The 134,966-nt window shown below is 35.6% G+C and overlaps 2 protein-coding genes and 1 long non-coding RNA gene across 3 annotated transcripts; all 3 read right to left on the bottom strand.

Annotated features, from left to right (window-relative positions):
* Positions 1–31,391: 31,391 nt before the first annotated feature.
* Positions 31,392–32,588, bottom strand: LOC129000201 (uncharacterized protein K02A2.6-like). Its single transcript, XM_054427156.1, has one exon. The coding sequence runs from the start codon at positions 32,586–32,588 to the stop codon at positions 31,392–31,394; it is 1,197 nt and encodes a 398-aa protein (XP_054283131.1).
* Positions 32,589–41,111: 8,523 nt separating this feature from the next.
* Positions 41,112–46,070, bottom strand: LOC129001870 (uncharacterized). The gene is made up of 3 exons (XR_008491506.1): positions 45,772–46,070; positions 43,447–43,605; positions 41,112–41,218 (listed from the first exon to the last, which is right to left on the bottom strand). It is a non-coding gene; the product is annotated as an uncharacterized LOC129001870 (long non-coding RNA).
* Positions 46,071–65,161: 19,091 nt separating this feature from the next.
* On the bottom strand, positions 65,162–88,886 carry LOC129000202 (uncharacterized). Its single transcript, XM_054427157.1, has 6 exons — positions 88,830–88,886; positions 74,732–74,902; positions 69,192–69,379; positions 67,862–68,036; positions 66,089–66,188; positions 65,162–65,177 (listed from the first exon to the last, which is right to left on the bottom strand). The coding sequence occupies exons 2-6, from the start codon at positions 74,883–74,885 to the stop codon at positions 65,162–65,164; spliced, it is 633 nt and encodes a 210-aa protein (XP_054283132.1). The 5' UTR covers positions 74,886–74,902; positions 88,830–88,886.
* Between the last annotated feature and the right edge of the window lie 46,080 nt (positions 88,887–134,966).

The following is a 134,966-nucleotide window of genomic DNA, read 5'->3' on the forward strand; positions in this document are numbered from 1 at the left end:
CAGGTAGCAATACAAAAACACAACCACTTTCCACTAATTTTTATCGCATAAAGGACAAACATAGAACAAACAATAAACAGAACTGTACATTGAATTTTATAAATACAAACAAGAGTATTTGATAAGTGTTGGCATTTGTTTTATTAATTAGTAAATAACTGTGTAGATAGTGGGAAATTTGGTTTTTTTATATAGCTTGATCGTTTTGTACATCTACCATTACATGTTTTACGATTTGATTGGTAAACTTGAATACCAATTGTGTCACAAACTGTTATAAGAATTATTCACAATTTTACTGGAACATTCGTTGCTATATATTACTGTTGATTTTGTATTGAAGCGATTTTTTTTATGTATAAGAGTGGTTATTTGTTGTAGATTAAACAATGTGTAGTATACCAAGTGTTTGTTATTTGAAAAAACCATTCGAAACATATAGAATTGAATGAATGGGTGAGTCTTGTTGTAATAGAAATATCAAGGTACTATGTTTAAACTGCGGCACGTAGTTGTAATTAGTAGAGCAATGCTCTGCCCGCATACCGCCAACTGTTCATGGAGAAGCTACAAACTATGTACGTCACTTTTGCATACAAGTTAAACAGCTGATACACCTTGCAGGATTAAAGTGTTGTTTTAGTTTGGATCTGAATTTTATGTTTGTAATGGTAACATAATAAAATAGTGGTTCTATTAAGTTTTCTGTACGGAACATTGCAAACCAAAAATCAAAAACACTTTTTCGTAATATGTACATAAAAACAAACTTTTCACTTAACGATCTTATAAAATGTAAAGACAGAAGTGGTAATAGTTCAATTGCGACTGTTTGTTGTATATAAACAATGATTCTAGGTAGCCATTAGAAAAAGCATAAAAGAAGGTTTAAGATCGGTCTCTCACCAGTCTGTTGTGAAACTAGCTAAAGACAACATCTTATTAAAAAAGATTGTTTGCTAAAATCAGTAATTTGTATTAAAATTAATTGAAGATATCAGTATTGAGGAGGGTATTTTTTTTAGCTTATACACCTTGATTATTTTATACATGTACCAGTACATCTATATTACCTGATTGGTAAACTCGAATAAAGTGGTTTCACTAGAGACAGACAAATGGAATCCAACAATTCAAAGTTAAATAATAACAACATACAAGATAACACTATTTCATCCACTACAGATAATATTCCTTATCTGAGCTACAATAGAGCATTACATCAAGACATTCCAGAACAAATAAATATAATATCATCCAGTGTAAAAAGATCCATATTTAGCAAGGAAGTGATGGATATATTAGAAAGACTGGTTGACGGTGAAAGAAACCGTACCTCACATGTGAACATATTTAACAGTGAAATTAGTTAAATTGAATAGTTTTCTGTACTACAACTAGCAATAAAAAAACATTCAAACAGTTTTACAAAAGGACAAACGATAAACAGAAATACGTTGGATTACAATACAACCAAGAGTATTTAATGAGAGTTAACATTTGCTTTAAATAAATAGTAAATTATAGGGTAAAGAGTGGGAAATTTGTTTTTATATAGCTTGATCGTTTGTACGTCTAACATTAAGCAATGTGCAATATACCAAATGTTTGTTATTTTAAAAATCATTCAAAAACATAACGATTTGAATGAATAAACAAGTCTTAGAAATATCTGTACATCACTTTTCCATACCAGTTAAATAGCTGATACACCTTGCTGGATTAAAGTGATATTTTAGTTTAGATCTGAATTTATGTTTATAATGGCGACATAATAAAATAATGGTTTTTAATCAGTTTTCTGTACGAAACATTGCAAACCAAAATCCAAACACTTTTCGTAATATGTACATAATAACAAACTTTTCACTTAACGATCTTATAAAATGCAAAGACAAAATTGGAAATATTTTAATTGCGACTGTTTGCTGTATGCCAGATAGCAATCATAAACAGCATAAAAAGAATGTGTAAGATCGGTCTCTCATCAGTCTGTAGTGGAACTAGCTAAAGACAACATCTCATTAACAACAAATTATATCGCAAACATTGCAAAGGTAACATGTACAAATAGTTATCTCGCACAGTTTTATATCATATATATAGCTAATTTATCAAATTTAACGAAATTCCTACTATGTTTCCAATAAAAGAAACAAACTTTGAGTGTATAATATCCATGGACAAAAAAATCGTAATTTACTCTTCTTACCAATGCAAACACTGTTTCGCTTGCGACATGTGTGGATGACAATTTGACAACTGTTGTTACTGTAGTAGACCTCCTATAACTTCTATGATCCAAATGTTTAGTTTAGCTTAGATCTGTATTAGGTTTAAGTTTTCAAAACAATTATATTCCTTGTATGTAAATTTTTGATTTTTCAATAAAGAATTAAAAATCAGAATATCGGTACCTATCCCTTTACCGATATGCTGTTTTTTTTAACCACAACAATAACCTTGAAAATATCGATCCACCTAGCTCTCACACGTCAGCATGTCGTCATCATGACGTCACCATGCCGTAACCCACCACACCACGTGCTAGGTCACGCACCATTACCACCATATGCTTAACCGTCAATTAAGCACCACATGGCTCTTGTGACGTCACTCCCCAGCAGCCCTATGTATCCACTACTCTGGTCTGGCAGTCTTAGGAATTTTTTGAAGAAATGTTGTCGTGGTGGGGTAAGCACACTGTTGAAGTTTTCTATTAGGAGCTCGCCCTTGGCCGAGTCACCGGGTGGAATCTGGTTAATGACTTGTATCCTTTGGGAGCAAGAGTGTCAAAAGCATGGCCAAACCCAAAATTGAAACTGTGTGTGTGTGTTTACCTCATCACACAAATGTTAGGTGTTGTCGTTTAGTGTATGTATGTTGTGTGTATGTCGTGAGTGTAAGTCCGTGTTTTGATTTGGTGGCTAAGGCGGTGTGTATGGGCAGGTTCTTCTGTTTGGGACCTCATCTGACTGTAGGCATTTCAGTCCAGAGCCTTTAGTAAGTTAAGTTGTGAATTGTTCGTTGTAAAAAAAAAAGTTTTTTGGTGTGTGTTTTGTAGGTAGGTCGACTGACTGAGAGCAAAATGGGTTTGTTTGCTCCACTGCCCAATCCCATTGCTGGGGTTTTGAGCGACATTCGCCCGGTTGATGGTTTAGAGGTGGAAACTTTGTTAGAGTTTTTGGGAAAGGTGTTGCACCTGAAGGAGTTCCCAGGCATGGAGGACTCAGTAGTGTTGGAACTGCTGGTTCCACTCTGCCTGAGACCTCTTGGTGACAAATTGTTAGACTGTTTGAAACGGGGAGTAAACTTTGACATTTTTCACAGTGAAGTGCTTGAGCTCTTTGTCCCCTTCAGGGTCATGGAGAGATTGAAAGTTGAGAGGGTGTTTCGTCCTCAAAAATTTGACGAAACTCTCAGTCAGTATGTGGGTGACATTCGTGGCGTGTGGCGTGTCTTACGGCTGGGCATCCCTGAAAACCAACTGGTGGACATTGTCTTGCAGGGGTTGAAGCCTGAGGAGCGGTCCAGACTGATTTTTGCTCCGAAGCCTTCTTCTTTTGCAGACCTGGATAGGCTGGTCATCCTTTCACGGAGCGTTCAAGACGCTGATTTTCAGAGGGAGCATGTTCCGGGGCATCTTCCCCAGACTGTTCTCCATCCCGTTGTAGCTTCCGTGGGTCAAGGTCCTGAAACACCGCAGAGACAGAGGCATCCTATTGTTTGCTTTGGTTGTGGTCAACCAGGTCACATGAGACGAGAGTGTCGTCAGAGGGTTGATCTTGCGACTTTGTCCAAAAACCTGAGTAGCTCGCAAGGGGAAAGTTTGCCTAAACCGCCCTGCGAGAAAGCTGTTTTGGAGAAAGTCAGTAAGAATTTGGGTTCTGTGAGTACTGCCCCTTCTGGGAGTGCTGGGTTCGGGGAGCCTCTGTCGCGGGGTATGAGGGAGCTTGCATGCATGGGAGTGAAAGCGGCGCGCTCAACTTGCCCACGACTCAACATCTTCTTAGGTAAAACGGTGCAGAAGGCCCTTGTGGATTCTGGGTCAGCCCGTTGTCTCATTTCCTTGTCCCTGTTTGAAAATCTAAAATCTTCTGGGCTAATCAAGCAAGTTGAGCGAAGTACCCACATCTGCTGGACTGCATCAAAATCCCCACTTCCTATCATCTATGAAGCCCGTTTGAAATTCAAGATTGAACATTTTTCTTGGGTGTGGAGTTTTTGGGTAGCAAAGGACCTTTGCATTCCTGTCATTTTGGGAGCGGATTTCATCAAGCATTGTGGCCTGATTTTGGACTTAGGCAGAGGCCAGTGCTTCTTTCGTTTCGCAAGACGGGTGCTCATTCCTTTTGCGGATGAAATTGTGAATGGTGCAGCTGTGGTGGAGCCTGAGACGCCCAGCAAACCAAAAGTTGATCCATTAGGGCATCTGACTCCTGGTGAGGCTGAAGCAATCAGAACATTGTGTTCTCGTTTTCCTGAGGTGCTAACGCCAAAGCTTGGAGTCACCAACCTTTTGGAGTACGAAATCCGTTTGACTGACACCCGTCCAGTTCGTTCCCATCCTTACAAGCTTGCTCCACCCAAGATGGAAACACTTCGTGGAATCATCAATGAGCTTCTTGAAAATGGGGTAATTGAGCCTTCTCGCTCAAGTTACGCAAGTCCAGCTTTTCTAGTTCCAAAGCCAAATGGCAAGTCTCGAATGGTTCTAGATTATCGCAAGTTGAATGCTCAGATTGAAATTGACTCTGTCCCTCTCCCTGATTTGCACTCTGCGTTCGATTGGTTCGGTAAGGCCAAGTATTTTTCCGTCTTTGATTTGAACCAGGCTTACCATCAGATTCCCTTGAAACCTGAATCTCGACCTCTCACTGCCTTCTGCGTTCCGTGGAACTTGTACCAGTTCACACGTGTTCCCATGGGCCTAGCTGTGGGGGCCCAGACCCTCACCAGACTTCTGGACTCCATCTTCCATGACGTCAAGTTCAAATTTGTGTTCAACTATCTTGACGATCTTTTGGTGTACAGTGAGAGCTTTGAAGACCATCTGGTTCATCTTGAGGAAGTCATGAATAGGTTGCTTAGGGCTGGCCTTACCGTAAATCCCGAGAAAGTTAGTTTTGCTCAGGCTGAGATTTCTTTCCTAGGTCATCTAGTATCATCTCGAGGTGTCTGTATCGATCCGGCTAGAACCCAGGCTATCAGGGAGTTTCCTCCTCCCCGAGATGTCAAAGGCATTGCCCGTTTCATTGGCATGGTGGGTTTCTACCGGCGTTTCATCCCCAATGTGGCTGAGTTGGCGGCTCCTCTCAATGAGCTTCGGAAGAAGGGCACCAAGTTTGTTTGGGGTGAAGCACAACAGATGTCTTTTGATCTTCTGAAAGAAGCTATCATGCAACCTCCGGTCTTGGCGATGCCAGATTTCAGTCAAAAGTTTGTTTTGCAAACCGATGCTTCCTCCGTCGCCATTGCGGCTGTGTTGTCTCAAGAGGTAGATGGTGTTAGGCAGCCAATTGCGTATGCCTCACGCACTTTGAACCCATGCGAAAAGAAAAGCTCTTCTGTGTATGAGTTAGAGTGTTTGGCTGTCGTGTTTGGAGTGAATAAGTTCAGACGTTTTTTGGAACACAAAGAGTTTTTGCTGGAAACCGACAACCAAGCACTCTCGTGGCTCCTTGCGCATCCTTGCCAGCTTGGGAAAATTGGTCGCTGGGTTGTCCAGATATCTTCCCTCAAATTCCAAGTGCAACATGTTCGAGGCACGCAGAATGTGATTGCTGACACTTTATCCAGGATGTATCACTCACCTGACGACCAACCTTCTGATCAGGAGGAGCACACAGGGTGTGCTGTGCTCCTGGAGTTTCCCCTTGCCTTTTCTGAGTTCATCCCACATCAGCTAAAAGATCCCGAGCTGGCTAAGATCATTGGTGAGCTTCAAAATGGGGGAGCCCACCCCCCATATTTTCTGTCCCAGGGTGCCCTTTGTTGTCGAGACCGACAGCGAGGTAAACCCAAGGTTGTGCTGCCTAGTCTTCTTGTACCCATGGTCTTTGCGTACTTTCACTCTTCCCCTGTGGGTGGGCACTTAGGGATTCACAAGACCATTGCGAAGGTTAGGGACATGTTCATCTGGAAGGGTATGGACAGGGACATTGCGGCACGAGTGCGTTCTTGTCAAACATGCTCGCTAAGCAAGCCTGCTCAGAATACCAAGTATGGGTTGTTGTCATCTGAGGTGGCGGAGAGACCTTTGGAGAAGGTTTTCATAGACTATGTAGGGCCTCTCCCACGTAGCAAGTCAGGAAACAAATTCTTGCTTGTTTGTGTGGATGCCTTCTCCAAGTTTTGTTGGCTTTTTCCTTTGAGGAACGCCACTGCACAGCTCACCGTGCAGGCACTTCGTACCCATTTGTTCCAACACTTTGGGATACCCGCCACCATTGTTTCCGACAACGGAACTCAGTTTGTGTCTCACCTTTTCAAAAGAATGTGCTTTGGGCACGGTATCCGCCATGTGACCACTTCTCCTTACTATCCACAGCCTTCCCATGCTGAGAGGTTCAACAGAAATCTTCGATCCGCTCTCATAGCTTTTCATGCTGACAAGCAGACCACCTGGGATCAGGAACTTCCTTGGATTCAATTTGCTTTCAATACTGCACACCATGAGAGTCACAAGGCGGTCCCTTTCGAGCTGTTGTTAGGCTATCCACCCAATAATCCCTTGGCAAATGTGTGGAAAATTGGCGACCTTCTGCCACCCCCTGGTGCAGCCAATGTCAAGGCAACTTGGCAGGCGGCTAGGAGGAACTTGATCAGGGCTAGGGAATTGGTACGGAGGAAGCACAATCGAGGTCGGTTGGACAATCCTTTCCAGCTGGGGGATTTGGTTTTCTGTAAGGCTCATCCGGTCAGTTCGGCCGTGGACAAGAGAGCCGCTAAGTTGTCTCATCGGTGGTCAGGTCCCCACCGCATCTTGAAGTTCTTGACTCCTGTCTCCGTGCGGCTGGGAGATCCGCAGACTGGAGAAGTTTTCCGGAGGGCTCACATTTCTCATCTGAAGCCTTTCCGGGGAACAATTCCGTAGGTCATCTTTCTTTACTCTTGTGTCTGAGTGGGAAGTGCACTGGGCCAGAGAGCTTGATCACCTCTTCTGTCCCTTGTGCGCTGCTGAAGATTTTTCCCTAGTAAATTTTCCAGCACTGGCCAGTGCAACCCCTGGGGGTGAGTAGTCCCTCCAGTTGAAAGACTTTTGGCGTTCCCCACTTCAGACACTTGAGTTGATCTGTGGTGTTGAGATCTTCTAGAATTGGGAGAGGTTGTTTTTTTTCTTTTTTTGGAGAGGAAGTCCTCCTTTGGGGGGGGAGGTTGAGCCGTGACTTGCCCACCAAGCGTCCCACCAATGTCACGCCTCAGTTTTTTTTTATAGTGCGAGTACTGGCTTTGCGCCGGAACTCAGTCGGTTTGGGTCGGGCAGCAATCCTGCAACCCAGAGTCAATGTCCGCCTTCTGTCACATTTTCACCAGAAGGCCGGCGATTGTCGATTTGTCAAGACTTGGTTATCTTCGATGAATATCAGTGTTCATCCTTCAATGTCACTGTTAATTTTGTTCTTCTGTTCGTCGTCAATTCAAGTCATGATTTAAGTGTTTTGCCAGTCGTCAGATGAGGTCCCGGATGTGAGGCTTCACCAGCCGCTGTCCTCGGAGAGGGTCGCCCGGAGGGACACTCCATCTTCCACCTCCTGGGTCCTGGAACCCAGGTGGGTCCTGGGTTGGTTAGGTCTTCCAATGGCCCAGTTTCTCCGGGGACCATTAAGCTACTCACCGTCACCCACCACCACCGCCTGCCACCAGCAAGGATAATAGTTGTGCCACGCAATACGCAAGTTATACTTTGAAATTACGAACATTTTAAAAAAACTTTATATTTGAAGGGGGCCCCGCAAAATGATTGATTCTTCGTTATTTATTTTTATAGTATTGTTATTTATTTAATTGTTAATTTTTTCAAAGTTTAAAGTATATTTACAGTTACCATCTTTAATTATTTCTTTGTTAGGCCTAATTTGTTACTGGTACCAGTTTTGTAATTCAGAAGGGTAAATTTTTTGAAAGATTTTTAAATGAATTCTTTGGATGGCTGACATTGTTGATTATTGTTATTTTGTTGATTTTGATTAAATATAGGCTTTGTTGACAACTGTTTGTTTTTTGGATATTCACCCACGGCCTTTCATTTTTGTTAGGGATGTGGGGCGACCACTCGCACTGTCACTATGGGGGGCATGCTTCCAATAGTTGTTCGTCTGGGGGCGGTGCGAGGGGTCGGCTCAGTAACCTCAATCTAGTGCACTTCTTTAGATTTTGTTTAAAAAAAGTAAAGGCAACAAATCTCGCACTCAATTACGTCGTACCAATAGTACTTTTATATGGCATAGTACTACAGAAATTTCGTTGAATGATCATCAGCTTTTCATTATTCGAGGTATTTTGTTTATTTTAAAACCCTATGAGATCCTAATTGGATCCTAATGGGATCCTAAGGTGTTGTGAGATCCTTTTTTCTGATCCCATACCAATGGGAAACATGAAAAACAAGATGCAAGTCTCTTGTCTCAAGTCTGCGTGTGTGGACGTGTCTGGAGACAGGAAATTGTATATGACCCGAACCCACCTGCTGGTGTGGAGTTCACGGTTGAAATCGTAGACCTGTAACACGTACATTTCTTTGCCATCTTTGGCACAACAAAGAACCTCAAAATCAGTTACCATTCTGGTTAATATGCATTTTAGGGTTTGCACGCGATTTTTGAAACTTTTTTTTCATTCTACTAGAAATTTAACGCTGATTCCGAAAATGACGTTCTTTTTCCGCGGAAAACGACCATAACGCGGAAAAACGACCAAAACGACAAAAATATTTTTTTTACCAAAACACGTCATGTGGGTACTCAAATTAACCGGAATATTAAGCAGATCACGACTATGCAAGAATTTTTGGGATCCGAGGTCAAATAAGCGAGATTTTCACGAAAACGTAATACTACCAGCAATAACTCCCAACTCACTAGGGGACAGGTGGGAATTCGGGGTTTTTAGGTTAGGTTAGGTTGGTTAGGTTAGGTTAGGATAGGTTAGGTTAGGTTGTTTACTTAGGTTGGTTAGGTTAGGTTAGGTTAGGATGGTTAGGTTGTTTACATTAGTTTGGTTAGGTTGTTTAGGTTAGGTTAGGTTGGTTAGGTTGGTTAGGTTAGGTTGGTTAGGTTAGGTTAGGTTGGGTTAGGTTGGTTAGGTTAGGTTAGGTTGGTTAGCTTGTTTAGGTTAGTTTGGTTAGGTTAGGTTGGTTAGGTTAGGTTGGTTGGGTAAGGTTGGTTAGGTTAGGTTAGGTTAGGTTGGTTAGGTTAGGTTGGTTAGGTTAGAATAGGTTGGGTTGGTTAGGTTAGGTTAGTTAGGTTAGAATAGGTTGGGTTGGTTAGGTTAGGTTAGTTTGGTTAGGTTAGGTTGGTTAGGTTAGTTTGGTTAGGTTAGGTTGGTTAGGTTAGTTTGGTTAGGTTAGGTTGGTTAGGTTAGTTTGGTTAGGTTAGGTTGGTTAGGTTAGTTTGGTTAGGTTAGGTTGGTTAGGTTAGTTTGGTTAGGTTAGGTTAGGTTAGGTTAGGTTGGTTAGGTTAGGTTTGGTTAGGTTGGTTAGGTTAGGTGTGTTAGGTTAGGTTGGTTAGTTAGGTAAGGTTATGTTAGGTTAGGGTAGGTTAGGTTAAGTTAGGTTATGCTTAGTATCATCCCTTTTACCTGTTAAATTAAAACATAAACAATTATAATAAAATAATGACCAGCTGATCCTGATCAGCTGGTATTTTAACACAGACAAAAGTTGGAGCAAAAATCCAAAATAGCATCGCATATTTACGTGAAAATCTCGCTTATTTGACCTCGGATCCAAAAGATTCTTGCGTAGTCGTGATCTGCTTAATATTACGGTTAATTTGAGTACCCACATGACGTGTTTTGGTAAAAAAAAGTTTTTTTTTCGTTTTGGTCGTTTTTCCGCGTTATGGTCGTTTTCCGCGGAAAAAGAACGTCATTTTCGGAATCAGCGTTAAATTTCGAGTAGAATGAAAAAAAAAATTCAAAAATCGCGTGCAAACCCTAAAATGCAAATTTCCGTCAACGTTTCTTAATCATGTATCATCTTATAATTGAAGGTATGATATTAGGTTTTGGCCACTATTACATCAGCCACGTGGTTTAGAAGTGCGAAGCCCTCCATTGCAAGCAACTATAGTATAGTCACTATAGTTCACTAAATTTAGTCGGTTTAAGGGCAAGGTTTTTCTAAGTCTTCCGGTTGTAGAAGGATTTGCCGCTGAAATGTCAGCGTTGCCCAGGGTGCCCCAATTGTGATGTCGTTCTTAGCTTGTATTGGTCACATTCGTGCGAAGTTTGATTTCCGGACACTGAAAGTAAGTAAGTAGGGGGATGTTTACTGGATTAAACCACCTTTTAGCTCAATTCAGCTGTTGGCTGATGTTTAATAATTATGGTGAGGTGGAGGGGTTAAAATCACTTCCCCTCAAATCACCTACATTTTGTGAGTATACGGCGTTAAGCTTTACCTTGATTCAGCCTAGCTAAAGAATCTTTATGGTTAAAAGTACCATAAACAGTCTGAATGGGGAAGGCTTTTGATAGGACGGCCATCAGTGTGTCCACAGCTTGTACAATTGTACAAGATCTAGTACATTTTGATATTTTCTTGTACCCTAGTACATTGTTCACTGAATCTTGTACATTTTCCTTCAAAATCTGTTTTTATAAAAATTAAAAAATACACGCAGTTTGGGGGATTTTTAAGTTAATAAATAACAGTTGGCAACTCCGGATTTTCATATCTTGGTTGAATTGTAAAGACCACATGCCATAACTTACTCTATGTAATTTTATAACAATAAATTACCGGCTATAATAAAATACATAGATAAGCAAATGTACTGCCTTAGTGGATTTCTCATTCTTATGGAACAGCTGAAGCCAATTTTATTGTTATTTCTGTCGCGGTGAACTGTAGAGGTGATGTTTTGTTTATAATTTGTTTCTTGTTATTTCAGTTAGTTTCTTTTAAAACTTCGTTCAGCCATTAGCCAAATAAAACGATCTTATCATAAACAATAGCTTGTCCCGTAGTTATGTCAAACAGTATAGCGCAAATAATGAAATCAATCCTAAAATAATAGAAAAAAAATTTCGTCGATACTAGCGGTCAGTGTCACCGGACATGAACTAGACACGAAAAACGAGCCTCAAAATTTACAAAGGGATGAGAAGTCTACTTGTGTTATGAAAAAATTCAGAATTCTGCATTAAAGTTTAGTAGGCATTCACTTCTGAGATTAAAGTCAAATTTAACAAGAGGGCGTTCCTCTTTATCAAATAATTAGAACAATGAGTTTTATGTTATTAAGTGTGAAGGTGAGAGGAGACCTGATTAATTTAATGGTTTTATTTCTATGGGGGAGCGTCAAGGTGCCACCACAAGGATAAAAACGTCAAAGAACTTTGGTTAGTCTCTATGGTATAACACAGAGAGCCATATAAAGTAGCATTACTCTATCTTTTGTAAGATCTTGTACCTACATTAGGAAATCTTGTACATTTTTCAGGGAAATTTAGTACAAAAAAGTGGTACCCCTGTGGACACACTGACGGCCATAGAACTAAGATGGCGGCGCATAGCAAACAGTCAAAGTGCGGTTCGTGTAATAAAAACGTCACGAAAACTAGTAAAGCACTCCTATGTGTCGGGATTTGTAAATTATGGCATCATAACACCTGCATTGATGTAACTGACGAAGAGTACGAGTTATTCAAAGCTCTAAAAGGTAAAGCCGTGTATATTTGTGAGAAGTGTCGTGCACCGGCTTCTGCTTCTGCTGAGACTTCGTGTTCGCCAAAGAGAATTGATGCTGAAATTGACAATGGACAATGTCCAGACGATTTTAAACTTTTGACCGATCAAATTTCTGATCTTTATGACAAGTATAATGTGATTACCACTCAGTTAATTAAAATGGACAATGACAGGAAACTCCTGCGATCGGCAGTAAACAATCAAGCTGAGGCTCTGGACGACCTGTTAATAAATGGTTCTTCTGCAGGTGGTAAAACATACGCAGATTCTTTGAAAGTAAATTCAGTGAGCCCTAGACTCACTAACTCAGCAACTAAAGTGCCTAATAGTGCAAATAAAATGACTAAAAAACATGCTCAAAATCCTAACCTATCAATGTGTAGTCAAAGCTCTCGGCCTAACCCTGTTGTAGGCCTAGGTGTAGGACTAACTTCGCCCTCACAGTCACTGAGTGATTCGGACTTTCCTGTGGAAGCTTCTGAGGAGTTGCCTTATACAGTGGTCAAGGCCCGGGGACAAAAAAGGAGACAAACACCTATACCAAAGAGACAAACAAATAACACAGGGACTAGGCCTAGGTCAGGGTCAAACAGCAAGATGGATGTAAAACTGCCAATAAACCAACATTAAGCTATGACGTCAACGTCAGATCAGCAGATCAAGAAGGCCGTGGCTTCAGAACTTCCTAACCTCAAATGCATGTTTCACTGAAAAATGTGGAAATCATATATTTTGAGCAGTGTTTAAGTGTTTGTTTTACTAATGTACCATTTTTATATAACTGAGTTGCCTAAATAAAGTACAATAACCATTAATATCACTTGTTGTTATTCCATTGTATCACTCTATGAACCACTAACCTCAAAGTGCATTACTCGCAACAAAGATATGTAAACATTCCTTTCAGCCTATTTTAATATTAAATTTAATTAATTTGATTAATAAATGTAACCGAGGCACATACGAAAAAAAAATAATGATATAACACTGTTCCTGTTATACCATAATATTGAATCACGAAATATACTCCCGACGTACGAGATTGTAATTGTAACAGTGTTACAGTAAACAAAAACAGCTTCAACTGGTACAATCAACAGAATGAGTAAAGTGTATTATTTCAAATCTGGTTTGATTCATGTTTATTATTTTCATGGAGTATGTTATTTACACGTATATACATGCCATAATAAAATGGCAAGCCCATTCGATGCTTATAATGGTTACTGTAGGTGGTATAAGATAGGCCTGCTCCTTACTGAGCTACCGATTTAAAAAAAAAAAATTATTTCAAATTTGGCTCGATAAATTTTTATTATTTTTATGGAGTATGTTATTTAGACTTCTATACATGTTATAATTAAATGGCAAGCCCATTCAATGCTTATGATGGTTTCTATAGGTGGTAGAAGATAAGCCTGCACCTTATTGTGCTACCAAATTTTCATAAAAAAAATTATATTTCAAATTTGGCTCAGTAAATTTTGATTATTTTTATGGAGTATGTTATTTACAAGTATACACGTGACATAATTAAATGGCAAGCCCATTCAATGCTTATGATGGTTTCTATAGGTGGTAGAAGATAGGCCTGCTCCTTACTGGGCTACGGTTTTTTTCAGATAAAAAAATTATATTTCAAATTTGGCTAGATAAATTTTCATTATTTTTATGGAGTATGTTATTTAGACGTATACACATGTCATACGTAAATGGCAAGCCCATTCAATGCTTATGATGGTTTCTATAGGTGGTAGAAGATAGTCCTGCTCCTTACTGAGCTACCGATTTTTCAGAAGAAAAAAATTATATTTCAAATTTCGCTCGATAAATTTTGATTATTTTTATGGAGTATGTTATTTAGACGTATACACATGTCATACGTAAATGGCAAGCCCATTCAATGCTTATGATGGTTTCTATAGGTGGTAGAAGATAGGCCTGCTCCTTACTGGGCTACGGTTTTTTTCAGATAAAAAAATTATATTTCAAATTTCGCTCGATAAATTTTCATTATTTTTATGGAGTATGTTATTTAGACGTATACACATGTCATACGTAAATGGCAAGCCCATTCAATGCTTATGATGGTTTCTATAGGTGGTAGAAGATAGTCCTGCTCCTTACTGAGCTACCGATTTTTCAGAAGAAAAAAATTATATTTCAAATTTCGCTCGATAAATTTTGATTATTTTTATGGAGTATGTTATTTACAAGTATACACGTGACATAATTAAATGGCAAGCCCATTCAATGCTTATGATGGTTTCTATAGGTGGTAGAAGATAGGCCTGCTCCTTACTGGGCTACGGTTTTTTTCAGATAAAAAAATTATATTTCAAATTTCGCTCGATAAATTTTCATTATTTTTATGGAGTATGTTATTTAGACGTATACACATGTCATACGTAAATGGCAAGCCCATTCAATGCTTATGATGGTTTCTATAGGTGGTAGAAGATAGTCCTGCTCCTTACTGAGCTACCGATTTTTCAGAAGAAAAAAATTATATTTCAAATTTCGCTCGATAAATTTTGATTATTTTTATGGAGTATGTTATTTACAAGTATACACGTGACATAATTAAATGGCAAGCCCATTCAATGCTTATGATGGTTTCTATAGGTGGTAGAAGATAGGCCTGCTCCTTACTAGGCTACGGTTTTTTTCAGATAAAAAAATTATATTTCAAATTTCGCTCGATAAATTTTCATTATTTTTATGGAGTATGTTATTTAGACGTATACACATGTCATACGTAAATGGCAAGCCCATTCAATGCTTATGATGGTTTCTATAGTTGGTAGAAGATAGTCCTGCTCCTTACTGAGCTACCGATTTTTCAGAAGAAAAAAATTATATTTCAAATTTCGCTGGATAAATTTTGATTATTTTTATGGAGTATGTTATTTACAAGTATACACGTGACATAATTAAATGGCAAGCCCATTCAATGCTTATGATGGTTTCTATAGGTGGTAGAAGATAGTCCTGCTCCTTACTGAGCTACCGATTTTTCAGAAGAAAAAAATTATATTTCAAATTTCGCTGGATAAATTTTGATTATTTTTATGGAGTATGTTATTTACAAGTATACACGTGACATAATTAAATGGCAAGCCCATTCAATGCTTATGATGGTTTCTATAGGTGGTAGAAGATAGGCCTGCTCCTTACTGGGCTACGGTTTTTTCAGATAAAAAAAATTATATTTCAAATTTCGCTCGATAAATTTTCATTATTTTTATGGAGTATGTTATTTAGACGTATACACATGTCATACGTAAATGGCAAGCCCATTCAATGCTTATGATGGTTTCTATAGTTGGTAGAAGATAGTCCTGCTCCTTACTGAGCTACCGATTTTTCAGAAGAAAAAAATTATATTTCAAATTTCGCTCGATAAATTTTGATTATTTTTATGGAGTATGTTATTTACAAGTATACACGTGACATAATTAAATGGCAAGCCCATTCAATGCTTATGATGGTTTCTATAGGTGGTAGAAGATAGTCCTGCTCCTTACTGAGCTACCGATTTTTCAGAAGAAAAAAATTATATTTCAAATTTCGCTCGATAAATTTTGATTATTTTTATTATCTTATTATTATCTTGACAACAATGAGTTCATAAGTTCATGTTGTATTCTTAAACATAGAGACCCGGAAATTAATAATTTAGATGGAACAGTGCTTGATAATACAACAATTTGTAAACTTAACGACTCTCAATTTGAGATTAATGGGGTTGCTAATGAAAAACTTGAATTCCATGAATCTCAATCTGAAATTGATGGGGTTGCTAATGAAAATATTTGTGAACTTGATGAATCTCAATCTGAAATGAATAACGCCTTTCAAGTCACATGTGCACAGCCAGACAACTCTGAATATCAACAGTTGTCCAAACCAACTAGCTCAGTATCTGTAAAGTTTGATATTTTTCCTAAATCCTTAAATACTGACAAACAAAAAAGAAGTTTCTTGTGTACCCACTACATGACAACGTTTTTTATTCCACTGTCAGTATGGTCACAGTTAATAGATGAAAAAGGTAAATTATTAACAAAAACTTATCCCAAAGTAATATCTGTTTGTTTGTTTTCTGTAAGTAAAGGCTGCATCTTTCAAATGAACAATGTCAACTATTGTAAACAACCTTCAAAGAAGTTAATGTCTATTTATTGTTATTGTGGTCATAATTATGTTACCACATTCAGATTGGATTGTTGTAATCACAAAGAATCCAATTCGATTAAGGTAAATGTTTATACTAATGTGAATGAATGTATACACCCTAAAAAAAAAAACTAGAGAATTAAGTGGAGTTGCTAGAGATATCATGAAAGAAAAACTCATGCAAACAAGTGCATCTATTATTAGATTGGAGAGTGTCAAGAAGTGTGATGTTGAGGGTGTGCAATTAAACAATATACAAGATGCAAAATCTTATAGTGTTTTAAGGTTGGCTAAATCAGAAGAATTAGCTAAGGATGACTTACATAAAGATTGCCTAACCGATTTATTTTTAATGAGAGACCAACAAAGTGATCCAGAACATAGGTATTTGCAACATGTAACACATCCCTTTGAAGCTATTATTTATAGCAAAGATGTTTTACATGTTGCCTGCTTAGCAAAAGAAAAAACTAAGCAATTAAAAAGTGATTTTGTCCTACATCTGGATGCAACTGGCAAGGTTGTACGTCCAGTTGATCAATGTAATGGTAAAAGAGTGTTATATTATAGTATCGTATTCCAAACTGATGGTTCAATTTTACCATTGTCTGAATATATTACTTGCAAACATAATGCCATTTCTATTGGGGGTTGGTTATTAAAACTTAAAGATTTTCTTATTCAAGAAAATAAGTGGCCTCTTGCTCAACGGGTTGTTGTAGACTTTAGCTGGGCCCTAATCGAAGCTGTTATTGTTCAATGGAACAAAATGGACCTTACTTCATACTTAATCCATTGCCACAACTTTGTACATAACAAAGCCAGTGTGCAACCGGTCACAGTTACTGTACATGTCTGCTGTTGCCATTTTGTGAAAATATGTGTAAATAATATACATGCAGCAACATTAAATTTGCAGTCAAAGGAACGAAAATCAATTAAACAGTTTGCTTTACAAATACTTTGTTTTATCATAAACTGTACTTCATATGAAAAAATTAAAACAATATTGAGTCACACCTTCACTGTACTAATGACCTATAACAACAACTCTGAAGTCCAATACGCTTTAGGTATTTTAAACTTTGAATGCACTGTTGAGGAAAGCACATTTGAAACAGATTTTGATAGTGAAAATGAATGTACAGATGAAATGTTTCAAGATACAAGTTGCACAACTTTATACAAAAAAAGTCCATTCTTTAACGAAATTTGTTACACTAAGGCTGAATTGTTTGCTATGCATGGTTTAGTTGTAAGTTCTTTAAATGATAAAAATAAAGCCGATTTAGACCTTTGTCCTTTATCTGAAGAAAATAGCCCTGACAGCTCAAATTTAGACTGTAGGCCTAATAAGAATCCGTTTTACTGCCCAAAATTAGCAATTCTCATTGCTAAGAGATTTGTAGCTTTTTTACCACTGTGGTCTGCCATATTGTTAAAAAGCAAAGTTAATGTTAAAGCATTAAAGAGATTAAGCAATGCCCCGGTTGAAAGTTGGTTTGGTATGGTTAAAAATGTTATTTTAAAGGGACAAACTAATCTCAGAGCTAACAGGTTTATTAGGCTGATAAGAAAGGTTATTGAGGCCCGTTGCAAAGAAATCACACTAAACATACCAAAGGAAGGTTGTTGTGTTCGTAAACCGAGGAATAATGTTGGTAAAAGACATTTAAAATTGAGTACTAAATCTAAAAAAAATTCTAAATCACAGGCAGCACCGGAAAATAATAAAACTGGACAGCTTTTGCTGTCAGATGAAGACATGGATGTTATCGAGGAGTCTTGGGAAAAACCCTCTAAGATAACTCGCCCAAGCTATTTTCAATCTAAGTACTTGCAAAATCATGTTCAAAAACCTTACGTTATGACACATGAACACCAATTAACGATATCAAATCTGATTTTAGATAATGGCTTGATTTCTGACCCTAACTATTATACTCAATTAACACAGAGAAACAATTACATTGTTTGTTCCATCGAAGGTCGAAACAACTCTAAGTGTTGCTTGTACATTAATGATATTGAACTGTTACGGGGCAAATCTTGGCTGGACAACTCTGTCATAGAGGCTGTAGGGCTTATGCTCATGGGAAAAGACAACCATAACAGTTCAATAATTCATGACAATGTTGCAACGTTAAGTCTTGTCCAAGGAGAATATATCAAACCTGACCACTGGTTGATTACAAAATCAATTGCAGATATTTCTGTTGCAGAACAGCTATTTTTCCCATTGAACATTGATAACGTACACTGGGTTTTAGGCTATGCAAACGTGAAGGACCATACATTTTACCTTATTGACCCTTCATCAGATTTTGTCAATCCTAACAGAAAGAAGTATATATTTAATAACTTTCTCAAATTTTACTCAAACATAACCAACACTAAGTTTGATGACTTAGTCAAAACATGGCAACATGGCCATTTAAGACATCCTGTTCAAACTGACAGTTACAATTGTGGTGTATTCATTTTGTATTTCATAGAACAATTAAAAACAAATGGTTCAATAGACTTGATGTTTGATGCAGACCAACATAGAATTTTGTTATTCAAAAAGCTCCTTAGCTATTCAGGCTATATGGTTAATACATGTTACATTTGCAATGTACAATTTCCCGACTCACCAAGAAACCAAAATGACTTTTGCGTTGAATGTACTGCTTGTAAAAGGTGGTTTCACACTAGTAAGAAAGGTGGTGGAAATTGCTTACCACCTGATGTGCCATGTTCTACTCAAGTGTTAGAACACATAGATTTCTTTTGTATTTTATGCAGGTACTACCAAACTAAATATTTACAACAACAAAAATAAGAGTAATAGGTTGCCTTCATTCACTGTCTCTAAGTCTTTGAAAATTAGAGGCTGTAAAATTTATATTTAAATAAAACAGTGATTATCATTATTACATTAAAAACCACATGAGAACACTGTTAAAAATCTTACTAATATTTACTAAAATCATGCTCAAGGTTTTTACATCTAATATTGGCCTACAGTCAAAATGAAACAGTGGTAAGGGTTTAAACTATGGCGAGGTAAGGAGCAGCTTAAAGGGGTGGAGGAGGCTGCAATACAAAAATTTAAATATTCAATGTAACATATAATGTAAAGCCTAAACATAAAGATAAACCATTGTTGGCAATTTGTGAGCTTACTTAAGATAAAATGGCCCAGTGGTAAAATTATGGCGAGGTAAGGAGCAGCTATAAGGGGAGGAGGAGGCTGCATTAAAAAAATTTAAATAGTCAATGTAACATATAATTTAAAGCCTAAACAAAAAGATAAACCATTATTGTTGGCAATTTGTGAGCTTACTTAAGATAAAATGGCACAGTGGTAAAATTATGGCGAGGTAAGGAGCAGCTATAAGGGGAGGAGGAGGCTGCATTAAAAAAAATTAAATAGTCAATGTAACATTTAATGTAAAGCCTAAACAAAAAGATAAACCATTGTTGGCAATTTGTGAGCTTACTTAAGATAAAATGGCACAGTGGTAAAATTATGGCGAGGTAAGGAGCAGCTATAAGGGGAGGAGGAGGCTGCATTAAAAAAAAGTTAAATAGTCAATGTAACATTTAATGTAAAGCCTAAACAAAAAGATAAACCATTGTTGGCAATTTGTGAACTTACTTAAGATAAAATGACCCAGTGGTAAAATTATGGCGAGGTAAGGAGCAGCTATAAGGGGAGGAGGAGGCTGCATTAAAAAAAATTAAATAGTCAATGTAACATATAATGTAAAGCCTAAACAAAAAGATAAACCATTGTTGGCAATTTGTGAACTTACTTAAGATAAAATGGCACAGTGGTAAAATTATGGTGAGGTAAGGAACAGCTATAAGGGGAGGAGGAGGCTGCATTAAAAAAAGTTAAATAGTCAATGTAACATTTAATGTAAAGCCTAAACAAAAAGATAAACCATTGTTGGCAATTTGTGAACTTACTTAAGATAAAATGACCCAGTGGTAAAATTATGGCGAGGTAAGGAGCAGCTATTAGGGGAGGAGGAGGCCGCAATCTAAAAAACACTAAAAATTGTCACTGTAACATATAATGTAAAGTTTTAGCTAAATAATGAAAACCTCATTAAAATTAAGATAAAGTGAAATTTTTAAAAATAAGTTTAATTAAGGTAAATTTACCCAGTGGTAAAATTATTACAAGTAAAAATTATGGTTAAAACATAAGGTACGGTATATGGAAAATTCCCTTTAGAAATTAATTTTGTTATTAAATGTTGTTAATAAATGAATTACTATTTATTATTTATATTTGCAACCATAAGGTGAGTGAGCGTAGCAAACAAGCTAAACCTGAAGGCAAGTGAGTGCAGTGAACAAACTCCAACCTAAAGGTGAGTATGCGTCGCTAACAAACTTCAACCACGACGTGATTGAGCGATGCAAACGAGTGTATCTTCCTAGTAAAGGACAGGATCAACTACAAACCACATATAGAAACCATCATAAGTATCGAATGGGCTTGCCATTTTATTATACCATGTGTAGACCTGTAAAGAACACACTCCATAAATATAATGAAAATTTATCGAGCCAAATTTGAAATATATTTTTTTTTAGAATCTGTAAAAATCGGTAGCTCAATAAGCAGCAGGCCTAACTTCTACCACATATAGCAACCATCATAAGCATCGAATGGGCTTGCCATTTTTTTATAACATGTGTAAACGTGTGAAGAACATACTCCATAAAAATAATGAAAATTTATCGAGCTAAATTTGAAATATAATTTTTTTAGAATCTGTAAAAAATCGGTAGCTCAATAAGGAGCAGGCCTAACTTCTACCACACATAGCAACCATCATAAGCATTGAATGGGCTTGCCATTTTATTATAACATGTGTAGACGTCTAAATAACATACTCCATAAAAATAATCAAAATTTATCGAGCTAAATTTGAAATATAATTTTTTTAGAATCTGTAAAAATCGGTAGCTCAATAAGGTGCAGGCCTAACTTCTACCACATATAGAAACCATCATAAGCATTGAATGGGCTTGCCATTTAATTATGACACGTGTATACGTGTAAATAACATACTCCATAAAAATAATCAAAATTTATCGAGCCAAATTTGAAATATATATTTTTTTTATCTGTAACATCAGTGGTCTAATAAATGGCAGGTTCAACTTCTACCTCATACAGAAACCATCATAAGCATTGAATGGGCTTGCCATTTAATTATGACACGTGTATACGTGTAAATAACATACTCCATAAAAATAATCAAAATTTATCGAGCCAAATTTGAAATATAATTTTTTTTTAATCTGTCATCAGTAGTCTAATAAATGGCAGGTTCAACTTCTACCTCATACAGAAACCATCATAAGCATTGAATGGGCTTGCCATTTAATTATGACACGTGTATACGTGTAAATAACATACTCCTTAAAAATAATCAAAATTTATCGAGCCAAATTTGAAATATATTTCTTTTTATCTGAAAAATAGGTAGCTCAGTAAGGAGCAGGCCTAACTTCTTCCACATATAGCAACCATCATAAGCATCGAATGGGCTTGCCATTTTTTTATAACATGTGTAAACGTGTGAAGAACATACTCCATAAAAATAATGAAAATTTATCGAGCTAAATTTGAAATATAATTTTTTTAGAATCTGTAAAAATCTGTAGCTCAATAAGGAGCAGGCCTAACTTCTACCACACATAGCAACCATCATAAGCATTGAATGGGCTTGCCATTTTATTATAACATGTGTAGACGTCTAAATAACATACTCCATAAAAATAATCAAAATTTATCGAGCTAAATTTGAAATATAATTTTTTAAGAATCTGTAAAAATCGGTAGCTCAATAAGCAGCAGGCCTAACTTCTACCACATATAGCAACCATCATAAGCATTGAATGGGCTTGTCATTTAATTATGACACGTGTATACGTGTAAATAACATACTCCATAAAAATAATCAAAATATATCGAGCCAAATTTTAAATATATTTTTTTATCTGAAAAAGTCGGTAGCACAGTAAGGTGCAGGCCTAACTTCTACCACATATAGAAACCATCATAAGCATTGAATGGGCTTGCCATTTAATTATGACACGTGTATACGTGTAAATAACATACTCCATAAAAATAATCAAAATTTATCGAGCCAAATTTGAAATATATTTTTTTATCTGTAACATCAGTGGTCTAATAAATGGCAGGTTCAACTTCTACCTCATAAAGAAACCATCATAAGCATTGAATGGGCTTGCCATTTAATTATGACACGTGTATACGTGTAAATAACATACTCCATAAAAATAATCAAAATTTATCGAGCCAAATTTGAAATATAATTTTTTTTAAATCTGTAACATCAGTAGTCTAATAAATGGCAGGTTCAACTTCTACCTCATACAGAAACCATCATAAGCATTGAATGGGCTTACCATTTAATTATGACACGTGTATACGTGTAAATAACATACTCCTTAAAAATAATCAAAATTTATCTAGCCAAATTTGAAATATATTTTTTTTTATCTGAAAAATAGGTAGCTCAGTAAGGAGCAGGCCTATCTTCTACCACCTATAGAAACCATCATAAGCATCGAATGGGCTTGCCATTTTATTATAACATGTGTAGACGTGTAAATAACATTCTCCATTAAAATAATGAAAATTTATCGAGCGAATTTTAAAATATAATTGTTTTTTTTTAATCTGTTAAATCGGTAGTTGGGTAAGGAGCAGGTCTAACTGTTACCACATATAGAAACCATCATAAGCATCGTATGGGCATGCTATTTTATTATCACATGTATTGACTTATAATGTAACATAATCCATAAAAGTAATCTACATAAATCTAGTCTGATGTATGTTTGTAGTGTGAAATGCACTTTGAGGTTAGTGGAAGTAGGCCTACATATCAATGGAATAAAAACAAGTGTTATTAGTGGTCATTGCACTTTATTTCGGCACCGCATTAACATAAAAATGGTATACTAGTAAAACAAACACTTAATAACTGCTCAAAAGGTGTAATTTAAACATAAAATGTATTTGAGGTTAGGAAGTTTTGACATGTGACACATGTGTTTGAGGTTAGAAAGTTTTGATACATGCATTTGAGGTTAGGAAGTTTTGATGCCACGGCCTTCTTGATCTACTGATCTGACGTGACGTCATAGCTTAATGTTGGTTTATTGGCAGTTTCACAGACATAACAGCAAGAGTGTAAAGTACGGTTTCATTACTGGACAGTCAACTTCCGAACTTAACCTAAGTACAACAGACAAGAAAACATTCTTATTTGTTTCCAAACTAAGCCCAGATACAACCTGTGAAAACGTAACGGACTTTTTAAAGGGTAAAATTGACTCTCAGTACATAGTGGAGAAACTACAGTGTAAGTACCCTAACCATTATTCATCTTTCAAAGTAGGAATACCCTCAAAGCATTTTGATGACATATATAAACCTGAATTTTGGCCAGAAAATGCCTTTGTATCTGTTTATAAGCCAAGGAAAAGTGGACAGATCGTTTCTAATAGGCCTGCTTTGGAGCATTTAAACTCCGAGCTGTCCAAAACAACAAACGGAACCTAGAACTAAACAAGGAATCAGCTAACAGGATTGCCTCCGTGGAAAGGGTTGATTACAACATCTATTCCGTAAACACCCAATCCCTATTGGATAAGCAAAACGAACTTGATCTTATTCTACACAGTCAAAATATTTCTGTGCTTTGTGTGTGTGAGCATTGGTGTAGGCCTGACACTATTGATTTAGTGCATATTGAGGGTTACATATGTGCAACAGCTTTTTGTCGCACTATTCAAACTAAGGGTGGTGTGGCAATTTTTGTCCGAGAGGATCTGAGTTTTGCGATACTTGATGTAACTCGCTTTTGTGTTGAGAGACATTTTGAGATTGTGGCGGTCTTGGTTCATTACCCTAACTTGGAAATAATCATTTTGTCAGTCTATCGAGTTCCAGATGGGGATGCGGCGATTTTCCTGGAGAATGTAGAACTGTTGATTTTATTTTTGTCTAAAATGAATGTGCCTGTGGTATTGTGTGGCGACATTAATATCGATATTCGCCTTAGAGAGCCATTACCTCTCCAATTTCTGGATGCTCTCCGCTCTGTTGACTGCTATTGTGCAAATGAGAAGCCTACAAGAGGACCCGCCTGTCTCGACAATGTTATTACCAACTACCCAAGACAACTTCTAGATGTTAACGTTACTTCAGTGCCTTTATCTGACCATCAGGCTCTGGAAATTAAGCTAACGCCCACTGACTGTAGCAACAAACATCAAGAAACGACTTCTAAGATTACTCGTTGTTTTAGCCAAAAAAACAATGAAAACTTTATGTCCTACATGCTTAACACTGATTGGCTCACTATCAATAGCAACTCCTGTGATAATTTTCCTGAACATTTTTTCATGCATTTCTTTCAGAGCTTTGACACTTTTTACCCTGTTAGAATTATGAAGTATAATGCGAAGAAATCTCTTAAGCTTGGGCCTACCTGGTTTAAGCAAGAACATCAACAAATGAGAAAGGAGTTATCGCAACTGTATGACTTCCTTCTCTGGGCTAAAAAATATAATCTTTCTGTGGATATTATTAGATTCAGGTATTTGGCTGCCAAACGAAGATATGAGAAAGCTCTTGTACAAGCTAAACTGGACCACAATGTGACTAAAATTTCCCAATCAGACAACAAATGTAAAACAGCTTGGGAGATTGTAAACAACTCCAGGAACAGGCCTACTCGTAATGATGACTGCAACCTCACACCCGAAGACTTCAACTCGTATTTCATCTCATCTGTGGAAGATGTCAGTAAACAAGTCAACCTATCTCCAGAAAGAGCGTCTGATTTGCTGGGAAATCACCAACACCCAAACCCCATCTTCAAGTTCAAACCTGTGTCCTGTGATTACATAGAAAATATTGTAAAAAATTTGAAAAGTGGCCATAGCAGAGATATCTATGGTATCAGTGGAAATTTTATCAAGAGTATGTTACCTGTGATTGTTCTCCCCCTAACCCACTGTGTCAACGAATGCCTGCGTACAGGGCAGTTTCCGGATGTGTTAAAGCTCTCCAAAGTGGTGCCTGTATATAAGAGAGGTGTTAAAGATTGTGCTGCAAGCTACAGACCGATCTCCGTTGTACCGACCTTTTCCAAAATTATTGAAAAGGCTGTGAAGCACCAGGTGAGTGAATATTTTGAAGTGAATTCACTTTTTTCAAAATTTCAATTCGGCTTTCGGGAAGGTTTATCTTGTGAGGATGCAGTCGACCGCCTTGTTTCAGCTGTGATTGATGGCTTTGAAAACCACCTTAGTACCCTGACCACCTTATGTGATCTGACTAAGGCGTTCGACTGTGTGTCTCATGAGATCCTTCTCAATAAATTACTGTATTATGGTGTAAGTGGTGTGGAGCTAAGTTTTTTTAGAAATTATCTGGCAAACCGCAGGCAACAAGTTTGTTTTAAAAACAGTCTCTCAGAGGTAACGGTAGTCAAAAGTGGTGTACCCCAGGGATCGGTTCTGGGCCCTTTTCTGTTCCTTGTTTTAATTAATGACCTTCCTGTAAATATTAGTTGTAACAAAGTCATATTTGCTGATGACACTACCTTTTTCTGTTCAGGTAACAATATTGCTGAGCTCTGTAACATTATGTCTGATGTGATGGCAGATGGCACAATCTGGTTTGAAGCAAATGGCCTCCTTTTGAATACCAATAAAACTCAACAAATATGTTTTTCCTTGTGCCAGTTTGATGTTCAATCTGATGTAGTTGTAGATTCTGTCGTTAAGCTCTTAGGTATTACTGTTGACACCAAACTTACATGGGATTCTCACATACAGAATGTTTGTACCAGACTATCTAGAGTGATTTCTCTTTTGTGGCATTTAAAGAAGCTGATCCCTAAAGTGTACCTGAAAAATGTGTATTATGCTTTGTTTAATGGAATAATTTCTTATGGCATTCGTCTGTGGGGGAATGGCCACAGTATTGATAAAGTCTTGCGCTTACAAAAAAAGGCGATGCGTATAATCACACACTCAGCTTTTAAAGCACACTGTAAACCACTCTTTGTCAGCGAAGGAATTTTGACAGTGATTAACCAGTATATTTATGTTTGCCTGTTGCATGTTAAGCAACATCTGCATGAGTATCCACTCAGAAGTAGTGTGCATGGTTATTGCACTAGAAGCATGTCCTCACTCAATCAGCCTTATGTTCGTTTGAGTAAATCACAATCCCAGCATCGCACTATGTACATTAATCTATTTAATAAGTTGCCTGTTTCTGCACATAATGTATCTTTCACTAAGTTTAAGTTGTCTGTTTACAATTGGTTGGTTGCAAGGCCATTTTACAAGCTCGATGAATTCTTTGTATTGCCTGTTGATATTCAATTTTAAATTCTGTCTGTCTGTGATATAGCCAAGGGCTGAGTTGTTTTATAAGTTATTTATCTGTCTGTTTGTTAGTATTGTCTTTAAATTTTATACTCTTTTCTTGCCCCTGCTATGCTTTTTTCTAACTTATTTCAAACACACTGCATTTATTGTATACACATTGCACCTGTTTTCATGTTTGCTCTAGTCTTTGCATACCTATGTTTTTTATAAACTTCAGTATTTTATTTTTAAGATGACTGTGATACTTTTTGCATGTACTCTGCACTTGTTTATATTTTATTGTCTATATTTATTTAGCCTTATTGCCTGTAAACTTTAGGCTATAATTATGACGTTCATCCATTGCATGTGTTGTACATAGCGTTAACGATGAATAAAAATTCTTGATTCTTGATTCTTGATTGAAAAAATTCTTGATTCTTGATTCTTGATAGAAAACTGCAACGCAAGGGCTAGAGAAGGAGAAAAGTAATTAATTTGCTATTTCCTTGAGCCTCTAGATTGATTTAGTAATGCCTTTTTCAAACATATATTCCTTCTTCTTATGAACTAGTGAATCTGAATTCTTATTAAATCATTCATTAAATGTAAAGTCCATCAATCCTGTAAACATCCACTATTTATTTCAGGTGGACTTCTCCCACCAAGCTGTCTACTGATGTTAGGTTAACTCCTTTAGACCTAGTCGAGATGGGATATGAATCCTCCCATGTAGCACAGATGGTTGGGCCAACGTTGGCCAACTGTGGGACAGTTGGTCGATGGTTGGTTGGAGCTTCCACAACCAACCAACCGTTGTCCAAATACTGTATATCTCGTAGTTGGGCCAACCAATATTTACAACTGTGGACCAACATCGGTTCATTGTTAATGAAATACATTAATATGCATTGTTGGGTATCATACATCAAGCCAACCGTTGTCCAACCGTTTTTCACTCCGTTGGACCAACAAAAGATACTTTTGTTGGACCAACGATGGTCCATAGTTGAGTTTACACAACTTTCATTCTCTGGGTCTAGCTTTCACAACATAATTATAATAAAATATCTGGTTTTACAATACCTTTATCAGTTCCAAAAGTTTCCAAAAGTTTTTGGAACTGATAAAGGTATTGTAAAACCAGATATTTTATATATTACAGTTCCGGGGCTACAACAATGAATTTTAATAATTATAATAATGCAAATATTTTTTAAATTAATATTCTTTAACTTATTTGCAGCAATTTAAGGGGAAAGAGTAATTAATCATATAACAGTCAATTATAATAGCATTAATAATCTAACGGTAATTAATTAATCTATATTCAAATACCAGTATCCTCTCTAACTCCAAAAAAAAAAAAAACTACTTATGATGCCTTAACAGATTAACAGAATTGTAATATATAAGGCTATATTACATTGCCAGAAGATTATTGAGTTCGTGTGTGTGGTTGGCTGCACTGCTGAGTGACGTCACCGACTAGGAACGACGGCACGAAGCGGAGTGGAACGGCAGTCGGAGTTAACATGCTAATTAGTAAGTTGTCCCTAGTATCGGGTTCTCTTTGCTTATTAATTATTAGAAGTACAGTTATTACATTTGGCGACGAAATTAAATCCGCGTGTGCGTGAAATGTCTAGTATCGGTCGGATATCGGAGTTTAATCCGTACGAAGAAGATATTAGTTCGTATTTGTTACGTTTGAAACACTTTTTCAAGGCCAACGAGGTCAAGGACGTGAAGCAGGTCTCCATCTTGATTACGGTAATAGGCCCTAAAATATTAGCCGTCCTCACCGATCTTATTTCTCCTAAGAAGATTGATGAAGAATCTTACGATAATTTGAGCAAAATCTTGGAAGATCATTATTCTCCTAAACGCCTTGTGGTCGCTGAGCGTTATACTTTTTATAGTCGATGCCAGAAACAATCTGAAAGTATTGCCGAGTTCGTAGTGGCAGTGAAGCATTTGGCTTCGACGTGTGATTTTGGAACATTCTTATCGGACGCACTGAGAGACAAGTTAGTTTCGGGAATTAAAAATGAAGCAATTCGTCAAAAATTACTTTCCGAAGAAATGGATTTGAAGAAAACGTTGGCTCTTGCACTCAGGCTTGAACAGGCCGAGAAACAAACAGGTCTATTCTCGAATACAAGTGTTCAGGAAATTTCCAGATTTCAGGTCAAGAAGAATGCACGTGTTTCCAACCGAGGTTCAAATTTTCACAGTGCGGGATCGAAATCAAATTCAAGTGATGTGAAGGGAGATATGTCTCAGATAAATAAGTGTTTTCGTTGTGGCAATCCAGAGCATAGGGCTAATAATTGCCCGTATAGTAATTACAAGTAGTGATGGGAGAATCGAATACTTTAAAGAATCGAATACAGTGAATTCGTAGCCTCCCCTGTATTCGAATACTTGTATTCAAACACCTTTGAGTAAGCAAAGCATGGAAAATGAGTGTGTAATTCTTTTTTCATAATGCGGCGGTTCTTTTGGCCACTGTTATTTCGTTTTACAGTAATTAATTCATTAATATAATTTATTCAATGTAATTTTAAATTATATGATTTTTAAAAGGTACATTTATTTTGACTTATAATTATTTCATGGTCAGTTACAGTCTTATTGATGTATTATTTTCTATTATATTAACTAATTAATATCTTTAATAATATGTCTTATATTCATTTGTATGGATAATTTACATCAGATATGCATGTTATTTTGCCATGTAACTATATAAATCGGTTGTAGTTATAATAAATTCTATTCAATTGCCCTCTACCAGTAGTAACCTAATATTTTAAATATATATCCAATATATTCTAAATGTTAACGATTAATAATAATCTTATGTAAGTTATAGGGCTAATGGTAAAATTATAACGAATAGATGAAAACAAATGTTGCAGTAAAAACATTAAATACTCTTACGAATGCTACGGATTCGTAAGATATTTAAAAGGGAATTCAGTAGTTGAAAAAGTGTTGAATACATTTTTGAATCCCCCGAATTCGCTTTCTAGATTCAAGAAATCCTGCAAAATCTGAGGTCAAGAGTATTCACAAAAAAGTATTCGTACGAATCTGAAGTATTCGAATCTACGAATACTCGGGCTGTATTCGAATACTATTCGATTCTGTATTCGATTCTCCCATCACTAATTACAAGTGCCATGGGTGTAAAAAGTTGGGTCACATCAGTAAGGTTTGCAGGTTCAAAAATGAAAATCCAGTGAAAAATTCCATAAAAAGTGGTAAATTTAAAATCCATCAGATGGAAGAGGAAAATAGGCCTAGGCCTAGTGGTGGTCCAGATGAAGTGGAGTTTGAAAGTTTGTCTTTGTACTGTATGAATTCTGGTGATAATGTTTCTGCCTTTAAGGTAAGCCTAGAAATAGAGAATGTATCCGTATTAATGGAAATTGATACTGGCTCGGCACTAACTGTGTGCCCTCAAGAATTGTTTAACAAATATTTCCCTCATGTACAATTGAGTACTGTAGATATCAAGTTGCTTACATATTCAGGCAATGAAGTCAATGTTATTGGACAAGCTTTAGTCAAAGTAACCTACATGGACCAGACTTATCAGTTACCTATGATAGTCGTTAAGATTGATCGTACGAATCAGCCTATGCTTCTAGGCCGTAGTTGGCTACAACATATTGCTTTTGACTGGAAATCTATTTTTACTTGTAATTTTAATAGCCTATCAGGCAGTGTTAAATCTAAGGGTGGTGAACCTAACCTAACCCTAGGTAAGGCCGTTGAGCCTAAAGTCGTTTCTGGTTTGAAACAAAAGTATTCCTCTGTGTTCAAAGGAGGTCCTGGTGAAATTAAGGATGTTGAGGCACGTATTGTGCTAAAAGAGGATGCTGTGCCAAAATTTTGTAAATATCGCCCTGTTCCTTACGCGTTGCGTAAATCAGTAGAAGATGAGATTGATAGGATGATTGCTGAAGGTATTGCTTATCCCGTTACCAGCTCTCAGTGGGCTACTCCTATTGTGGTGATTCAGAAGAAAAGTGGGGTGCGACTCTGCGGGGACTTTAAAGTAACCCTTAATCAAGTGATCCAGTCGGAACACTATCCCTTGCCTCAACCGGAGGACATTTTTGCTACTCTAGCAGGTTGTAGCTGGTTTTCAGTTTTGGACTTGGAGGCAGCGTATCTCCAACTTCCTGTGGCGGAGGAGTCCCAACCACTCTTGACTCTAACTACGCACAAAGGCTTAGTGCGTTTGCGACGTCTGCCGTATGGTTTGTCTTCGGCTCCGGCTCTCTTTCAAGCGGCCATGGACAAAATTATTGGTGGCCTACCTGGGTCAGTGGCATATTTGGATGACGTACTGGTGGGTGGATCTTCGCAAGAGGAAGCGTTGTCACGCTTGGAGAGTGTTCTTCAACGTCTTCAAAGTTATGGAGTCAAGGTAAATGATTCTAAATGTAAATTCTTACAGCCGTCAGTACAGTACCTAGGCTACTGTTTGTCGTCCAAAGGGATCAGCCCGCAGGAGGGTATTTTGGAGGCGATTCGGAATGAACCCGAGCCAACTTCAAAGGAAGAGTTAAGAGCCTATGTAGGCCTTATAAATTATTATGGGAAGTTTATTTGCAATCTTTCAGACAAACTTAGCTGTTTTTACGATCTACTTCGTAAGGATGCACCGTGGGTATGGTCATCCCAATTTTTATGTTTGAAGTAAATACATAAATTGATAGGTAAATTAGTTTAATCAAATAGAACTGAACTTATTCATGAGTCAAAAACTAGAAACAAAAACAATAACAAAAACAAGTTAAAAGTCAGCTGCAATTTAAACAATGTTAAAACATATCACTTCTTCCCACCAAGTTTAGGCTTCTTCAATTAACCTCCTCTGTGGCCTGAAGGTCCTTGTTGATCTTCGCAGCTGAGGAGGTACATTCGGGTGTGGTAAAGCTTCTGCAGGGGATGTTCTAGGTCGTAGCTGAGGAGTGGAATTCGGATGTTGTGAAGCTACTGTAGGGAATGTTGAAGGGCTAGGGAATACAGCTGGTGATCCATGGTTTTCCGAATTCCGAACATGTACTTCTGCATTTCGTACTTGGAAATCTGAAGAAGACAGTAGCTGTGGTAATTGTTTAATGCAGGGGTCGTCTTCCTCTTCCGATTCATTGTCTTGGTAAAATTTCCGCATTTGACTTGTATGTCTTTTAGTGTGTCCATTAGAATCAATCAACCATGTGTTCCTACCTAACTGTCTAAGTATGGTTCCTATTTTCCATTTTACTTTCCCTTCAACAAAAGTACGAATGTACACTTTACTCCCAATAGAAAAGCCTCTGGTTTTCTTATATCGCAGCACTTCAGAAGGTTCATCTCTTGAGTTTATCTCTTGTGAAGGTTTGATAAAATCTAATTTAGTTCGCAGATTACGACCCAAGAACAAAGATGCAGGTGTTTGTCCAGTTGCAGTGTGAGGTGTAGCTCGATAGCGAAATAAATATGTCCTCAAGTTGTCTGTGAACAAGCTAGGCTCTTTATTGTACTGTAATTTGTTCATAGCTCTTTTAAAGGTATCTACATTTTTCTCCACTTGTCCATTTGAACTTGGGTGAGCTACTGGAGTCGTAATATGTTTGATATTATTACGCAAGCAGAAATCTTTAAAACCTTGCGAAGTAAATGAAGTTCCGTTGTCTGAGACGATTGTTCTAGGTATTCCATATTTACACAACAAATTCTTGAGCGCTTCTACTGTCCTTTCTGTGGTAATAGAGGACATAGGTACTATTTCTGGCCATTTCGAGAAAGCGTCAATTACTAAGAGAAACATTTGTCCGTAAAATGGTCCAGCAAAATCTAAATGGATTCGACTCCAAGGTTCACTTTCTTTAGGCCAGTTGAATAGATGTTTTTTACTTGGTAAATCTTTTGCAAACAAGTTACATTCACGGCAACGGTGACAAGTCTGTTCAATTAGAGCATCCATACCTGGCCACCACACATGACCCCGAGCCTCTGACTTCATTCTGACCATGCCATTGTGAGATTCATGTAAGTAGTTCATGATGTAAGTTCGGTATTTAGGTGGAATAACAGTTCTTATTCCCCACAGAAGACAGTTATTATGTAGAGTCAGTGCATCTTTCTTAGAAAAATAAGGCTTCAAGTTCTCCTCTGGACACTTATTAGGCCAACCAACTTTTACATAGTGCATCACCTTCTTCAAAACAGGGTCCTTAACCGACTCCTCAGCGATTTCAGTACAAGTAATAGGAATCTCGGACTGCACTTCTGTTTGAATTGTCGCTACTATTGTATGGTGTCCCTCATCATTGGAATCAAAAGAGTTAGGTTGAAATGACGGTAATCTACTCAAACCATAGACATTATAATGAATTAGCCTGTAGAATTGAATAAACTATCTTGCACTCCAAGTTTTCCATAAAATCATCCTCGTCGCCAGTTTTATGTTTGAAGTAAATACATAAATTGATAGGTAAATTAGTTTAATCAAATAGAACTGAACTTATTCATGAGTCAAAAACTAGAAACAAAAACAATAACAAAAACAAGTTAAAAGTCAGCTGCAATTTAAACAATGTTAAAACATATCACCAATGTTCTTCTGTTTTTCAAGAAAGTAAGACATGGGTATTGTCTTCAGATGTCTTAGTTCATTACGATGTAAATAGACCATTAGTTTTGACTTGTGACGCAAGTCCACGAGGTGTTGGTGCCGTGCTTTCACACCTAATTGATGGAGTAGAGAGGCCTATTGCCTTCGCATCGAAATCCTTGAGTGCTAGTGAAAGGGATCAGTTCCGTTGTGAAGCTAGTATTTTACTAAAGAAAATTCCTACTCCTAAACCTAATCTTAGTAAAGAGGAAACCAAAGCAGTATCAGTCCTTGGGAAAGACGGTACTGTAAAGATTTTGCCCGCGGATAAAGGGAATGCCACGGTAGTTCTTGATACTGTGACATACGAAGAAAAAATGTTAGAAACTTTGCAATCTGGCCAATACACCCAATTGAAAAAAGACCCCACAGAAACTTTCGAGCGTAAAATCGCTAGTACTCTAAGAAAACACAAAAAGTTTTTTAGCGACAAACAAAGGACTCGGTTGACACCACACCATTCCAAAATTCCACACATGTACGGGTTACCTAAGATCCACAAACCTAACGTTCCTCTGAGACCAATAGTTAGCTCCCGTGATTCTGCTTGTAGGGAATTGTCTAAAGTCCTTCTGGACATTTTAAAGCCTTTAGTAGGAAACACTGATTCGTTTATCAAAAACTCCAAAGATTTTGTAGAAAAGTCTAAATCTATCGTACTGGCTGATACTGACAAGCTGGTCAGCTTCGATGTTGAAAGTCTGTTTACGAATGTCCCCGTTTCGGAAACCCTAAAAATAATTGAGACCCGTCTCACAAACGACGATACTTTAGCAAACAGAACTAAACTCCCTGTTAACGTCATAATGGAACTTTTGGAGTTGTGTACTCAATGTAACTATTTCCAATTAGAGGGTAAATTATACCGTCAAGATGAGGGTATGGCCATGGGGTCACCATTGTCACCTATCTTTGCCAACATCTTTATGGAGGAGTTTGAGCAAAAAGCTTTGGCTTCAGCTCGGCTCAAACCGAGGATATGGTGGAGATATGTCGATGACACTTTCGTGGTTTTCCCTCATGGAGATGATAAATTGAATGAGTTTTTAGAGCATCTTAATAGCGTTTCATCCTCCATAAAACTAACCATGGAGGTGGAATCACAAAACAAACTCCCCTTTTTGGACGTGTGCGTAGAAAAGCATTTGAACAGTCTTAGAACATCTGTTTATAGAAAAAAGACACACACAGGGCAGTATCTAAACTTTCAATCAAACCACCAAATTTCTGTCAAGGAGGGGGTTGCTTACTCTCTGTTTGACAGGGCTAAGAGCATTTGCTCCAATCAGGATGAGTTAAAGGATGAAATTAAGAAAGTAGAACAGGATTTGGCTAGTAACGGATACCCTCGATCCATTATAAACAAATGCAAGAAAGATAGGGCTACGCGTGAACCTTTACAAAATCGCAAGGAAAAACTCGTCCACATGTCAATCCCGTATGTGTCAGGACTGTCGGAAAAAATCAGAAGGGTTGCTAGGAAATTTAATGTGCAAACAGCATTTAGGACACAAAACACACTTAGGCAGAGTCTCGTCAAAACAAAACCCAAAAATGACACTCAGGATACTAAAAACTGTGTTTACAGAATAAATTGCAATGATTGTTCCAGGCCTTACTATGGCGAGACAAAAAGACCGTTGAACATTAGAATCAAAGAACACAGAGAAAACACCAAAAAAGGTTTAGTGGAAAAATCTAAGATCGCTCATCATTGCTGGTCCGAAAATCATCGTATGAATTTTGAAGAGGCAAAAATTGTCCATAAGGAACCTCATTTTTTCAAACGTAAACTCATTGAAGCCTCATACATTAAATTAGCAGACCAACCAATCAGTCAGTCATCGGTTGAAATAAGGCCACTTTGGCTACCCATTTTGAACAAGGAACTAAAGGATAGGGAACTTAATTGTTCAATAAATAGGGAAATAACGAGTTCTCCTCAAAATTCGCACGTTATGTTAACTCGTAGTAAAACTCGTGATATGAATAAACATAATTAACACCCATCTTGCGGCATCGTACATCGCTCCGCCATTTTGTTGGTTTTACTTTTCCAGGGACCGGAAGCCATTTCTGTTGTCTCCGTGTTTCCGATTGGTCAGCCATGTTGGTTCAGTCTCATTGGTGGAGTCATAGCGTACGGTGTTGTTAGTGTTCCATTGTGTGAGTTTTTTGTACGTAAACCTTTTATAGATTATAGTGTTTTGTGATTTGTTATTAATTGCATGTTGTATCATGACTTGACTGCTATACAGTGCATATTTTTTGACTACTACCCTCGGTAGTGTATTCCAACTTAGGTTGGGCGTTTGTGTATTGTTAGTTGTAATGTGTTAGTTAAGTTTTTTCACCTGAAGACGGGATCAGATTCCAGATCCCGAAACGTTGTGTATTGTTTTTTTTACATTCGTGATGGAAAATGTCCGCAATAAACCTTATTCTATAGTATTACACATCTACCATAGCCATAATGTTCTACCACTTCACCTAAACAATAGAGAAAAATAAATTATCAACAATTCGCAAAATATCACAAATTATTCATGAAATGAAAAACATAAAGATAACTAACAATCCTACTTTGACAGTTCTCATTGCGAATCACAGTTTTTTGTTGCTGCTTAGTTCAAATTAGCTGTTTTCATAAAAGCAAAAAAAATATAGTGCTGCACCCTGTTGGTAAATCTTATAACTTTTTAATGCTTTTGTATATCATAGAACCAACTTTTTTAGTTGAAACAGCTGACTAAATTCTTTAATTCCCTTTAAATATGAATACTCATAAGGTTAACATGGGGAATTACAGAGCCACTGGGGCGGAGCCCGAAAGAATTTTTGAGATAAGAAAATGCCTATATGTTAATCGGGAATGTAAGCTATCATCATGCCAAATTTCAGCCCAATCCGTCCAGTGGTTTATGCGTGATTGAACTTCAAACACACAAACAAATACCCCCGCCGCAGCAAACCTGCCGACTAAGGGAATTTCCAATTGTCTGAATTGATTTTCAGTTAAATATATTTTAATAACATTAGGTTTAACGAGTACCTAGGTTTGCTGCTACAAGGAACTAACAAAGTGTGTTTTTGAGTAAAATATTGATAGCTTAGTACAAAATAAATAAATTTGCCAAGTTTGATCAAAATATATCCATAAACAAGCAAACTACAACATTTGACAGTATTCTCCATAAGAACAACATGAGAATTTTAAATTTACAATTTTTTTATTTTCTCCGTTACTAATAATCGAACAAAATACTTTTACATACTAAATTATTTGTTTTTTTAAGCTCTTTGAAAAGGTCTAAAGAGAAATCGGGAAATTTTGTGTTTTGAGGGTCAAAAGTGAGAAAAACCAATTTTTACCCCATAAAACCCCCCGTAAAGCCCCGTTCCCATGGTCCGATCGTGCTGGTTCGCGAACTCATTCAAGTTTATCCCGCTTTACACCTTTAAACCAAATTTCATCAAAATCGGACAAAAATTACCCAAGTTATCGCGTTCACGGACGTATATATATAAAAGTCTATATATATATATATATATATATACATATATAAAAATAAGAACGAATGGTGTTTTTGGCCTCTGGGGACATCAAAATGAAAAAGTAAATCGGTGCCGGGTCTAGGTCTTACCGTGCCACCTACGGTAATAGCTACTTCCCTATAGGGAAATTTGCTAAAACACAAACTTTCACATTTATAATATTAGTAAGATAAGATATAGTTTTGCAAAGCGTCAAAGTCAAAGTCAAAACATTCTTTATTCAGTGTATTATAGGCTACAGCTGGACTATTGTTCTAACTCTTACTGACTAGGTGTGGTGTTCAAGAAGATGTTTTATAATTTAACTAAACAAGAAACAAAAATACCATACATGTCAGATTTGAATAATAATTAAGGCCTGTATCCTTTTGGTTGGAACAGAAACCAATAAGTGAAAGTTATAAAATTTTTATTTACAGCCTTTTTTATATATACATATATTTACAAAGCATAACATAATCAGTGTTTATAGCTTATTTGAACAAATGTCTCAACCTATTTACATTTTTTTGAGAGTCTTTTGTGGTCAACACTTCACGAAATAAACTAATTAATCCAGTTTCATGGTTTCCATGTAATAATTTGTGAAACATAGCGTTTCAAAAATATCTCTTAAAACGCTCTTAAAGGGATGATAATACACTGATTTATTGTACAGAATCATTACAAAATCAATAATTGGCCATCAATGACTAACATAAGTTTTAAAATGTCTTCAAGACTTTATACAATCCAAACCACAAATGCATGATACACTTTCAAATATATCTCTTAAGACACTCTTAAAGAGATGATAAAACACTGATTTATTGTACAGAATCATTACAAAATCAATAATTGGCCATCAATGACTAACATAAGTTTTAAAATGTCTTCAAGACTTTATACAATCCAAACCACAAATGCATGATACACTTTCAAATATATCTCTTAAGACACTCTTAAAGAGATGATAAAACACTGATATATTGTACACAATCATTACAAAATCAATAATTGGCCATCAATGACTAACATAAGTTTTAAAATGTCTTCAAGACTTTATACAATCCAAACCACAAATGCATGATACACTTTCAAATATATCTCTTAAGACACTCTTAAAGAGATGATAAAACACTGATTTATTGTACACAATCATTACAAAATCAATAATTGGCCATCAATGACTAACATAAGTTTTAAAATGTCTTCAAGACTTTATACAATCCAAACCACAAATGCATGATACACTTTCAAATATATCTCTTAAGACACTCTTAAAGAGATGATAAAACACTGATTTATTGTACAGAATCATTACAAAATCAATAATTGGCCATCAATGACTAACATAAGTTTTAAAATGTCTTCAAGACTTTATACAATCCAAACCACAAATGCATGATACACTTTCAAATATATCTCTTAAGACACTCTTAAAGAGATGATAAAACACTGATTTATTGTACACAATCATTACAAAATCAATAATTGGCCATCAATGACTAACATAAGTTTTAAAATGTCTTCAAGACTTTATACAATCCAAACCACAAATGCATGATACACTTTCAAATATATCTCTTAAGACACTCTTAAAGAGATGATAAAACACTGATTTATTGTACACAATCATTACAAAATCAATAATTGGCCATCAATGACTAACATAAGTTTTAAAATGTCTTCAAGACTTTATACAATCCAAACCACAAATGCATGATACACTTTCAAATATATCTCTTAAGACACTCTTAAAGAGATGATAAAACACTGATTTATTGTACACAATCATTACAAAATCAATAATTGGCCATCAATGACTAACATAAGTTTTAAAATGTCTTCAAGACTTTATACAATCCAAACCACAAATGCATGATACACTTTCAAATATATCTCTTAAGACACTCTTAAAGAGATGATAAAACACTGATTTATTGTACAGAATCATTACAAAATCAATAATTGGCCATCAATGAATAACATAAGTTTTAAAATGTCTTCAAGAGTTTATACAATCCAAACCACAAATGCATGATACACTTTCAAATATTCTTCATTAATCTCTCTTAGTCATGAAATAATAAAAGATAAGCACTATTTAGAAAATTTTATAATTACAAAAATAATACGGTTCACGAACCCAAAGAACTTTGTCTATCTATTTTTTTCACATCAACTTTATATATCTCTAGTAGGTCGCCGACTGAGAGACGAGAAAGTACAGGTTCATTGGAGTGTGACGGTTGGCCACCCTGGGCAATCCCTTGTTTGAGTTGTTCAATGGCCTCCTTGTAGGTTGGTAGTCCTGCCCATTGTGTAGCTGGGGAGAGATTCAGAGTCGTAACCTGCCTCGACTTGAGCCTCCATTCTCCGAGCCTCCAGCACTAAAACAATAATCACAATGGTTAAATGAAAAATGGGAAAAAGTGGTTTGGTGAATAGATGGCTAGAGAAATTTCAAAAACAATTCATCTTTCCCAATGGATTCTGTACTAACTTTTCAATTGACCAATAATATGTGTAAGGGGGGAGCAGTGGATGTGGCTCCTTCTAAGGAAAACTAAGTTTATCATTTCTTAAAATGAGTACTGTAAACGTTAAAAAGATTGTAGCCAAAAAATAGTTTGTATTTAAAGCTAACTTAGTTTTTTTACCCACAAAAGACATTTTTTAAAGCAATCTACATTCTAATGAATTACTCCAAAATTATTTGTGTGTTAAAAATAACCACTATAGGATTTTAGAATTAGAAAAATAATATTGACAAGGTGAAGACAGGATTCTTCAATATTCGACCAAAAGTAAAATGAAAGGACCATTAATACACATAATATTATTTAGAATATATGGAACATCTTACGAAATACACACAACTTCTCTTATACAATGTATAAACACACTACCCACCAGCTTTATAGTGGATACTCATAAACACTCAACATTTGTTCTCAAACACATTTTTTTATAAACAGGTGACACAATTGTAACGCAAGAAGTATAACTTTTCAATTAAATCACAAGTCTACAGAAATAAAAAAAATCGGTGATGCACTTAGATGCAAAGCTTAATTGGAAGGCACATATTTGGACTAAAAGACAACATCTAAATAAAAAAAAAACTTAATTGGCTTCTTGGATCTAAAACAAAACTTAACACAAAATAAATTGTTCTAAAACCAATTTGGACTTATGGGATTCATTTTCTGCTTTGGGGATCAGCAAGTACAACAAACATTGAAATTATTCAACATTACCAATCAAAATTGCTACTTAAAATTTGTCAACACACCTAGGTTTGTTACCAACAGAACACTTTATTATGATCTTAGAATTCGAAGAGTCAAAGAAAAAATTACAAAAACTAGTAAAAAATACATTATCAAATTGGAAAATCATTCAAACCATCTTGCACTAAATTTATTGGACAATCACAACACAATTTACATACTATATTGGACCTCTCATTCAGATTCAGTTAAGTGTTACCAACATTCTCTTTGTTTACTTAAGTTGGGCTTAGTATCTAAAATGTATTGTTGGTATGTAATATCCCAGTCAGCACACAGGAGTATATAATATGTATTATTTACTTTGAGCCAAAGTAAATCCAAAATAAATTATACGTATTGATTTGATATTGAATACTTCTATTTTACGTCTATACGTCCCACTTTATTTTGTAAATAATACGTATTACTAATACGTCAATTTACGTAAACCATATACAAAAATAATACGTCAATGATATATGTATATGGAATGTAAATTTTGTACAAGCTAAACTGAAGCAATAATATGTAAATTTAAGTATTATTTATGTAAATAATCTTAATTATGGGCAGTAATGCAAAAAATATCTGAATCTAATTAATTAAATTGTATTAAGAATCAATTTATCCAATTATGTTGAGCACCTAAATAAACATGATAATAAATGTTTTGTCAGTAATCAACATAAGAAAGATGGATTTAGCTCTCAGCTAAAGTCAATTATTATAAAAATATTACTCATCCTAAAAACTTGAGGCACTTTTAAGGGTGACTCTTTAGGCGATAAACTATGGTCAGTACGGTAGTACTATGAAAACTGTGGTAAGTTGTAATTTATTTTTTAAAACCATCTTCACTCATTCATGGTGTGTTAGTATTTGTTTGAATGCATAAAAAATGTGTTATTTTATAGGAAACAAATTCTCATTAATCAAAAGGAAAACTAATAATTCTAGAATTATTAACATAATACCATATAATTAGTAATTACTAGAATTGCATTTGTACCTAACAAAACTAAAATCAGAACAGTAGGCAATAAGTACAAAGTACAGCTTTACAATTAAAAATGTAATCTTAATAAATCAAGTACAGCTTTACATTTGAAAATTTAATCTTCGAGCCTGCCTGCCGGAACCATTCTTTAACCTTGGTTTCAAATCCCTTGTATGTGAAATTGTCTCCATGAAACGCTGCAACAACACCTGAAACATGATTTTACAATGTGATACCACAGAGTTTTCACTATAATTGTTATGATATAAGCAAGTGTTAATGTGTTTGATTCAGTTTTTTTTCATAAGGTCGTTTCTACTTTGACCTTTAACTTAGAAGAAGACTTTTTACGGGGGTTCAAAACAATTTACCCTTGATAATCCGACATGGCGGTGATGCCACTGATGGACACTAATTAGTTAATACTAAATACTTTATGAGTATAAACTCGGGAATATTTTGCAGGGCTGGTTTGAGTAGTAAGCATAGTACGTGGTCGAAGCAAAGTAAAATGGCGCGTCCAATGTTCAAGATTAAGGAGACCCACAAATAGACTCGTTCATCAACACTTCTCTGTCATCTACTTGGACTGGTCTGGTAGACCTTTGCACGTTTTAGACGTAGCCTACATAAGCATTTTTATATACAGTAGAGTCCCGCAAACTCGGCACTCAATAACCCGGCAGTCTGGATAACTCGGCCATCACCTGGCTCAGAAAATTTGTGATTTTTTAGTTAAATATGTATCTATAGTATATATGTTTTTATTTCCTGAGGCACCAAGGACTTGTTCCACTATATCTGATGACTTAGAGGCCAAGTAATGATTTACAAAAAGTTTTTTTTATGTTATGGATATCAAATACCCCCGCCACAGCAACCTAAGCAAATTTCCATTTACTGGGCTGGATTTCTACTTAAGTACAGTAGAGTCTCGCAAACTCGGCACTCGATAACCCAGCAGTCTGGATAACTCGGCCATCACCTGGCTCAGAAAATTTGTGATTTTTGAGTACGAGTTAAACATGGGCTCAAGTTAAATCATTCCAAACTTGTACCAAGGATTTATTGTAATATATCTGATGACTTAATACTGACTTGTAATATAAATATAAATAAATAATAAGGCAGCTAAAAGGATTACAAATTGTATTGTTCTTATTTATAACCCTAGTTCCCAATAACCCGACATTTCACAAACTCGACACCCTTCCAGTCCACATTACGCCGAGTTTTCGGGACTCTATTGCATTCCCTTAAAATTGTCAGATTTATTTCCTATTTAAATAGGTAACATTGATTATAATGAGTATTGTACTTAGGTTTGCTGCTACAAGGAAGGTATCGAAGTGTTTTTTTTTTTCCAATTGAAATGTTCATAAACTAGAATGAAACAAACAAAATTGTCAAATTTGACAAAAATATATTTATATAGCCTACAAGCAAACTAGCCTACAACAGTTTTTCTCCATGAGAATAACATAGAAATTATTAATTTACAATATTTTTCGATTATCTCCGTAACCGATAGACATACAACAACGCTTCAATATACAAAATTATTTCTTTTTTAAGCTATACAAAATGGTTTGGAAAGAAATCGTGAAGTTTTGTGTTTTTAGAGTCAAAAATCAGAAAACCCAATTTTTACCCTATAAAACCCCCCATAAACCCTCGTTCCCATAGTCTGTTCAAATTATTTTGAATAAACGTAGGTTTATACATTAGTACCAAATTTGATCAAAATAGGTTCATTTTTGCTCGAGTTATCGCGCTAACGGACATATACATACATATGTATATATTTCATATATATATATGAATTTGAACGGAGGGTGTTTTTGGCCTATGGAGGACCCCAAAATGAAAAAGTAAATCGGTCCCGGGTTGAGGTCTTACCATGAGACCTACAGTAATAGCTTATTCCCTATATGGGTAATTCGCTAAAAGAATTTGAATTTGTTAACTTGTTGTTAGCTTGTTAAAATTGAACTTTAACTTTTTTATAACTATTTCTTCTTTTTCTTTTTGATAGCCTATTTTCTGTTTTTGTTGGTTTAAATTAGGGGCCCCAAATAAAGTCTCCGGTTGGGAACATAAGAGGGTAAGCAATTGAATCTAACGATGAATATAGAACGAATTCACGTTTAACATTATTAGTTTTAGAAAAAAAAACGGCATCACATCCTTACAAATTTCTCCTACAGTCTCCACATGATTGGATACAGATTAGATTTAAATAAATCAAATATTTCACACACCTGTAAAAAAGAGTGTTCATAAATATTAAGTTGGGTAGCTTTTTAACAATAGATTTAAAATTATAACTCAAACAATAGAGTTAATCAGTGCTCCCCAGGTAAAATTACTTTTCAGGGACTATTATTTAAATTCCATTAGATTCCAGTAACTATTAGTAGGCAACTATTATACTCACTCTCCAGTGTTTTATGAAGTTGAGGCTGTGGAGGGTCCTCTTTCCCTTCCTTCCCTCCCAACTGAAGTTAACACCTACTTCGTTTGTCCGCGATCTGATGAGGGCTCGACAGCCAGAGTCCTCCACTGTTGCGCCCCCAATCCTTTGGAAGAAGTCGATCTACAAAAACAAAAAAACTTTAGTCATATTTAATGATTTTATACTTTCGGCTAAGTGCCTTCTTAGGTGTGTTTGACTGTTATAACCATTCTATTTCCCAAAACAATAAGTAAACCCAGACCTGATTCCACAACTGGCCCCTAGGAGTGAACATAACATAACCTAGATACAGCAACAGAAGATATGTTTTTTTTTTTTTAAATTAGGCCTATTTGTTGCATTCACAATTAATTAAGTTTATCTTATTAACTTGTGACAGATATAGGCTACCTATCCATACATAAGTTAACTTAATTCCTTGTACTAATTGTTGAATGAAATTGTGTATGCCTAAGGCCCATGTTATACGGACAGAAAAAACATGACAGATTTTTCGCCGCGTAGACACCAAGCCTACCGAGCAATAGACGTCACTGTGTGCAAGTTATACGAACGTTTTATCTGTCACGTCGGACACCGTAAACCTGGCGTCAGTGTCGACAACGCGACCGGACCGGTAAATCTGGCAGAAAAAACGCGACAGAAATGATGCGAGTACTGTTATACGGGCAGCTTTTACATGGCAGATCCGTGCTTCACCCCTACCATGTACTCCTCCGACAGGATAGTTCCCAGGCGACTTATCGGGAGTGGAAATTCACAGTTTGGCGACCTGTTGCCATTTATGTCGCGGCATGTTTACTGCTCGTATAACAGCTCCCTGGCGTCGATGACGCAGCGTTATTCTGCTCGTATAACAGCACTGAATTTTTAGTTCAGCGTCGGCGTTTTATCTGTCGCGTTCTTGCTGTCCGTATAACATGGGCCTAAGTTAATTAGCATGGGCTATACTGTAGGCGAGAGTTAAGAAGTCCTCTGAGCCCTGGCCTATTCTAAAAATGCAGGCGCTTGCTACTTGAGATTTAGGCGGGTCGAGCGGGTTACTCATGTTCCACGCGGCAGTCAGGGCTCACATCCACTGCGTTAAAACCAAAAGAGCACCTGCAAATACCGCGCGGCAACATACAAACATTGCTGCATTCGCTCTGGTTCAGAGGACTTCTTTACTCTCGCGGACAGTAGTATAGTAACCTATTAGTCATTTGTAAATAAACAAACCGTCTAACAAAAACTGGACAGGTTCAAAAACCCTTAGCCAAAAAATTAACTTATCTCTTGATAATTTAACATAGGAAGCATATAATTAGTTGCGTTAAAATCTTAGTGTAGGCCTGGGAATTACCATTACTGTAAATTAAAAAAAACATCAAGCGTAACTTAAAACACAGAGGATACTCGTCCAGTAACTGGACGTGAATTAACTTAGGCGTCCGGCAGTGACGTCACAGGGTTGTGAGGGCCCGGAACGCCATTACCACAACGATACGATGTACAATCATCGGTGTTTGTGATGTAGTGGATAGAGTGCTAGGCTGATTAACGCAAGAGGTCCCTGGTTCGAATCACATCGGTACTCTAAACTTTTTGTCAAAGATTTTGCTTTGAATGCCATTAACTGTACATCTTTTGTTAGAATTTTTGGCATTTATAATTTTATTTTATGAACATAATTTAACCTTCATTCATTAACTTATCATTTTTCATTATCAGCAAGTTTGGTTGGTTAGGTTAGGTTATGACAGTAACTGCTGGACGCCTAATCCACGCCCAGTTACCGGACGTGTATCCTCTGCGAATTTAAAAACTCTGTAACTTACTAATGTGCTTATTAATAGGCCTAACTTAAGTTAGTTAATATCATAGGCCTACTTGATAAAATCTTGGCTGCACTTTAGTTTCTGTCCTAGATTTACTCACATAACTTAAGTTACCTAGTACTCACTGCATGTTTGGTTAAGGTTTTGTTAAGTTTAGAACAGTTTCATCAGCTGGTAGCACAAATAGGCCTACCTATTTGTGAAGTAACTTACCTAAATAGGTACTAGAAAACATGTTCTAGTATTCGTGGCTGGTAGTCCTATAATAGTAAATGTAGGACAGAAATTAAAGTGCAACCGAAATCTTGAAAGAATACACACCTACCGAAAATATCATCCAAGACCAGTAAAAATTAAGATGTAAACCTTCTTTAACCAATTGTCTGTGATGTAACTTAACTTAGCCTAGCCTATAATTAAAATCCAGTATTTTTAAGTTTAGACCATAAATAAAAAGCAGAACACTTACCTTTGAGGGTTGTAGAAAATTGATGAATTGAAAACATAAATAAGTTAGCTTGATCTAGCGAAAATCTTAAAAGTAGGCCTAGGACCAATGGTAACACCGATGGCCAATAAACTTCTTGATTCTTGAACTTAAATACAACTGTAAAATAAACTTTTAAAACTAACTAAAAAACTGAATAATTAACAGCTAAGTTATTCAAACAATGATTGAAATAATGATCTCGAAGAGGGCAGAGACTACACAGAATAAAAAGCAGAAGAGATAAAGTAAAGAACTCGAACTGCAGCAGAAACGCAGAACTGAACTAAACAAAAACAATGGCGGCGGGCGGCCTCGGCTGACGACGGCTTTTGGCTAGTCGGCGTTACGGTACTGTCCGACCCTTTCGATACTATCGTGCTAATACGATTTTCAATGCATATCGAATGCTCCGTGTAGAAAGGATAGGATAGGATTTATGATTTATTTCAGTTATACCTTAGTAATAATAATAATATTAGTTATTAATTATTAACTTATCCAGTTTGGTAACTAACTTAGACTGTAGTAGTTACATAAATTTAAATTAATCATAACTGCCCAGTAAGCTATCGAATAGAAATATCGAGCCTATCACATTCGATGTTAATATTGACTATCGATATAATTCTAGCATAGATAAAACATACTCCCTTTAGATTCTAGTATCTACCAGTCTAGCTTCGATATTTTTATTCGGATCCAATAAGTCAACGCTGCAACCCCAATCCCAAACCGGTTCGGTCTAACTACACTTCTTGGCTTGGTGAAGGAATTCTGCAAGTGACCTTCGCACTTGCCACCCCTTTGTATTACAGTTCTTTGTCTAGCTGTTTGTATTGTAAATTCCTACTGTCCCTTCTTCTAAGAAAAACTTTCTCTAAAAGAAACTGTTTGGTCTGAGTGAAAAATATCTCTTTCTCAAGTTTTTGAGCCAAATTTACAAATCTATCTGGTATGAATCCAGGAAAATGGTTGATGTATATTGGACATAAATATATGTATATTTTACGTCAATATTAAAGTATATGGGATGTGAATAAGTTACATTCAGTATACATTAAATGTATCGAGAAATAGGCCAGAAAATAGGTTTAAATCAATCACATATTAATTAAGACAGTATTTCATGTTGACCTAAAACAAAATGTAACGATATTTTCTATGTAAATATCAGCGAGTAAATTATATGTAAATTTTACATATTTCAATATACTTTACATAGTTTACCAAGATTGACCTAAAATATATGTATATAATACCTCGTGTGCTGACTGGGATAGTAATCTATATCTATACTTACTATTATATAAAAATCTAATGGTGTCTGTCTGTATGTGTATTACTAATAGGTGCAAAAGCTACTGTACAAACTGGACTAAAATTTTACAAAAATATAGTTACCATACCGAGGACCATTATAGGACTATTCACATTTCGATACTGACCTAGGCTTTGCCCCTTTGGCTTTAAAGGTTGTGAGGTGAAGATTTTAAAAGTAAATATTGATTAGTCTCCATTGCTGCAGATGAGAACACTTAACAATGTTTGTTTACATTTGCTTTGTCATTTTAATGTAAACAAGAAGAACTGCTAAACTGCATATTTCACAATTTCAGACAGCTGATACAAAGAAATTAAATATAATATTTTCCATAACTATGAGGTAGGTTTATTTTAATCTAACCTTTTATCATGGATTATTTATTCTAAAACTATGTCAATGATTATATAAATACCCCCGCCGCAGCAAACCTGCCGACTAAGCGAATTTCCATTTGTCTGAATTGATTTTCAGTTAAATATATTTTAATAACATTAGGTTTAACGAGTACCTAGGTTTGCTGCTACAAGGAAACTAATAAAGTGTGTTTTTGAGTAAAATATTGATAGCTTAGTACAAAATAAATAAATTTGCCAAGTTTGATCAAAATATATCCATAAACAAGCAAACTACAACATTTGACAATATTCTCCATAAGAATAACATGGAAATTTTAAATTTACAATTTTTTTTAATTTTCTCCGTTACTAATAATTGAACAAAAATACTTTTATATACTAAATTATTTGTTTTTTTAAGCTCTTTAAAAAGGTCTAAAGAGAAATCAGGAAATTTTGTGTTTTGAGGGTCAAAAGTGAGAAAAACCAATTTTTACCCCATAAAACCCCCCGTAAAGCCCCGTTCCCATGGTCCGATCGTGCTGGTTCGCGAACTCATTCAAGTTTATCCCGCTTTACACCTTTAAACCAAATTTCATCAAAATCGGACAAAAATTACTCAAGTTATCGCGTTCACGGACGTATATATATATATATATACATATATAAAAATTTGAACGAATGGTGTTTTTGGCCTCTGGGGACATCAAAATGAAAAAGTAAATCGGTCCCGGGTCTAGGTCTTACCGTGCCACCTACGGTAATAGCTACTTCCCTATAGGGAAATTCGCTAAAAAAAGATTCTATAACCGTTGCTGTATCAACTCCGGCTCTGCTTTGGATTTTTTTAAGCGTCTAAGTTATGAAAATAATGTTATTAATGTGATTTGATGGAAACAGTATGAAAATTACAATGTATAGATATTTTATATGAATTTGGAGGCTACTTTAAATAAATTCTAACTCCTTAACATGTGTTAGATTAACTTTAACATAACTTGCACATCACATTGTTTTTTATTATATGTATATTTAGGTAAATTAAGTTATTGTGTTTTGCTAAACCTATGCATAAATTAAACTAAAGAATATCATCAATAACTTAATTGTACTGTGTTGATTTTTCTTTAATCTGTTGTATGTAACTATAATTATTAATTATCAAATGGTAATACAAAATATTCTTATCTTAACATAGCTTTCAGTTCACATTTACTTTATTTTATACATTTATTATTTGTGTTTTGCCACACCACTGATTAAATTACACCAAGGAAAATATAATAAAACTAAGCAGTACAAAGTGTTCTTTTGTTTCTAAAATCAATGAAATATCTGTTACTATGTTTACTTTATGGTAAGTGTGAAAATGTAAAGCCAATGGACGATGGAACTGATTACATAAAAGAACTGGTTTGTATATTAAGTTGTTTGTTGATATTTTTGTAGAGTAGAATCAGAGATGCAATGAAACATATACACTGTATTTGCTGTTAAATTGTTTAGGCATTGATTCTTTGGTAATCATATTAGTTTTGTCTCACAGGTAGAGAATAACGGGCAATTTAAGATTTTTTCAAAATATTTGTATTTGCTTACATAAAATGGCCATAAGTGCACTAAACATTGTTTTTATTCCGATTCCGAATTTATTGTCATTTTTAGAATCCTCGTTAAATTTCCAATATTAATAGTACAAATTCATTGAGATAAAACATCTGCACAAGCCCTTATTTGGCATTGGAAGTTTGAATTTGTGATTTTTTCGAAAAAAGTAATAACTTTTTCCAAAGCTTTTCTATATTACACTGGACTCTAGAGAGTGTCTATTACTGTATTACTAAAAACTTCTGCAGTTAATAACCTTTAAAATGATGTATAAACATCTAATGTTCGTTTGATTTGTCGTTCTCAAATTTAAGAGTTTCTCTTGAAAAACACGGAACGGCTAATGTTTAGTTTCCTGTAAAAAAACATGTATTAGCTTCAATGATATGGCAGCAGCTGCTTTAAAAATCATGTTTAAATGGGTATTATTGCAATTTTCAGAATCCTTGTAAAATGCCTAATATATTGAGGAATTGTTAGGATTAACATTTTATGAACCTATGTTTTGTGATGTATCTTCATTTAGGGGTTTTTTCTTATTTATTGGCATAGCTTCAATATCGTTTACGGTGTTAGTTCTATGTAAATTCAACCGATGTGCGAGATTGACTTAATGCAAAATACACAACTTAAATGATAACAATGATAAAGATGAGTCATATAGTGTGGCTTGCTAGCATGCCAGGTCGCCAGACCTTAAGTCCACTGGACTTTTTTTGTGTGGCTATGTGGAGTAGTGGTCTCCTCATCTTTAGTGGAAGATAATAAGGAAATGTACAACTGGATAATGAATGCAGATGTGCTAGTCAGAGGAACGTTGTATTTTAATGTTACTGATGGTGCCTCTTGTCAAAAAACTTGGCTGTATATCAAGGAAAATAAAGGAGATTTTGAAAAAAAAACTCAAATAGTTGGCATCAAATAGAAGGCAACTATTAAAACGTTAAGGAAGTAAGAACCCTTTTTCGAATATTGTGTGTTTTAGAATTAACTTTTATTTTTTGTGTAAATAAGTTAAACTACGTATTTCTGAGGTTTTAACAATTATTTTAGTAAAGAAATATATCACTTGGCTGAGTTATTTCCATTAGCATGAGTCTAAGAACAACAATTGCTATACTTTACTTAGGATAATTTTGGGGTTTCGGTGAACATATTGACAACATTGTAAAAAGTAGTATCTACATAATTTTAGAGGTTACTCCATTGGAAGTATTTGTTTATGCTTAGAAAAAAATCTTAAGTTAAATGTACCATGTGTAACTTCAAACAATATTCAATGTATTCAAAAAATAAAAATTAAACTAGTTTAACATATTTTCACAAAACATACGTTTATATGGTTGTTAATCCTAATAGATCTTTAATATTCTTATAATAAATCTCACAAGGATTCTAAAAATTACAATAAACCCTATTGAAATATAATTGTTATTGTAGCTATTGCCATAATATTTAAGCAAATACATGTTATTTTAAAGGGAGGCGATTTTGGCCATTCCGTGTTTTTCAAGAGAAACTCTTAAATTTGAGAACGACAAATCAAACGGAACAGTAGATGTTTATACATCATTTTAAAGGTTATTAACTGTTGAAGTTTTTAGTAATATTAACACTCTCTAGAGTCCAGTGTAGTATAGAAAAACTTTGGAAAAAGTTATTACTTTTTTCTAAAAAATCACAAACTCAAACTTCTAATGCCAAATAAGGGCTTTTGCATATGTTTCATCTCAATGAATTTGTACTATTAATATTGAAAATTTAACGAGGATTCTAAAGACGACAATGAATTCGGAATAAAAACAATGTTTAGTGCACTTATGGCACTTTTATGTAAGCAAATACAAATATTTTAAAAAAAACCTAAAATTGTCCGTTATTCCCTACCTGTGAGGGTATGGAAACTTAAATTGGTGCCATTTTGTCACCAATACTTAGTAGTTTAACACATAAAATTTTTTAACACTAACTTCATTCCACCCTGTATATATATATAAGTTATATATATATATACAGGGTGTCCATAAAAAACGTTTCAGGACTTTGGGTAATGAATCCCCATACTAAAAGGAAGAAAAAAGTTTATGGGAAGGTATGTCCGAAAATGCATATTTACCCAGATATCCGCCATTTTGATTTTTATACAAAAATATTATATGTGAAGGCAAAGTTAGCCGGGGAACCCTTAATTTTTGCCTTATTTTTACACAAAAAACTTTATATTTCAGTTTTTTTTTGTTCGATCTTTTTGATCTTGATATTGTTTGATAGGAAATTAAAAATGCTAAAAAAAAGTATTCTTGACATCTTTTCATAGAATTAGCCGTTTTTGCATATACCGTATTCCTGATAAAACAAATTTTAAAACGTTTTTACATAAATTGAGTGAAATGTTACAAATTGTTAGCGCAATGAATTGTGATATCCTAATTGCCGGTGACTATAACATTGATTTGAGAGACAGATACTGCCCATTTAAAACAGACTTCAGCAACTTGATTACCAGTTTTGGACTCAACCTCATGTTAACTGGAGAAATTACTCGGCCTAGCTCTGTCAACCTACTAGAGGGCTCCTGCATTGACAACTACTTGACAAATCTGCATCCTTCTCGCTGGTCTGCTGCGGTTATACCAACTACTGCGTCGGATCACTACATGGTGTCTTCTTCGCTGGACTTGGCTGTTGCTGCAACATCTAATCAGCATCATAAGGGGCCTACTAGGAGACTTAATTACCGGAGACATGTAAATAGCAACAATTCAAGTTTATTTAATAGCTACATTAGGACCTCTGACTGGTTTGATATTTACTCTGTGTCTGATGTTAATGTTAAAATTTGTCTTTTTATCAATGTATTTTTAATGTATATAAATTGCTGTTTTCCTTTTAAAATGGTTAAAAGTTCACTACATACTAATAGTTCCGCTGGTCATTGGTACACTCACGAGCTTAGGCTATTGAAAGAAAAATGTCTAGATCTATTTCATCTAAGCAAAAAAACTGGTTTGGAGGTTCATAAAAAACATTATAGAAGCCACATGAGTTTGTACAACAATAAAGTAAAAGAAGCAAAGTTAGTTTATAATAACAATCGCATTCTTAGAGCCTGTAATAAGCCAAAAGAGATGTGGAAAATTATACAAAATAGTTTATCTATTAACGAGTTACCAGTTATGAAGGCTAACAACAACAATCTTGACGCAGAAGCCTTTAGTTCCTTCTTTGTTGATAGCATTAGTAACTTAGTTGATAATATTCCTAATAATGTAAATAGTATTGATGTATTTTCAGAAAATGTTCCTGTTGTTGATGTAAGATTTGATTTCTCTCATGTGTCAGTTGAAAAAGTTTTTGATGCTATTAATAATTTAAGTAACAGTACCAGCCTAGACATCTTTGGTGTTTCTTCTCAGATGCTTAAAATAAGTAGTGCTTATATCTGTGAAGTTTTGGCTCATATCTTTAATTCATGCATTTCCAGTAATATTTTTCCAGATAAGTTTAAAGTGTCAAAGGTTGTTCCTATCTTTAAGAAGGGGAATAGAAGCATTCCTGGGAATTACAGACCAGTAGCATTGGTTCCCACAGTGTCAAAGGTCCTTGAGAGATTACTTTCGTGGCAAATCATCCATTTTTTAGAATCTAACAGTCTTTTGTCTGGTGTTCAGTTTGGCTTTCGAAAAGGCCGGTCAACCACAGATGCAGGCAGTGTTGATGTATATTCAAGATACTTTGGATGCGATGGAGTTGAAAAAGAGTGTTTGCTCCAAGTTCTTTGATCTCTCAAGGGCTTTTGACACTGTGTCACATCAATTGTTGTTTAGAAAACTAAAATTTTTAGGTTTTAGTGATAGCGCAGTTGCATTGATGGAATCATATCTATGTGGTAGAAGTCAGGCAGTGTTCTTTGACGGTGTTCTGTCGGATTTGGTGGAGACTCATCATGGTGTTCCACAAGGTTCGATCTTAGGACCTTTGTTGTTTATTATTTATGTTAATGATATGCCTTATAATTTACAGAATGAATGTGTTTCTTGCTATATGTATGCTGATGATGTGTGTCTAAATTTTAAAACTCATAAGGACTTTCAGAATGGAATCACTGTTGACTCTGTTAATACAATGGTAGACTGGTGTAATGTTAACAAACTATCTTTAAATTTAAATAAAACACAAGATCTGAAAATTTCCTATGCTAACACAGATTCTCATCAACAACCTGTTAAATTTTTAGGTATCTTAATTCAGAGCAACTTGAAGTGGGAATCACATATAGAATTTGTAGCTGTTAAAATATCCAAAGGTATGTTTATATTAAGAAAACTAAAAAATGTTGTTTCAATGGAAGTTCTGCTTACTGTTTACTATAGCTACATACACTGTCATCTTACCAATGGTACCATTCTTTGGGCTAATTGTGGTTATGTAAAATCTTTATTTGTGTTGCAGAAGAGAGCTTATAAGACCAGAAACTGTGCTAGACTAAGAAATTATTACTGTACTTATAGTATTACTCAAAAAAGCTTTAAATATTACTCGATTAAGTTATTCAATCATCTACCAGATTATATTCAAGAGTTACCATTAGATAAATTTAAAATAGCTGTTAAGAATTTGTTATTGAAATACTGTTTTTATGACTTAGATGAATATTTTGACAATTGCTTAGACCTTTGAAATGTTTTATTAATTTAAACATATTGACGCAGCCTATACAGCATTGTATGATTTTTGTACATTGTTGTCTCGGAATAAAGATTGATTGATTTGATTTGATTTGATTTGATTTTGAGTTATTTAAATTATACAAATTCAAACGGCCGCCATTTTGAAATTTTCAATCGGAACAACTTTATTATTTTTTCTATTATGGGTCTTGTGTATGGTAACATGTTCACCAAATTTCATAATCATCGAATAAAAAACTACACAGATAAAAATATTTTTGTATAAAAATCAAAATGGCGGATATCTGGGTAAATATGCATTTTCGGACATACCTTCCCATAAACTCTTTTCTTCCTTTTAGTATGGGGATTAATTTCCCAAAGTCCTGAAACGTTTTTTATGGACACCTTGTATATATATTTATAAATATATATGTATATATATATATATATTTATAAATATATATGTGTATATATATATTTATATTTATATATATATGTATCCGTCAGCACGATAACTCGAACAAAAATTATCCGATTTTGATGAAATTTGGTATAAACGTGTAAACCCACATTTATTTGAACTAGTTCGCGAACCAGCATAATCGGACCATGGGAACAGGGGTTTTTGACCATTTTTGACCCTAAAAACATAAAATTTTGGAATTTTTTCCCCAACCATTTTGTAGAGCTTAAAAAAGTAAATAATTTAGTATATTGAAGCATTGTTGTATGCCTAATGGTTACGGAGAAATTAAAAAAAAAGTGCAAATTTAAAATTCCCATATTATTCTTATGGAGAAAATGAAAACTGTTGTGGTTTACTTGTTTATGGATATATATTGATAACATTTGGCAAATTTATTTATTTCATCCTATACTATTGACTTATGGTCGAAAAACAGTTTTTACCTTCCCTGTAGCAGCAAACCTAAGCACTCGTTAAATCTAATGTTATTTAAATTGAGAATAAATGTCTTATATATGGAAATATTTTAGTAAAAATGTAATCAGACAAGTTGAAATTCGCTTAGTCTGCAGGTTTGCTGCGGCGGGGGTATTTCCTTCGTCACGTCGCGTCAGTCCATATCGTACTCTGTCTGTGCCAATGAATGAACCCTCCCAGCATAGTTTTGAGAAATTGATTGTGGGGTTACTGTTAAAGCTGGAATTCCTTGACATGGGAGGATGTCAGTTAATTGTCTCAGCCTTATCAATAACATAAATTTGTCAATATAATCTCTCTGCGGAATGGTAGGTGTAGTGGAATGTAGGCTACCACCCACTTTTGGTATTGACAGAGAAGCGTCTGTTCCATTGTTGCCACCAGGCCCGTCAGGTCATGGTGGAAGTAAATAAGGTGTGCTACTCAGCCGGACGAGTTTGAGACCGTTCTGCGCATCGCGACGTGACGTCACCTTGGGGGCAAACGCTTCGCGTGCGTATATAGCTCAGCGTGACACTGCTCTATTAACATCAATATTTTGAACTGTTAGAATTGAGGAAAAATTATGAAACTTTACATGGACATCAATTATAAGTGAACGATGCGTGTTGTGAAAAAATAGTTTGTAATTGTTAAAAACTTAAGCGTGAAATCACTCTTTATCTTGGCCTTTCTTAAAACTAAACATGTAAAAGTTAGTCGGCTACCAAATCACGTACTATTTGGTTAGAAGCATTTGACCAGCGGGAAAGTTTTGGATAAAGATCCAAATTTAACTTTCCTTCAAACTATATACCGTTTAGGTGTGTCGTTCGGGGGAGCGAGCTGGCGTAGTGGCTAGAGCGCGGGACTTCGGTCCGTGAGGTCCCGGGTTCGATCCCCGCCAAGTCACCAATGGATTTTATCTAAGTGATAATGCCGCAACCCCTAGGTCTAGCCTGAAGTAATGTGAAAAACAATCCCAGGCTCGTGCCTAGCGTCCTAGGACAAAAAAAAAAAAAAAAAAAAAAAAAAATACCGTTAGAGGCGTTATTTCCTGAGATATGCTAAGTTATATGTGCGCGTGATCGGAGCGCGTGCTGCAAGTCAAGTCAGTTGCCAAGTATTAACACAGAAAACATGCCATCCAACAAATAATGTAGTTTCATGAATATAGTATCATTGATATTTTTATTCCTGTATTTATATTTTTATGTGAAAAATTGTTGTTCTGTTGACTTCAGTGTGTTTTTCCCCGTTTGAATATGGGTTATTTCGTAATAGTTCACAGAGAATATATAATATTGTCTCCTCGGTGAATAGGGTTAACGTTGCCAAATTGCATTTAAAGTATTGCAAATCGTTGTTGATCAGTTAAAACCAAATAGTGGTTTAAATAATAAATTATCTTTAACGCAAAGGAATGTATTTAACGTAGTATATAAAATAAAATGTACTCTGTTAAAAAATAAGTTGGTGATTAAACATTGCATTTATAATCGGGTTAAAATATAAAATTGTTTCACTCTTGCAATATCATGATAATAAAATGTGATATTCCAGTTTAATTCGACAGCTAGGATCCTATTTCACTGGGGTTGTTATCTATGTCGCAACTTTGGCTCGGGTGCGGGGGTGTGTGTGGTGGATGATCACGTGTTGTTTGTTTTGTTTTCGTTTCTGTGTTCACCGCGAGTTGCAGATGGTTGCAGTAGATGTCAGTTTTCCATAGGGCACACATCTTTCTACAAAAATACCTCATTGTGCACTGTGCAGTGTGCGGTTGTTGTAATAGTTCGAAAAATAAGAAAACGCAACAAAACGTGCGATATTTTAGTTTCCCTCAACAAATCAACAGGAGGCTAAGACAATGCAATTTTGCTAGTGGCGAAAAAAGAAAATTTCTAAAGAAACTAAATTTTCTAAAAAGTTTAGAAAAATCCAGAGGTGATGAAATGTTTCATTTTTTAGATGTTTACTTTTAGGTCGTAAATATTTTTATAAGATTGCAAAATGTAATAAACTATGTTTTTAGTTAAGGAAATGTTATTCATTTCCGATCCTACAAATTTTATGGCAACTGTAATCAAAGAGAGTTAATTTCTATAAAAACGAAGATGTTGCAACGCATTTTAATTTAAAACTTATTATATCCGTCACATGTTAATATTACATATTTCATTCAAAATGTAGAATACAAAGTATATTCTTATAACATGTAGCTACAGTGTTTTGGATAATAAATGCTTGGCCTTATTATCCAATAAACGGTGGAATCGGCTGAGCGCGCGCTCCGTTGCCGCTTGATATAATTCTTCGTACAGTAGCTAATAAAGTAATTCTTTTATCGAAATCCAACCGATACTACAGTTGAATTAGAACCTTTCCCTAAAACTTTCCCGCAGGTCTCATAAACCTGACCAAATAATACGTGATTTGGTAGCCGACTAACTTTTTTGTGTTAGTATGAAAAAGTTTGAAGTTTGATCGGTGGTTGAATGGTTTTTAATTCAAATAAATTAATAAAATTTAAATCATAAGCATCCTATGTTAATAGTCTAAGACTATGCAAAGTTTCAGTTTTGGTATTTCAGGGCCTTTCGTTCAAGATCCTATAAATTTAATTAATTACTAAATATACTAGACTATTAGTTTTTAAGGAGGATTATAAATCCCCCTTAAGAAATGATTCATACTTAGTTGTATCATCTTTTCTTGTCTATTCTTCCATTTGTATTTTGGAAATATAAAGTAAAATAAAAAAAAAGATATGGACAATAAAATGAATATTCATTATTTCTTGTCTATTCTTTCTTTTGTATTTTGGAAATTAAAAAATATAAAAAAGGGTATGGACGATAAAATAAATATCCATTATTTCTTATCCATTCTTCCATTTGTATTTTGGAAATTCAAAAATATAAAACAAGAATATGGTCGATAAAATCAATATCCATTATTTCTTGTCTATTCTTCCTTTTGAATTTGGTTTTAAGATATAATACAGAGGGTTGCAAAAGTAGGTATACAGTAAGAAACTGTTTTTAGAACAAATATATTCATTTACACAAAATCCAAACTTTTCCAATCTATTTTAAGAGTATCACGACACCTAAATTAACTCTAATAATGTCGTACTTGACAAAAACACTCACTTCCCCGTGAGTTCAAACTGTTTGCCTGTTCGTACTGTATACTTACTTGGCACCCCTCTGTATAATAAGATTGTCTATTAGACATCTTTAACAATGCAATTTGTTTTTTTTTAAGATTTTTACATTATATTTAATTATACAGAAATGTATAATATATCAAATAGCATTAATTTTTTTTAACAAGCTTTTCATTGGTGATATTTATTTTCAATTTAAATTTATACTTATCTTTTTATCATGAGATTATAATTTTTGATAACATTTCTTGTACTTCATATTTGAGTTTTTAAATTATTTATCATCAAATATAGGCATATGAAACATGAAATTGTATTAGAATTTTCTAAGGAATTCAATACTTTTAATAGATTTTGGTTAGCTCAAATAGAAAAAAAATATTTACAAAAAATGAAGATGTCAATAAAAAATTTGAATAAAGTATTGGAATTTTTACTTTTTATTGACATTTTGTATCGTAGACAATTTTGTGGAAATTTAGGCATATTTATAAAGATTTCATCAATATTTTAGGTTTTTTTTAGAAAATGTTGGAAAATTGCCTAAAAGAGGCGAAACTTTAACATTTTATTAAATTTATTTATTTTAAATTTATTAATTTTATTAAATTATTGAAGTCTTCCTTTTTTGGCCTAGAAGTAACATGATACTACCTACTTATTTGTATATACGTACTAGCTGTACCCGCGGGCTTTGCCCCGTTTAACTTCATACGTGAGCTCGTTCGCATGGCTCAATCACGTCCTGGTTGAAGTTCGTTCGCTACGCTCACTCACCTTTAGGTTGGAGGTCGTTCGCTGCGCTCACTTGCCTTCAGGTTAGCTCGTTCGCTACGCTACCTCGCCTCCAGGTTGAAGTTCGTTCGCTACGCTCACTCACCTTTTGGTTTCAAATTAGCTGTTGTCAAATATTTAAAAAAAATAATAGTGCTGCACTCTGTTGGTAATCCTTGTAACTTTAATGCTATTGAATATCATAGAACAGAACCAACTTGTTTAGTTAGAAACAGCTGTTATGATTAATTAATTCCATTTAAATATGAGTACTCATTAGGTTAACATGGGAAACTCCAGAGCCACTGGGGCGGAGCCCGAGAGTCCGATTAGAATAAAAACCACTTAGTTTTCCTATTTAATGCCTAAAGAATCAGTGTACCAAATTTCAGCCTCCTAGGTAAGTGGGAAGTGGGAGAATTAGTGATGAGTGAGTCAGTCAGTCAGTCAGTCAGTCAGTGAGGGCTTTGCCTTTTATATATATAGATACATATATATACATATATATTTATTTATATACTATATTATATATTATTTATTATTTATATATATATATATATATATATAATATATTCATTATTTATATATTATATTACTAGAGGTCGGCGAGTGGTCAACCAAATAAAACATGTGATAGGGATTTCTTTTGAAAGTATCTTGAAAAAAGAATTTTGTAAAAAGGGCTGTAAAGCAATTTTGCCCATCAGGCTATGTATGTAGCAACATGATGTGAATGCCATCGTATCGCGTTGTGTGGCTTCGGATCGGAAGTGTTTCCCATAGCAAAATCTGAGCCACAAAACTCTCGAGGCACTTCTCTTACGTACATTTAAAACTATCTATCAAATTCGGTATAATAACTACATCTTGTTCATTAACTCTCATTTTATAGAGACACCCAGTAGTTAAGGAGCCGGTCTACTGCTGGAGTAAAATCGTAACGCAATTCAGCCGGTTGCCAGTAGCTGCGCTAGCGCTACACCTGGGTGGTGGTGGGGATATGGAGGGGCGTCCGCGGGTCTCTTGGAGCGTGAGGATGCGCTGTGGAAAGGGGGGGAATATCGATTGCGCCCGCGGTTCTACGACTGCTCATTGCTCAACTACTCTCCACTCCACTGTCCGGTGTCCACACATTCTATTGCACTACATGTAACCCTTGGGAGTGAAATGCTTTATTTATCATGGGAAGTTATCACAATTTATTGAATGCAATATCATTCTGTAGACTTATAATATGGTACTTGATAGCCTAAAAAAAATTACCAAATCTTAATGCTACCTTGATAGCCCATATGCTAACTGTTATTAATTTATTTATAATTAGGTAACATTGAAGACGAACAAGGTTGATAGCAAAAACTTTGTATCTTAACAAACAAATAAATTGTTTTCATGAACTTTAGTACATATGTAAAAAAACATATTTGAATATTTACAAAAAAACTCATTTAAACACGATCGCGGATTGACGAGCCTCTGGGATGCCTTGGGTCTATAATTTCCGGTAGCAGACACTTTTCGTAAAACGACACCAACTTGTCTTCCATATTTTCTTTCCAAATTTATCTCTCCGTTTATCCTTTCAACGGAAATTCCCAATGGAGTCCAAACCACAAACAGACAGTATGGCTTTTTAGCTACGTGCAATTGGCCATTTACCTGGTAGTCATGTCCTCTTTTGAGCACCAGGCTTCCGTCCTCCGTTATTGTACAGAATTTAATTACTTTACTTCTGACCGCATCTTCTGAGGACCCCGTTCCATAAAAATACTAGTGTATTTACAAGTCTACTTTTCAAAAACTTACTAGTGTATAATACTGTAGAGACTAGTATTACTAGTGGTTTTTACTAGTGTAGACAGCTAGTGTGTTTCAAGTTTTACTCTTGTGAATTACAGTGGTAAATACTTGCCATTTTCTACCAACCTCTCTACACCCGTATTATTTGTAGTAGACTAAATAGAAAATTACGAAACGGGTTTCTACCCGAATATTCTTATTATGCATGAATATTTGAAAACGTAGTAGGGTAGGCTACTTGAAAATGTTCCAAAGAAAATGTCCTTACGATTTAATTACATTCAAAATTTGAGCTTTCTTTTCTTTGCTCATGGTAAGATTAATTTTACCAGAATAAAACAAAGAATAAAAATCACATCGGATGCGGCAGAAACAGATCAAGGCCGTAGCCAGGTTGGGGGGGGCGGGGTTAGGGGTAAAAACCACCCCGAAATTCCGAAATTTAGTAGTAAAAATTAACACTATGTTTAAAAAGTGCAAGTTAAATTAGAAAATAGAAACCACAACAGTGAATTATATTTTATGTTTTATTATGTTTTGCGGTAACTATTAATATTTCATATAATAATTCTATTAATAAATCTAGTCTATTAAAAGGGTAATAAAACTATGCAGGTTCAACGAAAATAATTTACTTACTCAAACAAAACAGATTTATCGTCCTGTAATATTTTACGTATGTAACTATATCAACATTTTAGAAGTAAGTTATGCATGGGAATTGGTGTTTGAATGTAAGGGCTTAGATCTGTTATCCACAGTCACCTGACCCAGTGGTGGTTCCAAGGGGAGGGGGGCTACAGGGGCTAAAGAAAGTACACAACCACTAACGAGTTGTGTAAAGTGTGTCTGAAAATCTGTGTCTGTGCTCCAAACTGAGACATGCCACGCAGTTAGTTGCAGAGAGCACATCTGATTATTTTTGTCAACATGGATGAAAGTACTACTCTGAGTCTGACAAGGAAATTGAGGAATTGGTTAGTCTATATTGTGTTTCGTGCATCCACCCAAGCCGTGTCGCATGCGTCGCAAACTGTGACATGCCGGCCCACGCAAAAGTCAAAGTCAAAGTCAAAACATTCTTTATTCATTATAGTTTCACATTACATGAACTTGAATAGAGTCATAAGCTAAATTCAAAATTGCTTACTGCTAATTAAATACATAAAAAGAGTACTAAAATTACTTTAAAAATTACAGTATTTGGAAATCAAATTAAGTTAGACCTAACTGTTTTTTACTAATACTAAAGAATTCTGTTACTGATTAGCAGGGAGTTCTTAAAAATTATTCCTTTAAGAGCTGCTTTAATTTATTAAATTTTGTTTCTTTTCGGATGTGAGCGGGTATAGACTGGAGAAATTTTAGCCCTATGTAAGATGTCTTTTTAGTGTAAAATTCAAGATTATGCCGAGGTAGGTTAATTTTTAATCTGGTGTTATATACTAATTGTTCTGTTGAGCTGGATGATAGTTGGATCTGTTTTGCATAAATTATTGTTTCATAAATATAAAGACTATAAACTGTTAATATTTGTAATTCACGAAAGATGCTCTTGACTGGCTCTTTCCTTTTAAGATTTTTCATCACCCTGATAGCTTTTTTCTGCTTAATTAGTACTTAATCTAAATTAGTTTTTGTTGCCTCGTATAGAACAATTCCATATGAAATATGTGAATGTATTAATGAGAAATAAACAACTCTTAGAGTGTCTAAACTGCATACTCTGAACATCTGTCGCAGAGCATGGATACCGGAAGATACCTTTTTAACCACATAATTCACATGGCCCTCCCAAGATAGATGTTTATCGATAATTAGACCAAGAAATTTTGTTTGCTTTACTTGGTTTATTCTTTCTGATTTTATGCAAATGTTTGGTTCAAAATTTTGTCTAGGTTTAGTGGAAAATGATATAAAATTGGATTTTTCTGTGTTAATAAGCAGATTTTTTCGGTCAAGGAATTCTTTAGTGGATAAAAGACTCTCCTGAGAAAACGTTTCAATCTGTTGTGTTGATCTTCTTGGAATCAGCACATTACAATCATCAGCAAACAGACACATAGACCCGCCGTTTCCAGGAATCGCTCCTGGCATACCTCTAATATAGCAGAGAAAAAGTAGAGGCCCCAGGATCGATCCCTGCGGCACCCCATAATTCAGTGTCTGATGCTGAGATTACATTTTTCAACGTACTTTGTGCTTGCAATCTCCACAACATAATCCAATTCAACAATTGTTTTCTATTCTTAGATATGATGTAAACCATGCAAGCTCTTTTCCATAGATTCCTATTTCTTTTAGTGAAGTCAACAATATACTATATGACACGCTGTCAAATGCCGTACTAAGATCCAAAAAGATTCCTACAACATTTTCTCCTCTGTCAACAGCATTTATTATAGATTCTATGAATTCAATACCAGCTGTTATTGTTGATTTGCCCTGCCGAAAGCCATGTTGTTCTTTATCAAATAGTTGATTATTTTCCAGATATTTATAGACCTGAATGTAAACAATGCGTTCAAATTTTTTTGAAAAAACAGGTAAGAGAGAGATAGGGCGGTAACAGTAGGGATCAGTTTTATTACCTTTTTTAAAAATGGGAATTACTTTAGCCAATTTTAATTTTAAAGGAAAGATTCCTGAAATAAGAGAAGAGCTTATGATATGTGTTAGTGGTTTCTGGATAATGTGTATTGATTTTTTAACTATGGTGATTGAAATTTCATCAAAACCTGCAGAGTACTTGTTTTCAAAGGAAAGAACCACTTTAGTGAGGTGTTCTTCAAGTGCCAGACACATACACGCGTGTGTCTCAGCACGGGACGCCGCGCCTTAAGATATCATATGATGGTACAGTTTTCTGCCTTGTGCTGTGTTGCATGCGTTGCGCCACGTGCGTGTCAGCATACGGCCAGCCTAATCCCCGTTTTGCCCAAACCTTGTTTCGAGCAGTTTCGAGGCATTTTCAAAACAAAACACAAAAATAACAATTTAACTGGTATTAATTTTCGGTAATTCACTTTAGATACAAACATCTAGTGTAGTTTTGGACACTGACAGCCAGCACCACGTGCACGGTAGATAAGGAGGTAGGGGAAGGTGGGGAAGAGACCGGTGTGAGGGAAGGAGGAGAAGGGCGTTGTTTCCAGTCGTCGCCGCTAGTCTCGCCACGTTACTGACACACAATTTTGAGTTGCAGAGGTTTACGGGACCATGAGTTGTTACGTGTATTTTCGTCATACATTTAATATTAAGGCGTCATCTTAAAGAGTATAAAACTTCCTACTGATCTATAATAGTAAAGTTCAAAAACTATTTTCTTATTGGGAGAAATTGTGATTTAAAATTAAGGAATTTCTAAAATTTTGATCGCATTTTTTACGGCAATTATTAATAAGAATCAAGAAATTGCTTTGATAAAACAGTGGCAAATTTCATCCTCTTTAATATGACACTTTAAGATTGAATAAAGGTCTTAATGTAGGCTTAGGCATTTTCTGTCCCGAGAACACGCGCATTTGAAGACGCGGCGGGAGGTAGAGCGCCCCCTTGATACCAACGTTTACAGTTTCTTCTTTCTTCCCGAACAGTTAATGTTTGCCATAGAGTCATTTTAGAATGATACTTGAATGTCACTCAAGTTTATAATAAACAAATACGGTAAAATTATCAAAATTTCACTATACCAAAGTAAGTATATAATAATCGGATACAACACATAGAGAAATATAAATTATTTAAAATCCGCAAAATATCACAAATTTTCATGGAATTATTAACATAGGCTAAACATAACTGTAAACAATCCTACTTTGACAGTTCTCGTTGCGTATCACAGTTTTTTGTTGCTGCTTAGTTCAAGTTAGCTGTTTTCATAAATGCAACAAAAATTATAGTGCTGCACCCGGTGGGTAAATCTTGTTAATTTTTAATGCTTTTGCATCTCATAGAACCAAATTTTTTAGTTCAACAATTCTTTAATTCCCTTTTAATATGAATAATCATAAGGTTAACATGGGGAACTGTAGAGCCACTGGGGTGGATCCCGAAAGGATTTTTGAGATAAGAATATGTCTATATGCTAATCGGGAATGTTAGCTATCATCATGCCAAATTTCAGCCCAATGCGTCCATTAGTTAATGCGTGATTAAACATCAAACAAACAAACACACAAACGTTCACATTTATAATATTAGTAAGATAAACATTTTCAAATGAGGTTGTTTAAAGATTTAAAGGTTTAAAAGATTATTACCAATAAATGTGTTTAATATGTCATCTTAATATTTATTTCATCTTACTTATATTATAAATCTGAAAGTTTGTGAGTTGTGTGTGTGTGTGTTGCTCAATCACGCATAAACTACTGGACGGATTGGGCTGAAATTTGGCATGATGATAGCTTACATTCCCTATTAACATTAAAGCATATTATTATCCCAAAAATTCTTTCGGGCTCCGCCCCAGTGGCTCTGTAGTTCCCCATGTTAACCTTATGGTTTTTCATATTTAAAAGGAATTAATGAATCTAAACAGCTGTTTCAATTAAACAAGCTTCTGTTCTATGATTTTCAATATCATAAAAGTTACAAGGATTACCAACAGGGTGCAGCACTATTATTTTTTTTTTATTTATGACAACAGCTAATTTCCAACCAAAAGGTGAGTGAGCGTAGCAAACGAACTTCAACCAGGACGTGAATGAGCCATGCGAATACTTATGAAGTTAAACAGGGCAAAGCCCGCAGGTACAGCTAGTCTTTAATGACACTAGATACATGTCAAATACTTGTGTTGTAGCACACCAACATTTTTTAACAATCATTAATAAAACAGTTTTAGTTTTGTATATAAATACAAGTAGCTGTACCCGCGGGCTTTGCCCCGTTTAACTTCATATGTGAGCTCGTTCGCATGGCTCAATCACGTCCTGGTTGAAGTTCGTTCGCTACGCTCACTCACCTTTAGGTTGGAGCTCGTTCGCTGCGCTCACACGTCCTGGTTGAAGTTCATTCGCTACGCTCACTCACCTTTACGGTTGGAGCTCGTTCGCTGCGCTCACTCACCTTTTGGTTGCAAATTAGCTGTTGTCATAAATTTAAAAAAATAATAGTGCTGCACTCTGTTGGTAATCCTAGTAACTTTAATGCTATTGAACATCACAGAACAGAACCAACTTGTTTAATTGAAACAGCTGTTATGATTCATTAGTTCCATTTAAATATGAGTACTCATTAGGTTAACATGGGAAACTCCAGAGCCACTGGGGCGGAGCCCGCGAGTCCGATCAGAATAAAAACCACTCAGTTTTCCTATTTAATGCCTAAAGAATCAGTGTACCAAATTTCAGCCTCCTAGGTAAGTGGGAAGTGGGAGAATTAGTGATGAGTGAGTGAGTCAGTCAGTCAGTGAGGGCTTTGCCTTTTATATATATAGATACCAATTCTAGAGTGTGGTGCATTAAATAAATAGTGTTTGCTGATTTTTTTACTGTGTCTTTTACAAATCCTTGAAGCTGCAAAATAATTGTTTTCTCTTCTATTTTAACTGCACTCCCTTTTTTGCAAGGACTGCTTTAGTAAATAGGCCTGGGCCCAGGGGCACACAGAAGAGAAGTATTTGCCGAGGGGCACAAAATTATCTATAAAAAGTGGTACATAATAACTATATAGTACTCGTACCTGTGCTTCCTCAGCTTGACCTGAGTCTGCGATAGCCAAGAGGCGATTGTCTTTTCGATCTTGGCCTGCTCAATTGCAGGCCATTTTTTCTTTGTGATTTCTGCAATAAATGGAGGTGTTGTAAATGTTGTTTTGATATAAACCGAAATTCAATATAAATATTTCATCCATTTTTATTGTTAGTTTTGAAATCTAATTTTGGTTGAGTTTTAGTTGGCAAAATTGTCACCTAATCAATTGTTTTACTTTATTCTGTAGCATGTTTATTATTTTGGTTATTAAATTAGAAAAACATATCGCCAACAAGACCTAACCACACCCTCTTTAGAAGTCTATTCAACCAAAACTGTACAAAAACATCAATAAGGAAACTTTTTTTATTAAAAATTCACAATTTTCTTATGATTGAAAATAATGAGAGTTTAGTCATCTTCTTTTTATGCAGTCAGTAAAGAAAAGGAAATTCTAGGAATAAAGGTAGGTATTGGAGGTGAAGCCAAATTGCCAACTGGAAAACAAGATGGTACAAAAATGCTACTGATAGTAAAATTAATAATTTGTTGGATGCCTAACCAGCAGGGGCATCAGGCAAAATAAATATTGGGGGGGAGACATTTTGAATTATCCAACTATCTTACAAAGATTTATCAACTATATTAATCAAATTCCTCAAGTGTATTACTCAAATTTCCCAACTATATTTTCAGATTTACTAACTAATTAATATTAAGTTTCAAAAGTATAATAATTTATCTTTAAAGCCTCTTTATAGCTGAAATATACAAATTTAATAACAGGAGATGAAGGTGTCTCACATATGACTGTCACTACACTGCACTGGTCAATAATTACATAACGTTTGCAGGCTCAAAATTATTTTTTTTAAATAATCAATCAGTGGGTACAGATCTCCTGCGCAGCTTAAGAAAGGGATAAGGGTAAGAAATTTTCCTAAAAGCCTTTAATTACTGTGTGCTATGGATACCTTACTCAACATACTGTAGTTACTCAAAATATGAAATGCCCGATATTTTTTTAGTCTAATTATTAATTTATGAAGAGTAGACTTCTGCTTAGTTTTAAAATAACCCATATTTATTATACAGTTTAACAGTGTTTAAAACTTCCCTAAATTCCAACTCCTATTGCTTAAAATACCCCAAATTCCCAACTTTTCCCAAATTCCCAAATTAACACTTTTCAAATATTATCGGGGTGGCTCCCCCTTGGGTGCTACTGTTAACCCAAGGTTATTAAAAGAAAAAGAGGTTGCCTCAGTCGCCCGTATGACGTCACCCGCCGACCCGGACGGTGCTGCTCTTAATTCACACAGCTGCCACCTGTCAAATACTTTGTTATTGTTGTTTGTTTTTGTGCAAGTTCTATGAAAATAAATAAATATAAAACATCAACAATAACAAAGAATTTGACAGGTGGCAGCTGTGTGAATTAAGAGCAGCACCGTCCGGGTCGGCGGGTGACGTCATATGCGCGACTGAGGCAACCTCTTTTTCTTTTAATAACCTTGCTGTTAACCGGCAGATGAGAGTATTGATTGGTTTTTTTTTTAATGCATTAACTCTATAGGCTACGCGATTGTTTTAGAGTGATTGTTAAAATCAATCATGAAATGAAATCCCAGTTTTTGCATGTTGATTTGAATTAACACACTCCCAAAATAAATATCAAACTAATCTTTTATGTATATTTATTATTTAATCAATATGGTTTGTTCAAAAGCTAGAGTATTAAAAGTGAAGTTCAATTACTTACCAATAATCAGCAAGGAGAGTTTGGATTCACAAAATGGTTTCTTTTTTTCTGTCCTCCGCTTTTGACCCCGCCAGGAAAAGGTATTAATTACAGTGTCACTCAGGACATACCTTAATACCTTCGTTATGCCTCTGGAGCAACTACATTTTAACAAAATCGATGTAAGAGCAGTTTCCTGAAACAAAACAATTTAAAATTGATTTTGTTTACTAAATTAAATCGGAATAGAATCTTTCTGAGATTTCCTGGTAGGCTCTTTATAATTTACACATTACAGTGAACTCCCAAAATATCTGGGTAGTGACAAGTACAGTGGTTAAGGATCACCAAAAACTAGGACTTAAACCTAATTAATCAATTAATGATTGACAAACAAACAACATTCCAAACAAAGTTATATCTAGTCATATATGTTTATCATTATTCAAGTTATCTTAGTTTTAAATTTATTTACTCATAGAAACACATTCTATTTGAGATATTGTACGTTTTAGAGGTTTGATGTTAAGAAAATTTAATCAGATATTATACCGGATCTTTTACAAGTAACTTATAACGTAATACCCAAATTCTCGGATCAACTGGGTGTTTGGCGCCAGGAAATGTCAGTCTACAATAATACCAACATCCACACACACTGGGTGTCTATCCATTTGCAAAAAATCGCTATTCTGCTATTCAATGGGTCAACATACCCCATTACATATTATAATGGGTCTGTCAGCTCGAAGATGGGTGTATCGCTCGATGAGTGATTGATTACAAACTTCTTTGCCTGAACTTCCACCTCTCCGATCTTATCACTCACGTAGGCCCTCAATTGTTACAAATAGGTGTGATGGTTGTCTTGTTTTATTTAGTTACAAGTTTTATTATATTAGAATTAAAACATTATAAGTTAAAATTTGTTAAGTTAAAGTTTTCATTTATTTGCAATGGCATAATTACAAGAGATGCCAATACCAAGGAGTGCTATTATTCGTTGAGTTTGTTAATGAAATGGAAAACAAAATGACACATTCATATTATTTTGGAAAGCAGTATATACATGTCCATTGCATTATACATTAACAGTGTTGTTATTCAGTATCTGCCAACTCAACATTGATCATTGTGAAACCTTGATTTGAAAATTACTCTCACCTCGCTAAGTTTCTCAAAAGCCAATTAGGATTTACTATGATGAATCACTTTTAAAAGTTATAGTTAACAACTGTATTTTTCTATCTTTGTAAGTAAATAAACATGACCGAGAGAACATTTGAATTCAAGCATAACTTTCCATTATCCACACATATTTTGTGTATTATAATTGTTCACATGCACATACCACTTGCTTCCTAAATTCTTCCTCCTCAATTTCTTTGGCAAATGCATTGAAATCAGCTTCATCCTTCAATGGGAAGCGTTCCAAAATGTCCGTATTTACGATGCCTTCATCTTCCCCCTGAAGAGCCACTGTTGGTCTGTCTGTCTTATAACTATCTTTGACAGCTTCTTTTAGTTTAGTCAAGCTTCCTGTAGAAAAAATGAAAAATTTATCTTTGGGCATAAAAAGAACATTAAACAATATTTTCACTGAAATTTACAGTTGTTATCAAAATTTTGAATAATTTGGATGGTAGCCTAACAGATTGTTTTATGGATTTGGAAAATTTCCTATCCAGGTAAAAAAAAAAAAAACTTTAATACCCATTTACTTTTTTTATGTCCCCAGACATTTTAATAACATTATTGTTGAAAATGATTCTTTATCTGCCTTTTTGAATATTTGTACCCTTAATTTAGTGTGCATATCAACCTATGCTTACTTTAAGACTGTTGATAGTTCCTTTAAAAATTAGATTTTTAGCTGTCATGTTGATGTACCAAAGCTTATTGATTTATCTGTTATCGTTCAGAACATAAACCCTTGAGTGACTTTATGTACACTCTGTATATATATATTTATACAGGATGTACATAAAGTCCCGCACCGGCTTAATATTTTCTAAATGAAAAATCAATACGATTTGGTACATTTTTTTTAGAGGTTGGCAGCCTCTTTTAACCTTGCATTTGCCCGTCCACATAGACAAACTGCCCGTGGTGGATCGTGTACAGCAAAGCAAGGGGTCAGCCAGTACAGTACGAAGGTGATCTGTTCTGATAAAATGTTTATGGCAGTGACCAGGATCCGAACCCACGACTTCGCTGCCTTGGGCCCGAAGTCCGTGACGATACCGTCTGAGCCACGGACTCATCAAACATCAACATCAACACCACACCTAAAAATCGTCTTATTAATGTTTTGTCATATACTGTAATGGGGGCGTCCGAAGGGGGAGGAGTCAGAAGGAAATCTTAAATAGAAGCATATTGCAAATCTTGGATCCACCATATTGGATATTAATACAATTTGTTCAATGTAATGCTGGTGTTGTGACTCATCATTATAAACTAGATGTTTACACTAATTTCAATTCCGAAAACCGTTTGTAAATATCGTTTTTCGTTTCGAAGATGTATTGAAATTAAAACTCCCCCCCCCTAGTTTTTTTTTTTTTTTTTTTTTTTTTTTTTTTTGTCCTAAGGACGCCAGGCACGAGCCTGGGATTGTTTTTCACACTACTTCAGGCTAGACCTAGGGGTTGCGGCATTATCACTTAGATAAAATCCATTGGTGACTTGGCGGGGATCGAACCCGGGACCTCAGGGACTGAAGTCCCGCGCTCTAACCACTACGCCAGCTCGCTCCCCAATAGCACCCATCCCCCCCCCCCTAGTAGCACAAATATGTATTTTATAAAAATTTATATATTTAAAGTTGTATTTGATAGAACCTCGAATAAAATATATAAATAATATATCTTTAATAACAGTTTGATATATTCAAATCTATATATTAATAGGCAAGCATGTTTCTTTAAAACCTTTTTTCTCAGCTCGTGTGCATCGCAGGGAAAATCTACGCATACTGTTGGAAAGATATTTTCCTGTAGATGTGCAGAATACCTTTATAAATTAAAATAGACTCAAAAATAAGCACAAAAAATGAGTTTAAAATGTTGAAAAAATTAACATGGATCTTATCTGTTGCCATGCTGGTGACGAAATAACAACTAAATATAAACAGAAAATCAAAACAAATTGAAGAAACTCCAATCACATGTTTTATTTACAGTGTGGGGTGAAAATAGAGAGTCTGTACATTACATATTTTTGGTCGAGTTTCGACCACTGGACGACCTCTAGTATGTATTTAAAATATTACCAAAAAGCAAGGCAAAATATAAATTAAATATAAGTTTTGAATATATTAAATAGATTCATAATATATATCGATCAAATAAGTATAGAATCTATAATATACATGTTTTATATGTATATTTTTCCTATTAAATATTTTAAAAAATTATGTGTTGAGAATATTTTTAATATATAATATATAAAATATTTTTGAAACTATATTATATATTTAAAGTATTTATAAATATATTTTGGAAAACGTCATTTATTTTTATTAATAAAATAATAATATATTTGTAGAATATAGGCTATAGCCTTTAATCTTTTATAATTGGTAAATAAATAATTTGCATCTTTTTGATTTTTATAGTGTCTATCAATTTATACATGCATTTTTTGTACGATAATTGCTATTGTGAAAGCGTTAAAATTAAGTTAATAATAATACGTACTCTGAATGGTGTCACTCTATCATGCACGTAAAGAAAAAATTATGCATATGGTTAAGAGGCAGTATACATTTTCGGCAACTACATTTGGGTCAAACAAAAAAAAGTGTTGATGGGTTTTATTTTTTGAATTTCAATATGTGACAATGAATGTGATCATAGAAATCTCTAATTATTGGCTAGAAAAGGGTGCTAGCGACTGGCGACCGTTTAAGAAACGAATTACGGAAAAACAGATTAACAGAATCATATTATTCTGTAGTATCAAAAAATTTTCAATTATTGCAACCATTGCAACTGACGGCCGCCCTTTCACCATTTTAAAACAAATAGTAGCAACAGTCACATGTAGCTCAGAGGTAAGGTATGAGGCTCATAAGTCAAAGGACCCAGGTTCAAGACCCACCCGGGCTAAAAAAATGTTATCCAGTAATTTTTTTCAAAATTTGTTTTTTTTAACTATTTAATCAATTTACTCAACTGATAATTGTGTTTTTCTTACTAAATCTTCATTATTTTATGTTTAGGCCTCATGGGATGTTTGGAAGAGATATTAAATACATTTTTTATTTAAATATTATTCACTAAAATATATTATTGGAACCTATTTTATTAATATTTAATATATTCAAAAACATATTTTATATATAAATAATATATTTTAAATATTATATAAAATTGACATTAATACACACTTGAGATATATAAAATAGATTTTAAATATATTTATTCATATGTATTTAATATATATTTGTGCTACTAGGGCCTGTACATTTCTTAGGGACGTTTCGTACTTTGATTATTTTTCAGATTATTTTTCTGATATATCCAGTTCTTATTATCGCTTGCAATTCGTTCTAGTCTTAAAGTATTCAGTGATGTAAGAGCTTTAATTTAAGCTATCGATAATTAAAATCAGACGAGTTAGAGTTGAGCTATGAACCACAACACAATATTAATTTTAACTTTTTCCAAATCAGTTTTTATTGAAAGATTTATATCTCGGGTTGTTAATACGTCAAAAGGTTCATTCTGGTCTCAAATTACTCAGTAAATGTTTGGTTTAAAATTGTATTAATCACTAAATGAAATCTGACTAATTGAAAATGAGTCATGGACCTTTATTAACATTATTTTTATTTTGAAATTTGTCTTTGGTTAAAGCAATTAAAGACATACAGGGCTGGTCATCCGGGTTGCATTTGTTTGATGGTGTAAGTACAAAGTAAATGATATGTGTAATGAGGCATATAAGACTAAAAAAATTCCACGTCTAAAAATGTTAATACTATGATGACCAGCTGATAACACTGATGTTTCAAATCTCAAATATTTGAAGGTATTGAAGGTGTAGTCACCTACATAGATGACATTTGCATAGGTGCTCCTGATAAGCAAACACATGATTTAAGGTTAAAAGAACTATTAAAAAGAGCTAAGGATTTTAATATTAAGTTTAACTCTAGGAAATGTAAATTTGCTGAGAGTGAAGTTTTGTTTTTGGGTCATCGGTTTACTGAGTATGGATTAACTCCAGATCCTTCAAAGCTTAAAGCTGTACAGGAGATGCCAATACCTAAAGATCGTAAAGACTTGGAAAAATTTTTAGGAGTTACCAATTACTTATCAAAGTTTATTCAAATTATTGGATTGTAACATCTCCTTTGCGAGTTCTTTCACATAAAGATATTTTATTTCAATGGAATGTCGAACAACAAAATGCATTTTCGACTTTAAAGTCTTTGTTAGTATCTCCTCCTGTTTTATCATATGTCTGTAGATTGTTCCTCAACTGGTTTAGGTGCTGTATTGTTATGTGGTGATAATCCAATTGCGTATGCGTCTAGAGCGCTCACTAAGACTCAGTCATAGAAATTATTGTCAGATAGAACGAGAAATGCTAGCCATAGTTTTTGGTTGCACTAGATTTCACCAATTTATTTTCTCTAGGAAAGTAACTGTTGAAACTGATCACAAACCCTTAGAATGTTTGTTTAGGAAGCCCATTACTGCTGCTCCTTTAAGATTACAGCGAATGATGCTAAAAGTTCAATACTATGACTTGATTGTTGTATACAAGCCAGGTAATTGATGTGTAGCTGATACACTGTCACGTGCAGCACTTCCAGTAGAAGGTAAAGAAGATATTGATGTTTTAGATGAGGACATCATTTGTGAGGTAAATATGTTAAAATCTTATCTTCCCGTGTCTGAAAGTAAACTAAACCTGCTAAGAGAAAAAATGACAAAGTGTATTTTAAGAAAACTGTTGATTCACCTTGGACATCAGGAAAAGTAGAAAAAAGTAGAAAAAAATAGAATCCCTAGATCCTATGTTTTGTCTGATGAGAAAGATAAAATGTTTGTAAGAAATAGGAAGATGATTAGGCCAAATTTGTCTAATGATGCAGGTAATGAAACCATAATGCCTGAAACAAGTCCTAAGTCAGATTCACAAATCAGTTTGTCAGGTACTAATGGTAATAGCCTTATTTCTCCGCAAAGTAGTCCCGTGTTGTTTCAAAGACCAGTAGACCTAACTCCTAGAATTTCATCAGAAGAACAAATTGTTAAAAGTTTTGATGGTTGTGTAAGCCGAAAGGGTAGATTGATAAGAAATCCAAAGCGGTTTTCTTATGATTAGGTTTTGGTGTATATTTTGTTAGACTTGAAAGGAAAATGTTAAAGTTGTATTTTAGAAAGTTAAAATTTTCAATTTTGTAAAAGAGAGGGGATGTTGATATATGTATATAGTGAAGTCCATGTTTAGAGGTATTACTCTTTGGTCTTTGTGTATTCTCTTTTGAGTGTATTTGATTTCTGATTCAGAGATGTCGGCTCATTAACTGCAGCCTAAATGTATTTCTGTCAATGTTAATTAAACATTATAATAAATAGTATTGAAACTTAAATTGTGTTTTTTTATTTAAAATGTGAATTTAAAATGTGAAACAAGTGAGAAATATTTTTATGGTGAAACTGTGAGTTAAATAACCAACCCTTTGAGTCTATGTTTTATTCCACAGTGCAAACAGTTAGCCTAGGCTATTTAAGTGGCCTAAAACCAAAAAGATAACTCAAGTAGTAAAGAATCATCAAACTTGGATAAAGACGGCACAGCTAACTCACCTGGATTTTGATTAAAAAGCATAATAAATAATTATAAAAGACACACTAAATTAGGTACACTTACTTGACATGGCGCACAGACTATGGGCAAGGGCCGTTAAAGATACTGGCCCTTGCCGAAAAACACAAGTGTGCTTTCCCCTGACATTGCAGCATTCATTTCCAGCTGTTGTAGTTTTTTTTAATATTTTAGGGGACCTCCCTGCGTCCTCCTCCATACATCTTTTGGAGTTGTCTGAAACATAAAATACAAAATTTAAAACTTGTATGCTTAACACATTCGCTACTGAGTGTCGCATATATGCAACGCCGCAGTCATTGCCACATACAGAGTTATACATTTGAATCTTACACATAGACCGGCTGTCACTTGGTTAACAGTACACACAGACCACGGGTGAAAACCTGTAAAACAGTGATCATTTACATTGTAATGTGCTACAATTGTGTTTGTAAATAATTTATTCTTGTTTTTTTTGTATTTTTTATAACCTTTTGTAATGTCGCACATTTGTGACGCCCGGTAGCAAAGACAATAGTGAAAATTATCATGGTTTTCTTGAAATAGACCAAACGTCGCATATCCCTTTACTTCCCGGACTTATGAAATTTAATAACAAAAAAGTTTATTGTGAATTTTATTTTTATTTTTTGTATTTTAAGGCTAAAAATGTGTTTTTTTGCAAATTTCCCTCATAGAATTAAAAGTTAGAAATATGTATCCATATGGATACCATGGAAACCTTAAGTACCATTGTTCGCTAATTTTCATACGTTAATAATTTTAATTTTTCTTTGACACTCCCATAGTATCCATATGGATACAAGTTTCTTAAAAGTTGTGTCAAATTGAAAAATAAGTTACTTGTTCATCAATTAAAACAAATTCATTTAGAATGAGTACAAATAGACATATTATGTAAAAAACTTTACTACAATATCAATAGATGGCATCATAAGCCACTCGTCAATTTCTTCATTGTCATTCATCTGTAAAACACATCATGATTATATTTTATGATTTCTAATATCGGACTGAAACAAGCATTACAACACTTATAGGCCTATATTTATCACTGTGCAGACTAAAGATGAAAACAGACTAATATCGAAGAAAATACAAAAGAAAAACAGTATCCATATGGATACTATGGGAATACAGACGACACACCATAGCTCTTATACGTCGACTCTTATGCATTTCGTAATACGCAAACTCCTCCTAGACGGCTGAATCAATCGTTTTCAAATTTTGCATGGTGATAAAGACCATACCGGTGAGCGCCAACATCTATATGGCGATAAAAAAGTCTCACAGGAATCCGCCCCACTGGGTCTATTTTTTTCGTATTTTTAAAGTCTCGATATTCACAACCATGATGTGTCCCTAGGGTACATTTTCCAACTTTCACGCTGTTTTTAGACTAATTATTCATGCCGAAATATATAAAGCCATATTTTTATGTCATCAATGGTTATTCAACTTACAAAAAAGGAGCATATTATAATTTTATTGTCATTGCAGACTGACTACCATGAAAAAATAAGTCTGTCCCTCGATTTGGCGTCACGACCATTTGGGAAAAATTTTCAACTTTGGAGCACGACAGTGGCAAGCCTGGCGTCGATGGAGTCAGTTGGTTTTAGAGACTAGTTTGGGGTGTACGTCAGGATTGTAGTGCCGGTCGTTTTGAGTTGAAAGGAGGAATTACAAGATTAATAAAGGAAAGATAGTGTTTTTTTGTAATTTTGGTGTGTCCATGACCGTACGTATTCATTCGATGAAGTATACATGGTGTTAATTTTTGTTTATAAGATATTTCAATTGCTAGATTAACCTAGAAGTCCACTTTGTATCCTCGAACATGAGGTGCAGGGCTACTGCCAGAACAGAGCCAAATAACACGTAATTTCACGACCAAAGTTTCACGACCATCGCGGTTTTTTTCACGACCAATCCAGCCTTATGGATTATAGTGTGTTTGGTCGTGACAATAACTTTAATATAATTGTAAATTGAACAGTTTAGTTCAATTGAAACACATAGTTTTATTATAACTAACAGTATAATTGAAGGATTGTTTGGAAAGATTTAGATTATTCCAGACAATTCACGACCGTACTGCTTGTCCCTGACCATCACGTTTATGATTTCTATCATACAAATTTCAAAAATTAAAATATCGTCATATTTTAATGTTTTATACACAAAAGAAGCACACCTCTATACAAACATAACGATTTTTAGAGTCTCAGGTAAGTTTTTTCGGAGTTATACAAACTTAAAAAGATTTTATTGGCTTTTTTCTATTTTTTGAGTTTTTTAATTTTTTTCTTGAAAGACCAAATATACCAAAAGCTCAGTGACATTTTTATTGTATAATGGTCATAAAAGTAAATTAGTTTATAGCAAAACATAGTTATGAAAATAATATTAACTATTTTTAATATTCATTTAAACGTCCGTTATGGTCGTGACAGGATTTTGTGTTTTTCTACTAAAGATGCTCTTTAAAAAGAAAACTACCAAAGATATTGCATTACCATGGACATTTTATGAAACTTCAAATGTTAATGAAATAAAAATAATAATAAAAGTTTTGAAAAAAGGGGAAAAAATTTTGCAAAGTGCTTTTCCTGAAAACGTACGTTTTTAAATTTTCACTCTTACACGTTTGTACCAAATTTCATCAAAATCAGATGATTTTTGCTCGAGTTATCGCGCTAACGGACACATATACAGGGTTTGGCAAATGTATGGATACCCCTAGTTAACTTTTTAATGGGTGACACCAGGAAAACTAAACTCCACACCTGCGTGAAGCTGGCCCCACCCAAAACAGCACTAATTTTAAAACCTATTACAAAAAATAGTGTTCAATTAGTGCTACCTAACGGTACAAATTAAAAAATTAGTGCTCATCAGGTGAATGAGTAAATGGTGATAATTTGTGGGTGGGGCCAGCTTCACGTTTTGCCCCACCCACAAAAGAATTAAAAAATATCATATATACACTTACCAGAATAAATAGTGCTCAATTAGTGCTGTCGAATCGTATAAATATAAAAATTAGTGCTCATCATTAACAGACTTAAAAGGGGGTCTCTTTTTAGCGAATTTCCCTATAGGGAAGTAAGCTATTACTGTAGGTGGCATGGTAAGACCTAGACCCGGGACCGATTTACTTGTTCATTTTGATGTCCCCAGAGGCCAAAAACACCATTCGTTAAAATTTTTATATATGTATACACAGGGTGAGTTTTAAATGAGTTCCCCAATACTTTTTTCTACATTTCATAAGATATCAACTCCGGACCACGTCAGATCAATAAAAGAGTAGTAAGTACTTCATTTTGACTGGGTATAAATTTTTGGCCGCCATCTTGGATCCCCCATATTGGATACAAAGTTTTTTTTTCAAATGTAAAGGTAGGGTTGTGACCCATCGTTTTAAACTACCGTACATTTTTATGCTGAATACCATGCTGCAATCCGTTTAAAAAAATCTTGATCCATTCTAAAGTTATGAAAACTTTTTATAACATTAGTACCTGGGGACCGAGCTTTGCTCGAGGAAAATCAATAGTTTACTCTGAAAGCAGTTTAGTATTGCAGATACATTAATCCACTCCCAAACTCCACACTGCTCACCTTTACTACTTCCTTCACCACGTTGTGGACCTGTTTGCCCTCCTTCCCTATACCATTTTAGAATTGCAGATACATAAATGCCACAGACAGTTCCCACACTCTGCACTGCTAGCCTTACTACTTCCTTGACCATTTCCTACGTCATGGACCTGTTTTCCTCCCTTCTCATAGCATTTTAGGATTGTAGATACCTTAATCTAATCCCCATTAACAGTTCCCACACTCCAGACTGCTCACCTTTACTACTTCCTTCACCACTTCCTACGTCGCGGACCTGTTTCCCTTCCTTCCAACGGCATTTTAGGATTGCAGATACCCTAATGTAATCATCATTAATAGTTCCCACACTCCGGACAGCACGCCTTGACTACTTCCCTCACCACGTCCTATGTCACCGATCTGTTTCCCTCCCTTCCCACGGCATTTTAGGTTTGCAGATACCTTAATCTAATCTGCATTAACAGTTCCCACACTCCAGATTGCTCACCTTTACTACTTCCTTCACCACTTCCGACGTCGCGGACCTGTTTCCCTTCCTTCCAACGGCATTTTAGGATTGCAGATATCCTAATCTAATCGTCATTAACAGTTCTCACACTCCGGACTGCTTGCCTTTACTACTTCCTTCACGACTTCCTTCGTCGCGCACCTATTTCCCTCCCTTTCCATAGCATATTAGCATAGATAAAAGGAGTATAGACACAGATACCCCACGCAATGCTAATATGTGTTAACAATTTTTGGCCGAAAAACCTACTAGATCCTAGGCGGCGCTAGTCTTGAAACCGACTAAGCGCGGTTGCCATGTCGTGCAACTCAGTCGGTCGACCGGCCAACTCAGCCGGCTGGGAGAGATTCCCTCGCCTCGCACCCGCAACGCACTTCACTCACGCTCTTCTGCTGCTCTGTCCTGTGATGAGCTTCAATGAAATACTGTACGTTTTCTTCTGAAAATTTTAAAGACTTTGTGTAACATTAATTGGTTGAATATTGTTGTACGTTTACCAAATTTACCATAAACTAAAAAAATGTTATATACTCAATTTAAAATGTACTATATATATTTGTTTTCAATTTAAAAAAATGAATTTAAGACTGAGAACATATATATTTAAATTATTGTTTTTTAGTTTTTATATGCAGGAGTCTAAGCAATATGTAACCTATGCATTAAAACGTGGAGGATTTTTTTAAATATTTTAAACATTCCAAACAGAGAATAAGTGCTATTCAGGGTGTCTTGTACACATATGAACAAACTTTGTCACGTTATTCAGCTGTTAAAAGAAACAAAAAATGTAATATTGTCCTATGTGATTTTTACAAAAACATTCATAACTCACCGTTTGAACTACAGCATTGAAATTCTGTATGGCTATCTTATTGACCTCAATCTTAATACATGCGCAAAATATGAATAAAAACTCTTATTTAACTATATTTAAAACCAAGGATCATGTTATCTATAATTGAAACGATATAGTATATGTATATAACAACAACCAAAGTCAACAGAGATACGTTTTATACAAAGATAAAATTGTGTACAAAGATATCCATCTTGAAAATAAAAAAATGTAATTCTTAGTTTTCTTTTAGATATTACAATAATTTTATATATTGAGCTTTTTAGGGACTTATGTCCCTAAATTCATTCAACTAGTTTAAACATAAATAAATATCCACTATACCCATGATTTTCAGAGGGGAGGGGATACAAAATTTTAAAAATACCCCCTAAATCAATTACACAGTTTGATTAAATAAACCTACTACATGGCTGTGGGCTGTACAGAGTAAGCAAATCAGAGTTTAGATATGTAATCCAGTAAATTTGTATTTAAATTTACTAATAGCGAGAAAGTTTTGGGGTAGTTTTGATTTTTTCCATTTCTTATGTATTTTGGGGTGCTGAATCCGAATCTGAGGTTTGCCAACAAAAATTCTTGACGCAACATTGACAAAAATGAGAAAAATATGGAAAAAATGATATTTTTTGTAATATTTAGCTTATAACTCACAAACTATCAACTTTTTGTTATTAGTCTATATTATAAAAATTAAAGTACACAAAATTTGCTACAAAATGTACCCCTAATGTGATAATCTCCGATGAACCGTTTAGGCTCCAGAGCTATTTGAAAATTGGAACATTTTGTGTTAGTTTTTAAATTTCTCCAATTATTCTGTCAATGACATATATTCATTGTATATGCCCAGGTAAAGGTCTTATATAAATACAAAGTGTTAAAATTGATTAATTTTGTGTTACTGAACCGTTGACAGTTTATTTAGTGTACAGAAAAGTTACACGAACTGTTGCCGTTTAAATTATTCTCACTCAGAGGGTTGTAATGAGGCAGGTTCTGGCAAACGTTTCGATGCATTATTTGTGAGCATTCTAGCTTGTTCATCTACACAATTAAAAAAGGGTAAAAGTAAAAAAAAAAATTACACATAATAATAAGTAATACCAAAATCAAAATGATCAAAATTAAAATAACAGCAATCTGTTAATCATGTAATATCGTATGCACCTGATGACGTAATATTTAGATATACGTAAATAATAAAATGTTATATAGGCATATACTGTTGCTAAGCATTTACATTGTGTGTAGATTTAACAAGTTAATAAATAAAGAAATGTGCGTTTGGTACTATACTTACTTTCTTACTTACTTAGATTCTAGCATCACAGCCCATCGTACATCCTCAATCGTATTGGCACCCATTATAAAATTTCCTGTGTATAATTTCAAGACCGATGCATGGCTTAGAGTGATTGGCACTGTTACCATAGGCCAATACTAATTTTTTTCACCCCCATTCATTCACCCGAATGTAAATGTAAACTCTAAGCGAGTTATGTCTACACAGCTGCTTGAGTTGGGGGCAGTGAGGCAACGTTGGATTTAGTTTTCTAGCCAAAATTTGTATTGACTATCTTAAGTCAATTAACCCTTACCACTCTCATGTAGGCCTATGCCCTAAGCCCTAGGACCTACAATTTATCAAATCTACATACAATGTAAATGCTTAGCAACAGTATATGCCTACATAACATTTTATTATTCACGTATATCTTAATATCACGTCATCAGGTGCATAAGATATTACATGATTAATAGATTGGTGTTATTTAAATTTTGATAGTTTTGATTATGTTATCTCTTATTATTATGTGTAAATTTTTTACTTTTAACCTTTTAGTGAATTTCCCTATAGGGAAGTAGCTATTACCGTAGGTGGCACGGTAAGACCTAGACCCGGGACCGATTTACTTTTTCATTTTGATGTCCCCAGAGGCCAAAAACACCATTCGTTCAAATTTTTATATATGTATATATATATAGACTTATATATACTTATATATAGACTTATATATACTTATATATAGACTTATATATATATATATATACGTCCGTGAACGCGATAACTTGAGTAATTTTAGTCCGATTTTGATGAAATTTGGTTTAAAGGTGTAAAGCGAGATAAACTTGAATGAGTTCGCGAACCAGCACGATCGGACCATGGGAACGGGGCTTTACGGGGGGTTTTATGGGGTAAAAATTGGTTTTTCTCACTTTTGACCCTCAAAACACAAAATTTCCCGATTTCTCTTTAGACCTTTTTAAAGAGCTTAAAAAAACAAATAATTTAGTATATGAAAGTATTTTTGTTCGATTGTTAGTAACGGAGAAAATTAAAAAAATTGTAAATTTAAAATTCCCATGTTATTCTTATGGAGAATATTGTCAAATGTTGTAGTTTGCTTGTTTATGGATATATTATGATCAAACTTGGCAAATTTATTTATTTTGTACTAAGCTATCAATATTTTACTCAAAAACACACTTTATTAGTTTCCTTGTAGCAGCAAACCTAGGTACTCGTTAAACCTAATGTTATTAAAATATATTTAACTGAAAATCAATTCAGACAAATGGAAATTCGCTTAGTCGGCAGGTTTGCTGCGGCGGGGGTATTTTTAATTGTTCAGATGAACAAGCTAAAATGCTCACAAATAATGCATCGAAACGTTTGCCAGAACCTGCCTCATTACAACCCTCTGAGTGAGAATAATTTAAACGGCAACAGTTCGTGTAACTTTTCTGTACACTAAATAAAAAGTCAACGGTTCAGTAACAAAAAATTTATCAATTTAAACACTTTGGATTTATATAAGACCTTTGCCTGGGCATATACAATGAATATATGTCATTGACAGAATAATTGGAGAAATTTAAAAACTAATACAAAATGTTCCAATTTTCAAATAGCTCTGGAGCCTAAACGGTTTATCGGAGGTTACCACATTAGGGGTAAATTTTGTAGCAAATTTTGTGTACTTTAATTTTTATAATATAGACTAATAACAAAAAGTTGATAGTTTGTGAGTTAGCTAAATATTACAAAAAATATCATTTTTTCCATATTTTTCTCATTTTTGTCAATGTTGCGTCAAGAATTTTTGTTGGCAAACCTCAGATTCGGATTCAGCACCCCAAAATACATAAGAAATGGAAAAAATCAAAACTACCCCAAAACTTTCCTGGTAAAAACACAAATTAACTGAATTAATGGTTTACGAACTCAATGCATACAATTATTAGATATCAATTGTCTTTGCCCTACATGTTCTTTTTGATGCCTTCTGTATATTGTTTCATATCTTAATTATAAAGTTGGGAAAGTTATTTCACAAAATGAGAGTATTAGTTTTTGGCTTTTTAAAGGTAGTTCAATATATTCATTTCTCGAATATATCTATTAAAATTGTCCGTAAACAAGTGTGAGTACATGTAATAAGAGATTTATCTACTTTCAATTAAGATATTATAGTTTGTATATTGGCAATTAATGTGTTCTTTTCAATACTCTACAGGCGAAAGTAAACTTTTTTTAAACGTACAATGAGCTAAGAAAATAGGTTTTTTTTGCTACACTACTGTAAAATGACATGTTTCGTTGCATATTTATCACCTGCACAAATCTGTTATTACATTGTTTACTAAGGCAATAGTATAATGCACTTGACATAAGCACGGAGATTGTTGTAAATTTAGGTAATGTGGACAGTAAATCTAATATTCAAAGTTGTAATTGTAATGTGTACAGTTCATAAAATGTGAATTGTACTTAAAATTACATACAAAACTAGACCAACCCACGCGCGATTTGAGACGTAGTTTTAATGTTCGATGAAATTACAGGGTGTTTGATATAAGTGTGCCAGCTATTCTATTCAAAAGTTATAAGAGATATGACAAAATTTTAAATCGTAACTACCTTGGATTTGTTATGAAAAAAATTGTTCAGGTTGAAAAAATAATTTTAGCCGCCATTTTCCAATATGGTTGCCAACTTTGATTTGTCGTACGGAAGACCCATATTTAATGATTGTTTTAGAAACTGAGTGTAATTTTAAAAAATTTCCAATCTTGGAATTTTTTCTCTAAAGCTACTCGTTTAGGAGTTACAGCGTGTTACAACCGAGAAAATGACTTACGGAGTTGCGGTGTACATTTTGCATCATGTAGCACCTAAACTAGTACGTTTGGAGCGAAAATACAAAGAGTAAATAAATAGTCTTAGAATTGCATAAATATTCTAAAAAGACCATAACATACACCGTTTTCCTGTTTTAAAATTTCACTGCCATTTTTGAAACAATGGAATCAATATTTGTTATGAATGTTATGGTATTTTTTGAATCTAGATGCAATTTTAAGAATATTTTACTTCTTGCATTTTTGCTCTAAACGTAGTCGTTTAGGAGATAAATGATGCAGATTGTAAAACGCAAGTCATTTTTTCTTAGTTGTAACACGTTGTAACTCCTAAACGAGTAGCTTTAGAGAAAAATTGCCAAGAATAAAAACATTTTTTAATTGCATTTAACTTTCCAAAACAATCCTAAAATATAGGGTCTTCCATAAGAAAAATCAAAGTTGGCGGTCATATAGGAAACATGGCGGCTAAAATTATTTTTTCAACTTGACCAAAATTCAAAAAATAAAAAATCCAAGGCATTTACAGTTTAACATTTTGTTATATCCCTTATAACTTGGCATACTTATATCAATCACCCTGTATATAAAAAAGGGCTTAGAATATTCCCGAAAATATGAATTCATTCAAGCATAGATAAAAGGAGTAAGTATGTCTACTCCTTTTTTCTATGCTTGAAGGTTTTTAAGACACGGGACGTTTAAATCGAGGGCCAGAAATCGCAAACAGGCAGCTGTTTTAATGGTTCGAGGACTACTATCAATGGAAATTACCCGTAGTGCAGTTCCCAATTAATTTAACAATTATTTTCTTTGTTGTCAATAACTATTAACTAATATCCTGTAAATAAGTTTTACAAATTAAGCTGTTTCATTGCGTGTACAGATTCCGATCTATTTTTAACGTAAAATTCATAGTTAATTTAAAAGGACCCATTGTTCAGACTGTAACAACTATGTTTGATTTCTTATTGTTTACTTTATATTGTATTTGTATATAAATTGTTACAAAAAATAATGGTTTGGTTTTCAATTATTTTGTTTGTTATTTGTCTGTCTATCTTGTAGTTTGACGTGATTTTTTTCTTAAATACTCCTCTTTTGTTGTTCATCATAAATATTCTGTAAATAAGTAGGCATAGTAAATTATACAGTCGTTCCAATAGTGGTAGGTACGGTTTAGAGTTTGATTGAAAATAAATTGAAAACTTGTCTATACCAAAACGTTTTGATATTGCAAGTAAAATTACGAATATTCATGATTAAGCCCTGGTTTTTAGTGCTCAAATTATCAAACTGTTCAAACTGTATATAAATTTTTTTTATGTTTCATTAAATCATGATACAGTTTGATTTACGAATATAAAAATAGTTAGTAAGTTGTTAAAAACGTGAGTTTCATTTATATTGCTTCTAAATCGAGACATATTTCTCGTTTGCAGGTTGAAATATAATTAAAAAATGAACGGATTTCATATTTTGTATTCAGAGTGAGTAGCTCAAATGCTATGGACACAAGTCGTATCAGGTGTAGTGTTAACTGTAGAGAGGGCCGCTACGACGCATACTACTGCTGCGCGCCACTGCCATTCAGTCTGTCTCTGTCTCTCTCACTCCGTGGGAAACTGGGAGAATTTCCGTCCCTGCGCTGCACGAACTGGCAACGCTGCGGGCCTGAAACGCCAAAACAGCGACTGCACTAGCTCAAATACAGCGTTCGCGACTTCCCTATCTCGTGGGGTATCTGTGTCTATACTCCTTTTATCTATGATATTAGGTTTGCAGATACCTTAATCTAATCGTCATAAACAGTTCCCACACTCCGGACTGTTTGCTTTTACTACTTCCTTCACCACTTCCTACGTCGTTGGACCTGTTTCCCTCCCTTCCCATAGCATTTTAGGATTGTAGATAACTTAATGTAATAATCGTTGATAGTTCCCACACTCCGGACAGCACGCCTTGACTACTTCTCTCACCACTTCCTACATCACCGACCTGTTTCCCTCCCTTCCCGTGGTATTTTAGGTTTGCAGATACCTTAATCTAATCGTCATAAACAGTTCCCACACTCCGGACTGCTTGCCTTTACTACTTCCTTCACAACTTCCTTCGTCGCGCACCTATTTCCCTCCCTTTCCATAGCATTTTAGGTTTGCAGATACCTTAATCTAATAGTGATAAACAGTTCCCACAATCCGGACTGTTTGCTTTTACTACTTCCTTCGCCACTTCCTACGTCGCGGACCTGTTTCCCTCCCTTCCCATAGCATTTTAGGATTGTAGATATCCTAATGTAATCTTCATTAATAGATCCCACACTCCGGCCAGCTTGCCTCGACCACTTCCTTCACCACTTCCTACGTCGTGGACCTGTTTTCCTCCCTTCCCATAGCATTTTAGGATTGCAGATACATTAATCTAATCGTCATAAACAGTTCCCACACTCCGGACAGCACGCCTTGACTACTTCCCTCACTACTTCTGCTTGCCTTTACTACTTCCTTCACCACAACCTACGTAGTGGACCAGTTTCCCTGCCTTCCCATAGCATTTTAGGATTGTAGATACCTTAATCTAATCCTTATTAACAGTTCCCACACTCCGGACAGCTCGCCTTTACTACTTCCTTTACCACTTCCTACGTCGCGGACCTGTTTCCCTACCTTCCCATCGCATTTTAGGATTGCAGATACCTTAATCTAATCGTCATAAACAGTTCCCACACTCCACACTGCTAGCCTTTACTACAATCATAGATAAAAAAAGTCCTGCTACAATGTATCGAGTAATCTTCAGTATAATCTTTGCTCAATAGTAACAACTGATGTTTTTCCTTTTGTACTGTATTTTGTAATTGCTAAAATACTGTGGATAGACTACTTACAAGTCTTTTCTTTACTTTTTCCTTGTTATTCAATTCAACCAACATACTTAGCAACCCATAAGAATAATGTTAAAAAAATGTGACTTTCAGTTTCATTTTTCTACGTAATTAGATTTTTGTTGGCAGTTCTAAGTGCAGTAATCTCGTTTTTAGGCCAAAAATAAGCTATTTACAAGATTTGAAGAAAATCGTCGGAGCCGTTTTCGAGATCTTTCTGCAAGCAAGCAAGCAAGCATACATACATACGAGCAAACATTGCTCGTATTAGAGTATAGGATTTTTAGCCCATTTTAATACTGTGCATTTAGAAACTAAGAACATAATCGCAAAATAGTGCTAGAAAAAGATTTATGTATGTTATGTGGTGTATACTTATCTTTATCTAGCACTATTTTGCGATTATGTTCTTAGTTTCTAAATGCACAATGTTAAAATGGGGTAAAAATAATGTTATAAAAAGTTCTCATAACTATAGAATGGATCAAGATTTTTAAAAACGAATTGCAGCATCGTATTCAGCATAAAAATTTAGTTTAAAACAATGGGTCACAACCCTACCTTTACATTTGAAAAAAACACTTTGTATCCAATTTGGTGGATCCAAGATGGCGGCCATAAATTTATACCCAGTCAAAATGAAGTACTTACTACTCTACAATGATCTGACGTGGTCCGGAGTTGATATCTTAAGAAATGTAGAAAAAAGTAGGGGGGGAACTCATTTAAAACTCACCCTGTATATGTGTGTCTGTGAACGCGATAACTTGACAGGGTGTCCACAGAAAATTTGTCATCAATTTCCATGACCATCCAAGACCATTTACCATTGATTTCCATGACTCACAAAATTTACTCGAAAATTAACATATACACATAAGAATAATACTGCCTAGACAAGTTATTTCACAAAAAATAATGAAATATGTATTAACATATGACAATGTAGTACAGTAGGTACAACAATGAAAAACTCCAAATTCATAAACTAATACAACTGTAATAAATTAAACTGTCATACATTTGTGAAAAATCCTGAAAAAAGCTACACAATAGTCGGAGTTACGGCCGACTAGAGCATTGAAAAGTCCCCTCAAATCCAGCCATCATTGGGGATTTCCATGACTTTTTGCCTATTTCCATGACTTTCAATGACCAGAATTTTTTCCATGACTTCCATGAGTATCCCTGACTTTCCAGAATGTGGACTTAGGCTAGGATTATACTAGGACGCTGGCGTCCAGGATGCTGGCGTCCGAGAGGCTAGCGTCCCACCTCGAGCCGAAAAATGATGCGATTTGTGTTGGGATGCTAGCCTCTCGGACTGCCATTTTATTTCAATGTTAAGTCACTTTTTGTTTAGATCTATTTAAATAACATTATGTTTAACGAGTACCAAGGTTTGATGTTTTAAGGGGGCTAATAAAGTGTGTTTTTAGTAAAATACTGTATTATTAGCTTAGTATAAAACAAATTGGCCAAGTATAATCAAAATATATCCACTTAACAACATTTTCAATAACATGGCAATTTTTAATATTCTTTTTTTCTTATTTTCTCCATAACTAATAACAGTACAAAAACACTTAAATATAATAAATTATTTGTTTTTAAGCTCGTTAAAATTGTCTAGAGAGAAATTGGGAATTTTTCAGTTTTATGGGTCAAAAATGACAGACCCCCTTTTTTAGCACATAAAACCCCTTTCCCAAGGTCTTTTCATGCTGGTTCGGGAACTCATTCAAGTTTATCCCACCCTTCACCTTAAAACCAAATTTCTTCAAAATAGGACAAAAGTTACTCCAGTTATCGCGTTTACAGACATATATAATATTTAAATCTATACGAACGGACGGTGTTTTTAGCCTCTGGGGACATCAAAATGAAAATGTAAATCGGTCCCGGGCCTAGGTCTTACCATGCCACCTACGGTAATAGCTTCGAGCGTCCGGTGGTTTTTTTTAGCATCCATAGTATAATCGCCCCCATTTGATTTAATGCCCCGCTAGCGTCCCGGACGCTGGCCTCTCGGACGCCAGCGTCCTAGTATAATCCTAGCCTTAGTCTTAATTTATAAATTTAAGTTCATTTATAACTAATATAATATAAATACCTCGTCACAGCTCTGAAGTTTCTGTAGATTACAGCTGTTTTGGCATCAAAATGCCATCCTCAGATATACATACATCCACCTGAATTGGCGTCGTTAAACTGTACACACACACGAACACGATAAAAACACAAAAACACGTAAAACAAGAGACAGACCTGTCGCGTACATGATTGCCAGGGCCGGATTTAGCATTTTTGCGCCCCTAGGCCCAAATAATTTTCCGCTCCCTAGTCTGGTCACAGTTACTTTCCTTCAAACCTTTATTAAAAACTATATCATGCCCATAGGCCTAAGTTATAATTGCTTGAATACCACTCCTCGTTGGAATCATTGCAAGTTTTTTTTTTAGAATTGACTTGTTTAGCCTTAACAAAATACCGTCTTAAACACTTTTAGCAATTTTATGTTTTTTTTATAATTGCTCACGTTTGTGGCCGAGGGGGTGGGACTGAAACAAAACAACTGAACCCACCGAGCATTCCTGCAAAAAAACAAGGCCATTGATTCCAATTATTCCAGGCCCAAAAGCATGAACTCTATACAGTACGTGACACCATAGATTAAACATACGTACTCCTTTAGTAGATTTGTCATAATTTTGGATTAGCTGAAAACAATTCTTGTTATTTAAAGGGGATGTTTATCTATGTTTAAATCCAAAATAAAACGATCTAATCATCAACAATAGGCCGTCTCCTGTTTATATTACAAGAAATTAAAACACACATCATAGAACCAACCCTAAAATAATAGAAACAAAATTACGTCAAAACTAACGTCCAGTGTCACAACATGAACTACACATGGAAAAATTTTGAATTGACAATGTTATGAGAAGTCGACTTGAGTTATATTTAATCCATGGTCGTACTGCATCTAGGTTATACTTACAAAGCAAAACAGAGCAATATTCCGGCCAACCGTACCGATCCTTAGGCCTGAGGAGAAAATGACAGCATTAATGGTTCTTTGGAGGGTATTGAATTTTTCTAAAATTGAATGCAAACTGAGATTAATATTTTTTCGTTAATTTTAAAGGTAAATTCATTGTTGTTTTAATATTCAACAAAACTTAGCCTATGATATATTTTAACTTGATCCTGCAGATAGTTGTAAACTAATCAAAAGATTAGTTAATAAATAACTTTTGTTTTGTGATGTGAGGGTGGTAACAATGTCATGTCTAGCACGCATGCGCCCCTTATCACTCTGATCAGTAGTGCCGAGCCCGACCCAGCATAGTGGCAGTGCAGTGGCAATACGATGCGTACCCCTTGGGCGCTCGTCAACGTCAACATCCCTACAGCCTACTCCCGTATAACCAATGTTCGTTAGCAATTTTGCAACGAAATTGATGCGTAATTCTGAAAATATAGTTTGACAATTATTTCTTCTTATGAACTTCAGAATCACAATGCTTTGGAGTTTTTTTATCAACTATGACTATTTATTTTTATTTTTAGATAGCCTAGGTATAAAAAAAATACTCCGGCCGTGCGCCCTCTGGGACCTTGCGCCCATACCGGGCCTATTGGGAAATCCGGCCCTGATGATTGCTACGAGTACGGAAGCTGATCATGTACTCGTAGCAATCATGTACGCGACAGGCCTGTCTCTTGTTTTACGTGTTTTTGTGGTTTTATCGTGTTCGTGTGTGTGTACAGTTTAACGACGCCAATTCAGGTGGATGTATGTATATCTAAGGATGGCATTTTGATGCCGAAACAGCTATAATCTACAGAAACTTCATAGCTGTGATGAGGTATTTATATTATATACATGTCAAAAGTAGCCTTAGCCATGTAGCTGCTTACCTTTGCTGTCGCCAAGAGAGACGCGAGACACCGGACCAGGTGTACCAGACCCTGAGCTGGTGGATGGGGTCGGCTCAGCTGCGACAGGTGCCCCTTCTTCCAGGGAGTCTGAAAAGTGTTTAGATTAATCTTTCAAATTGACTTGTTGATCAAATTGCTGCATCAATCTTAGCCTACATTTGTCAGGCTAAACTTTGAACAAGTAACTGCTTGAATATATTTTAATTTTCAAATTCCTATTTCCTCTCGCCTTCAGGGTTACAGCCAACTAGAGCATTGAAAAGTCCCCTCAAATCCAGCCATCATTGGGGATTTCCATGTTTTTCCATGACTTTTTGCCTATTTCCATGACTTCCAATGACCAGAATTTTTTTCCATGACTATCCCTGACTTTCCAGAATGTGAACACCCTGCTTGAGTAATTTTTGTCCAATTTTGATGAAATTTGGTTTAAAGGTGTAAAGCATGATAAACTTGAATAAGTTTTGTTATTAAATATTTTGACTTGCCAAGTACACTATTATTCACAGTAATGTATTACATAATGTATTACACAATGAGGCTGTAGTATAAATAGCATTTCATTTTTAAATTTTCGTTCCTTAAAAACATGTAAAATTGTAAAAATGTAAACATGTAAACTGTAAAATTTTAGTTAATTTTAACACGAATTCGCACAAATATCAGTGGGCGTTATACTCTCAAAAGTTAAAAATTTATCTTGCAACTTGTTTAGTCAATAAGAGATATTAATTAGTAATATTTTTAGCTATAAGAATTTCTACCAACAAATCAATATTTTGAGTTTTAATATTTTCGTAATGTAATCTAGTTTTATCTGTGTGAGGCAGACAGAGATAGACGAAGCCCAGTCTGAGTCACTTCCGCTAGCAACGGAATTTCCCAGCGCTTGTAACGTACCTGTACTCACAGGAAATCTCAGTTCGGCTCAGTTCTTGTTCTCGTGCACAGCGTACTGCTGTGTTCTCTTTTGTCCACGCTTCTCTTATAGGCGTTTGGATTAATTATCTCTTTGTAACTCTCTCTTATGTATCATTGCTCAGTATTTAAGTAAAATCTTCTTATTACTTTAAATCAAAGTCAGTGTTTTATAGTCCCTTGTGTTGTTCTAAATTACTCTCCCCCTCTGTGTTCTACTCTTCTAGAACTTCTTTGTGCGCGTTCGTGAGCAGATTCTCAGGACATTTCTACGTGGACGTATTGTTAACGGTCTACCGCGACAGAAGATACTGATTCAAGATCAAGATCCCTCTATCCCTAGTGACTTATCCCTCTGTGCAACACCCGAGCTTGGACACGACGCCTTTCCCTAGCCTGACATAACAATGGAAATTGGTGAGTGACTCTCTTTAATTCATTGCTTTAATTAAGGTGTTTCCCAGCTCTATGGTTCCCGACCTAATCGGGTGGTCCTTCGAATTTTACTTATTTCTCACTCTCTAATTTGTAATTATCTCATATTTTACTCCCCCAAAACAATCAATCGAACACAACTGGTTTTGTTCCTACAATGCCTAAACACAAAAAATATATAATTATCATTGTTAAGAAAAGTGATAACACTTATATCTTAATTTACAGTCACGTTTCTGCAACGTTTGGTAGCCATCTTGGATTGGGGTTATATTTAATAATAAAAAAATTGGCAACACGTAATTTTTTCATCCTAAGGTACACATTAACAGTTTTCAAAAGTTATTTCAATTTTAACAGGCCAGTCTAGCGAATGATACACCCCAGCCCACACTAATACATATATGACTAGGGATTCTCTTTTTCACCCAGAAAAGTGGAAGCAATTCTAAAGGTTTTGAGGAATAGAGATCCCATTTTAGCCACAAAGCCACGTTACGTGCAGTGCAGCTGGATATGAGTGAAAATTTAAAAACGTACGTTTTCAGCAAAAGCACTTTGCAAATTTTTTCCCCCTTTTTTCAAAACTTTTATTATTTTTTTTTATTTCATTAACATTTGAAGTTTCATTAAATGTCCATGGTAACGCAATATCTTTGGTAGTTTTTTTTTTTAAAGAGCATCTTTAGTGGAAAAACACAAAATCCTGTCACGACCATAACAGACGTTTAAATGAATATTAAAAATAGTTAATATTATTTTTATAACTATGTTTTGCTATAAACCAATTTACTTTTATGACCATTATACAATTAAAAGGTCACTGAGCTTTTGGTATATTTGGTCTTTCTAGAAAAAAATAAAAAAATTGAAAAAAGCCAATAAAATCTTTTTAAGTTTGTATAACTCCGAAAAAACTTACCTGAGACCCGAAAAATCGTTATGTTTGTATAGAGGTGTGCTTTTTTGTGTATAAAACATTGAAATATGACGATATTTTAATTTTTGAAATTTTTATGATAGAAATCCTAAACGTGATGGTCAGGGACAAGCGGTACGGTCGTGAATTTTCTGAAATAATCTAAATCTTTCTAAACAATCCTTCAATTATACTGTTAGTTATAATAAAAATATGTGTTTCAATTTAACTAAACTGTTCAATTTACAATTATATTAAAGTTATTGTCACGACCACACACACTATAATCCATAAGGCTGGATTGGTCGTGAAAAAACCCGTGATGGTCGTGAAATTACGTGTTATTTGGCTCTGTTCTGGCGGTAGCCCTGCACCTCATGTTCGAGGATACAAAGTGGACTTCTAGGTTAATCTAGCAATTGAAATATCTTATAAACAAAAATTAACACCATGTCTACTTCATCGAAAGACTACGTACGGTCATGGACACACTAAAATTACAAAAAACACAATCTTTCCTTTATTAATCTTGTAATTCCTCCTTCCAACTCCAAACGACCGGCACTACAATCCTGACGTACACCCTGAACTAGTCTCTAAAACCAACTGACTCCATCGACGCCAGGCTTGCCACTGTCGTGCTCCAAAGTTGAAAATTTTTCCCAAATGGTCGTGACGCCAAATCGAGGGACAGACTTATTTTGTCATGGTAGTCAGTTTGCAATGACAATAAAATTATAATATGCTCCTTTTTTGTTAGTTTAATAACCATTGATGACATAAAAATATGGCTTTATATATTTCGGCATGAATAATTAGTCTAAAAACAGCGTGAAAGTTGGAAAATGTTCCCTAGGGACACGTCATGGTCGTGAATTTCGAGACTTTAAAAATACGAAAAAAATACCTAGAACCTGTTTAAAACCAAATAAATGTGTGTAACATGTTGCCGCATTCCCAAAAAATATTAAAACACATAATAATAAACTACAAATCCAGTATCTACGAAGTTAAAGGCCAGGGACATGAAAACGTACGTTTTAAATTTTCACTCATATATAGGCATTGGATTTTGCAAAATTTAAGTGATATTGAATTAGTAAAAAACTTATTGCTCAAAATGAGCAAAACCTATTTATTAATACTTACTAGTACATTAAAAACTCTTCGGTGAATTTCGTTATGTTTTTGCGATCGCAACATCATCGGTAATCAAATATGTCAATTGTCAAGATTTACAATCAAGGCAAACACCCTTCATGATTTATCACAATCGTGGAAACATAAGTGAAATAAGCCAGTTAATCTTTCCTATTATCTACATGAGAGGATTTATTTCACCCTAATAACCAATTGGATACTTACCCAGACTTGTTACTTTTTCAAGTTCGATCTTGAATCTCTCTTCCTTCGGGAAGATGGTATGAAGAGTCAGTTCACCACATCTGACAAAACAAATAATGTGAAAATATAACAAAACTATGGGTCAAGGAACACACATACTTAGTTTTAGTTTTAGACGAATTATTTACTTAAATATTTGCTTGTGAATGAAAACAGAGTAATTTTTGTTAGTTTGATTTGATCCTGTTGGGAACATATTTAGAGAGATTTTAACAAACCGTACGGTAAGTTGCCTCTCATTAGTTTGTTGTTTAGACAGCCTACTGTGTATGCACTATTACTTGCCCACAAAAGTAATACTAAATGAAATGAAAATGAAATGAAATGAAATATTCCTTTATTGTCACAATACATTTTAAGTTTTCAGCAATGCTGATGAAACAGGTCCATTATTAAAACTAGATTTACAATTCATTCCTTTAAATTAAATAAATGTAATAGAAAAATGTTTAACTGTTATTCAAATATTCAGAAACAGATTCAAACTCATTTTGTAAGAGATACAATCTTAACTCGCTTTTGAATTTTGAAATAATGGTAATTTGTCTGAATTTGGTAGGTAGACTGTTGTAAAGCCTGAGACTCATATAAAATGGTGATCTTTCATACAGACAGAGGCAATGTCTTGGATATTTCAAATTATTTTCAAAACGAGTAGGATATTGATGGATGAATTGATTGTTGCCATATGATCGGTTTTTAAAGAAACCATCATTTTAAATACATATAGAGAAGGCATTTTTAATATGTCGTATTTTTAAAAAATAGGTTTAAATGGTGCTCTTTTTGGTGCAAAAGATAGGATTCTCAAATACTTCTTTTGTTTTTTAAAAACTGTGTCGGCATATGAAGTTGAGCCCCATAGTTCAATTCCATACTACATGATGGAATAAAACATTGCATAATAAACAGTAAGTTTAGTTTTCAGATCAATTATATTCCTTAAAACATACATTTGAGAACAGGCTGTATTCAGCCTCTTTAGTATCATGTCTATGTGTGGTTTCCAGGTTAAATTTTTATCAATAATTAAGCCTAAGAACTTTGTATGTTCAACAAAAGGTAAAGTTTCGCTTTGGTAGCGTAATTCAAAATTTTGATTCTCTCTATTTTGGATTGTTTGAAATAATATAATCTGTGTTTTAGAACTATAAAGTTGAAGCCCATTTACTGTAAACCAACTGGACAAATCTATGAGTGAGCGGTTGAGTTCTAATTTTAGATTGGGTATATCTTTTTGCTTTAACTATCTAGAAGATACATTTTGAGGTACATCATTCACAAAAATTAAAAATAGTAAAGGACCCAATATCGAACCTTGTGGGGCACCACATTTAACTTTGTGCCAATTCGAGATAAACTTTTTGCCATTTTTTATAAATTGATGTTCTTTGTTTCCTGTTAGTTAAATAAGAATCAATCCAAGGCAAAGCCATGCCAGAAAATGAATGATGTTGAAGTTTGCTCATTAAAACCTCATAATCTAGACGATCAAACGCCTTGGATAGATCACAGAACACCGCCGCAGTACTCTGTGATCCATCCAGGCCAGCCAATACTTGATTTATGAACTCTGAGACAGCCATTGTTGTGTTTCTTCCAGATCTAAACCCAAATTGTTTTTCTGTGAATAAGAAATTATTTTCAAAATATGAATAAATTCGGTTGTAAATGTAAATAAACAAGTATAATCAGATTAGTCTTTCACTTTGATCAAAGGTAATATGATATATCTGTATTCCTTCATTTTTGTAATTCAGTCAAACTGTAGTTTGGTTAAGTTTACACTAAAAATATGGTTTGCAATAAAAACTGTAAGGTACCAAATTTTAAGGGGGGTAAAAACGTACTACGAATAAATGAACACCAGAACTTACCCGATTTTTAACCACAATAGCCTACTCCGAGGCCTATGTGTTGGCCATAGCTTGGGCTATGGGCCAAAGAGCGTAGGTTTATTTTTATTCACAGTGAAGTACACAAACACATCCACAACTACATATTTATTCATAATAGCACTTCGTTTCACATAATAAAGTTAAACCGACCGATTTTACAGATATTTAACGCCGCCGACGACATAACCCCAAACTGGTGTTTATTTGTTGACAGACGACAGACGAAACTAGACCAGCTCAAAAAGTAAATTCGATCAGCTGTTGTCTAGTAGTACTTGAGTTCGCCGCTTGAGCGCGTAAGCCTCGAGCGGGCAGGAACGAAGGATTTTACTCCAAGACAGGATTATTCGTTTGTACGCCGTCTTCGAAGTAACTTCGTCTACATTCGCCCGGTATCAACGCTTGCACGATTTGACGATCGCCAATAATTCGTTTACCGAAGGTTAGCTATATTAGTTAATCACATTGCTACAATTTACGTTTAAATTTCCGTTTAACATTCGCATTCCCGTTTTCAAATTTGATTTTCAATAACTAGATTTATTAACTTAGTTTTCGCCGATTGGAGTCTTGACCCGCCAGTTCCTGCTTGCCAGTGACTAGCGGTGGCTATCGTTTATTTAATTATAATTAGTTAGTTTCGAAATTGCGATTTATCCGTTCGCTTAACGAATAATTATTACGTCTAAATTATATCTCGTTTTTACCGTTTTAATACCCCGAGACTTGTCGTCTAAGTTCTAAACCCCGTCTTTGGCGGTTGAAAGAATCAAGTCTTGGGAGCAGGCTGATTTGAACAATCAGCTACGAAAATTAATACTAAATTTATTTTAAATCATATCACGATAAAATTCTCCTTTCAATTATATTAATTAGGCCCGACGACTCTGTAGGAATTGCTTTTTACATTATATTCGATTTTATTTTATTTACCAACGTCTTTAACTAATTAGTTGCATTTTAATACGAGTATTTACGTCACATTGGCTAAGATTGAATACTCGTCGGCCCTACAGAGTCATTCCAAAGGTTAGGCAAAATTTAACAAAACACTTTAACGAAGGTAAGGATGATATATATAGCTCCAACTGAGCGTCTGCAGGATTTCCTAAACGTTTCCTGAGCTCTGAGCCTTCGATTAAATTTTAATAAATTGATCAGTCAATGCCGTGACAACTTTGTATCGACCCCTGTATTTTTCTCGGCTCCTGAGCACTCCGGGGAAGAAATTTGAGTGTGGCCAGTTCTAGGGTAGGCCTAGCCTGACTTAGGTGAATACTAGTTTATTCCCCCCTAGAATTTTGCGTCACAATAAATCATATGTTGAAGGTTCAGGTCTGACGTTTAAGTCTGATTATGGGTCCTGGATTGTCTGAACAATAGAGTCTCTTGTACACTATAAACATAAAATAGGTATTGTAAAACAAAATACACTGTAAAAATAGTTCACCAAAGTGATTTTACCTTATGGGGTTTATGTCATCAATATCAACATGCACAACCAAAGTCTGGTTGGGCGGGATGTTGAACCAGGAAGGTTGCACAGTGTAACCCGTAGCAGTAGTTCTGAAAACTACTGTCTGATCACTGCCGTTGTACAGAGGCAAGTCAGAGGGTACGGCCAGGGTGGCTGGAGCACCGAAGAAGTTTGGCCTGAGAGTCGCAACCAACGTCACAGGTGCAACTGGGTTCAGCTGGTAGTCAGTAGTGGCCAGAAGAAACTCTACTGTACCCTCTACAGGAATTGTGGTATCTGGAAAACCACTGTGTTAAAAACATGCACAGGAACCATATATCACATTACGAGTAGTTGAAAGTTGAATTGAATTGAATTGAATTGAAAATAACTTTATTCATAAATCACACAAGTATGTACATTGAAAGGTGTCAAAATTCTTAAACTACTTAAACTTACAACATAATATCAGCTGTACAGTTCATCAAAATTATACAGTACTTTTTGTGTTAAGTATATTTTAAGCTAGGATTTAAATTTTTTACAATCATCAATTTTCCTCAACCACTCTGGAAGCCCTTCCAAAAACTTTCTTCCAGCACATGACGGTTTTTTGTTATAAAATTCCATTCTATGGGCACCAACAGCAATTTTGTTTCTATGCCGGGTGCCATATTTGTGGTTATTCCCTAGTTTAGGTAACATACTTTCAGACAAAAGATTTTTAGTTAAAAGAACGGTATGGAAAACATAAATGCCGTACACAGTCATTATACCCATGGCTAAGAAATGATCACGTACGGAAACATCCCAGTTTAAATTTACCATTAGTCTTATTGCTCTTTTCTGCAAAATTAAAATTCTATACAAATTTTTCTTTGATGTTCCACCATAAACACTTATCCCAAATGATATTGCGGATTCAATGAAAGCAAAATAAAGCTTCTTAAGTTAAATGAGTAATAAACGTTTCAGTGTTAAGTATTCTGCGAATATACAGAGTGAAGAACTTAAATGTGCCACCATTATTCTCTCAGAAACTATTCGATTTAGAGAAAACATTATAAGGAGAATTATTTCAACTATCTTATGACATACAAAAATATGAATTCCCTTTCTTTAAAGTCTGATATTTTCAATATGGCAACTTAAAAATTTCTTATCGGACACCTTGTATTTTATGACAATTTTAGACTGTAATTTTAAAAACGTTTTCAGTTTAATAATTTCTATAAAGCTACGTAAAGAAGTTACAGCGTGTAAAATTTAGGGAAAAGTAGCTTTTTGTTACATTCAGCATGATATAGCTCCTAAACGAGTAAGTTTGGTGAAAAAATATAAAGAATAAATTATAAATGTCTTCAAATTGTATATACAATCTAAAAAGATCATAAAATATATTGAAAGTACTCCTTTAAGTCCTTACAAAAAAAATCAATCTGAGTTTAAATTTCTTATGAATTTTATAAGCTCCCTGTATGTTATAATCTTATATTCTTATAAGTATGAGCAAGGTCATGCAACATGTTCACAAAAAGCCACTCTTTTCCAAATGTAACACGCTGTAACTCCTAAAAAAGTAGTTTTATAAAAGAAATGCAACTACTAAAACGTTTTAAATTGCAGTTAAATGTTAAAATCATCATAAATTACATGTTATCAAATAAGTAATTTTAAAGTTAACCTCAATATTGGAAAATAGTTGATTTAAAAAAGTGGAATTCATATTTTTTGTCACAAGAAAATAGTTGAAGTTCCTATTTAAAAAGTTTATGAACTTTTAAATTTAGTTATGTGTACATTTCATTATTCATTGCCAATATCACCAATATAAGTTAACAATTTAAATGCTGAATACCAGGGCTAGAGTACACTCACTTATTTTGCCCAATATATACTCTTGATCTATTCTTGCTTGTAAAGAACAATTGAACAGACTTCGAGACGTAGGTTCATGTAACAGTTATGGGATAAATCACAGACCTAAAAACTGTATTTTTTATATCATATCTTAAAGTTCTTTGGATAAAGTCCTTTATATGCTGGTATTATGTTGCGCAATATTCTGCCTGATAACTTCTTAAAAATAACAGACAAAAGTAAATAAGCAACTAAAACATTTATGTTAACCAAGCCCGTCTATCATCTGAATGAATTTGTTAATAAAATGTTGTTTTATTTAGTAGGTTATTAGTTAACATTTTTATTTAGCCGCTTTAGATATAGTTTGTATTAAAGATTAATTTAACTGTAATGTTATTCTATTCAACAAAATTTCTATAATGAAATTATGCTAATGTTCCATGTAAATCTTGGTGAGAACAGCACAAACTATGTCGTAAAACTACAAAACCACAGATAGGAATGAGCGTTTCCGTCACGTATTTTCCTACTCCTAGAGAGAGTGTTGGAATAAAATTTATAAATCTAATGTCTGTTGAAAGTGGAAATTAGTGACATTTAAACTTCTTCACAATATCTAACAAATATAAATATCTGGATATTGATCATCTGATATCTTAAATATCCAAGTGAAATGTTTATAAGATATTCTATAGCTAACTCTGTGTTGTCTGGGAGGTATAAAGTGGTGGCAAATGACACAAATCCTAGAGTGGTGGCAAATGACACTGGTGGCAAATAACACATATTCCTATTACCAAATCCAGGGATAGCTGAGCCTGTGTTAAAGGGAATGGTGCGACTTCATTGTATACACAAAAATACCCCCGTCGCAGCAAACCTGCAGACTTAGTGAATTTCCATCTGCCTGATTGGATTTAAACTAAAATGTCCCCTAAAAAATATCACATTTATTCCCTATTTAAACAGAATTAGTTTAATGAGTACTTAGGTTTCCTGCAACAGGGAGGGTAAAAAAGTTTTTTTTAATGTAAAATATTAAAAGGTACTGTGGTTTAGTAAGAAATTAATGTATTTTCCAAATTTGATCAAAATATGTTCATAAACAAGCAAACTACAACAGTTGACTTATTCTCCATAAGAATAACATGGGAATTTTAAAATAACAATTTTTTTGAATTTTCTCCGTAACAATTAGGCGCATAATAACGCTTCAATATACTAAATTATTTGTTTTTTTAAGCTCTACAAAATGGTTTAAAAATAAATTGTGAAATTTTGTGTTTTTAGGGTCAAAAATGGGAAAAGCCTATTTTTACCCCATAAAACCCCCCATAAACCCCCGTTCCCATAGTCCGATCATGCTGGTTCGCGAACTCATTCAAGTTTATCCCGCCTTACACCTTTAAACCAAATTTTATCAAAATCGGACAAAAATTACTCAAGTTATCGTGCGGATGGACACATATATATATATATATATATATATCTATATATAGATATATAAAAATTTGAACGAATGGTGTTTTTGGCCTCTGGGGACATCAAAATGAAAAAGTAAATCGGTCCCGGGCTTAGGTCTTACCATGAGACCTACGGTAATAGCTACTTCCCTATAGGGAAATTCGCTAAAAAGGGAGAACTTTTTACCGAGTGGATCAAAAAAGATCTACCTAAATTAATCCAATTTTACAAAGAATGCATCTTGCCAGAAATCGTCGACAGCAGAGTGATTAGAGGGATGAAGATAAGGGACCCCAAGTACATAACTGACGCCCAGGAACTCGTGAAGGCGAGAAACCTCGCAGTAATTTCCAAGAAAGTTCAAAATAATTCGGTAGCTGCTGTGTGAAAATATTACCAATTACATTTTGCAATGCCCAAATATTATAATTAGGCCTAACAATATTTTATCCTATCCATATTGCAATTTTTAAAATATCACCTCTCATTATCTGGACCAAAAATTATCTTATATTAAAATCAATGTACATAATTATTAAATTTAATACATTTTTATCTCTTTAGTAATTAATCTATATAATTAATACGCTACATGAAACTTTGTCGGTTGAACTCCTCCGCCATTTCTTAACGGTTTTTTTTTTTTTTTTTTTTTTTTGCATTGACGTCTCATTGGAAAGAGCGTGTCGCGTAGATTTGCAAACTGATTTTACATTTTTGAAAAAAAGTCCCTTGGGCTCTGCCCCAGTGGCTTTGAAAGTTCCCATGTTATCCTTATGGAGAACACAATTGTTTACATTTTGATCAGCTGTATAATTTGATTGCTGTTATTTATTTTTCAATTCAATAAAACGCATTGAATACATTTATTTACTATTTGAGTTTGGGTAAACATAACCCCCAAGACGGATCGTGTTAGTATGGTTAAATTTGTGTATTTATCGTTGTTTTGTGTAGCTATGAAGGATTGTGTAGGATAATTGCACGTAACTTAAATGTATTAATTTATCGTTGTTTTGTGTAGCTAAAATTTGTTTATTTGTTGTTTTTTTTTTCTTCAAATGCCTCCGACCCAACAACAATGAAACATAGACAGGTGGCGTAATCGTGATAAAGACCGCAGCTACAGAACAGTGGCGCGTACAGTCAGCACCTGACCCTGGACAATCTCAACTATTAGGTTATCAAATCAAATATGCTTTATTCATAAAGTACAGTTTTGTACATTGAATGGTGTCAACTAAATCCATCTTAAATTAATAATTTACAGATTTGTATATCTTGGATCATTATCTAAATCAAAAGCCAAAAAACAGAAAATGAAAATAATCAAAACTGAGTCAATTACTAACGCTAAGAGGGGAGGTGGAAAAATACTCTTCCAGGGAATAGAACGCTTTCTCTACTAAATAAAGTTTTAGTTTTCTAATTAAATTCTTCCCGCTTTGTTCATTTCTGATTTCATTAGGAAGATGCTTAAAATTTTTTAATCCTATACGAGGTGTTAGCCCGTCCTACGTACGGGAATTCAGTAGTCAGTTAAAACCAACCGTGTACAATTCAGATCAGCTAGTTTACACAAATAAAGGCAAAGTTTCTTGCAGTTTTAATGTGAAAAATCCTCTTGTAAACAAATGTTGTGTGACCAAATCTGCTTTTATTCCATCATAGGCGTATACGATATGCATTCCGTACGGTACGATGGCTATCCGATAATTTTACAATAAAACAGCAATTCTGCAATTTTTACAATGTGAAAAACGTTGAAGTGAGATTTGCAGCCGATTCGCACAGACGCACACTGATTATAAGTAGCCTACGGTAGAGAGAGTAATAGTCAATTGAGAAGTGTATAGACCTAGTCAACGATACCACCTTCCATAGCATACCTGCCTCTTCCATCATTATTATCACCAAAATACAACTACAGTACTATACACAATTTCCAGTAGGTCTGAATAGAAACGACCTAAAATAAAACAATGATATCCAATAAAATTCACAGTACACATACCGTAAAATGGGGTGAATAGAAACAACAGGGTGAATAGAAACAAAACTTCAATGAATGATTCACATTTTTATAACTTTGTTATACATTGACTTTATATAAGGGAATTATTTTCCCCCATTATAACCATATCCTATCTACCTGGGAAAAATTATTTCAGCATATTGGTATCACTGCTTCGAATGTTGGATGATGCGAAACCTCATTTGAAAATTTTGGCGAAAAACATTCTTTTCAAAACTTTCTCTCTAAGTATGCACCTATTACATGTATTTATGTTAATAACCATTTTTTATATTGTCTTAGGTATCTTAAAACCAAGTGTGTTAATAGATTAGCCTTAGAATAAACTATATTTTTTTACTTTATTTTTATTTTAGGTTATGTCATGATTTTGCAAAACCAGGGTAAATAGAAACACTTTTTTTAACCAGTGGTGCAAATAAAGGTGGACCTGAAAACCCCCCAAAAAATAAAATTACCAGAGATTAAGATGATTCCACATCAGTCACACTTCTCACTGGAAGAAAGTGACAAAGACGAACAATTTGATGAAGAAGAACCAGCTCAAGATATCAGTGAGTCTTCAAAGTTGTCCCTTCATGATCATGTAATTGTCAAAGTAATGGGGAAAAACAAAACTTGCTATCGTTTATATGTTGCAAAAGTTATTGAATTTGACAAGGAAGGATAAACAGGAAGATTCATCAAGAAAATTGCGCAAACCAACAAGTTCTGAGAGACAGATTAAGGAGGCCCTCTTCAAAGTCGATGACGTAGTACGTCGGCTTCCAACTCCCAAGCCGTGTACAACTTGTAGATTTAAGGGAGTGTTGTATTTTGAGGAAGATTTGTCTGATTTTACTCTTCATTTACTTGGTTTCTATGTAAGATTTTGTAACTCTGATTTCACCCATTGTCATTTATGTTCTCCGATTTGTTTGGATAAGGGTTTATGAAAACGATGTTTTTATACTTCGTACTTATATATAAATGTGTTAATTAACTTTAAATATTTTTATTTACAACAACCTAAGCTAACAAGCATAAATTTCATGTTTCTATTGCCCCTGGTAAGTGGGGAAAAGCAACAATCATCAATTTAACACAGTGTTTCTATTCACCCCAAAGTGCAGGGTGAATAGAAACAGCCATACTTTATTTTTTTTCTGCTTAATGATTAAAAATAAAAAAAATTTGATAACTGGTTTGAGTAGAGGAGTCCAAGACCGGAAATATGAGCTAGTGTTGAAAATTAAAAAATTAAAAATATCGTTTTTACAGAAGCTTAAAAGTCAAAAAGTGTTTCTATTCACCCCATTCTACGGTAATTTAACTTTGGTGTCCTAACATCAAAACTAATCGTCACATCTATCCTTTATATCAATTTCACTGCATTAATGCTAAATAAATAAGTGTACACAAAGAAAAGTATAAACAATAACAGTTTGTTTTGAAACAGCTATTTGGTTCAAATAACATTCATATTTATTTGATCTGACTTTAGGTAGGTTTACTTTCCCACTTGACAACATGAAGTGTCCATATTCTTCATGGTTTTTTTTTACTTCCAAAAAGTTGCTTAGCATAACTGGCAAAAATGATTCATCCCCCCAAGTGATTGTGTACCTGGATTCCTCTACTCTTCTCATACGTATAAGATTTCCTATTAATTGTCTCATCCTCCTGTTTTCAATATTTCTCCTTTAAACTCAAGAAATTGTCTGTTCTTCCAACAAAACTGATTGACTGTTTGGATTTGTCTACCTAGCCACCTAAATATTACAAACATCAATATTTACTCCAAAATAGCTGGTGAGTTTCTTTTTATATTTACACAAAATAATAAAGATTTAGTACGAAAAGCATAATTATTAGGTGAGTAAATTGATTAAATAGTTCATAAAAACAAATTTTGAAAAAAAGCTAGAACAACATTTTTTGGCCCAGACGGGTCTCGAACCTGGGTCCTTCGACTTATTAGCCTCTTACCTTACCACTGAGCTATCTGTGATTGTTGATATAGAGAGTTTTCAAGTGGTGAAAGAGTAGCCGACAGTTGCAATGGTCGCAATACTTGAAACATTTTTGATACTACACAGTATAATATGATTCTGTTAATCTGTTAAGGCATCATAAGTAGATATTATTTTTTTTTTTGGGAGTTAGAGAGGATACTGGTATTTGAATATAGATTATTTAATTACCACTAGATTATTAATGCTATTATAATTGACTGTTATATGATTAATTACTCTTTCCCCTTGAATTGTCGCAAATAAGTTAAAGAATATTAATTAAAAAAATATTTGCATTATTATAATTATGTTGTGAAAGCTAGATCCAGAGAATGAAAGTCGTGTAAACTCTACTATGGACCATCGTTGGTCCAACAAAAGTATCTTTTGTTGGTCCAACGGAGTGAAAAACGGTTGGACAACGATGGGTTGATGTATGATACCCAGCAATGCATACCTATTAATGTATTTAATTAACAATGAACCAATGTTGGTCCACAGTTGTAAATATTGGTTGGCCTAACTACGAGATATACAGTTGGACAACGGTTGGTTGGTTGTGGAAGCTCCAACCAACCATCGACCAACTGTCCCACAGTTGGCCAACGTTGGCCCAACCATCTGTGCTACATGGGTTTATAAGTGATTTACTAAACCTTCCCAAGTCGGTCATTCACTGGCATGGGACCGGTCATTCATTGGCATAACATCAGCCATTTACTGGACTCATGACTTTGGTGTATAAAAAGGCAATTCTTACAAACGTAATTGATCTTTTATCAACAATTGATGATATAGGGCAAACCCTTAAATACCGTATCAACCAAAAAGTAGGTATAATAATATAGCATTAATACTCTCATTTGAGAGCATTGTTAAGTTAACAACATTTTACCTTAACTGGTCATTCTATAGGAACACCCTACTATAGGAAAATTGAAGTATATTTCATAACAAGTAAAGTTAAAATTTGTGTGGGATTTCAAAATTGCGTAAAATAGGCAAACAAGGTCAAAGTTAACACATTGCCATGATGAAATTGCACTACCTGATTAAACAAAGGAATTCTTTTTTTGTTGCTTGTATAGTGACTTACAAAAACAACTATAACTTCCTGATTCATTATTATTTTATCTTAAACTATATATTTTTCCTCCTTAGAAATATTGGGAGACAATTCACTATTATCTCTATACCAGGCTACTTCACTCGATCATAAAAAAGACAGTGGCAGCGTTTTGACACAAAACATAGCTTCAAACTATCTTTACTCTTTACTACTCTTTCCATTCACCTGGATGTTGAAGATGGGCAAAGATGGGAGGCGTCTCACACAGCACAAGTTGTCTGACTGTCTGTCCTGGATCCACCATCACTGTCACTGTCTGCTTCTCTCTCCCTCCAAAATGGAACAACACGTCCTCATGGGTCACCTAGAATGTCAAATAAGGGTGACAACTACTAGAATATAATGTTCAGTGACAGGTTTGCTGGGGTTAGGCTCGTTAAAGCCTACCCGCTGCCATTAGGCTGGGCGCACACTGATCCAGCATTTCACCTGAAGCAAAATGTTGCACAACGATTTGCTTGAAGCGATTTGTTTATTTGCTTCTCCAGTGTGCGGGAGTTTCAAACATGATTCAGCATTTAGTTTCAAGCAAAATTAAGAAAAATAAATATTAGAATTACATATTATGTCTACTGGTCTTATACTGCAGTATTGTTTTAACATATGTGACGAGGAGTCGACTATTGCTGTATGTCAGTTTTTGCAAAATGCTGGACTAAATAGAAAGACAACATTGGGTTCATCCAATCAATCTGTTGATAGACAGCTTTCCTCTCTGAAATTAAATCAGATCCAGGGAAATTTTACAATCATTGTCGAATAAATGCTATACTATTTTATAGAAAGGGTTTTAAATACCGTAAGAAATTATTATTAGATAGTGTCATGATGGTTATATAAATAGGTAATGATTAATGAACTGAATAACCTTGGTAATTTCTTAATTATTTTACTACTTTGCATGACTACCAAAATGGTAGCAAGAAAAATTAAACAACAGTTTTGTTCAATATAAATTCAAAATATAATTGTTAAGATTTAACGCAATTTCTAAATTCATTTTTCATCAAAGAAGAGTTATTTCTTAATCAACAAACGGTCAATTTAATTTTGAAAGCCACTAAGCTTTACTAACTAGAAAGAATTTGGCGCATGCGCAGAACGTTTTGCTCCTTGAAACATCAAACATCGTGCTGTATGGGATCCATTCGTCTAGCAACTGCTCAAATGTTTCAAGGCGTTGCGAGGCGCCTCGCAACGTTTGCTTGATCAGTGTGCGGCGTCCCATTGAAATACATCGGGCGCTCGTACCCAGCGAAACATTTTGCCTCGCAACACTTGCTTCAGGTGAAATGCTTGATCTGTGTGCGTCCGGCCTTATGTAGTCATAGAGCAGTGGTCAGCTGAGCAACGTGCATTTGTTATTAAGTCGTAAAAAAAAAGAATTACTCAGTCATTGAAAACTCAGTGGCAGTTCCATGCATTCTTTCAGTAAGGTCGACATGGAGAGGTTCCATCGCAATTATCTGTACGGATTATCAACAAAATTAAACAGATTAATACAAATTAACCTGTAGGGATAAAAATTAAGATCAAACGTCAAAATTGGTGTAACCAAGTGCGAGAGGTCAGACATGTTCAAAGCAGACCCTTGTTGGTACTTTCTTATTATACCGACACACCTAAAAATGAAACTAACCTCTTCTTAGGTGATGTAATTATTTGTCAAGAACATTATCAAGCAACTTATTGTGAAAATAATTTATATATAAAAAACTTTTTTAAAACAACGTTTTTAAACTCACTAAAAAGTAGAAAATAATTTATAAATATGTGGAGGGTATAAATACAGTACTTGTAAGATTAAAAACAAAAAACGTGGGGTACATGCAATAGATAATTTACAATTACCTTCACCTATTGAACTAATGTATTATTATAAATTGCATGCACCCCACGTTTTTTGTTTTTAATCTTACAAGTATTTATTTATTTATTTTTTTTTTTTTTAGGGTGAGGAGGGAAAATGCTTTTACGCACACAGGTAGCCAGCCTGTAGTGTGAGACTCCTGAGTTTATCACAGACTACTCACTAAAAAACCCCCTCTACTCTGTTGGACACAGACCTGGAATTGTTTGTCACATTACTTCAAGTCAGGCCAACATGTGACCTAAGCCCACAGGGCTCGCACCGTTTCTGGCATTATTTATTTTTTGACCTACACCGCATCCCGGTCGAGGTCAAACTTCTTGGCGCGGAGAACACCCTGGATGTAAAGTGACACACAGGTCCAATTGTCCTCACCCTCCATCATCATCGGTATGACCGTGTCCACCGACAGCAGTCCTACGAACTGTTGAGCCTCTAGGCGGGGCCTTTCCCAATGCTGGCAGTGGAAGAAAGTGTGTTCCACGTCATCGGGAATGCCTGGGCAGTATATGCAATCGGGTGACACGGCTTTGCCCATCCTGAACAAGTACGACCGGAAAAAGCCGTGACCCGTCAGAAATTGGGTGAGGTAGAAGTTCACCTCTCCGCACTGCCGATTAACCCAAGGTTGGACCTGTTGTATCAGTCGCCTGGTCCAGAGCCCCCTTGTCTCCTGTTCCCAGCTCTCCTGCCACAGCTGGAAGGTCCGGGTGCGTTCCTCAATACTTGCCTGGTCCTCCCCACGGCGCTGATAAATTGCCTTCCTCTCCGCCGCCAAAAGTTTGACGGGGATGACTCCAGCAACCACCAGGACGGCGGGTTCGGACACTGTTCGATAGGCAGATGCTACCCTTAGTGCTGCCTGACGCTGCACTCGGGCGAGCCGCATCCTATATACCTCCTTATTGAGAGCGTCTGCCCAGACCTCCGCACCGTACAGGAGCACTGACTGGACCGCAGACATCAACAGCCTTCTGCGGCTGGACCGTGGACCTCCGACATTGGCCATTAACCGACTAAGGGAAGAAACCATTTTAGCGGCCTTGTCCGCCGTACGGGTGATCTGGTCTCGCCAGCTGAGCTTGCTGTCCACCATGACCCCAAGGTACTTTGCGGCACGAGTGGTTTGGACTTCAACGTTCCCCACCATCAAAGGCACGATGGTGTCAATCCTCTTTTTAGTCAGAATGACAATCTCAGTTTTGCTCAGAGCGAGCGAGAGACCATGTTCTGCCATCCATGCGTTAATGGTTCGCATGACTCGATTTAGTTTCAGCTGGGCAAGCTCAATGCTACGTGCAGCTATTAAAGCCGCAACGTCATCTGCATACCCAACTAGGACAGTTTCCTCAGGCATCTCGGATCTCAAGAGGCTGTCGTAGGCGACGTTCCAGAGGTCCGGGCCCAGTATGGATCCTTGAGCAGCACCAGAAGTTACATCCATCGTCCTGGAGCCTTCTGTAGAGTCGTAAATGATGAGGCGGTACCGGAGGTAGTCCTCTATCATGCGCATGAGGTATGCCGGGACGTGGAAAGTGTTCTCCAGTGCGTCGAGCATATCGCACCACCTCGCGGAATTAAATGAGTTTCGCACATCAAGTGTTACAAGCAGCACAACCCGACGAGAATAGTTGTTAAACTCCTCAGCTCTCATTACGGCTCGCTTTACCTCCTCAATAGCGTCAACCGTTGACCGTCCCTTCCTGAAACCGTACTGACGAGGGGATAGATTTCCTGCAGCAACCACGGCTGAATTCAGTCGGGAACGGATCAACTTTTCCAAGACTTTCCCAGCAGTGTCCAACATACAGAGAGGTCTGTAAGAGGAGGGTAGGTCTGGGTTTCCTTTTCCCTTCCCCACGAGCACAAGCCTAGCTGTTTTCCAGCAGAAGGGAAACTTCCCCTCGGCCAGACAGGCATTGTACGTGCTCAAAAGGATTTGTGGGTTTATTGAAAAGACTTTCTTCAGGGCCTCACCAGGTACCCCATCCGGTCCAGGAGCCTTGTTGTTCTTCAGGGACAGAACGGCCGCCTCCAACTCCTCGAGACTGAAAAGCGGTACGTCGTCCACCCTTCCGAACTCCCGCAATGGGCGCAGTGTGTGAGTCGGGAAAAGGGACTTTACGATCCTTTCCATAGAGGCCCCGTCCATAACGGAAGGTGGAGAGCGGGTGCCAAGCTTCTTGGTTACAATCTTGTAACCAAGGCCCCACGGATCGGAATCGACATCGTCCCTTAATTTCTCCCAGCAACTGCGTTTGCTCCGGTTAATGGCCCGGCGAAGAGACTTCCTAGCCACCTTGTAAGCGTCAGACTTAAGACGTCTATCTTCAGGTTCTCTGGCCCTGGTAGCAAGACGTCTGGCTCTCAATGCTGCCCGTCGTAGTTCTGCGATCTCGGTTGTCCACCAGTACACAGGTCGCTTATCGCACCGGGATCTCCTGCGAGGCATTGACTCTTCGCAGGCCGAGACTATCAGCCTCATCAATGATGTAACTGATGCCTCTGCGTGAGCCACGCCAGATGCAGCAGGTACCACTGGCTCTCCCCGTAGTATGACTTCGGTGAATTTGGCCACGTCCAGCTTTTTGGTGTTCCACCGAACGGGCACCTGCCGAGACACGGTAACTTGTCTCTGATGACTATCCATGACATCAAAAATGACGTACTGGTGGTCACTGGCCGTATAATCCTCTAGGACTCTCCAGGCTCGTATCCTCGGCAAGAGGGACTCAGATGCAAGCGTGATGTCTGGGATCGTTCCCCTCGTTCCGGGACGCTGGAAAGTTGGCGTGTTGCCCTCGTTTATGACAACAAGTCCAGCCCTGGCAGCAAAGTCCAGGATGTACTTCCCCCGGGAATTAGTGAGAGTCATTCCCCACTCGACAGCCCTAGCATTGAAATCCCCCGCCACGACAACGTGCCCGGCGGTATCGCGCACGCTCTCTTCCAGGCGGTCTATCTTTCCACGAAAGTCACGGATAGCCTCGTTGGGGGTGAGGTATACACTAAAGTAAGTGACATCCCCGCACCGGACCCAAACGAATCCTCGGCCCTTCGCGTGACTCCTTACCTGCACTTTAGCTGTATTACGATGTAAATCTTACAAGTATTTATACTTTCCACATATTTATAAATGATTTTCTACTTTTTAGTGCGTTTAAAATGTTATGTTTTAAAAACAGACGGTTTTATAACCGTTGTTGATATATGCTTTTATTTAATCTTGTCAATGTTTTTTAGTGTGAAAAATAAAGCATGTTTTTACTTTTTCTTTCTTTCTTTCTTTCTAGTGCGTTTAAAACGTTATGTTTAAAAAGTTTTTTTTATTTATAAATGATTTCCTACTTTTTAGTTTTTAATTTGTGTGGATGTTAAATCTATTTCAAGCATCTATATCAGATTAAGACAGAGGCATGTGGGAAATCTAAGGTTCATTTGAGTTTCTTTTCATATAATTATGTATTAGATTGAATGTATGGCCTACCTACTAACTATAAGTATATCAATATATTTAATTTATTGTTTACTTTATAGAATACTAAATAAATAACAATTGACAATATTAACAAACACCTTTATATCTACAATCAGATTGTTTATCTTTATTTTGAAATGTTTGTTTGTATAAATAATCTCTTGGGAGCATAACATGTACCTCGTAACCTCTGCTCCTCAAACTGTCAAACTTAAGTATTTACAGCTGACTTAAATTAATTGATATATTTACATTCTTTCAAAATGTAAACATGGAAAATTTGGAAGCCCATGGGGCGTAGCCCAAGGGAAATATGAAAATTAAACGATATAATATTGCATTATCATCCATTTGTGAGCTATGTTTCAAATTTCAAGTCTCTAGCATATTGGGAACTTTGTTTGAAATTGATATCAAAATTTGTAGGAAAGCGAGCTAATAAAAACAAGCCCATGGGGCGTAGCCCAAGGGAAATATTAAAATTAAATTATATAATATTGTATTGTCATCCATTTGTGAGCAAATGGAAATCAAAACAATAACAAACCTAAATTTATTATTGCAAGTTTAAGTTCAGCTGATGGCGATAGGCTTAAAACTGCCGAAAAGAAGTCGTTCCTGTTTGTATCTAGGCTATCACCGGACACTGACTCTAAGGATTTGGAATCTTTCCTATTAGAAAAATTTATAATGAATCGTTTAAAGTAGAATCACTAAATTCTAAGTACCCGGATGAATACTGTTCATTTAAAGTCACCATTCCTTCCAGGATTGACAAAGTAGTGTATAAACCTGACTTCTGGCCGAAGGGAGTGTTTGTGAACAGGTTTGTTTTCAATGAGTCTTTAAACTTACAGGACAAACAAGTTTTACCTCCAATGTGACTGACTTTGAAAACCAGGTAAGCACTGATGTAGCCAACCCTTTTGCACACATAATTGACGTAGGCCTAGGCCTAAACAATTTTAACTTCGCTATGGAACTGTCGTAATCTTTGTGATAAGGTCAACTTCATTGAAATATTTGCTAATGACGAAAACAGTGATGTTGTTTTTATAACTGAACATTGGCTTTTAGATTCTGACATAAAATCATTACATATCTGGAAAACTTTACACTATGTTTAAGCTTTAGTAGACCTCGGTTAGAAAGAGGAGGTTCAGCAATATTTATTAGAGACAACAATGCTATTAATCGATCTCCTGCGCCTATTATTACCAGTTTAGCCTTGGTAAATGTTTTTGAAATCAGTGCTCTCTTCCTAAACAATCCGAAGATTTTATTGGTGTGCGTCTATCGAATTCCAGACAAAGACAATACTAAGTTATTCTTTCTCAAATTCGAAGAACTTTTAACCATGCAATAGCATAGCAACGCTGGTGGCGCTACCTACGGATTGACAGGCAAAGCTCTCTCAAACCGCTTAATGCTTTTTACCATGCGGTTGGCATTCTGGGTCATAGTAGTACGTTTTCTGTGACATAAGCCACTAGACACCAGTAATGCTGGCGAATCACCGTCTCTGGCGGGCGAATCGCCCGACTCTGAGATTGTTACTACAGTTATGACCAGAACTGAGTATAGAATGTCTGTTAAAGAGAGGAAAGAGGCTGAGGGCATGTGGATTCCCAACAGACAGTGGAGAAAGAGGAAGCGAGAGTCCATGGGTTCTTTGGGGAAGGTTCTGGCGTATCACTGATGCGTAGAATCGGACCCGATAGTAACCCTGGGTCTTCTCAAAAACCTCCCCAAAAAGAAATAAATCTAATCGATTAGCAGATGGATCTGTTGCGGGTGTGGTCAGCTACAAAGACCAACTTGTAGGTCACAAGTTGGCAGTTGCACCAGCGGCCTATCCTGACGCGCGATTCTCTGTTGAGGAATGTGACTTGTTGCAGGATAAACTGATGGAGCTGGTGTTTGGTGATGACGGCACCAACCTTCCGCATCAGTTTGAAAAAATTTACCACGAGAAGGGTGCTCTTGTCGTAACTTGTGGTAATTCTGAAACTTCTGACTGGCTAAAGAGGGTGGCACCGAAGCTAGCGCTGGGAAATGAGGGGAGTATGGAGGTCATATTAGCAGATTACAGGGATCTGTTGCGCACGACTAAAGTGCTCCTACGCACTGACAGGCGTCTGGCCAAGGTCGAAGCCTCTAAAGTGTTTGTTCAGATCGAGCGGCAGAATCCTGGCGTCACGACTAAAGACTGGCGTGTCATTGGTGGGAAGAAGAAGGATGATCATCAGATTCTTGTTCTTGCTATTGATGAAATGAATGCACAGGTTTTGAAAGATCGTGGCTGGATTATCTACCTGGGTCTAGGGAAACTGCAGCTCAGAGTCATCTCTGGTGCTCCTTCTGATGACCCAGGTCCTTCAAGCGAACCTACAACACAGTAAGGCTGCCACAGCCGTGTTCTGTCTGAGCACAGTCAAGCAGTCTTTAGATTTTGCCTTGATTCAGGAACCCTGGGTCAATAACTTTAGAATTGCGGGGATGGGTACTATTAAGGGTAATGTCATTTCCGCGACTGTACCACACCCTAGAACTTGCATTTGGGTTAAAGAGGGGCTTAAATGTTATCCAGTTCTAGAGCTTTGTTCGAGGGATGTAACAGTAATTAAGACTGTATGTGCTAAATCCGACACCAAATTGCTGCTGGCCTCTGTTTACATGCCACAGGGCGACGAGGGCCTGTTCCCATCGGCTAAGGTCAGGAGACTGGTTGACCTCGCACAGGAGTCTGGAGCTGAACTTGTGATAGGCTGCGACTCCAATGCCCATAACACGACCTGGGGATGCAGGGACACTAACAACAGAGGTAGGTCACTTCTAGAGTACCTAGTTTCTTGCGGCCTTCTTGTAGCAAACGTAGGCTCAGAACCAACTTTCTTAAGTAGGATAGGTCAATCAGTAATTGATCTTACCCTGTGTTCAGCGGGTATGGCTAACAGGATTACTTACTCTTGAGCCATCCCTGTCTGATCATAGGCATATTGTCTTTAGGTTGGGGAGTTTTTGCGGCGAAGTTCGCTTGTTCAGGAGCCCAGGTAACCGACTGGGGCTCCTACAGAGCCGATCTTCGGGGCAAGATTGCCTCAAATCTTAATACATCTCTTATTAATACAGGTGATACACTTGACGAGGCGGCAGACTGTCTAACTAGGTGTATAGTTTCATCCTTTGAGGATAATTGCCCTCTGCGCAAAAGTAAAAGCAATAGGGCTGGCTGGTGGGGTCCCGAACTTGCTTCTCTCAGGAGGAGAGTTAGGGCCCACTTCAGGCGAGCTAAGAAAATTAATAACTGGGATGCATATCATAATGTTCTCACAGAATACAACCATGCAGTACGTAAGGCCAAAAGGCTCTCATGGAATAATTTTTGTGGCAATTTAGAAAGTATTAAAGACACTTCTAGAATACATAAGGTTCTTGTTAGAGACAGGCACGTTACTCTTGGTGCCGTTGAGGGTCCGGATGGTGCAATGGCTTTTGAACCTTCTGAAATACTCAAGGTTATGGCTAAAACTCATTTCCCTGGTTGTATTGTTTCTGAAGTGCAGCAGGAGGAAGTGAGTTCTGAGCAGCCAAATCTGAGTCGTCATGCCAACCATTCTATGTGGAGCACTGCTTGCCGCATAGTCACCTTCAGCAAGGTAAGATGGGCTGTTGGTCTATTACGACCTTTCAAATCGCCGGGTCCTGATGAGGTAAGACCTGTTTGCTTACAGGAAGGTCTAGACATTATTATTCACCCACTCTGTAAACTTTTCAGAGCAAGTTTAGCCTTAGGACACATTCCCTCAGGGTGGTGTAATTCTCGTATTGCATTTATTCCAAAACCAGGGAGGGATAGATACACTGATCCTAAGTCATTTAGACCTATTTCTCTATCTTCTTTCTTCCTTAAGATCCTAGAGAAGTTGGTCTCAAGATATATGATGGATTCAGCTCTTAGGACTAATCCTATTCATAATAATCAGCATGCGTACATCGCGGGAAGATCATGGGAGACCGCGCTGCATCAACTTGTAAGCAAGATTGAGAAGGCTCTAGAGAGCAGTTAAGTGGCCCTGGGTGCCTTTCTTGATATTCAGGGTGCTTTCGACAACACTGGAACCCCTGCAATTCTTAACGCAGTGAGAGCTAGAGGATTTCACGGAATTGTGTGTAAGTGGATTGAATCCTTGCTTCATAGTAGGAAGGTCAGGCTCTCACTTCACAATGACACGATCGAGGCAAGAACTACTCGAGGTTGCCCCCAAGGTGAGGTTCTTTCTCCTCTCCTTTGGAATCTGGTAGCAGATGACCTTATAATGACCCTCAATGATAGTGCTGTTTTCGCCTTAGGTTACGCTGATGATGTTGCAATCCTTGTGGTTGGAAAATTCCACAGAACCATAACTGACCTTATGAATAGAGCTTTAAGGGTGGTGGATCGTTGGTGTCAAGGAAGTTGGGCTCTCTATTAATCCCAGGAAAGTTGTAATGGTACCCTTCACAAGAAGGAGGAAACTGGATGGGATTGGCCCACTAAGACTGCAGGGTACTGAAATAGAGCTGCAGAATCAGGTGAAGTACCTAGGTGTTATTTTGGACAGATCACTTCACTGGGGACCACATCTTCAAAAAGTAATTGAACGTGGCAAGTGGTCCCTCATGGCATGCAGGCGGATGGTAGGTGGAACATGGGGGTTACAGCCCAGAATCTTGCACTGGCTGTATGTATCTGTGGTCCGACCCGCCCTTACATATGGTTCGCTTGTGTGGTGGCCAAAGATGGAATCTACTGCAGCTGCTAAAGCTTTAGCAGGAGTTCAAAGGCTTGCTCTTATAATGATAACTGGGGCAGTATGCAGCTGCCCTGGAGCAGCTCTAGATTGTCTGCTTGATAAGCTACCCATCGACATTTTCATCAAGGTGGTAGCTAGAAAAACAGCCCTACGCCTCAGATGCGAAAACTTATGGGTAACCACAGGAAACAATAAAGGGCACTCCAAAATTGTTCAGGTGGTACACAATGATGAGTTGGACCTACCTTCAGATCACATGTCCAAAAAATACTCCTTTGGAAAGCCTTTCAAAGTACTAATACCAGACAGGGAAGATTGGTCTGGCGGGAAAGGGCCCATCCCTACAGGTGATTTAGAATGCTACACTGACGGTTCTAAGATCAAAGATGGGGGTACTAGAGCAGGTGTGTACTGGATGAACGAAGGCACTGGTATTTATCTTCCCATGGGGAAAAACCCAACTGTTTTTCAAGCGTAGGTCACTGCCATCTTGGTTTGTGCTCGAGAACATCTTAATAAAGAGATCAGAGACAAAACAATCAATATCTATACTGATAGTCAAGCAACCTTAAAAGCACTAAACTCTTACGAATTCAACTCTAGGCTCGTGTGGGACTGCCTTGCTTCTGTGTCTGAGTTGGGTAGGAGTAATGAACGCTTTGCTGGGTGCCAGGACACTCAGGTATAAAAGGTAATGAAGCTGCAGATAGATTGGCAAACACTGCCTCTGCGACAACCATGATAGGCCCACAACCCTTTTGTGGCATTTCACCAAACAGTGCATGTTCTTCGATTGCGTCATGGGCCAGAGAAAAGCATAGTAAATGCTGGATCGATACTCCCCTTCTTAGGGTCAGCAAGCTTACTCTGTTTAGGCCTTCCAAAAAGGTTGCCTCTGACCTCTTGAGACTAGATAGACGAAGAATCAAATTAACTGTAGAACTGATAACTGGTCATGGGCGATTCAGGAAACATTTACCTGCCCCTGTTAGATAGATAGATAGATAGATAGAGTCAACTCAAATATTACCGATGTAACTCAGACCATGTTTATTTTCGTTATTGATAAACCTAAAGCATTTTCCGGTCGGTTTTCTCCCTCAAAATGCCTCGCTGTACAGGCAACACAGGTCATTGATAGAGGTCGTGGGGTATTGTTAGGGCGCATTTGTAACCTAGTTGAGATTGTCCAGGGTCAGTTGCTGACTGTGATGAGTTTACGCCTATTACGCGCCACTGTTCTGTTCTGTAGCTGCGGTCGTTATCACGATTACGCCTCCTGTCTATGTTTCGTTGTCGTCGTGTCGGATGCATTTAAAAGAAAAAACAACAAATAAACAAATTATAGCTACACAAAACAACGATAAATGCACAAATTTAAGTTATAATCATACTAACACGATCCGTTATAGTGACACAAAACAACAATAAATACACAAATTTAAGATACAACCATACTAACACGATCCGTCTTGGGGGTTATGTTTACACAAACTCCAATAGTAAATAAATGTACTCAATGTGTTTCATTGAATTGAAAAAATAATAACAGCAATTAAATTATACAGCTGATCAAAATGTGAACAATTATGTTCTTCATAAGGATAACAAGGGAACTTTCAAAGCCACTGGGGCAGAGCCTAAGGGATTCAAAAATGTAAGGCTGGTTTGCAAATCTACGCGACACGCTCTTTCCAATGAGACGTCAATGGATAAAATCGGTTAAGAAATGGCGGAGGAGTTCAACTGACAAAGTTTCATGTAGCGTATCAATTATATAGATTCATCTGATTAAATATAATAAAGCTAAAACGAGGACAACTTCCACTCGCACCTTAAGGGTACGAGTGTGCTAAAAAGTATAATTTACATATTAAGCTGATATAGTTAATAGTTCCCTAACCCCTTAATCCCCCCCCTTTCTGGAAAAATTAGAACATTATATTAAATAGTATTCTAATGGTTAAACTTATCCGATTGTAGACCAGCATGGATCCGCTCAGGTAGACCCCATGCACACGACTTGCTTCTCGTCTCACGTCGCGGCCTTTAATTCCTATCCCCTCCCCAAGTCCTCCAACTATCAGCTGATTTACGGTTTGACGCGGTCAGCTGTGACGTAAGCGTCACAGAAATGTTTCCATTTTGTGGCGGCACTGAAGAAGCTCTACTTTGAGAAGAGTGTCTCGGCTGGCGTGTCCTAGGGCTACTGTTTCTTTGCGTGTTTGCTGATGCGTGCATGCGATTGTGTGTTTTTATTTGTTAGTTTTTATATGTATTGTAGTATGTTCACCGCAATTCATTTTTTCTTAGTTTTAACACACTGTAACTCCTAAACGAGTAGCTTAAGGAAAAAAATTCCAAGAATAAAAACGTTTTTAAATTGCATTTACTTTCTAAAACAATCATATAGGGTCTTCCATATATACAGGGTGTTTTTAAAAGAATGCTGGGATTTTAAATAGTAATTGGTTGGATACTATTCAAGGTAACTAAACGTTTTATACGTCAAATTGAAGCTAAAATAACTAAGTTTTGTTTCCCGTGCAGCAAGGGAGGAAACGATGACCTTGGTACGCGTAAAACAGTTTCGGCGTGATAAGCCGCTATTGTGACTCATACGCTTGACGCCAGTCGCCAGTACGACGTTTACGGCTCAACAGAAGGAACAGATCTGTAGTTCACAGAGTTTATATCCATTGCTAAATTAAACTAAATTTAAATCTACTTGATGATAAAGAAACTTTAAGCTGTTTTAATGAGTTTAGCGGCACCGAAGTGTTTTGAAAAGACATTCACCTGGCCGGCTAAAAACAAACGATGACATAGTCGAAGAAATCCGACATTTATGCATCACAAGCCTGAAAAATCGATTGCCCGACAAAGTCTTCAGTTAAACAAACCTAAATTGGTCCTTTTATGATGTTATCTATAAAAGATAGAGTTTTTGTGCCGAAAAAGACTCAGTTAAGACATCAGATAAACATGCAGATCGCCCTGAGCGTACAGACTTTGCCAGTTTTACGCTCATATAAGATAGATGAAAATCTGAATGTTGTAAAATCATTCCGAATTGTATAAAAGAGTGAGAAAAAACGTTATTCTTTTCCCTTCAATTAAATCGAATGAGTAAATTGAATCGTTTAATTATCTTGAATAGTCCCCGAGCAACGACCGTTTAAAATCCCGGCATTCTTTTAAAAACACTCTGTATTTTTTGGACTCAAACAACATTTTTTAAATAATAATTCCAATGCAGTTACAATTTAACATTTTTTTACATTACCTCTTATCACTTTCGAATAAAATAGCTGGCACACTTATATTGATCACCGTGTACATAGACTTTTCAATTCTTAATAATTTGACCCTGAAAACGTGAGCCACTAGCCACTCAAGGTCTTCATCGCCAAGCCCTAAATTGTTTTGATCACATATTGTCCCGAATGTCCCACATATAGCTGTCAAGTAAGGACTAGCTCTAGTTTAGTTAATGGTGGAACATTACATAACATTCAAGACATGTTAACCCTTTGAGGTCGAATTTTTCCACATTTTCCAGTGAATTTAGCTTGCCATTCAAGCAGTCAGGAAAATGGCACCCAGTGACCTATAATCGCCATTCGACCAAAAAAATTAACGTTTTTGATTTTTGAATAATTTTTTTTTTTTTTTTTTTTGGGTCCTTGTAGGTTGCCATTTTTGAGCAGTCGGCAAAATGGCAGGCGGCGACCTATACTCGCCATTCGACCGCAAAGGGTTAACATTTTATTTTTTAAATACTACACATACCTTAGTAACTGTAAGTTTCAAGGGTACTGTAGAATGTCCCTCATTCTTCATTACGATGGTATGTAGATATTTACCATCATGTTGACATTCAGGGTTTGGTAACATTTCCTCTTTATGTTGGGTCAACAGAGACACCTAGACATAGTTTAGTTTGCTGAGATAAGATAGAAAACTAGACAATTAAGAATTTCACAATAACATCCCACATGGCCTAGGGATAAACACCAACATATTTAGGAATGTTATTTATTATACAACACAATCTAGATTATTCCAGACTTCACTCATGTTTTGTTTGGACCCTTGCCCTGTCCATCGATCTCTATTATTACTACAGTTGGATCGCTCGCTGTGTGCTGGGTTTTTGGTCCAGCTGCTCAGCGCACCCTCCACCACCTAACGTATGAAGATGAACTGTCTTTTTCTTACTCATTACGTCTTATGACGTTTCCGTGTTTGCGCTCACAAAATACACTCTGTTAGTGGCTCGATTATCAATTCGTTAACACAGTTGTAATCTGCGTGAAATTGCAGAGATTATGGCATATGATTTATATCAAAATAATTCTTTTTTAGATTATGTTATTTACTTTATTATTATTACCTATATATACTTAAATCTACTGAATACAGTTTGTTGCTGCCACTTTTTACATTAATTATAAAACTGTTATCATTGCTAATGATTAATTAATTTAATTTAGCATACACACTTATGTTTTTAATGTTTAACTTAATGGTTTTTTTATGTATTTAACATGTACGAAAGGAACCATGCTTATTCGCACCGTTAAAATAAATATATTATCCAAGTAATAATCAAATTTATGATTTTTGATTGAGTAATACAGTATCTTGAACTTAATTGATTCAAACAATCAATAGCTCAAATTGAAGTGTATAATTTACTAATTATTTTGCGCCCAAAACATATAAAAATCATGAACTCTTATTGAGCTCATCATATTGGAGCTATTGATTTTTAATCATAGAAAAAAAACCTCATGGAAATGGTTTTTATATTGGTTGTTCACCTTTCCGTTTGCTTGAAACTCATAGTAGCTTATGTGAAAGCCGGTATTTCACTGAAGGTTCGAAGACCAAAATATAGGATTATATAATAATAGCTTGTGAAATACATCTTTAATTGATGTGAGAATTTGAAAATGAATCAAATTATGTTTTTTAGTCGAGTAATACAGTGGATAAATATATGCAGTTGCTTGATGGCAGTGGCGGCGATAGCGGACCCGCAGGGCCCGCGGTATGGAGGGCCCACGAACTAGAGGGGCCCGTGAGTCTTGACCAGGATTTTTCGGAAGATTTTACTGGGACACGGGCCCGCGATTGTGCGACAGGCTCAGGCCCTATTATAACAACATTGGACCCCTATTATAATAATATTTATATGAGAATTACCATACGATTTTTATGACAAAAATTTGTTAAGACCAGCAAGAGCACTAGCAGGACAGGTAGTTTACAACAGCTAAACTGACACTATTACTTGACCGATCGATATAAACTCTCTACCAACCTAAGTAAATGAATTGTCATCAGTCATACAGGTTGCATCAACTGTCCTCATGGACTGTGTGGTGAAGGCGCTGTAATATGGCCGTATTTAGAGACAAATGTAGCCACTGGCGGGTCACACCAGAGAAGGCCCTCCATGCTGAATTAACTAAATGAACTTGATAATTTTGTTACGATCAAATCGGCAAATTAACCTAGGTGCCTAGGGCACTAGCTAACAAATAATTTAATTCTTTCATTTATGCTAAAGAAGGATTTTCATTTCCTTTCATTTCTTACTATTATGATGCTGCACTTTAGATTTGTTTACTTTGAGTCAGGTAAAAAATGTTACTTACTATGGACCTCTTGCTTGGAAATCAGATCGGTTCAAAATTTGTTTGCTTGGGAAACGGTTGATTTTATAATATAGGCCTAATGTTGATTTTCGAGCCGAGCAGAGCGTGGCCTACAAACTTGAGAGATCGAGCACAAAGTCAGAAAATCAAGCTCGAGCCGATTTTATCATTACTCAATACAATGACGCCCCATATTAAAAGTAAAAGCTTTTATATCCACGAGGATCTTGATAACGAAATTGAAAGAATAGGCCTACGCTTTTGCCGCGATCGCAGATATCGACGAGAACATTTCCCCGCGGGTGACAATGACGATGTCTCCGCGGCCGCAAGAAATGTCCAATATTTTGCCACGATTGCGGAAGATGATAATGACGTTTCTTTTTCCGCGAGAGATATATCTAGAATTTTGCTGCGATTGCAGAAAAAATTATTTCCCCATCACCACCGGACGTGGGAGAGGGAATGGCCCGTGAACGCGGGAGACGATGATGTGTTATCTTATGATGTCATAGGTTTGGCTGCATTTGCATTCACAGTAGACTATGATAATGTTTCTTCTATGACTATGGGAAGTATTCACAATTTTGCCGCGATCATTGAAGACGATGATGACGGCTCAGGAGTTGCCATGTCAAGTTTAGGCAGTTATACATGTGATAATATTTTTTAAGATGCTGAGAGAGAGGGGCCCGGCGAACAAACTTGCCGGGGAGTCCGCGAGCTCTTATCGCCGCCACTGCTTGATGGCAAATCTGTGCGTGCATACCTTCAATTTTAAATCTCAATCATGAAAATCGGTCTGGTAGAAGAGCCAAATGAATTCGGAAAAGAAAAACAAATTTTTAATATATAAGATTTATCATTTTAGTAATAAAATATGCTTCATACGGCTAACTTATCCAAAGTAATATATTTGTTTAATTGGAGTACTAAATTAAATGATGACCAAAAGGCTTAGAATAGATAATAAAAAAACATTTTATTTACGAATCAACCCATATTTATTTATGACAAGAATATTTCAATACAATACTATGTGTTTTGAACAGTATTTATTTGTGCAACTTTTCCCGAAGACCGAATTCCCTTATGTCCTAAAATGTCCCTAAATATGTTCCTAGACTTACAATTAATTGTGACAATAAATTGTATATTTAAGTTGTGAGTGTTGTGACTTAACTTCTCTAATCCTCGGGTTTAAAGTGATTTGTTTATAAGTACTAAGTAGTATGCATTTAGTAAATAAGATAGCATCAGACCTCTGTATTTTAAATGGCTTAGTAATAATAATTTAACTAAAAAATAGAAAGTCAGGCACTTTTTGTCAAATAGTTAGTTGTTAAAGTTTAAGTTAAATAGTTTTATAAGTTAAAAAGTTTGATAATAGTGGAATAAGTTGAGAGAGTTTGATGCACAGTTTTTTTTTTTTTTTCATAGTAACAATTACTAGAGGACCCATGCTGCTCCGCAGCATAAATAAGACTAGACCTCGCAGGTAAATATACCTATATGTAATATCCAAGAAAATAATCAAATTTATAATTTTGATTGAGTAATACACGGGTCAGTAACTTGACCTTAACTGATTGAAACAATCAATAGCTCAAATTAAAGCCTATAATTTACTGATTATTTTGAGTCTAAAACATATAAAAAACATACTGGAGCTACTGTATTGAGTTTTAATCACAGAAGAACCTTATAAAAAAAATAATTATGTTGGTTGTTCACCTTGCGTTTGCTTGAAACTCGTCCGATTTGAATAGATTAATAGCTTAAAAAAAAGTATAGGTATTCCAATCAATTTTTAAAAAATCCAAAAATTTACAGGATTATATCATTATAACTGGTGAAATACATCTTAAATTTTGTTTACGTAAAAACCGAGTGAGACTATAGATAATTATATGCCGATGCTTGATGGCAAATATGTGGGTGCATGCCTTCAATTTGAGACCTCAATCATGAAAATCGGTCGGGTAGAAGAGCCAAACGAACTTGGCAAAGAGAAACCAATTTTTACTCTAATAAGAAATGCATGGAGAACAAATTTTGTTTACATATAAACCGAGTGAGACTATAGATAGTTATATGCCGATGCTTGATGGCAAGTCTGTGTGTGCATACCTTCAATTTGAGACCTCAATCATGAAAATCGGTCGCGTAGAAGAGCCAAACGAACTCAGAAAAGAAAAACCAAGTTTTTTTAATATACAAAGATAAGTTGAAAACAATAACAAATAAATTCTAACCAGCTGACATTTAATACGTTAATTTAATCCATGCCTTTGGCACACTCCGGGCGAAGGACAAAAACTAATAATTCTTCACTTCTAGTGAATATAATGATTTAAGGGACGTACAACTTTCTTCTTCGAACTGAGAATTACTGTAGCACTTCTTATTTTACCGTCTCGGCTTAAGTGAAGTTCTACTATTCAGCCCATTTTCCAACTTCCTCGTTGTAGTATATTTAATGATTTTATGTATTCAATATTATAGTTGTAAAACAGCGTTTCTTGTAGGAAACCAGATTTGTATAAAATGTAAGTGTGTGTTAGTGTGTGTGTACATCACGCCACGTCTGTGACGTCATATCAGGTGATTTTTAATAAATTCCCATTGGCTGCCGCGACCACGCTATACCCGTGCATCTAACCACTACGTCAGTCCGTCCTAGTCCTGCAACCGTACACTTTTATCCCGGTCCGTGCAGCCCGTGGTATTAACTAATTATGTAGTTTTTATTTCTCACTAGTCCCGTCTCCTGTCAAGTTAAGACGTCGTCACACCGGCGACGTCACACTGGGGACGAGGAAGTTACAGTGATAACGATGGCGTTATTAAGAACCTAACTATTCGTGTGTGCGGTGTAACTGTTCGACCGTATTTTTATAAGTGTTAGGGTTAATGTCCGATTACGACAACCCAGTGTTAATTTTATCTCGTGTCTTCTTTGAACAAGATACAATGTCTGGAATCATCGGCGGAATCGGAGACTTTGACGGGAGTGAAGAATCTTGGACCTCGTACGTTGAAAGGTTTGAGTTATTTGTCGAGTGTAACGGGATTAGTGATGCCAAAAAAGTGAGTACTTTATTGACAGTAGTCGGGAAGAAAACGTACAATCTGTTACGCGATTTGTGCACGCCCGATAAACCTAACGCAAAATCTTTTAAAGATATAGTAAAGTTAATTCAGGATCATTTACATCCTAAACCATCATTCATCGCGGAACGTTACAAGTTTAGTAAACGCAACCAATTAGAGGGGGAAGGAGTTGCCGAATACGTAGCAAATTTGAAGAAGATGTCCACGCACTGTGAGTTTGGCGCATCGTTGAACGACTTTCTTCGAGATCGTCTAGTTAGTGGAATAAGAAGCGACACTATCAAACAGAAACTGTTATCAGAGTCCAGTTTAACGTTTGATCAAGCTGTGAAAATAGTCTCATCAGCGGAAGCGGCGGAGAAGAATGCAGCGGCGTTGACGGTCGGCAGCAGCGGCGGCAAGGTGTTGCGAGTGGCAGCGGCACAACGACGACGAGATTCAGGGAGCAGCGGCGGCGCCCAGCAGCACAATCAAACGTCAAAGTCAACACCTCGACCTCAACACAAATCAGTGCAGTGTTTTTGTTGTGGTGGCTTCGGTCACATGAGAAATGAGTGCAGATTATTGGGTGTTGTGGTATGTCATTTTTGTGGAAAAAAGAATCATTTAGCTAAAGTGTGCAGATCAAAGCTGTTAGGTAAGTCAAACAAAAATAATATTTTTAAGAATGATAAGAACAATTTGAAAACTGAAAGGACTAATGGACAGTTTAGTAAAAACAACAAAATGCATAACTTTGTTTCTGACAGGAAATCTCAGATAAATTCTAATGATAGTTGTGATGAGTATGTTTACGATATTGCTACACTATTTCAAATTGAGGACGAAATTGAGGTAGCTAATAATAGTAATGTCAACGTTAAAGTAGCTCCACTTAAAATTGATGCTATTGTAGAAGGTAAACAAGTCACGTTTGAAGTTGACACTGGAGCTAGTGTCAGTGTTTGTAGTGAGGATTTTTACAACAAAAATCTGTCATTTTGCAAATTACAGCCTAATGAATGATCTATCCTTAAGTTCGTATACTAACGAACCTATTGTCCCTATTGGTAAAATAAAAGTGAATGTTAGTTACCAGGATTTCAAGGATAACCTAGATCTGTATGTGATTAAAAAAGGCGCACATCCATTAATGGGGCGTAATTGGCTTCAAGCATTAGGGGTAAATATATCGTTCAAAACCAATTTGTTGAGTGACAAAAATTTTAAGTTGTTATCACACAATGAGCAGTTTGACAAAATCGTAGTTGAGTTGGAAAAAGAGTTTCCAAAAGTTTTCAGTGACAAGTTAGGTCAGTACAAGGGAGATCCTGTAGAGCTTAAATTAAAAGAGAATGCTACTCCCAAGTATTTCAAACCTAGACCGATACCTTTTTCGTTGAAAAGTAAAGTAGAGGCAGAGTTAGAAAGATTACAAACTGAGGAAGTTTTAGTACCTGTAAGTAGCTCATCTTGGGGGACGCCTATCGTCCCAGTTTTAAAGAAAAGTGGGGAAATTAGAATCTGTGGGGATTTTAAAGTAACTTTAAATCCATTCCTAGAAGTGGAAAAATATCCTCTACCTAGAATCGAGGAGCTTTTTACTAATTTACAAGGTGGACAAACCTTTAGTAAAATTGATCTCAGTCAAGCTTACATGCAACTTAAATTAAATGACGAGTCAAAGAAATTATGCACTATCAGTACTCATAAAGGGCTATTTTCCTATCAGAGAATGCCATATGGCATCTCATCAGCTCCTGGCATTTTTCAAAAGGTCATTGAACAGACACTCCAAGGCTTGGAAGGTGTGGCAGTATTCTTGGATGATATTTTGATTACAGCTAAAGATACTAACACTCATTTGAGTAGGTTACGGGAAGTTCTTACACGGCTAAATGATAAGGGGTTTACCATCAAAAAGAGTAAATGCAAGTTCTTTTCAGACAAATTAGAGTATTTGGGATTTTGTATCGACAAGGAAGGTCTCCACACCTCCCAAGCCAAGGTTGAAGCAATAGTAAAAGCACCTGTACCTAAGAACGTAACTGAAGTAAAAGCTTTTATTGGTTTAGTAAACTACTACGGAAAATTCATTCCTAACATGTCTACCATTCTGAGTCCTGTATATAATTTGCTTAAGAAAGATGTTCCATTTAATTTCAATGCTGAATGTATGCAATCTTTCAACAAGGTTAAAGAATTATTGACAAATGCCCCTATTCTTGCTCATTATGACTCGAGTTTGCCTGTAATATTAGCAACTGACGCAAGTTCAACAGGGCTAGGTTGTGTGTTAAGTATCAAAACAAGTGAAGGAATAGAGAAACCTGTTGCGTATTTTTCACGTACTTTGTCACCCACTGAAGTTAAGTATAGTCAGGTAGAAAAAGAAGCTCTGGCCATTGTTTTCGGTGTTAAAAAGTGTAACCAGTACTTGTATGGCAGAAGGTTTACCTTATGTACAGATCATAAACCATTAATAAGTATTTTTGGCCCTAAGAAGGGGTTGCCTGTTTTTGCAGCTAGTAGGCTACAAAGATATGCTTTGTTTTTGTCAGGCTACATTTTTGACATCAAATATGTTAAGTCAGTAAGTCATGGTAACGCAGACGCTCTGTCACGATTACCACTACAAGTTCCACATCCGATGGAAAGTAATGATTTCCAATGGCAAGGCACATATTTAAATTGTATTTTTGAAAGCTCAGTGCCACTAACCTTTGAACACGTTAAAGTCGAAACGCAAAAAGACCCTATTTTACACAAAGTGTGTAGCTATGTCCTGCATGGATGGCCTAGTTTTTTGCCGGAAGAGAGAGGTGATATGTTACCTTACTTCCAAAGGAAGGAAGAATTGACTGTAGAAATGGGCATTTTAATGTGGGGTTACAAAGTCGTGGTTCCTAATTCTATGAGGGATTATGTTTTAAAAGAGTTACATTGTAGTCATATGGGAATCGTAAAAATGAAGTCAGTGGCAAGGTCGTATATTTGGTGGCCAAATATAGACCAAAACATAGAAGCCTTAGCAAACAGCCTTATGGAACGTTCTAACCCAACTAAAAGTTTCTTGCATAATTGGCACTATCCATCTAAGCCTTGGGAAAGATTACATCTGGACTATTTTGGACCAATAAGAGGCAAAATGTTTCTAATTGTAGTTGATGCTCATACCAAGTGGCTGGAGGCTTTTGAAGTAGGTTCCACCTCAGCCAAACAAGCAATTGTACATTTAAGAGATTTGTTTGCTAGATTTGGTTTGCCAGTAACTTGTCACAGTGACAATGGTCCACCATTCACATCACTTGAGTTTAAACAGTTCCTAAAGTCAAATGGAGTAATACAAACTTTCTCACCTCCCTATCATGCCCAATCAAACGGCCAAGCCGAGAACTCAGTAAGATATGCTAAAACTAAGCTTAAATGTGCACTAAATGACAACACTGATTTTAATGTTGCTCTAAGTCGTATATTGTTTGACTATAGAAACTCCGTGCATGCTGTTACCAATGAAACTCCAGCTATGCTGATGTTTAAACGTCCCCTAAGGACCAGGTTAGATTTGCTAAAACCTAACTTACCAAGTCATGTTGAGTGTAAACAAAACAAACAAAGAGAGTATTTTGGTGGCAGTAAAACCAGAGTCCTGTACCCAAATCAGTCTGTATTAATTAGAGACTACCGCTCAAAAGATAAATGGGTAGAAGGTACTGTACTTAAAGATTGAGTAATGTTTTGTATGAAGTTAGACTAAGTTCAGGTGTTGTTTGGAAGAGACATATTGATCAACTGGTAGGTTTGCAGGGAAGTAGTAACAATGACAGGAATGCGCATTCTGAAACCGTATGTGAGCCGGCAGTGGTACCATCAGCTGATCCCCCCAAAACTCCGTTACAGCAATCCCACTCCCAATCTAAAAATAGACACAGCATATCCAACCGATCACCTGATCATAGTACTCCAGCTTCACGTCATACTTCCTTCCCCTCCTCACCTAGCACTCCCATGGTCCGTTCTCCACAACAATCGCCCATTGTACATCCCCAAACACCTGTTACTACAACAGCACGTAGATATCCCAGTAGAATAATAAAACCAGTCGAACGCCTTGATTTGTAAAAATTGTATGTGTGATTTTTGAAGTTTGTTTTTTAAATTAATAGTTTTGTTTTACTTGTTTTAAACTTTTATATTTGCTGAGATGTGTATAAAAATTACACGGGAGGGATGTAGTATATTTAATGATTTTATGTATTCAATATTATAGTTGTAAAACAGCGTTTCTTGTAGGAAACCAGATTTGTATAAAATGTAAGTGTGTGTTAGTGTGTGTGTACATCACGCCACGTCTGTAACGTCATATCAGGTGATTTTTAATAAATTCCCATTGGCTGCCGCGACCACGCTATACCCGTGCATCTAACCACTACGTCAGTCCGTCCTAGTCCTGCAACCGTACACTTTTATCCCGGTCCGTGCAGCCCGTGGTATTAACTAATTATGTAGTTTTTATTTCTCACTAGTCCCGTCTCCTGTCAAGTTAAGACGTCGTCACACCGGCGACGTCACACTCGTGGTAGGGCTTCATGGATCAGCCCAATTTTTCCTACATTTGGTTTGTTTGTTGTAATTCCTTTTTGTTTCATTTCAGTTGTTTTCCTTTCACATAGGCTCATTAAGTAATCTTGAAGCCAGATCTTCCAAAATAAACTTAATACCTTTTCGCCTTTTTTCCAAATTTCTAGAATATTTTCCTTGATGTTCTTTTGAAGTCCATGTTAGTTTGGGGATTATGCAACTTTAAATTTCCGATCAAACCATTTTTACCATGAAAATTCCAAAAATGTCCGGGGATTATAATTTTATCACTGAGGCATACGTCTTCAGAAGAAACGTACACAAGAGGTCTTGAATTAAAAATTGCCTCTGTTGCGTAAAATACAGTTTCTTGAATGTTTCTATAGCTCGTTTGCAAAATGCTGTCGTTGGAATTAGTTTATCTAGAGACGAGAACTTTGTACAATCAATGTCAAAAGGACTTCCTTTACTTGTGGGTCCTTTACTTTAATGTAGGTCACACATCGGATCCTCAGATTTTGTGACCCAAATTACAGTGACCGACATTAGCATTTTCACTCTTGTCATTTACTAAAATGGAACATAGAGGCCAATGGTTCCCTTTGCTGGCCATAAGTTTTGGTTAAGTATGACATAGACATAGACATAGACATACTTTATTTGCACAAAACATTCCATGCATGTCATAACACTTAGAATAGGTGCATTGTCAAAATTAAATCCATACATAAAATATTCAACATTAAAACTTAACTTAAAATTAAACACTTAAAACAAAAAACAAAAAATTTATAAATTGTGGTTCTGTAAAAATTTTTAATTAAGTAAAAAGCATTGTCAATAAATAAATTATCTATTGTCTCTTTAAATTTGGTTTTGCTTAATGACTTATAGCATGGCATTTGACTTATATTTTCTTAGTTTTAAATAAGTTATTTGCCTTAATGTAACAGTTATTATCAGTACCGATCATTACACAAAAACTTAACGCTTACCAAACAGATTTTAAATAAAGACTTTCCGAATAAACTGGAAAGCCTGGCATAACATCACGCCTAACCTAATCTGAGAGAGGCCGAAATATCGATCCGCCTGGAGTCGATAGGGTTGAAAGACCTGACGAGAACTGGTTCCGACCCTCAAACCCAGCATTACATTCACAACCAGGGACGGGACTTTTAACGATTGTTATTGCCAGGCTAATTTCATTAAAAATCCTATTTGGTAATTTTTGTCAATATTTTAACATTTAAAATTAATTCAAACCAAATATTCAAAATTCATTGCCTTAATATTACTGAAAATATAAGCTTGTGTATCCAACTTCTAACCTAGGGACAGGGTTTTTCACTAAATATACCCATTTTGGAACTTTTCAAACACACTCTTGTAAGGGTTAGACATAGACATAGACATAGACATATTTTATTTGCACATAACATTCTTTACATGTGTTACATACAGAATAGGTGCATTGTCAGAGTTAAAATTATCAGGATATCTATTCTTCTATATATATAATACACTAAGCCGATTTTTGTGAACAGAACTCCTCCCTCATTTTTGGACCGATTTTGATGATTTGAGTGTCAAAAAAATTGCCCTGATCTGTAGTTTTGCAAAGTGTTTTTCGTTTTTTGATATCTTTATTAGTTTGGGCAGGATCTTCCATCAAAGTTGGATTTTTCCCATAAGATTAACATGGGGAAATCTAAAAATTTAATTGGAAACTTTGTCTCCACTAATTTGAGAAAACGGTTGGGCGTAGAAACTTGATAGGGGTGTCAAAAGAAAGGTCTTGGTCTGTAGATGAGTTATCAAAAGAAAAACGAAGTAAATTCCCTTAGGGCTCTGCCCCAGACGCCTTTAAAGATCCCTCTACAGATTTGTTTACATTTTGTCCATGTGGATAATACTTTTTAATGAAACAGCTGTTAATTTTTGAATTGTATTTTAAACAACACATATTTATTGGGAGTTACTGAATTGTCCAAAAGAAGTATTTGCAATGTTATTTTCTGATTTTAAAATTGATTTTCTTCTGTATCATGTCATATTTTGCAATATAACGTTCCATTACAAAATCAGTGGAAAATCCTTTTATCACAGTAGGCCTAACTCTTATTTAACAATAATTATTTCTTATTGAACTATTTTATATCTATTGTACGGGGTTGGTGTCTGATTTTTTCACCACTTTTGGCTATATTTTATCATATTATTCTAGACAGATCATCATAGGTTCGTGAGATTATTGTCATACATGTTTTCAATCATTGGAAAAATCTTCAATTTTGTAATACAATACAAAATAATACAAGTGCAGAACTGTCTTTTAGCTTTAACATTAACCCCACAACCGATTTCTCAAAACTATACTAGAGGGTAATTCATTGGCACAGAAGTACGATATGAACTGATGCGACGTGACGAAGGAAAAATCAAACTTACACTGTGACGGATGGACCTCCCTTTCAAGTTAGAACGTGTCTCCTCAACAAGCAGATACAGGTACTTTCTCTCAAATAAAATCATAGATTAATCTTTATTACACTGATGAAATCAGGGAAGTTTTTAATTAATAAAAAAGATCCACCAATACGGTTTTAATACTATTTGAAGGTTCTTCCAAAGTAGCAGGGATTATTACTCATATTTCCGATCACGATGCTCAGGTTCTTGAGATTTTAAATGTTAAAAAATGTGTAACTAATAAAGTAGTTAAGAGGAGATGTAGAAAATTTAATGAAACTAACTTATCTGTATTCTTAAACGACTTAAATGAGGAAACCTGGTTTGAGGTTTTTCAGTCCCCTGTGGATAAAAAATATGATGTTTTTATTTCTATTTTTAAGTACTTGTTTGACTTGAATTTTCCAAAGATTGTTAGTGTTGATAAGGGAACCAGGAATTGTGTATGGAAGTCAAATGAAATATTATAGAAAAAAAGGCACCTCACGGATTTGGAAGAATTAAGCAGAGTGCAAAAAAACAAAAGAGTTAAATAGAAAGTTGAAAATCTGCAAAAAAGACTTAAAAGAATCAATACTTAAATCTAAACAAACATTTTACAATGGGAAAATAAAAAGTGCAACAAACAAAACTAAAATGACATGGAATATAATTAAAAAAGAAATAAAATTAAACTCAAAGAAAAATTCTAACACCAACATTAGTATGTCTCAAAATGAAAAAAATCATAACACATCCAATTGCTGTGAGCAATATTTTAAACAACTTTTTTGCTTCTGCTGTGGAAAAACTAATTTTGCCCTCTGTTTCTCAGCAATCTTTACAAAATTGTAATACTCAACATAAAGCTCCAAATAAAATCTTTAAATTTCAAACAATAACAGAGGATTATCTTGAGAAAACTGTTCTTTCTTTTGAAAACAAATTTTCTTCAGGGTATGATGAGATACCCATCACAATTGTTAAAAAATCTATAATTTTTATTCGTAAACCATTGACTCATTTAATAAATTCTTCTCTTATTTCTGGTATTTTTCCTTCTAAATTAAAATTGGCTAAAGTAATTCCTATTTTAAAGAGTGGCAATAGTACAGATCCAACATGTTATCGCCCTGTTTCATTATTACCAGTTTTTTCAAAAATCTTTGAACCTATCGTATATAACCAATTTTCTAATTTTCTTGAAATAAACAATTTGCTAGATAGGGAACAACATGGGTTTCGATCTGGTAAATCCACAATTACTGCCGCGGTTGAATTGATTGAATCCATCATAAATGCAATAGACAAAGGTGAAAATGTCATTGGAGTATTTCTAGATCTTAGTAGGGCTTTTGACAGTGTATCACACTGCAAGTTATTAGCTAAATTGGAGGAGTTGGGATTTTGTGGTAAGGAGCTGAGATGGTTTTCTTCATAATTATTTAGACAACAGAGAACAGTTTGTTGAAGTTGATTATATTGTCGAGAGTGATAGGGCTCGATACCTTGAAAAATCCAGGTCTCAGTGTCAGATACTGCATTACGGGGTTCCCCAGGGGTCAATCTTAGGCCCTCTGCTCTTTCTTTGCTACATAAGAGGCATGCCGGAGATGATCCCTGGGCCCGATGCATCAATGTGTCTGTATGCTGATGACTGTAATATTCTGTTTTCAGGAAAGTCACATGATTGTGTTGAAAAATCTTTAAATAAAACAGTTCAGTTTATCTATGAGTTCCTTGATCAAAAAAATCTATTAGTAAATAAAAAGAAAACAAACCTAATATAATTTTCAACCAAACAATCAAAAGTCAAATTCAAGCCAAATATTTTCTTAAAATCAGATAGAATAGATCAAGTGGGCCTAACTAAATTTCTTGGTTTAATCATTGATGAAAATCTCTCATGGGATGATCACATCAATCACCTAGTAAACCAATTATCTTCTGGTATCTATGCTCCAGAGTCTGTGATTTGGAAACTTTAAAAATTATTTATTATTCATTAGTTCAATCCCACATTTCATATGGAATCACAGTTGTAATTCTTGTTGAAGTTTGAGGGTGAATTGGGGATAGGAGAGTCCATGATGGAGAACACACTGAGCTCCTGGTTGCATGTTGGTAACAACTATGACCGGTACACCGGTGATATCATGAACTCGCTTATCTTCATGGCAAAATGCTCAATCTGCACAAGATCTTGGACACACCCCATTGGGGAGCAGATTAGCACTCTGAAGCTCTTGGTTTTAATATTGTTTGTCAGATCTTTGAAAGCAGAGTTATAAGCATCCAGTGTGGGTTTGCCGTTGAAGTGTTCTTTGGTTATAAGGCTATATACCGTTGCTTGTTTAGGATTGGTCCTTTGGCATGTCAAAAAGTTTGTTATGCAATCTTTTAAGTCAGGCTTCCCAAAGTGTTTCCTAAAAGCCACCGCCACACCTGCAGTCATTCTTCTTGGGTGATGGAAGTTGCCGGAGATGGTATGGGCGAAGGCTACAGAATTATCGTTCCTTAGCCCCTCAATTACCTTATACATATCTGCCTCCACCACTTGTATCCCCTTTGCCTTTTTGGTGATATAAAAAAAATACTCCTCACAGAATACCGGCACCTTATTTGAGCTATTTTTCAGGTGATTTAGGTTGTTTTCATAAATACAGCCCTTAATCATTTTTGAAATCTCTTTTTTTCCCAGAACGGTTGAAGTGCAATCCATGCTTTGTGTACATTTGTCTTGGTAGTAAGTTGATGGGGAGAAATTTAGCATGATCACTTTGGCTAATGATTTTTTCAAGTTCCATGTTTATTAAGGCTACTTGGTTATTTAAACCAGGAACATCATGCCT

The sequence above is a fragment of the Macrosteles quadrilineatus genome, unplaced genomic scaffold (assembly GCF_028750875.1).
Source record: "Macrosteles quadrilineatus isolate MER2022 unplaced genomic scaffold, UCM_ALF_1.0 Scaffold_8__2_contigs__length_117827958, whole genome shotgun sequence".
Lineage (NCBI taxonomy): Eukaryota > Metazoa > Arthropoda > Insecta > Hemiptera > Cicadellidae > Macrosteles > Macrosteles quadrilineatus.

Bases quoted from the DNA above. Each gene is read 5' to 3' on its own strand.
- LOC129000201 (XM_054427156.1), bottom strand. From the start codon at position 32,588: ATGAACTACTTACATGAATCTCACAATGGCATGGTCAGAATGAAGTCA.
- LOC129000202 (XM_054427157.1), bottom strand. From the start codon at position 74,885: ATGGAGGAGGACGCAGGGAGGTCCCCTAAAATATTAAAAAAAACTACA. The intron at 69,380-74,731 runs GTAAGTGTACCT...TTTTTTCTACAG, and splicing joins TAGTCTGTGCGCCATGTCAA to GAAGCTTGACTAAACTAAAA. The intron at 68,037-69,191 runs GTATGTGCATGT...GTTTTGTTTCAG, and splicing joins AAGAATTTAGGAAGCAAGTG to GAAACTGCTCTTACATCGAT.